Below are 103,264 nucleotides of genomic sequence, written 5' to 3'. Positions count from 1 at the left end.
TACTTTAAACTTTTTTCAGTTAATCTTAAAATCTAAACAAAATTTGTTTAATAATATTCTATTATACGGATATAAAATAATTGTGTGGTCTGTCCTCAGTTATTTCTGTGAGTTCATTCATTTTATTTTTATTTTTAAAAACCAGAACATTTATTGTGGGGCCAATCATGGAAATCCGTAAGACGAACTGGATGCTGCAACAGCTGCCCTCTTGGGTTTAGGTGTTGTTTCTTTATGGAAACCATACCTGAATGTGAGGTATGCAATTTTTAGGTGCCTCATGCAACCAGTCTCGGTGGCATTTCCTCATTTAGCCTTGGCACTCCAGTTGTACTTTCTCTTCCACTTGGTGGTAGCTGTGCTTGCTGCAGGTGGATTTCCTTTTCTATTTTTAAGAGTTCATTTATTCATTTTTAGAGAGAGGGCAAGGGAGGGAGAGAGGGAGAGAAACATTTATTGCTTGCCTCCCCCACACCCCACAACCCGTGCATAATCAAACTAGCCACCTGCAGACTGGTGCTCAATCCGCTGAGCTACACCAGCCAGGGGCCACAGGTGGACTTCTGAAGGTGGTAGGCCTTGGAGCCACACCCATGGTGCAGTGTACACATCTCATTGTGCAGCATTATCTTGCTTCTGCGGCCAAGACCAAAGAGCTCATTCTTTTATTATACTAATTAAATACTATCTATCCTCAACACTTGGCCTTGCCCATCTCTTCTCACTCAGTGTTATTGCCCCAGGTAATCTCTTTGGTGGCTCACAGCACCAATTATTGGATACATGCCAGTGACTTCCAAATTTACAACTTAACTTGTAGGGATGAGGACATCCTATATATATATATATTTCTAATATTTCCTGGACACTGAGTTCTGGATCCCTTTACAAATCCCTATTTGGAGCCCCCTGTTGGCTGCACCCTGTTACAAACATACCTATAGTTATGTTTTCATTTCTTTAGGATCAATTCCTAAATATTGAATTTCTATATGCAAGGGAGAGATGTATTATTTAAAAGGTTTTTATTAAGCTAAATTGCCCTCCAGAAAAACTACATCCTATTCACATCAACGTTGAATGTGAATAATCATTTCTGTTCCTTGGGAATGAGCCTCTTTCTCTGTTAAGCTCCTTCCCTCAATTTAACTGCTTGTCTTGGCCTCTGTATTGGGGCATCTCTGAGGTAGGGGAGCACAGCTTATCTTTGCCTTATCTCCAGTCTGCATTCCAGAGACTGGTTCATTATTCTTGTGATATTTACCTTTGTCCCAACTAGAGTAGTTTGAGGTGGGTGGAGGAGGCAACAGGGACCTTGGTTCTTCAGGCTGTCCAGGTTCTTTGGGTCTTCCCTGATCCTGATCACACCTCCCATTGTGTTTCATTTAGCTTGACAGAAATTTTGACTAACCTATTATAGAAAGCCATTTTGGGATTGCTAACTGTAGGGAATAAAGGTATTTCTTGGCAAGGCTCAATGGTTTCTGATTTGCTTTCTGACAGACCAATTTGACTGAAACTTGTTCTTTCTTGCAAGAATGAGACATCAGAAATAGCCAATTATATGACTTTGGATATTTTTTTTTACTTTGAGATACAGAAAACATGTATTCGAGCAAATAGATTTATTGTCTTACATAACTAGAGTCCAAAAGTAGGGTGGGCTTCAAATTGGTAAAGATCATCAATGACTCCTTTATGTCTTTGTGGGCCCAGGTTTATTTCTCTCTTCCTTTGCTATTCTCAGTGGAGGCTTTACCCTAAGACTGACTTCTTGTGGTGGAAAGGGAGCTGCCAGTAACTGTAGAGGACAGAGACTTCCTTGGTGGTGTCTTGGAGTAGAGGCAGGGAAGAGCTCTCCACTAAAGTGGAAAATCTTTTCTCTTAGTCTGATTGGACCAACTTAGATCACATCTAAAATGTTTCTAAGAGCCTTTTTAAGATTTGATAGGCACAAAGTCATTCTTTCAAGTGACAGCAGTTTACCAGATCCTTTATAACCACAGAATGAGGATTGTTACTTCCCAGGGATCCTCATAACATTACTTATGTTAAAGTCTATCATTGCCACCTTATCACTTTTCTGTTATCAATTTACATAGTATCTGGGACTCTGGTTTTCAAGTGATAAATACCCAACTCAATTGGCTTAAGGAAAATGGGAATTTATTGATACATGAAGTGAAAAGGCTGTGGAATAGTCTGGCTTTGGGCATGGCTGGATATAAGGACTCAAGCGATGTCTTCCATATCCTCCTTTTCTCCCTAACAGATTTTCTCCATTTTGTAGTCATGAGGGCCACCAGAAAACCAAGACTTGCATCTTATCAAGCTTAGCAATTTCGGTAGAAGAGAACAGCATCACTGATGACTCTGGAAGAAAAATTCCACAGAAGATTCTATTTGGCCACATTCTATTACTGAATCAATTACTGTGGCCATGGGAATGGCATATTTTGATTGGCCAGGTCTGGATCATGTGTCTACTATGGTCAGGAAAAACAGGTCAGCCACACCTAAACTACTTACGAGTGGTTCCCCTCTAGACTAGTGTTTAGTTACTAGAAGAAGGGAAGATGAATGCTGGAAAGACAAAAATAACAGCTGTTCACGATAAGAGAATTTTAGTAATTCAAAGGAGGCAGTGACTTACTACTCTAGTAGTAAATCATAAATTGTGGTCCCCAGCCTTACTGAATTGGACACTCTGGGGGTGGGGCCAGCAGTGTGTCTTAATAAACCCTTCAGGTTATTAGATGCAGAATAAAGCTTGAGAACCACTAAAAAATGGTTTCCTTCAGGGGTTGTGGAAGTGCAATGGAACTAACAATTAATTCTGAGTATGTGGGTGGCGTTTCTTAGGTGAGACGGAATCTAATTTGGGCCCTAAAGGGGGAGGTAGACCTCACCATGTGAAGTTTTCATTTCTTCCTCTCCAACTTCCTACTTTTCTCTTTCATTGAAGCCTGTCTGATGCCCATTTATCATACTGTTTGTTGAGCCATATTATGTTTCAGGTCTTCCTTGTCCTAGAGTATCTTTTCCTTTTTTTCTTCACTGATGAAAACCTTAGACACCCTTGCAAGTTCATCTCAAACTTTCCTCTCTTTCAGGAATCCTTGCCTGATAAGCTCGACTTTCACTAATATGTATATACTCTGTATGCCTTCTTCTTCCATCCCTTTAGTACCCTTATTGACTTCTTATATACCAGGTACTATGTATTGGAATTGCATAAATGAATTATACTATCTGGTTTAAAGGATATCTGCATATTCTTTAAGATGCGATCAGAATGCCCTCTAAAAAAAAGCTCTACTAGTTTACATACTCACCAGCATATGTGACTGCGTAGTCTTGCACATCCTCACCACCAATAATACTGTCAGTCTTTCTCATTTTTGCCAACCTGGTAGGTGAACAATATCTGATGTTGTTTTAATTCACACTCCTTTGATTACTAATAAATTTGAACATCTTTTCTTTATGGGCTATTTGCATTTATACTTCTATAACCTGCTTGTTAATATCTATTTTTGTTCAGCTGCTTTGGGTGAAGATGACTGACATTTAAACATGTAAAGATAAATACATGATTTTTTATAAATAAATTGCAGCATTTTTGGGTCGTCCCTCACATATACTATGTTTTTTCCTATATGTACATAGATATGATAAAGTTTAATTTATAAATAAGACAGTAAGTAATTAACAATAACTAATATAATAAAACAATTATAACAATATATTGTATTAAAAGTAATATGAATTTTGTCAACATCTCTCTCAAAGTATCTTATTATACTGTACTCACCTTTTCACGTACGGAAATAATATAATGGCTTCTCTTTGGCATATTTAAATTGCCAGCATCACTATTCCTGCACTCTGGGGCCATTATTAAGTAAAATAACAGAAAATGGGACATAAGCACTGTGATACCATGATAATTGATCAAATAACCAAATGGCCAGCAGTGTGTACAGATGGATACACTAGACAAAGGGATGTTTCACATCCCAAGCAGAATGGTCCCAGATGGCATTTCATCATGCTACTCAGAATGGCATGCAATGTAACACTTATGAATTGTTTATTTCTGGAATTTTTTTTATTTAATATTTTTGGACCAGGGTTGACCGTGGGTAAGGGAAACCATAGAAAGTTAAACCACATGTAAGGGAAGACTTACAATAAATGTGTGTTTAACTTTATAAGGAAATGCCAAATCATTTTCTAGAGTGTCTTCTGTTTTGCATTCCCACAAGCAATATCTGAGAGTGCTGTATGCTCCATTTCCTATAAGCACTTGGTATTGTCAAGTTTTAGCCATTCCTATGTGTGTGATAGTATCTCACTGTGGTTTTAATTTGCATTCCCTAGTTGCTAATGATGTTGAACATTTTTTCATGCCTTTTTTAGTGAAATGTCTGTTCAAGTCTTTTGTCTATATTTTAAGTGGATTGTTTTCTTATTCTTTAGTTTTAAGAGTTCTTTTCCTATTCTTGGTACAAGTCCTTTGTCAAATATGTGATTCATACATATTTTCTCCTAGTTGGTAGCTTGTCTTTTTATCTTCTTAAGGGTGTCTTTTAAAGAACAAAACTTAATTTTGGAAAAATTCAATTAATCACATCTTTTCTCTTTTTAGATTATGGTTTTGGTATCATGTCTATCATGTCATGAATTCTTATTCATCTATCCTCAGGTCATGAAGATTTTCCACTATATTTTCTTCTAAAAAATTATGTTTGTATTCTCTACATTTAAATTTATGATTCATTTGGGGGTATTCCTTCATCTTCTATTTTCTAGAAGAGATTGGGTAGAATTAATGTTATTTTTTTTTCCTTTTTAATGATGGGTAGAATTTACCTTTGTAACCATCTGGGCCTGGAAATTTTTTTCTTAGAACATTTTTAACTACAAATTCAGTTTATTTGACAGTTACAAGACTATTATGTCACCCATTCTATATTGGGTTAGTTTTGGTAGTTCACATTTTCAAAGAATTGGTCTCTTTCATGAAAATTGTAGAATTTATTGACATAAAATTGCTTATGATATTCCTTTATTTGTTCCTTTCAATATTTACCTCATGTCACCTCTTTCATATCTGATATTGATCATTTCATTCTTTTTTTTTTTTTTACTGGCCAATCTCACTAGAGATTTATGAATTATACTGATCTTCCCAAAGAACCACTGATTTTCACTGATTGCTCTATTGTTTTCTCATTTTCTATTCCATTGATTTCTGCTCTTATTTTTATCATTTCCTTCCTTCTACTATCAGGGGTGTCCAACCTGCAGCCCACAGGCCACATGCATCCCAGAATGGCTGTGAATGCAGCCCAACACAAAATTGTAAATTTACTTAAAACATTATGAGATTTTTTTATGTAATTATGTCTCACAATGTTTTTTTAAAATGGTTCTATTTATTACTTTTAGACAGAGGGGAAGGGAGGGAGAAAGAGAGGAGAGAAACATCAATGTGTGAGAGATACATTGATCTGTTGCCTTTTACATGCCTCCAACTGGGGACCTGGCCTGCAACCCAGGCATGTGCCCTAACTGGGAATTGAACCAGCATCCTTTTGGTTCACAGATTGGTGTTCAATCCACTGAGCCACACCAGACAGGGCAACATTTCACAGTGATTTAATGTGTGGCCCAAGACAACTTTTCTTTTTCCAGTGTGCTCCAGAGATGCCAAAAGGTTTGGATTTATTTTGCTTTTCTTTTGTTTTAGTTTGTTAAGGAGGAAGTTTATTAGATTATTGATTTGATACCTTTCTTCTTCTAATATAAGCTCTTAATGCTAAAAAAATTCTCTCTGAATTTTGATAGGATGTATTTTTATTTTCATTCTGTTCAAAATATATTTCTTTTGAGACATTTTCTTAGATTTGTGGATTACTTAGAAGTATATGCTTTAATTCCCGGTATTTGGAGATTTTGTTACTTCTCCATTATTGATTTCTAGTTTAACTCCATTATGATCTGAGAACATTCTTAGTGTGATTTTAATTATTTTACCTTTGTTAATTTGCTTTATGATCGAGGATATGGCCTATCTTGTGAATGATCCTCATGCACCTGAAAAGCATCTACATTCTTGTGTTGTTGTGTATCGTGTTCTATAAATGACAACTAGATCCAGTTGGTTAATAATGTTATTCAGTTCTTCTTTATTTTTGCTGTTTTTCCATCGGCTATTTTTTTTTAAATAAGGCAGTAGACTGTGTTTCTATTTTTTAAAAGATTTTATTTATTTATTTCTAGAGAGAGGAGAAGAGAGGAAGAAAGAGAGGGAGAGAATATCAATGTGTGGTTGCCTCTCATGCACCTCCAACTGGGGACCTGGCAAGCAACCCAGGCATGTGCCCTGACTGGGAACCAAACCAGCAACCTTTGGATTGAGGCTGGCACTCAATCCACTAAGCCGCATCAGCCAGGGCAACTGTACACTAATTTTATCTATTGCTGAGAAAGGAGTTTTGAAGTCTTCAGTTGTAAGGTTTCATGTATTTTTAAGCTCTCTTAGGTGCATACACATATAGGGTTTTTATGTCTTCTTGATGACTAGACCCTTTTAATAATATGAAATGTCCTTCTTTTTTTGCATTCTAATTTTGTTTGGCTTGATGATTACTTTGTTCAATATCGGTACAGCCACTTTGCTTTTCTTAATTGTCATTTACATGATATATCTTTGTATCTTTTATTCTTAACTTACCTATGTCATTATATTTGAAGTAAATCCTTTGTAGACAATATACATAGTAGTCCCCCCTTATCTGCTGTTTTGCTTTCCACAGATTCAGTTAGCTGCAGTCAGCCATGATCCAAAACTTTTAAATGGAAAATTTCGGAACTAAACAAGTAATAAGTTTTAAACTGAGCAGAGTTCTGGTAGTTTGATAAAGTCTTGTGCCATCGGTCTGTCCCTCTTGGGGCATGAAACAGCCCTTTGTCTAGTATATCCTTGCTATCCCCAGTTAGTTACTTAGTAGCTGTCTCTGACATCAAATCAACTGCCGTGGAATCACAGTACTTGTGTTCAGTAGCCTAATGTTAGTCACAGGGCCTATGTTTTTACCTCACTTTATCTCCTCACGTAGACGTTGATCATGTCATGTCGTCGTAAGAAAGTAGTGCGGTACAATCAGATATTTTGAGAGAAAGAGTATCTTCACATAATTTTATTATAGTACATTGCTATAATTGTTCTATTTTATTGTGTTACTGTTGTTAATCTCTTATTGGTCTAATTTATAAATTATACTTTATCATATGTATGTATGTACAGGAAAAAACAGTATATATAGGTTTCAGTGTTGTCTGTGGTTTCAGGCATCCAGGGGGATCTTGGAACGTATTCCTTGTGGATAAACGGTGGCAGGGAGAACTGGGTTTTATCCGTTTTGATAATCCGTGCCTTAAGTTGGTTTGATTAGACTATTTATATTTAATGTAAGTATTAGTATGTTTGGATTTAGGAATATTATTTTATTATTTTATTGTCCCTTCTATTTTTGACTCCTGTTTCACTGTTTTTTACCTTTTGAAATAGTTGACCATTTTTAGTATTTTCTTCTAATTTTTTAGTGTGATTTTGAGTGTATCAGTTTATATAGTGTCTATTTCCTTTTTTATAATTTTTTTCTAGGAATTAAAAAATGCATACTAAGCTGTTCAGAGTCTACTTACAATTAGTATTTTATCCCTTTAACTGGAATGTAGCAACATTCCACATGTAGGTCTATGTTTCTTCCCTCTATGTGTTATTTTTGACTTATATACATCTAATTGTGTCAGAACTCCCATAAGACAATAATTTTTGTATTCATACATCAGATATACTTAAGGAACTACAGTGGAGAATAGGCATTATATTTACCCTGATTGTTGCTTTTGGGGGGTTCCTCTCTTATTCTTGATTTTTGTGTATATTATTGACACTGAATTGCTATAAAGTCAGTCTTGTCTAATATTGGTATAGCTACTTCAAATTTATTTTTTAAATAGTTTATTTACTTCAGGTCTTTTGAAAGAGTCAAGATGTGTGTTGGAAGTGTAAGCAGGATAGAAGAACATGGCTGTTGCTTATAGAGGTGTAGTTTATAAAGAATTAGAAGAGGAGAGGAGAGGAGAGGAATTTTCTGGCCCAATCTATTGCTTAATGGTTTAAAAGGAATCATCTCCCAACAAAAAATACGTAATGCCTAAGACAGACCAAGGTCTTCTCTACAGAGGTATGAATTTAACTCTTTTTACAGAAAGGAATTTATAACAAGGAGTGTAAAATATGTCATTTAGCTTTATATTATTGCAGTTGCTTGACATATGTGTTTCCAGTCTTCTACTATCAATCTGTTTGTATCCCAGAGTCTAAAGTATGTGTCTTGTCAACAACATATAGTTGGATGTATGTTTTTATGTTTTCATTGAACCTGACAGTCTCTGCCTTTTGATGAGATACTTTAACCTATTCTCATTTAGTGTTATTGATAGGCCTGCCATTTTACTTTTCATTTTATGTTCACCCCATGACTTCCCCCTCAATTCATCATTTACTGTTTTCTTTTGCTTTGTGAATACTTTCATAGTGTATCATCTTAGTTCTTTTAATGATTTTCCCATATATTTTCCCATTGATTTTTTAAAAATTATTTTCTTAGTTGTTGCTCTAGGGTTAACTGTATACTCTTAACTTCGGAATCCATTCAGAAAATAAAGTTAGAACTCTGTTTCATATAACAAAAATGATACATTTTAAACATCTAACTATAAAAAGAAAATTGTGAAGTTGCAAACAAAAATTCAAAAAGCTTCGGAGAATGCCCTGGCTGGCGTAGCTCAGTGGATTGAGCTCGGGCTTGCGAACCAAAGTGTCGCAGGCGGGGTACATTCCTGGGTTGTTGCAGGCCATAACCCCCAGCAACCACACATTGATGTTTCTCTCTCTCTCTCTTTCTATCTCCCTCCCTTCCCTCTCCAAAAATAAATAAATAAAATCTAAAACAAAAGATTTTACTTATTAAAAAAATAAAATAAAAAAATAAAAAGCTTAGGAGAATTTTTGTGTAACTTCTGGGTACGTATGCTTGTGGGTTTGGAGCAAGGTTTCTTAGCCAAAAAGAACACTCAGAAGTCATGAAAAGATTGATTACATTTGATTATATTTAAATTTTATAATAACAAAAGACAGAGACAAAATATTTTTTAAATATATTTTATTGATTATGTTATTACAGTTGTCCCATTACCCCCCTTTCATTCCCCTCCACCCTGCACACCCTCTCCCACCCACATTCCCCCTCTTTAGTTCATGTCCATGTGTCATAAGTTCTTTAGCTTCTACATTTTCCATATTATTCTTTCCTTCCCCCTGTCTATTTTCTACCTACCATCTATGCTACTTATTCTCTGTACCTTTTCCCCCTCTCTCCTCTTCCCACTCCCCTATTGCTAATCCCCCATGGGATCTCCATTTCTGTGGTTCTGTTCCTGTTCTAGTTGTTTGCTTAGTTTGTTTTTGTTTTTGTTTTAGGGGTGGTTGTTCATAATTGTGAGTTTGCTGTCATTTTACTATGCATGTTTTTTATCTTCTTTTTCTCAGATAAGGCCCTTTAACATTTCATAAAATAAGGGCTTGGTGATGATGAACTCCTTTAACTTGACCTTATCTGAGAAGCACTTTATCTGCCCTTCCATTCTAAATGAAAGCTTTGCTGGATAGAGTAATCTTGAATGTAGGCCTTGCCTTTCATGACTTGGAATATTTCTTTCCAGTTCCTTCTTGCCTACAAGGTCTCTTTTGAGAAATCAGCTGACAGTCTGTTGGGAACTCCTTTGTAGGTGACTGTCCCCTTATCTCTTGCTGCTTCTAGGATTCTCTCCTTCACTTTTACTTTGGCTAATGTAATTATGATGTGCCTTGGTGTGTTCTTCCTTGGGTCCAACTTCTTTGGGACTCTCTGAGCTTCCTGGACTTCCTGGAAGTCTATTTCCCTTGCCATATTGGGGAAGTTCTCCTTTGTTATTTGTTCAAATAACTTTTCCACTTGTTGTGTTTCCTCTTCCCCTTCTGGTACCCCTATGATTTGGATGTTGGAACGTTTAAAGATGTCCTGGAGGTTCCTAAATCTCTCCTAATTTTTTTGAATTCTTATTTCTTCCTTCTTTTCTGTTTGGTTATTTCTTTCTTCCTTCTGATCCACTCCATGGATTTGAGTCCCAGTTTTCTTCCCATCACTATTGGTTCCTTGTGCATTTTCCTTCATTTTACTTAGTATACCCTTCATTTTTTCATCTAATTTTTGACCAAATTCAACCAATTCTGTGAGCATCCTAATCACCAGTGCTTTGAACTGTGCATCTGATAGGTTGGCTATCTCTTGGCCACTTAGTTGTATTTGCTGTGGAGCTTTGATCTGTTCTTCCATCTGGGCCATTTTTGTTTTGTTTTGTCGTGCCTGTTATGTATGAGGGGCAGAGCCTTAGGTGTTCACCAGGGCAGGGCAACCCACTCGCTGGGTTGTGATGCTGTACGTGGTTGTGGGGTCCGAGAAGGAACAATGGTGCTTGCTCCACTCTCTGTTGGATTTCAGTCCCTTCTGCCTCTTCCCCTAAGCAAACTGGGCACTTCTGGTGCTGATTCCTGGATGGGTGGGTTTGTGTACATTCTAGGACTCCGTGGGTCTCTCCAACGAACTCTCCTGTGAGCCTGGGACTCTCTCTCTGCGCCTCAACCTCCACAGGTGTTTTCAATCAGTGCCCCGAGACTCTATTTCCCGGCACTGGGACCCTGATTTGTGCCATCTGTCTTGCTCCTCAGTTTCACCTGGTTTATCTGTGGGCAAATGTGGGACCACCCGGTCAGCCAGCTGCCTTGCTCGCAGTGTCTTGCTTCAAAATCACCACCTCGCTGGGTCTGCCTGTTGCCACCCTGCACCCAGGGTCTGCCAGCTGCCGCCTGCGTGCCCAGGGTCCTCCTGCTGTGGTCTTGTATGCCTGGGATGCCTTACATGCCCATTGCCATCAATTTTTGTGCTGTGACCCCTCTCTGCCCAGCTGCCCAACTCCGCCCTTCATACTGATCTGGATAAATATGTTTATTTGAACTCCTTGGCTGTCAGACTTCCATACAGTTCAATTTTCTGTCAGTTCTGGTTGTTATTTTGTTTCTAAATTGTTGTTGTCCTTATTTTGGTTGTGCTAGGAGGCACAGTGTGTTTACCTATACCTCCATCTTGGCCAGAAGTTGAGACAGAGACAAAATATTAATGGGAGAAATCAATTGCAACATATTTGACAAAAAGTTAATTTTCCTATGTACTAAGAACTATCTCCTTATTTAAAAAAGAGACAACCAGCTCCTTAGAAATATGAGCAAGAAATATTAAAAGGGTTTTTTTAAAGATTTTATTTATTTATTTTTTAGAAAGGGAAGGGAGGGAGAAAGAGAGAGAGAAACATCAATGTGCAGTTGCTGGGTGTCATGGCCTGCAACCCAGGCATGTACCCTGACTGGGAATCGAACCTGCGACACTGGTTTGCAGCCCGCGCTCAATCCACTGACCTATGCCAGCCAGGGCTAAAAGGGTTTTTTGTTTTTTTTTTTAAGGAGGAAATGCACATGGCTAGTAGATCTGAAAGGATGCTCAGAAAAAAGAGTAAAAGGATGCTCAACACACACACATGCACACACACAAAATTTTTTATCCATCAGGCCCATTGATTCATTCATTAAGTAAATGCTGAATTTTTACTGTGTGCCAAGTATCATTCTAGGTATTGGAAATAAAGCAGTGAAGAAAACAGAAATACTAGAACTCATATTCTGGTGGAGAGTGATAGATAGGAAACAATACAAAATAAATCATAATGCAAGGTGATAAGTGCCATAGAAATAAAGAAAACTTTGTAAGGGGGCAACATAAATGAAAGGAATTTAAGAGGTTACTGTATCTAACTCTAGGGAAATCAATTTGAAAATCTAAATGACGTGGATGCTTTTTAAGAAGAATATAAATTACAAAAATGATTGTGGAGGAGAAAGAGAAATTCTAATCAAATTAGATATCATAAAATATCTAGACAAAGTTGTTCAAGAGCAGCCCCTAGAAAAAGCACCAGAAGAGATATTTCAGAGGTGGATTCTAGCAAACTAAACAACTGACAAGTCCAATGATATTTCAGTTATTTCAGAGTTCAGAGAAAAAAGCGAGGTTGTGGAGAAATGGTCATTTTCCTATGTGTATAGTGGAAGTGGGAATTTGTACAGTATAAACTCTTTAGAAACCATTCTAACAGTATCTATTAAAATTATATACATATATATGTCTTCTAGCAAACAGTTTCACTACTGGGATTCTAGCCTTAAGAAATAAAAATATCAGTTCACAAGGCTGTTTGTATATAGCAATATTTGTAGTATAAAAAAGATTCAAAATGACTTCAGTGTTTAATAACAGGTTGAATAATTCATGATAGAGCTATACAATGAATATTACGCCATAATTTAAAGAGAGAGAGGATTATATATAGTTTATGTGGGAAAATGCCTGGCTAATATGTAAATTTTTGGCAAAAAGAATAAAGAATATTTCCCAATACATGTCAATAACATTTGTGTATACATGCATGGCTATAATGTATGGATGGAAACACATCAAACTTTAACATTGGTTATTTGGAGTTTGAGGAGAGCTTGTTGGTCATTTCTTTGTTGTTTGGCTTGTTGCCTTAGGCAGGATTTTTAGTTTGAAAAGAAAATCTGATAAGATATATTTTATAAAAGACGTTTCTTCCTGACTTTTCTAATGTGAATAAAACAAATACATCAGCTTGGGTGCTAGATAAAACATGCATGCGACTCAGGGTAGGTGATATGTTTCTTTGGTATCAGTAAGGCAGGATGTATGAACTTTCCCAGATTTTTCCCAGTGACTGAGTTTTTATGTTGTAGTAAGTAGAGTAACCTTGAGAAGTTACTCAAGTTCTCTCAAACCAAGGTTTTTCCTTGGTCAAATGAGGGTTAAAAATACCACACGTTTTCATTATGAAATGGTATATGAAAGGATTTTGGGTGTTAAGCTTTTAACTCATGTTTTTAAAAAGTTATTAATTTGAGAGAGAGATTTTGTTGTTCCACTTACTCATGCATTCATCGGTTGACTCTACTGTGTGCCCTGACCAGCATCAAACCGCAACCTTGGCATATTGGAACAACGCTCTAACCAGCTGAGTATCTGGCCAGGACCAATTCAACATTTTAATTGAATTCTCACTTCTGACACTTCGAGTCGCTATGATATTATATATGTCATATAGACATATGTCTGTCTTATATCATATGTGATATATAGACATACATATATACACATAAATATCCATATATATATATATATATATATGACTACATGATTGCTGTAGAGATTGGAAAAAATTCAAGGCAAGAGGATAAAGGTAAGTAAAATCTTAACCATGCAAAGCATTATGATATCAAGTGCCAGATGAATTTACCTAATTTAATGTATTAATGAAGGCAAAAATGATCGGGGAAGATCACGGAGGAGGTGAGACAATACAGATGAGCGATGCGCAGGATTTGAATAGGACCGGTATTGATACTGCGAAGTGCTTGAGTTTTCCAAGATGCCCGAGTAGGTGCAAGAGCGACCCCTTCCGGAACCAAGCTTTTCTGGCCCCTTTTTCCGTGCCTCCGGGCGAGCCCGGTGCCGGTGGTACGCAGGCGCCGGGAGCTGAGAAGGAATCGCACAGGCTCTACAGGCGCGCATGCGTGCAGCTCTCTGGAGGCGGTGGCTTCTCCGATGTCGAGACTGGAGGCTCAGCGCTAAACTGTGTGGGGCGCAAATGGGATCCGGCTGTTAGTCGGGTAGGCATAGGTAGGACCGCGGCTTCGTGGGGAGTAGGGGGCTGGAAGGCGGGAGCCCATAGCGTTGGGGTCCTGAGCCTTTCCTATAAGATCCGGGCCGACTATTGTATGTGTCGCAGCGGCTGCGCACAAAATGGCGGCTGGCAGACCGCGGGGGCGGGAGGAGGTTGGGGGACCCCCGGGATGGGAAGGGAAGAGAAGAGAAGGGAAGCGAAGCTTAGCTTCTCTGCTACCTCGTCTGCTCACCTTACTGCCCGGGAGGGCCGGGTCGGGCACCCATGCTAGGACGGTGCTTCAGAAAGAGTCGCCTGACGCCGTTGCACTGGGCCGAGGAACAAGAAACAACCCTTTGGCAAAGGCATTGGCGGCCCCTTCCCCTTAGGCGCCAGGCCTGACAGCCAGAGCCAGCGGTGGTGAGGGAGCCCGGCCCACTAGTAACCATTCCCATTGGGCCTTGAAGAGGCGGTGGAGCTTGAGCTGAGAGCCCTGTGGTTAGCGACATTGTGCAAGAAACGAGGAGAGAAGAGCGTGTTTGGGGCTGGGGCAGGGGGGACTCACGATGAAGGGGGAATGCTACGATTCAGCGGCTTTTGCTGATCCATGTTTCTTCCGCCTGCCTTGTGCGAGTATGCAAAAAATTGTCACCTCAGTGAGGGACCTGGAGGGCTCACAAATGGCCCTGGTGTTTATTTCCCAGTCTCTCAGAGGGGTCTTGGATACGGATCGTTTGAGATGTGTTTTTGACCGATTTCTAGCCTGGGCCCCGTTGTTTTAAAGATGGGGGGAGGGTGTATACCACAAACACGAATCCTTGAGGACATTTGACTCAGATCTCATGTTGTTTGAGGTAAATGCGAATAAAGGAGACACATTTCTGCAAGATCTTTAGTGGAACTAGATAATGAAGGGTGCCTCGAGCTAATTTTTGTTAATCTTAAATTTTACTTTTAGGCGAAATTTGGGGGGAAATACTGTTTTTATCTGAAGGAGTTCTGAAGAAAAACTTGTTACCAGGATCCAACGACTTCATTCAAATTCTTTTGCTAATGAGCTGCGGAATTATGCACAAAAATTTGTCTTTGTTTTTTTCTTTATTTTATGTAAAGAGTTATTTTTCAGGGATGTTTGCTGGTTCATATTTGCAGTTAAAATTGATAACGGAAAAGATTTACAGAAAAGATGAATTTAATGAAGTTCATACGAAAAAATAAACGCATAATTTTTATTCAACATAACTTTAAGTTTTGTTGATGTTTAGGTATTCTAGACTTAGTGGGCTTATGTAGCATTTTTAAAATATTCGACAGCGTTTCATTACACATTATTTTGTATTAGCATACACGGTAGTAGGCATTTTTAAATTCTTATGTGGACTCAATATGTTAATACACTAAACTATGCTGGGCTATTCCCTCCTTGGTTGTGTTGAAGTAGATTTATCTTTTAACGATAAAACAGTTGAAAGAAATAACAAAAATCTCATTTTATTTTTATTTTATTAGAATCTCACTCATTTTTATTAATGTCAACATGTTTGTTACCTTGAGTGTTGGTTGTATTTTAGTTTTGTAATCTCTTGCATGTAATCTTTCATTATGGAAGGTGTATATAGCAGATGTTATGGTTTAAAAAAATGCTTCTGTGGTTAGTGATTACTTATTTCATGGCTGTCTTAAAGATTTTTCTCTTGGGTGCTTTTAAGAAGGTGATTTCTGGAAATTTTGTTTTTATGTAGTAAAAGAAAATGAGGGAAATAGTTTAGTGGAAAGAAATAGGCTTTGGAATCAGAAGATCTGGACTGGAATCCTTGTATTTCCCTCTTACTGTGTGAGGTTTGGAGTAAGTTATTTTAGTCTTTCTGAACTTGTTTTTCTTAACTGTAAAATGGTGATAATACCTGCTTGGGAATGTTGTGAGGATTGAGTGAGATAATATGTGGAAAGCTATGTCTTGACACATATTAGGTGCTTAATAAATATCAGCTGTTACTTTTATTGCAGCCTGTGGATACTCTCTTACAATGAAAAGGAAGGGGCTTAAAGGAATTTGGATTAAATTGATAAAATTTTGGAGCTGAAAGATTACCTAATATTTCATGAAAATATTTTGTGCATCTGTAAACTTTATATATGCCTAATTTGTAGCACTTACCAAAACATATTGTAACCATTTATTTATATGATTATGTTCACTTTCGTATCTGTCACAGTGCCTGGTAAAGCGTTAGATGCTCACAATTAGAGGGAATGAACTCAGCTGGTAGTTGTCAGAACTAGGATAAGAGCACAGGACAGACTCTTGGAGTCCAGATTCTACTATAGCTAGATATTTACTGGTCAGGGTTTGGATAAATCTTTCCAAAATCTTAATAAAATGCTGTATATACTAAGAAACAGTATTTCCAGTATAGTTACCCAGTAACATAATTTGGGCTGCTTTATGTAGAAACAGGAGCTGTTGAGTGTTGAAATGTGGTTAAATGTTTCCAAAACTGAAACTAATTATATTTGTGGAATGCTAGTAAGCCCCCTTTGTATCCATCTTTACCAATTATTTCATTGCTTCAATTTTATTTACTGTAGTCTATTTGTGGTTGAATATTAAAATGAAAGGAAAGTAGATAAGTGGAAGATAAAAAGAGTAACAAAAAAAGAAGAGGGTAAGGAAAAGGTGAAGTGTAGAAACAAAACATAGCTCTAATGATAAGTGAGGGTTTTGCCCTGGCCAGGTGGCTCCGTTGATTGGAGCATCCTTGTGTACCCAAAAAGTTGTGGGTTTGATCCTTGGTCAAGGCACATACCTAGGTTGTGGTTTTGATCCTCCATTGGGGCATGTTCCAGAGGTGGCCAGTTAATATTTCTCACATTGATGTTTCTCTCGCTTCTCTTTCTCCCTACTCTCCCGCCCCCTTTTCTCCCTCTCTCCCTTCCTTGGGTGAGGATTTTATTTTTTTAAAAAAAAGTATGAAAAGTTTTGCTTTGAAAGAAAAAGTTTTAAGGTACACATTTTGATGTTTTCTTAGTGTTTACATTGGGGTATATTTTAGGTTGTTTTTCAACTTTTGAATCCCTTAAACACCAAAATGTTTTTATTGTTCCAGTCTTTTTAAAGATTTTATACTTTTTTCTGCAGTCTTCCTTTTATTAAATTTTAAACTGATTTCCCTATTGTTCCTACCAGTGAGCGAATGTTGCTGTTATTTTGAATTTCTTTACTTCTTTAAAAAACATTTTACTTTTAAACGTAATACAAAAGCAGAGAATATAATACAATGATTCCCTACCCATGTACCTATCATCAGCTTTGACAATTACAAGCTGATGATCAATCTTGTCTCTACCCTCCACCCTGTTTTTTTAAAGCAAATCCCATATCATTCATCAATTTATAGTTTTAAAGTTTCCTTCTAAATATATAGAGGAAAACATACTTGACACACCTAAAATAATAATTCCTTAATGTTATATATTATATATTTAGTCGGTGGTCAAATTGGCCCAGTGTATTTCATACACTGCACATGTATACATGTATTAATTTGTTTCGACTACCATATTGAAAATTTCAGAAATTATCCAAGTCAATAAAAGGAGCAAATACCTACCTGCTTCTTAAATACCTATTTTTTACTGTCTAACATTTTTTGAGCACCTATGGCATGTCAGGAGGTATAATTTTAATTATTTTCATATAACATTCTTAAGTGGGTATTGTTTTTATTTCCATTTTTCACATGATCAAATTGAGTCCGCGGCTAACTAACTTGTGTGGGGTGACATTTTCAGTAAGCAGCAGGGCCAGAATTAAAACACTGAATCTAGGGTCAAGTTCTTAAAAAACACTATGCTACATTAGTGTTAAATATTTATGGGAGTTAACCAATTTTGCATGAAGTAATTTAGTGGCAACCCTCCTACAGGGTGGATGTCTTCAGATCAGTGGAAATTTCCCCAAAGATTAGATTATTATGCATTGCATAATGGGCTGACTAACAGCCAGTAGTAGTTAGGGAGTGAGCATGATGCAGAAAAAGAAGGGCCAGATCCAGGCATTTGCTTAGTGCTGATGTTCTTTATCATGTTGCAGGTTTTCTGCCTATTGCCATACTTCCTTATAGTCTAGTCCTTTTTTTACTTAGTATATGACTTGTAACTAAGTTAGATATTCCAGCGTTGGACATACTTTGAGTCATTAACTATTTTTGAATGAATAAAGCCCTGGCTGACAGGGATTCCCTGTCTCTCTCTCTTTCTTCTCTGACCTCCTACACACATTCTCACACAACTATTCCACCCCCCCACCCCCAAACTATTTGAGAATAAGTTGCCTCCATTGCATGCTTTTTTACTCTTGTTTATTTTATAAGAATAGCATATTTTCTTTCATTGTCACGGTATAGTTACCAACTCAGTACATTTAACACTGATAAAAATCTTCGATTGCCATATTCTGATTTTGTCGATTGACCCTATAATGTTCTGCCCCACTCTTCCTTACAGGATCAGTCTAGGATTAGAATTGCCATTTGGTTGTCCAGTCACTTTGGTCTTTACTCTAGAACATTTCCATAACCTTCTTTGTCTTTGTGAAATTGACATTTTTGGAGAATACAATCTACTTTTTTAAAAAAATAGAACATTTCTCATTTTGGATTTTTCTGATGTTTCCTCTTAATTTGATTCAGATTATGAATGCTTGGCCAGAAAAAGCATCTAAGGGATGCTGTGTCCCCACTGTATCAGATCTGGAGGTGCATGGTGGCCATCTGCCCATCTTGGGTGATATATTTAGTCACATATTTGGTCAAAATGTTTGATTTCCCCACACCACCCCTTGAACTAACTGGCCTGTAGAGAGACATTTTAGGATTTAACACGCACAGATGACTCTTGCCTGAACCAGTCTTTCATATGATGGTTACAAAAATAATGATTCTCCACCTAAGCAGTCCCTCTATATTTACATAGTTCTATTGGTATGTAGTTATGAACTCCTGGTTTTTTCAGTGGTTTGTAATTTGTTACTATCCAGTTCTTTATTTCTTCCATTTTGTATTTAAATGTTTTGTCTTCCATAGTGAAAACCCTGGCTTCTAGCACTATCAAAATACTTACTTGTTCTTACTTTACCCAATCTGCTACAAAAAAGCAAACCCCCAAAAAGAAACTACTAAAAAGAATAAGAATTTATTCGTAGTTTTCCTTTTTTTTTTTTTTTTCAGCTACTCCAAAACTGAGGGAATATATTATATAAATCAAATAGTGGGTTCATAACTAATTTGCATTGGTTTTCTTTTCCCCCTTCAGTGGGTTATAGTATACATTTGAAAAATGATTGAATCACTTACTTTTAATTTTATATTTTTCCCTTCTTCCCATCCTTGTTTTATTGTTTTAAAAATGTAAATTGTTAACATGCTTCTGAAAGTCAAAACTATGTAATAAGATGAACTTCATGAAATAGCATTCCCATTTCCTTTTAAGCCTATAACTTCTTGCAGGGTTGTCCAACCTGCTGGCCGCATGTGGCTCAGGATGGCTGTGAATGCAGCCAAATGCAAAAGCGTAAATTTACTTAAAACATTGAGCTTTTTTTGTTTTCGTTAGTGTTTATGTATTTAATGTGTGGCCCAAGACAACAACTCTTCTTCCAGTTTCACCCAGAGATGCCAAAAGGTTGGACACCCTTGCAGGTAACCAGCTTCATTGCTTTCTGTGTTATCCTACCTCTGTTTCTTTTTATAACCATAAACATATTTGCTTCTTATTTTCATTTTTTCAACAATAAAGTAAGGTACCATATATGTTTTTTTATACTTTGTAAAGACTTTAAGGCATTTTGGCATTTTAGGCATTTGGTAAGATAGTTTAGGCATACTTAAATTAAAGATTTTGGAAACCTATTTTAGGCAGATGGGAACATTTTTTGGCTCATGTGCTTCATGAAAGAAGTGAACAGCCAAATGATGGGGAGGGCAAGAATGCAGTTAGGCCTCAGGCACAATTGAAACTGAGTAGTGAATGTCTTCGACACTCTATTTACCTTTTGGTCCTGCTTACCTCTGTTATATACTGGCTGTGATTTGTTTCAGTGTTTGTGATTTCTCACTAAAGTAATAATAATGCTGTCAACAGCATTTGAGTTTTATCAGCATCCATCACTTTTCTCATTCCTGGTTTAAAAAAAAAATCCCAGGAAAGATTTCTTTATTCCAAATTGGATCAGGTGGTTCCTCTTCGACTATTGCATTATATTTGTTGAGGGTAGCAAAGTAAGCAGGACCACCAGTGCACATATCTGGGGCATCATTTACTATGAGTACAATGTTATGTTACTATGAATACCATTATGTATTCACATATCCTGTTTATCATAAAGTTGTTTTCCCAGGAATATACTTAAATCATTACTGTGGGATTATTAATGTATGGTTCTCATGGTGGTTTGTTCCTATTGTCAGCAAGTTGATCTTCTGTTTTTTTTTCCCCATCTGAAGTCATATTTATCAATCCTTCCAGGTAGCAATGAAGTTTGTGATATCCTTCATGTTACCAATTTTCTGCTTATTGTTTCTTCCACAATTTCCTTGAGGTACCACACTTTGGCATTTTAACATACAACATGATACTCTCTATCCACCCTTATGGCACCTTCAGAATTAATGACTTGTATGCCTTTTGTGAGATCAGAGGTTACAAAACTTATGGTGGAAAAGAGTTGGCTAGATAGATCTACCCATATTCCAGAAGAAATTATTGGCATACTGAGTGCCAGTTAAAACTAAGGAAAGCACGAATGATATGTATTTACTCTTGTATTACTAATCCAGTGTAATACCTGCATTAAGTGTGAACATGGATTTCTATGTCCTGAGGTAAATAGTCCCTAACAAAGCAGTATTAAAGGAGGTATGTGGGTATCTACCTAGAAAAGTACTGTAATGTTAAAGTTTTCCCTTTTTGGTAAGGTTATACAAAAACTGTTTTTATTCTTTTCTGTTTGTTATGAGGGTGGTTTTTCTTTCTTTTCGGGTGGTGGTGGTCATGAGTATGTGTTACTTTTTTTACAGTTAGAAAAACAAAGCTATAAAATAAGTTTAAATTTTATATATCTAGAATACAACATGGAAAGAACACCAGAGAGTTAAGGTTCTAGTTGTGATCTTAGCACTTGGTTCCAAGGCCTTACTTAATTTGTAAACTGCGATCCTCTTGCTCACAGACTTGGAAGACTCAGATAATAAGTTTACTTATTATTACTTATTTATTATTTTTAAACCATGAAGTGCTATACAGTTCAAGTATGGGACTTGATACACATCTTTTTGTAAATCTAATAGAGCTATTATGACTTGGCCGATGACAGTTTTAGATTTTTAGATTTCAGATTTCTTTCTTTCAAGATTTTATTTTTTTATTTTTTGGAGAGAGGGAAAGGGAGGGAGAAAGAGTGAGAGAAATGTCAATGTGTGGTCACCTCTCGCACACCCTCAGCTGGGGAGGCAGCCCTAACCCAGGCATGTGCCCTGACTGGAAATTGAACTGGTGACCCTTTGCTTCGCAGTCCAGTGTTCATCCCACTGAGCCACGCGAGCCAAGGCAGATTTCAGATTTCTTTACCAATATTTAAAGAAAATTAAGGTTTCCTCTTTTTTTTTTCCTGAAAGACTGCATCAAAATAACAGACAGTTTGAGATTATGTATCTCAGAAATACCTTATAGAACCTAATGGTGATATCTTTTTAGTCCATGAAGCCTTTTATTTCATTCTGCCTCAGCAATTCAGTTTCTGTTAGGTGCTTTGGAAAGAACTTTTATGGTTGACATTTTATTGAATATTTCTTATTTCAGAGTGGTATAGTCTTAAAAGGATATATAAAAGAGTTTTTAATTATTACTCTTCAAAATAATAAAGTTTCTTCAGGAGTTTATAATGTTTTGTGACTATTAAGTGTCCTGTTTAGAAAAATATTAAATATAGGGAAATAGAATGTTGATTGAAAATAGCAAATAGCATAGTTCTAATTTCATATAATAAGGTTTGGTGTACCCTCCTTCCCTTACCATCCGCACATGTATGCATGTACACAAAACTAGAAGAAATGCCAAAATATTTTACTGTAGGTGATGGTTTTATTGGTAAGGATTTCAGTTGCTACGTTTTATTGTTTTTTATAATAAACGTACGTTACTTACCAGAAATAAAAATTTATTTTAAAGGGATAGTACTATTTAATTGCATTAAAAGGAGTTAATAATTAAGAACTCAGATATCAACGCAGATTTTTCCAAGTTAGTTTAATGATTTTATAAGTTGACCATCCATAAATTCCCCTATCTAAATGAAGCTCTTTATGGCCAGAGCTTCTGGAGTTAAATGAAAAAAGCTTTATAGTGAATGGCTCTTTATTTGTCCATTTGTTTTCCAGGTGTTAATGCCAAGTTTACCTTTGTCTTATTGGTTACTGTTTTCTAATCACATTGTTTTTAGGTTATATCAGGATCATTCTCAAAAGACAGAGGTTTATTTTCTTGGGTGTGGTATAACCTAATTCTTAATCAGAGATACCTTATCAAGAACCCTTAGCTTGTTGCTTAATTTTATGTTCCTCATTTCACAGATTAGTTTTGTTCACCAAAAAGGTATGATGAAACAGAAAAAGAGTAGAATATGAAAGTGTTTAGTAACTGTTAAGTCAGTTAACGCAGGTGGGAAGGACCAATGTAGGAAATAATGCACTAAAATGAGATTTTTGACTTAAATCTGCATTTGTTTTTTTATACATTGCTTGTTAATCATAACGAGTTAGATGATTTTGGCTGTTTTTAGACCTTGGTGTGATAATGTTAGATTGAGAAATATGAAGTGTTGATTTTATGCTCCTGTTTTGTTTTGGGGTTTTTTTGTTATCTGTTAATGTCATATTGAATATTTAAGCACTTTAGCTTCTTGTTTGGAAATGTTCAAACGTAAAAAAAAGTAGAGAGGAAAGGTAAGAAATCTTTATGAAATTGTCATTCAGCTTCTATAGCAAATGCTTCCCAATTTTGCTTCATCAAACTTTCTTACCCACCACCTACCCCTATCCCTCACTCAGACACATACCCTTTCTTTTCTAGATTATTTTAAAGGAAATCACAAATTCATCATTTTACATGTTAAATACTTGAGTCTGTAACATTTGATTTTTATGCCAGCTTATTAACAAATCTATGCGGATAACTAGATTTTTAGTTCATAATAGCTAAGGAAAATGGGTAACTAGACTGGAGCATACTATTGTGTAGTTTTTGAGGAGCTTGCTTTTTTTCTGATCTCTGCATTTTGAGCCCTTTTTTTCCCCCTGAAAACAGTTATATTACTAGGAATTACTGCTTTCAAAATTACTGTTTTATAAGCAGCTGATTTTTCGGGTTACTCAAAGAGATTCTTCTGGGGTGGTACTTAGAAAAAATCTTGGGGAATGGTTTTGATTCTGAGAAGTGGCAGTATTCTAGGTTGTGGAGTATGAATGAAGTATGGAAGTAAGAATGCGTTGGAAGTGGTCAGGAGATAGCGAATAGACCAATTTAGCTGTAGCAGAAGGTCTTAAGTGTTAGTAGCTCATAAGGTATAAAAGGTAGGTTGGGATCAGGTTATCATACTGAATGCCAGGTTGAGTTTGGGTACTGTCTTACAGGCAGCAGTGAAGTGAAGGTTTTCATGTAGAGGAGTGGTATTAAAAGAAACATTTATAGGATATTAATCAGTTAGTGACTGAATTGGGATGGAGGCTAGCTGTGGTTTAGAGTGATGATGAGAGCTTGTAATAAGGCGGTTATGGTAGTGAAAGGAAAAAAAATTAGAGATCTTGACAGGAATATATACAATTTTATGATTAGTTAGAAATGGAGAATAAAATGATTAGAACCTTGTTGACTGAGGGAATTAGTGTAGAGAGCAGAGGGTTGGAATTTGAGTTTTTACAGAAAATTTAAAAAGTCCATATAAATTGGCTAATAATTGGCATAAGAGATAGGTTCCTATCAAATATTTTTTTCTGTGTTCATAGATGATTTTATCTAATGGTCCCTGAGGTTACCAAAGATTTTAATGTTTTAATTGAAGCTATATATTTTTTTTGTCTTGGGCCAGAATTTGTAGCCTTGTCAGAAATATGTAGTTAATAAGTTTACCTATTGATAATTTAAAAAGTCATTCCCTCACAGTTGTCTCATTACAGTATTCAGTGAAGAAGCTTTAACCCATGCTATTCTAAATTTTCTAAAATTTGATAGATAAATACATGTTTAGTTAGACTTTGTTATCCGAAACCTCACTTCGTTTCCTCAAAACTTTTAAGTGAACTCATCCTGCAAAACTCAACTGAAACATTCATTATCTCTTCCAGAAATAAATTCTTTTCTGATACTTAAGCCTGGTACTAATACTGACATACTGTACTGCAGTTGGTTTACTTTGTTTTTCTTGTTAGGTTGCTTGTAGTTTGGCTTTAGGAATCACATTTTGTTTGGCTTTAAAACTCCCGGGACTAACATGACTATCACTGTTAAACTCAAAAAGTGTTTAATAAATTGAATGAATGATTCCGAATTTATCCTTTTCCATTAAAATCGAAAAGAAGGGGAAAGAGATCTGTGGTGGTAAAGAAACAGCCTCTGAGAACTTACCACAGCAAGTGAATATATATATATCCTCCTCACCCCATCCCCCAGTAACATGCAGTATATGGACATTTCTAAAGAAATTTTCAGTTTTCTAAACTACCGAGTTAACTCTGGAATGTTCCCCTCTGCTGAAAAATCAAAACAACAAAAAATAAAGATGAGATGTACAGAAGTGGTAATAGCAACAAAAAGCGATAGATAATGTGGCAATGTAGGAGGAAAGCCTGTGGCTAACAATTGGATATGAGGAGAGAAGTGCCTAGGGAGTTGGCACAACCACCTAAATTTAGGCCTTGAAGTCCTAGATTCTGTAACCCCTAAGTAGGACTTGTTAACTTTTTTGGGTTATAGGCCTTTTAAAAAATTGGATGATAGATTCTCTCATTTAGAATTTATTGCCTGCCTCCCAACAAAGCAAAACATTTTTCTGGAGTATCGTTCTTCTTCTGGTTTCAACATTTACAACTTGTCTTATGTCTCCAAATTCTGAAGTTCCTTTCTAACCAAAAAAGAGTTTTCCTGTTTTCTGTGTGGTTCCCAACCTTCGCCATTAAAAGCTTTTCAAGCCCCAGCTGGCATGGCTCAGTGGATTGACTACCAACCTGTAAACCAAAGGGTCACCACTTCGACTCCTAGTCAGGGCACATGTGTGGATTGTGGGCCAGGTCCCCAGTAAAGGGCGCATGAGAGGCAACCACACATTGATGTCTCTCTCCCTCTTTTTTCTCCCTTCCTTCTCCTCAGTCTAAAAATAAATAAATAAAATCTTTTTAAAAAGAAAAGCCTTTCAATACTGTGGCCTATGCTCTGTGTTTAAATTTTTTTTTTTTATTTAGAACCTCAGTTGAAAAAAGTTATTTTTTTTTTAACTGAAGCTGTATTTTCCCCTAAGGCAGTGGGAGCTACATATTGCTTGGCTAGAAGAATAAGAAAAATAAAAACTCAAAATACCTTGTTGAAGCACATTATTGCAAAGTAGTTTTTAAAACATTTAAATTGAAATGGATTCATTTTTTATATAGCTATTAGGATACTCAGTTATCCAGAAAATGGTATATTCTTGAATGGGTCTGGATAATAAAGATTATATTCACTGTATGAAGCATTTGTTCTTGTTCTGAGGATCTGGCTATCACTAACCTTGATTGTATAAATTCTGTGATATTAACAGTATTTTAAAATAATTGCCAGATTAATAAATGCCATTGTTGGTAGAAAACCCCTTGGGTTTCTTTACTTATAATAGCAGATTTGGAATACCTAGGACTCTTAAATTTCCCATTTTGGGGTTAGAAATCAGCTTGACTTTAGTTTTAGGTGAAGTAATACTGTTTACATTTCTATGTATGTAATACTGTTGTATGGGCATTTCATCTTTAACCAGCATTTTATTTTATTTCCTGTCAGTGGGCTAATATAAAAAAGGAAAATAATTAGAAGGGTTTTTTAAATCCACTAGTTCCTACTTTTAGGGTCTATCGTAATTGGGATATATAATAGCGTTCCTTTTTTTTTTTCCTATCTTCAAAATATGGATATACCATGGTTTATTTAATCAGTTTCTAGTCTCTGCAAACCCTCTTAATTGCAGAGGTGTAAAGAGGGAAACTTCAAGGAGATTTTTAACTGTATTTTATGTTTTAGTTTCTTTAATCTTACAAGATATTAGCTTCATCTTAAAAACTGAAGTGTTACCTCTATGAAGGAAGGGATCTGTTCTGGCTTAGTAACTTTGCCATTTTCCAACCTAGAACAGCAATGTCAATTATTTTTTAATGGATGAATAACAGTTGGATTTGAAATTATTCTGATATATTTATTGTTAAGAAGACAGTTTCTCTCTCTTTTTTTTTTTTTTTTTCATTTTTAAAAGATACCCTGAATGATCTGATAGTTGATTTTAGAATCTTATTCCCATGGATTGATTGAGAAAGCCTGTGTTTTCTATCACAGCCTAAGTTCCTGTGTTTGTCAGGTGTTGTTATTTGCATAGTTTTACTCTTGGCCATCATTGGTAGGACTGACGTTTAAGCATGAGAAAGGGGAGAAAAAAGTGACAACAGGATGCTGATGGTATGGGGCTTGCCCATCCTTAAATTGGATTTGAAGAAATAAGGCTACAGAAGTATATAATTGCAAAGTGAAGTTTATAATGCCTTGTAGATAAAGCTTGAAATATAAATACAAACTTCTTTTTAATTAAAGCATTTTATTTGGAGTGAATGTGAATGATAACTCTAAGAGAAGATTAAACAGTAACTTAGTTAATGATTAAAAAATGTGCTTACACTTAAAAAATTATGCAAATGGAATATGAATATACTTAAACTTCATTCACAGAGAAATACAAGATTTAAAAAAAATTTTAATCATTGAAGTCACGTTATTTGGAATATAGATTATAGGCAGACTTTATTACAGTTTCAAAAATGAATTTGTCAGTTCTTGCCAATGCCCAACATTGTGTTTTCCTGCATCTGATTTAAAATTCACATCATTGTAGCCCTGGCTGGCATAGCTCAGTGGATTGAGCACGGGCTGCAAACCAAAGTGTTGCAGGTTTGATTCCCAGCTAGGGTACATGCCTGGGTTGCAGGCCATAACCCCCAGCAACCACATATTGACGTTTCTCTCTCTCTCTATCTCCCTCCCTTCTCTCTCTAAAAATAAATAAGATCATAAAAAAAAAAACTTAAAAAATTCACATCATTGTAGTAAGAATAGAAATGTAGACAACTAAACACATGTATAGTAAAGCAATTTATCGTAATTTCTCTTATTGATGCTTTCATGCATTAACCACATTGTCAAACTTTTGCTATCTGGATTAGAATTTATACAGGTTTAGAAAGGATATGGGCCCTGGCTGGTGTGGCTCAGTGGATTGAGTGCTGGCCTGTGAACCAAAGGGTTGTCAGTTTGATTCCCAGTCAGGGCACATGACTGGGTTGCAGGCCAGGTCCCCAGTTGGGGGTGCATGAGAGGTAATCACACATTGTTGTCTCTCCCTCTCTTTCTTCCCCTCTTTCTCTAAAAATAAAAAATTAAAATAAAAAAATAGGGTATGGTAGCATGAAGTGTTTGATGATTCTATATTAGTGGGTTATTTCTGAAAATGTTATTAAATACAAACTAAAAGAAAATAAAATATGCTAGACTTAAAAGTCTGAAATTAGGAAGGAGTCTTAGGATAAAGGTTAGAAGTATTGGCTTAAAGCACAGAAGGAATAAAGAAACTTATTGGCAGAAAGAGGTTGGTGGAGGAGACCATTAAAAGTAACATTCGCTTATAACGATGGATATTCCAGGATATGCATGCCAAGAGAGAAATGTTCTTATCTTTAGCTAGCAGGTTCTGGAATCAGAATGCTTAATAAAAAGCTATGGCTAGACAGGCCTCTACCTTGTCTAACTGGGGGAGGGGGGAAAGATCTCCATGGGAGAGCTAGAGCTGTTGATTTTGCCTCGTTATATTATATTAGATTTAACAGTGGACTAATGATACAGGAAATCTAGTGTAATTTTTAAGGCTCCCACAAAATGTAAATAAGCCAAAACTCTGCTTATTGTTGAAATTTTTTTTTATTAGGAAAAGGCCTTTTAATTCTTATGTATATTTTAGACTGTTGACGTGAAACACTAGTGTCTTTTCAGGAGTGCTATTCAGTTATATGGGTATGCCAGGCGTTAAAATACTGAAATAATTTTGCCCTGTTGTCCCAAAGGTGGGCTTCTACTTCCCTCACTCTTACACTTCCTTCCTGAGGGCTGCCCTGCCATCAACCTATGCACAGCAGCTAAAATCTTAAGGGGAGTATAGGAAGAAGAGGATAAGGACCCTCCTTACTATCAAGCACAAATTACTGTTAGTTGACCATTGTTTGTGCTTTACCAATCACTAAATACTTTACCAATCACTAAATATTTCAAATATCACTCCTGGGTATATACATGAAGGAAAAGTCAAGGTTGGGAAGTGCAAAATGGAAAAAGGTTTTTAATAAAGTACAAGGCACTTCAGAACCTTTAATATATAATAGGTATTATGCCCCTCTATGAAGGGTAGCATGAGCCCTGGCCTGTGTGGCTTGGTTGGGTGTCGTCCCCCAGAGGAAACGATCGTAGTTTGCTTCCCAGTCAGGACACATGCCTAGGTTGTGGGTTTGGTCCCTGGTCAGGGTGTGTAATGAAGGGTAGCCAGTCAGTGTTTCTCTCCCTTTCTCCCTCCCCCTTTCTCTAAAATTATCAGCATGTCTTTGGGTGAGGACCAAAAAAGTGAGGGTAGCACATGGATGCATTTCAAATTTTCTTGACCAGGGTACTTTGTAGAACACCTGTAATCTTACAGGACACTAGTTTCTGTAGAATACAGTACGTGAATGGCTGCTGTCTTGCAACCTATAAATGTATAATTATTTCAGTATGAGGTAGTGCTAGGCACACTAGGAAGTAGGTTTTTGCCTCTAAAGAACTTAAAATGTAGGGACTTGCATGATACTTGTTCACAGTTCCATGTGATTATTAGATGACTGATTGAAATCTGTTCCCTTTTGGTTTATTATGGGGGAGAAACAATATTTAGAAGAGATTGTGCTTTTGCAGTTGTGAGGGGAGTCTTCACCAATTAAGGAAAACAGTGCAGAAAGAGTGTAGATAACAAACTGCTTGCAGAAGCAGTGATTATTTTTAAGGACTGGATAAAGACAGCGTTGTTCTTGGAAGTAATTTTATTTTGTAGAAGGTAGGTATAGTTTCATATGGTTCATGATTGTTTAAAAAGACCTGGAGTTTATTATAAAAGAACATTATTCACAGAGACTTTGGGTATTGTTCAGTAAGCTTGTGTCTGTTGCCTGTATCTGGTGAACTAGACACCTGTATAATTTTTATAGTATTTTTATGTTTCATTCTAATTTGAAAATTAATAATCTGTGTCAATGATGAAGACTTTGAATGTGGTCATTCAAATAGCTTAACAAATATTTGAGGGTATTTTGAGTAGGAGTAGATTTATATCTTTGGGAGATAAAACAACAATGAATATGCCTTCAATTGACACTAGATTGTTGAAAAAGACTGCACATATGAACACAAAAATAAGATAGTAAAAGGTACAAGTCCCAAAATGGTATAAGCAATAAATATGAAAGTTTGTTGGAAGACTCACTTTGGGCCTTGGTGGTCAAGGAAGTTTTAATGGAGTTTGACCTTGAAGGATGAGTAAAATCAAATAAATCCGGTTGAAAGCAAGGTTGTTTTGTTCATGTGTTTTGATTAGAAGCAATGAAGGGAGGTAGAAAGAGGAATAGGAGCAAAGGCCTAGCTGGAATAAGTGGTAAAATTAGAAGGGAAGAGATTGGCTAGATTGGTTGTACCTTAAACATAAAACTATAGCGAGTAAAGGAAATGAGATTCTCTTTGAGTTTTGAGCAGAAAATGATGTGGCAATAATGTCCTTTTATATATATAGGTGTCACCACCTATGCAGTGGTGACACCCTGCAAGATGTTTAGGAGAGTGTTGTCAGATAAAGCCCATTTCTTAGCAAAATCACCATTTCACTAACATTACATATAAAGAAGAAAGTGTATAGTAGAGTTGTAGATGAAATTGTAGTTTGAACCAGAAAGTGGTCATCATCAGATAGGATTAGTAGTGTGAGTTTTCATAGTGATCATAAATGACTGAAGACCTCATGTTTCTCACCCTGCATTTCTATTGGGTGTAAAAGTAGAAGGCATAGGCATGGTCCATGTCTTTTTTTTTCCTCTCCAAACTGAGAGGGAAGACAAGTTCTATGACTGCTGACCTTGGTCCTGAATGATAGTCAAAGTACTATTTCTCTGAGAAGTGGATTGGAATGAGTTGTGCTGTATTCCAACAGGCTGGGCAGCAGCCAGTCTTAACTAATACAGTGTTGGGAAACTGCAAGACATTCTTGCTCACATCTGTTGGTAGATAAGAGCATGGATTATATGGGGCCAAATTAACTGAAGTGAAAATCTCAGCTTGGTCACTTAACTTTGTATGGAAATTACTTAACTTGTCTGTACCTTAGTATCCTCCTCATAAAACTGGACATATCTCAGGGTTGTTGTAAGAAACGAATCAATCCAAGTAAAGTACATGTACAGTACTCTATAAAGTTAATTATTGTTATCCATGTACACAGAGGTGGGTAAAATTAGGTTTACAGTTGTGAGTATGTGAAAGTTTGTTCTTTTCTAATTATTAATTATTGTAGTATTTATTTGTACTACAGCTGTAAACCTATTTTTGCCCACCCCCGTATTTGTCTGTACTCTTACTTTGGAAGGAATCCAAGAGAATGGTAACTGGTTTTACTACATATTTTTTGTATGTTATAATTAATTCTGTGCTACTGTACACTCTTTTGTCAGACACTGTAGTCAAGTTATTTGTGACAAGTATTCATATTAGAAGAAACAACTGTCTAACAGGAAGAACCTTAAGCATAGTCTAATTGCTATATGGAATTTATTAAATGTAGTTCCAAGGAAGCTGTGGCTTGGAGAAATGGGTGGCTTATATTCCTACTTTCATTGCTTGTACATCTGATGACATAAATATTAAGTATGCGCGCATTTCTAAGTATTTTTAATGCCTTCATCTTTTTTTCCAGTATTAAAGCGTGCAATCCTCAATTTTTCAAGATTATTTAGAAGTTGTAAATCTCTCTCAGCACCTAGGACAGCACCCAGTGCAACACAGTATACATGAACTCTGGCTTAAGGTTTGGGGTTTGTGTTCTGGATTTGGGAAAGAAGAGAAAGTTTGGGGAAAAGTTTAAAATCCTTGTACACACTTATTCTAAAAGTGTATAAAATGCAGAATGTTTTCTTGGCTTTGTTTCAAAATGTTTTACACTGGCTGTAGAACCCACTTCATGAAGTAGTTTGAGTTAAAATGATCTAATATTTGTGTTTTAACTTTCAGCTTTGTGTTATTCTTGGAAAATTTCGCACCACTTGTGAATTCCTTGAACCTGGGCATTGCAAACCCACTTCTGTTGGGCCCATCTCCTTTGCACTTTGCTCAGATTAAGACTCAGTTGGCGCTTCAGCAGCTGAATGCCGTTGCCTCACATAGTTCAACACCACCTTATACTTTATTAAATCACGCTTTCTTGAAAATAGCCATGTCGAGACCCAGGTTTAATCCTCGAGGAAACTTTCCACTTCAGAGGCCACGAGCACCTAACCCTTCTGGGATGAGGCCTCCAGGACCATTTATGAGGCCTGGACCTATGGGTCTTCCAAGATTTTACCCAGCAGGGAGAGCCCGTGGAATCCCACACAGATTTGCTGGCCATGAAACTTACCAGAACATGGGACCACAGAGAATGAATGTTCAGGTAACTCAACACCGAACTGATCCAAGATTGACCAAAGAAAAACTGGATTTTCATGAAGCACAACAAAAGAAAGGGAAGCCTCATGGTAGCCGGTGGGATGATGAGCCTCAGATCCCTGCATCAGTGGGAGTGAAACAGAGTTCTGTAACACAGGTTACAGAGCAGAGTCCTAAAGTGCAGAGCCGCTATACAAAGGAGAGTGCCTCGAGTATCTTAGCGAGTTTTGGATTATCTAATGAAGATTTAGAAGAACTTAGTCGCTATCCTGATGAACAGCTAACTCCTGAAAATATGCCATTAATTTTGAGGGATATAAGAATGCGAAAAATGGGGCGCCGATTACCTAATTTACCTTCTCAGAGCAGAAATAAGGAAACACTTGTTAGCGAGGCAGTTTCAAGTAATGTGATTGATTATGGGCATGCAAGCAAATATGGCTACACAGAAGATCCACTTGAAGTACGTATTTATGATCCTGAAATTCCAACTGATGAGGTCAAGAATGAATTTCGGTCACAGAGCATTTCTGCATCTGTTCCCGCACCAAATGTTATATGTAATTCTATGTTTCCTGTTGAAGATGTGTTTCGACAGATGGACTTCCCAAGTGAATCCTCCAATAATCAGTCCTTTTTCCCAGTTGAGAGTGGAACCAAGATGTCAGGCTTACACATTTCAGGAAGACAGTCAGTCTTTGAACCTATGAAATCTGTCAGCCAGTCCATTAGTCAACCAGTTAACCAGACAATGAATCGGTCTCTGATTCCTCCATCTATGAGTCAGCAACCTTTTTCATCGGAACTAGTTTCAGCCGTAAGCCATCAAGAGCGGATTCCACGTGAGCCTGTTATTAATTCATCTAATGTACATGGATCAGGAGGCAGTAAGAAGAATTACCAGCCAGAGGCTGACATTCCCATTCAGTCTCCCTTTGGAATTGTGAAAGCATCCTGGCTACCGAAGTTTTCACATACTGATGCCCAGAAGATGAAGAGACTTCCAACTCCTTCTATGATGAATGATTATTATGCAGCATCTCCAAGAATATTTCCACATTTCTGTTCTCTGTGTAACGTAGAATGTAGTCATTTGAAGGTGAGTGTTTTTAAACATCACTGTATAATGATACTCAGCGCCCAAGTTTCCTCTGAATTCTCATGTATGCTGCTGTTAACTAGTCATTAAGAAAACGGCAGAAGTTAATTTTGATTGCAACATCAATGCTTAGTTGTAATCTTAGATTACATCCTAAGTACTGAATTGAATATTAGGCTTTCTGTAGTCCTGTGACTGGGTGCACTACATGGTTGGTCCATGTATTTTAAACTTTTGATTAGTTATCTCAGAAATTTATGCAACTATATATATATAAAATATAAACTGTGTACTTATAAGACATGTCACGTGAGTCAGTTTAAATAAGAGAATTAAAAGAAAAAGTTGGAATAAAACAATTGTACTATACACTTTGAAGAGATAGTGTATTGTAGCCTTGCATGTATCTACTTGTCTTGGGCTAAAGACAGTTAATGTCAATTTAAATATTTTCTCACTCTGTCTTGACTAGGATTTTTAGTGTTTCACAGGAAGGAGTTTCCTAAAATAACTTAATCATAGCAAAACTGAATGAAAATAAATTATTTGGGTACCACCTGTGGGCTCAGCAAATAAAGTATAAAAATAATAGTTTAGAGAAAAATCTTTAAACAATAAAGAAGGTTTAGGTATCTTCATGGTTAGTACAACTAAAAGGGTATATTTTCAGAGGTGCGGAGGAGTAATGTAAAATATATTTTGATAGTGAACATTGGTGGATTTGACTAGGAATTTCCAAGTATGTTTTATTTACTTACATATGTTTGGGAACCATTGTTTCTTCCATTTACTGGTGTGATTTGTAGATTTATATCATAAATGGTCAGGAAGAAATGTCCTTCTCCTGGGTACAAGCTTTGATTCAAGGCCATAGCAATGGTTGTATACTTTGAATAGTCTTCAAAACCCGCAAATATTAATTCCCTTGTTTTTTTCTCCTTCCAGTGCTGCTCTTTTGTCTTTCTGTTACATACTCATCAGGTTTCAGGCAACAAGAATCTGATACTAGTACTGATGCTTTTGTGTTAAGATTAACCATAGCAAAGGAAAGCAGCATTTTACCTCATTTTAGTCAGATTTGCCGAGTTCTGATAAAATAGTAGTTGCCTTACCATGTCAAAGGGGATAGCAAAGCCTTGAAAAAAAATCTCAGAGTAATTTATAGTACTTAATTATAATCTATAAGTAGCCCTGGCCGAAGTTCTGAATTTAGTGTTAAGTTTTCTGTTTCTTTTAATTTGAACTTTCAGTTAGCCAAAATGAATCCAAGAGAAATACCTTAAAATACAGAACTTAAATGTTTTAATTTTTATTCTGTAGAATAGAAAAGGTACTTATTCATTTTGTATTTACTGATTAGTAGTTTTATACATGATTATGTTAAGTGCCCAGGGCAGAAATGAAGAACATACAAAATTTAGATGTTCCTAAACAGTTTAGAGAGTCTTACTGTCTCCTAATTATGCACCTAAGGAATTAAAAAAAAAAATAGAGAACAACAAATGTTTTGATGATTGTCTTTAACTTGTTTGGGTATGCTGTAGGAGAGATTTCATATTTTTACCTTGATTTCAGGTTCATATCAGTTCAGGCCAGGGTTATCAGTTTATCAACATCTATTATGCATTTAGCAGTTTGTAATTAAAAAGAAGTATAAATATAATCAGACATCAAGAAACTTGTCCAGTTAGATAAGACTAATTGAGAGGTGGTGACTAACTACACTAAGTCTTTCCATACTTGAATGATTTGGGAGTGAAGACTTAATCAAGTAGGTTGAAGTGGGTATTGAATGATGAGAATAGGCTTCACTATGCCTGGAGTAGGGGGAATTACATTTCAAATGTGAGCAACAAATATAAATATGAAGGGCCTTTAAAAGTTAGCCTAAGAAGTTTAGACTTGAGGCAAGGGGCATTAGAAAGTAGATTAAAGTTTTTGATATGTGATATAACATGTAAAAAGTATATTTTAGGGAAATAGATGTGGTTGACATGCACAGCATGAATAGGAATAAGAAGTGATCATCATAGAGTTCACAGAGATTGATTGCCATTTAAAACAAACATCTTTTAACAGAAGAGCATAATAGAGCTAACCAGTGAATGTTTTGCTACCAGATTGCTAAATGATAGGGATTTATGAACATGGACTTACATGATACAAACTACCTCTGTTGTGTGTGATTTTTTTTTTGCCTTCTAAGTGTGCATTTATATGACATTATAAATATGTGGCAAATAAATGTAAATTACCAATTGCAAATTTTTTTCTTGCTAAGAAACATCTGACAATATTATCCCCACCTCTGGAGTCTAAAAAGGTAGCCTGAAAAAGGCACTACAGAATTCAAGTGTATTTTTATTTCTAAATTGGGATTTAGATGTTTGATGAGGAGCTGTCCTGAATTTAGAAGTTACGTCTTTTATGCCCTTGGTTCAGAAGGCTGTGCTTGGTTTAAAAGCTGTTTTTCTGGCTGAAATAATTCAGCTTGAGAAAGTACTGACTAACAAAAGATTTTTGAGGTAGTTGGAGGGTAAAGATTGAACTCTGATATGGGTAGGTATTTTCACAATTTGATTCTGAGCTCTGTCAACTCTGTAGTCCTTGCAGCATCTCCTGCTTGGTTAGGTAATTATCACTTTTTCTCTGGAGAGGCAGTACTGCTTTGGGATCTTTTTAAAATTTTCATACTGTTTTTAGAGAGCCTTGAAACTGGGGTGGCACAGATATATTTACTGAGCTTAAAGTAAGTGAAGTGGACCTATTAAAGGACTGTGTGTGTGTGTGTGTGTGTGTGTGTAGAACTGGTGAGGGATATGCCTTAAACAGGACATTTATCAGCATCAGCTGATAGTTTCTATATGGAATCCATGTCCAGAATTATATCTTTATATTTTTTCAAAAAAATCTGAAAATCTGGATTTGGGGGTAAATATCTCTGGATTTTTAAATGTTGGCAGCTTACTCAAGTAAAACTCTTTATGGTCCAAATAAATCATGCCCAATCCACTACCTGTCAGTGTGTCTGTTTCATGTAAACAGTGTCCAGTTACTGTCAAAGACTTGGGTTTAGCGGTACTAGTAGAGACTCGGTAATTGCCAGTCTCTACTAGCTTTCTGTTTGCATTGCTGAGCAGGATATGCAGACAGTTCTTTTTTGCAATCCACATTTGTTTCCATGGCTTAATGAAATACTTTAGCTGGCAGGGGTGTCCAACCTGTGTGCTGTGGGCCACATGCAGCCCAGGATGCCCATGAAAGCAGCCCAACACAAGATCGTAAATTTACTTAAGACTTTTTTTTTCCTCATCGGTTTTCATTAGTGATAGTGTATTTAATATGTGGCCCAAGACAGCTCTTTTTCCAGTGTGGCCCAGCGATGCCAAAAGGTTGGACACCCCTGGTTAGAGTTTTTCGTAATGCATTGCTAAGTATTGCAAGTATCTTTCACTTATTTTCAGGTAGTTCTTGACAAAGCAGGTTCCATAATGTCAACTGTGGTTTTAAGTGGGAATTTCTAGTTCGTCTTTAGCAATAACAAAATTAAATGTTTTGAAATGGAAATGAGTAATATTTTTCTCAAGGAAAGTTTTAAAATACAGAACTGTTTAGTAAATTTTCTGCCTATCCAAATGCTAGAGAAACAATGAAACTGACTAATATACATGTTGCTGTCAAATAATGTTTCACTTGGGGGACTATCTATGAAAACTGTATTGCTTTTTTTTTTTTTTAAATCAGATGTATCTTCTAGGAGCTATTAATGGGTACAGAGTGTAATTTTAGCACAGATTTGTAAATAAAGTAATGTATAAGAAAACATTTTGTTTATTGTAAAGCTCTATATGAAGGGATGTTGTATCTTTGAAATGATGTTACTTTCCCTTAAATCTTAAAAATAAATTAGATTTTGTCAACAGCTTTTCATATTTTACTAATCTTATCCTTTGCCAATATAGTTTGGAATGGCACTGGCCTATGAGGTAGGATTTTTTTATTGTTAATGTTATGAGCTTGAAGTTTGGAGGTAAAAGTCATTGAAATCCTAAATTTTGAAGATGCCATTTGAAATACCGTTTTATTTATAGAGTTTTTGGTGTTCTCTTGTCTGTTATTTTTATATGAGATGAGTTATTTCTCATCCATGGTTTTATTTTCTCCAAGTTTAAATATATATATTTTATTTCAAAATGAGTATTACAAAGGTATGATTTTCTTAAGTGCTTTCTATACTAAAATGATTTACAGTGGCATCAGTGAGGTGTGGTATTAAGTGCCTTTGTTTGGAGGCCTTTTTGTTTGTAAAAGATTTTATTGAGTAGCCAAATGCTATCTGTAACTAGGTTTGTTTAATTTGGAGGGAACATCAACTTAAAAAGCCTAATTTCATAATTTAACATGAGAACTATTCTAATTTCATCACTTTTCTCCTTTTACAATAGGATTGGATTCAGCATCAAAATACATCTACTCATATTGAAAGCTGCCGACAGTTACGTCAACAGTAAGAACAATTTTTTCTTTTTTATAGGTAGCGAATTTATAAAATAGTTAATACTCATGTATGAATGTTTAATATCTTCTATGTGGTACTTTGAAGAAAAATATTTCTAGAAAATTATTGCATATTTGAAGTGTTCATTTTATAGGAGTATATTTAATTTTTTTTTCCAAAAGAAAAGAAATGTGATATTTCTTCTCACTTCTTACTAATTTAATCTCAGATTTTTTTTTAATCTTTGGTTTATTCCTTGCTGGCATGTGTTCCTTGGGATGGTTTATCTGTTTTAGAGTAGAGAGCCTCCCCTTCTCCTATCTCTGCCCCTCCACCAAAAAAAAAAAAGATGATACATAACTAAAAACTACCCAGTCTAAACACCAGTGTTTAATTTCAAGTCTAAAGCTCTCCTCTGGCTTAGAACCTATTTTCAGAATAAACCTCATGTAGTAGATGTACAAGCTAAATGTGCTGGTTCCTCAAATTGGTTCTTTCATTCTTCCACCTTTTCCTTTAAGACAGGGTACCTATGAAATAGGTGAAAAGCATGATTTTAACAGTATTGTCTTTTGTCTCTTGGAGTAACACAAAGTTAAATTGTGTTTCCCCTAGCATCATTTTAAACATGCTGATAAGTAGATAACAAGTTCCTGGTCAATAGACTTATACTACCATGTTCTTGGGCAAATGGATCTGTGGCAGCTGTTTTGTTTTTTTTATTTTGTTCCTTTTTTTTTTAAATTGATTTTTAGAGAGAGAAGAGGAGGTGGGAGGAGAGAAACATTGATTTGTTGTTCCACTTATTTATACATTCAATGGTTGATTCTTTTGTGTGTCTTGACCAGGGATTGAACCCACTGCCTTAGGTATTGGGCCAGTGTTCTAACCATCTGATCTACCCAGCTAAGGCTTTATTTTGTTCTTTATGAAAATATCACCGATTTTTTTGAGATTATTTAGGGCTCTAGTTATACGTGATAAACCTAACTGTAGTCCTTAAGGTAGGAGAGTGTATCAGCTTATTCAACTGGGAAGCTTAAAGAATGGTTATAGTTTCAGAATAGCTGAATTGGATGCTAAACAAAAATCACAGCGTGAGAAATATTTTGGTTTCTTGGTTGTTCTCTTTTGCTTTGGCACACTTTCAGGTACACTTTTCTCCACATAGCAAAATGACCCCCATAGTTGTGGACTTAAGTGATCTGTATAGCTAGCCATTTTAGGAGTTAAAAAGAAGTAAGCACCTCTTTCCTCATAACTGCTGCAGAAATCCTTGGTTGTACTCTTTTGGGGTTAGTTGTCATCTCTAAACCAATTAAAATGGTTGTGGGAATAGGATATTCCGATTGTTGTTGTCATGTGCCTCTTCCTGGTGTTGTGTGTGATATAAGCCCTACCTGAATCATGTAGACTAAGAATAGAGATTGGAGTTGCTTTGTTATATAGATTCTGTACAGAGAAACATAGAGTATCATGTAGAGGAAATTGTTACCTGTACTGGATAGGCCTATAGCCACTAAATAGAAAATCTCTAAGACACAAATTTTCCCACAGATACCCTATAGAGTGTCTGATTTTTATAAAGATAAGAGATTTAGGGGGCAGGAATTAGTTATTCACTCAGGGATTTAGGTAGGAGTGAGTTACTTGCTATAGGTAGGCATTAATGCTAGTAAGAGGATTCTAGTTATATGAACTGTCATTAACTTACTAGAGCAAATGGCTGGATACCTGTTAAAACCTTTTCTGTAAATAATCTTATTTTTTTCATGCACATTTTTTCAAGTGTCTGCTTTCCATGTCTACCACTTTAATACTCTGTCCTACATTTTTACCTTTTCAGGTTGTATGATTTTGAATAATTCCGTCATGGCTTTTTCTCCACTGCAAAAAATAAAAATAAAAATAAATAATAATAATTAACAGATAAAGTAGATTTGATTAGGTGCTTGGGATCCTTCCATGGCCAAATAGTATATGGTACTTTCTATTCTTTGATTTTTTAATCTGCCATATGTTCCATTGCGTTTTTATACCTTAATCTGTTTAGTCTTTCTTCTATTAATGTGTTTGAGTTCTTATTTCTTTTCTTAAGGCTTATTACCTCTTTATTCTCTTCTTCTTTGTTGGATATTTCTGGACACAAGAGTTGTTGGTTAACTTGAAAAAAGATACAGAAAAAAGATATCAGAGTTTTAATATTAAAAAGAATAAATAATAGCGATATGCTTATTGAATGCTGGGCATTATTCTAAGTGTTTTATATAATTTATTCTACGAAGCAACGATATGTGAGATATGTATAATGATTATGGTTTTACCAGTGAGGAAACTGAGGCACAGAGGAAAATTTCATATCACAACAAATAATGGGCACAGCTAGTGCCAGGGATCTTTGCTTTTCCCCCCTCAATATTTTATTCTGAAGAATGTCTAAGCTGCAGAAAATTTGAAAGGATAGTAAGCATATATTCTTCATCTTTACTCACCAATTACTAATATTGGCCACATCTATTTTATATCTTTATATATATGTTTTTTGAACTATTTGAAAATAAATTGCAAACATTATGATAATTCACTCCTCAATTCAACATGTCTTCTACCTGTTTCCCAAATACCTTTTATAGCTTCCTGCCTAACCCATCCCTATCCACGCTCCTAATCCAGGATTCGATCAAGATTCATGTATTCCAGTCTCTTAATCTAGAATGGTCCACCCTGTGGCCTTTATTTTTGAGGAGGATATTTTTTCATGATGTTGACTTATTTTGAAACATCCAAGAAAATTATCTTGCAGAATATATCACATTCTGTACAATTTCTTTCTGATTCAGGTTGAACATTTTTGTCACAACTTTATAGGTGACACGTATGCTTGTTGCATCATGTTTGGGCACAGATGTCAATTGCTTCCGTCCTTGTTCTTAGCCATTATATTATGTAGCATATGTAAGGAATATCATGCTTCTGAAACACATTATAAACTAGTTAGGCAATATATAGACAGCCCAAGCTCACAGAATAGTATATATGCGTTATCTTTCTGCTCTGGGCAGCAGAGACAAGAACTTGCATTCTGGCTGTCAGCCTAGTGAAGGATAAACATTATTACCAACTCTCAAATAATAGTTCTCAAGTTCTTATGAAACCATAAACTGGGAAAGTCTGGAAATTCAATGACTTGCATGTGTTGACAACCAGCTATATTTTGACCATTGTACATACAAGCAAACAAGGCTTACTCATGTTAAGTAACTGGCTTTCAAATACATGGCCATTAAATGGTAGAATTTACACTTAGATCCAGCTTTATTTGATTCCAAAGGTATTGCATTAAAGCATTATACCATAAAATTAGGAATTGGTCTTCTCACATGGTACAGAATAATGAAAGTTTTAAAAAGTATAGGAGTAGATGAAACAAAATTATCCATATTTTGATAATTGTTGATGCTAGGTGATGGACACATTGGATTAAAGTTAACTTTTTTTTTTTGTCTTCAAAAAAATTTGTCACCTCAAAGCAAGAAGAAGGGAGCAAAAGTTTTCTCAAAAGTCTGACAATGGTTTTGTACCTATGTCTCATTGGTTAGAATCTATCACTGACTATCTTCTAAGAAGGCTGGGAAAGCAAATAATTTAGTTAGCCTTTATAGTGAAGGCAGGCAAGGGGAAAAGGTGTCAAGAATTGCTGTCAAGTTAACCTGCTAACAATGTCTGAGACAAATAGCAGTAAATAAAAAACACTTTATTAAGGTTTTGACCTAACTTTATTTTCCTGCCAGATGACTGCTGGAAAAGTCTCCTGCTTCTACTTTCTACCTGGCTCTCTTCTTGGTTACTAAAATTCTTGAATATTGGTGGTTTCTAATGGTTTAATTTAATAATCATTTCCAATTAGAGTCCAGATTCTCTAGAAAAGTTAAGGATGAACATGTCTTTTTCTTAGGCTTCTACAATGTTACTGTTCCTCCTTTCTTTTCTGTGATTACCCCTAAATCTCTTTCTTTGGGTTATCTTTGTCTGTTGTACTCTTAAGTGTTGTTGTGCCTGAAAGTCTGTCCTCAGCCCTGTTTTTTCCCACAGACTGCCACTTTGTGTTAGTCTTTCACTTTTAGTACTGTAGTTATGGCTTTCACGTGCCTCATTTCTAAACATCTCAACCCTCATCTTTTCCCCTAATTCCAGATATTTCTGATTATTCTGAAAATACTCCTGTGTTCTCTTCAGAAATGTATTTGTCTCCCATTCCTTTTTATTTACTTGCAACCTCTTTACCTGATTTCAAGGACCTTCACAGTTTATCTCTGAGATACCTTTCCAGGTTTTCCCCTTATAATTCCTTTTCATCATTTTCATGCTTCAGCCAGAGTGGTTTCCAAAATAGAATACATGTTTTGCCTCCACTCCTTTTCTGTGTTGCTTGATCCATGCCTATTCTTAGACATTTTTAAGGGCTACCTGAAAAGCAACATTTTCCGTGAAATCTTTCCTGATTCCTTCCACCAAATGTATCTCTCTAAGGACCACTTGGTGCAATGTAAGGGGCACCATTCATGTCATATTCTGTAGAATAGACCCCTGGAGTTCTGCAAAATACGCGAAATATCTTCCCTTTTTAACCCCTATTGAGTTTGTATCTTGTACCTCTTCTGTGTACTCCTTGTTTTGCTTAAAAAAATTTGAAGTCTTTCAAGTATGGGCAGTCTGTTTCTTTTCCCTGAAATGACTGCTAGCATAATACTTTATTGAGTTAGACCAGCAATTTTCAACCTTTTTCATCTCATGGCACACATAAACTAATTACTAAAATTCAGCAGCAGACCAAAAAGTATATTTTTGCTGACCTGACAAAAAATTAGGGTTGGCTGTTGCCATTTTTTAATTTGAGAGTTTAAGGGAACAGAGGTCAGTGTCCCTGACTAGTTAGGTATCAAATGTTTTAAATCTTCTTGCATGGCACACTGGTTGAAAAATCATAGAATTAGATAATCAAAATATTTTAGTATTATAATAAATCACTCTGTAAACATAGGTTTTGAACACATATATTGCAGGGAAAGATCAATTGAGCCTTACAGTCTTATTTTAACTGTTAATTAATATTGTTTATTCTCAAAACAGATATCCTGATTGGAATCCTGAGATCCTCCCATCAAGAAGGTAATTATTTTTTTAAGCATTAAAACTTGATTTTCTTTTTAAAAGTAAGCAAATGCTTTTTTAAAAAGGCATTGTTTTGAATTGAGTCCTGCTTTGACTCTTTTTAAATAGCAGGCAAATGCAAAACCTCCATGAATCTTTTTTTAGTTGCTTTAGATTAAATATTATAGTTCTCCTTTGTGAACATCTACTCGTTTAGTCTGTTCTCAAAATACTTTATACTTTTTATTATTTTATATTTGTGGAATCTTAGATTATACATGCTTTGAAGGCTGGGAATGGATTTTTTTAATGTTCATTGATTTTAAAGAGAGAAGCATCAAATATGTGAGAAACATTGATTGGCTGCCTCCCATGTGCACCCTGACTGGGGATTGGACCTGCAACTCAGGCATGTGCCCTGAACAGTAATTGAACCCCCAGCCTCCTGGTGTAGGGGACAATGCTCCAACCAACTGAGCCACACCACCCAGGGCTGTGAATAGTTTTATTAATCTTTGTATCCATCCCTTAGTGAGGGGTTCCTGTTCAATATGCATGTATACAAGTACAGCAAGTCAAAAATATTTGTAGATGGAATACTGTTTTAGGGAAAAAATGTTTAGGAAAAGCATTTTTTTATATACTGTATTTTGCCATGTATAATGTGCTGCACTTTTTTGCCTGAATTTTTGAGGGAAAACTAAGGATGCGCATTATATATGGGTAGTACTAATTCTGTATCTACATAAATGTTTTTAACCCTTTTATCTATGCTTATGTGTTAAACATGTAACTCTAGAAAGCAGTAACCATACCTGTATGCAAAATAATACCCTGGAATATGGTAATTGGTTTTGTTTCTAAATATAAATAAATAAATAATTGAATTAGAAAATGAATGAAAGATTTTTTTCCCTGGAAGTTTGCGCCAAAAACGTGGGTGTACAGTATACACAGGAGTGCATTATAAACAGCAAAATACGGTAAATTATTTCATAAATTCTTTATACATCTTAATACTTTCAAAACATATTTGGATATAATAGTGGCATAGGAAAAACCCAGGAAATTGATGATGATATTCTTCTGTAAATTAGAAAAACAGAGAGATCCAAGCAGTTAAGAGGGCTGATCATCTGTTCTAATTTCTTATTTCTCTCAAGGCTGAATTTCATTATAATAAAGTTTTATTTTTAGGAAATACATAGTATCAGAGTTTGGTATTGTTAATAGTCTGTTTTTAGGAAGGTACTTATGTCATTTAAAGAGCTTAAATTTACACTAAATTGCTGAATCTTTTGTGTCTTTTTTGTATTTTGTAGAAATGAAGGCAATAGAAAAGAAAATGAAACTCCAAGAAGACGTTCTCATTCCCCCAGTCCTAGACATTCTAGGAGATCGAGTTCAAGTCACAGATTTCGTCGATCTCGAAGCCCAACACGTTATATGTATAGACCAAGAAGTCGAAGTCCAAGAATTTGCCATCGTTTCATTCCTAGATACAGATCCAGGTCCCGTTCACCATATCGAATGAGAATTCCATTTAGAGGTAGCCCAAAAAGCTATCGATCAGTTAGCCCTGAAAGGATATCGAGGAGATCAGTGAGATCATCAGGTACACTTATGATCGTGAATAAGTCTACTTATTTTGAATAATTTTTTAAGATTTTTTGTTTGAATTTTTACACTTGTATATATTTTTTCTTTTTTTAAAATTTTAATCATTGTTCAAGTACAGTTTTCTCTCTATACTTGTATATTTTTAATAAGCTTGAAATGGTGACTTTATCTACTACTATCATGATTTTGATTTAACAAAAGTTGACATTTGAGTATTTACCTCAGCTCTTTTTAAACTTTTTAAGAAACGAAATATTCTATTTTATTAAATTTTAGAATTGCTGTTATGAAGTGTGATCCACATCCCAACCTAGTATATTTTTCTTCCCTTTATTGACTATTAGAAATGTGCAAGACTGTATATATCTATCCAACATTAATTTTAAAAAATCAAGGATATATAGACATCTTAGTTTGCCTTAATAATTGATTATAGACTTGTCTTCTGTGAATTAATTTAAAGCTATTTGAAATTATTCATATTTTCAGCTTGGGTATTAATTGGTTGTGACCTTTCCAGAAATAGCTCTATTATATATTATATATATTCTTGGGGATCTTTTTAGAGGTCTGAGAGGTCTTCCCTATTCCAACTGCATGTCTGTGTGAAGCTGAATTTTCTTTATATATTTCAACCAGAATAATGTATCCAGCAGAACACATGCATAAGTAGATAGAAAAATTTAGGTATCCTCTTAAGCCCAGCATTAAAGTGTTTGGGGAAGTGTACAACAGTGCTACTTGTCTAATTTCTTTTGTTTTTGGGAATTCAGGTTTTTCATAGAAATATGTTATTTATATCAGCACAGGAGTTTATTATTATTAAATCAATTAATGTTTTTTAAATACTATTTTCATTTCTTAGCACAATAAATATTAATAAATGTGCTAACTAAAGCATCGCAAGTTCGATCCCCCAGTCAGGGCACATTCCTGGGTTGCAGGCCACGGCCCCCAGCAACCGTACATTGATGCAATAAATAAATAAATAAATAAATGTTGATAAATGTGACACAAAAACATTTTGGAGTCCTCAAGTTTTAAAAGTGTAAAGGGATATAGAAACCAAGATTTGGAGACCACTGGTGTAAGAGAAGCTCCCTGAATGAAGGAATTTCATGTAAAAGTCTTTTGAGTGAAGAATTAAAGACTAAGAATTTGTTGTGTATATATACTTCTGTTTGGCCTGACAGTGGCTCTATGTGATAAATATTTGGGCAGTTGAGGCATGATGGTGTTGGTGGTAGTGGTGATGATGATGAAGATGATTTTAATATAACGAGCCCTGGCCAATGTGGTTCATTTGGTTGGAGTATCGCCCATAGACAAAAGGTTGCATGTTTGATTCCTGGTCAGGGCACATAACATAGGTTGCGGCTTTGCTCCCAGTCCACGTACGTTTGATCCCTATCTGGGCATGTGCAGGATGGGGATCAAATACATCTGTCCCTCTTTCCCTTCTGCTCTCCCTTTCTGTCTCTAAAAGACAATGAAAAAATTTCCTCTGGTGAGAATAAAAGAAAAACAGTAATAATAATGTGATGGGATGATTCCTACCTTAAGTTCTTTTCAATTAAAGTAGTATTTACATCTTTTTTTACTAGATAGAAAAAGAGCATTAGAAGATGTAGCACAACGATCTGGACATGTGTCAGAATTCAATAAACAGAAGCATTTTGAAGCAGTTGAAGCAGGACAGTCACCAGCACAAAAGCCTAAAACTGGCAGTGGATCAAAGCCATCAGTTAAATCTACAAAGAACGATTCAAGTTTAGGAGGATGTTCTATTCGCTACAAATCAAAGAATCTTGAAGATGGCACCTTATCAGAATGTAAACAGGTGTCTGATAAAGCTGTTTCTCTCCAGCGTAAGGTCAGTAGTTCTTTAATTTGTTAATGCAATTCTGTGCATATATTATGACAAAGAGAAAACAGAGTCATCTGAATGTTTTAATTTTTTTTTTGCCAAAGTTTGAAATCATGATTTGTTAAATTCTGTTGGTATGGAATATTTTATTGGTTTTTCTTACGAATATAATAAAAAATACTATAATTCAAAATCTTGTTGTTTACAAACCCTAGCGGCTTGGCATTTGATCTGTCAAAAATGACATTTTGGTGGTTTGCGGTTTTTGATTAGTCACATAAGCAGATCATGATGAGTTTTTGCTATCTAGGGGAAAGTGAATATAATCAACAGCATTAATGAATTTTGTAATCTTTGTTAGCAAGCTGTAAGAATTAACCTCTACTGAGAATAGATCATTTCAACCTGTTTATACATTTTGCAGCACAGTTAGAAGTCAAATACTTTGTTGTTGAGTGTAGAATAGTGTCTCTTCAGTGTACTTTTTTTTTGTATTTTGTGACTTTTAACCTGCTAGTTATGATACTGAGGTATTGTTTTATTGTCTGTTAATTAAATTTACAGTAAATAATATACAAAACATCTTGAGATTATCCGAATAACTCCTAATAGGTGAGATTATTAAATGTTTGTTGTAATATTAAAAAGTTTTGCCCTGGCTGGTGTGATTCAGTAGATTAAGTGCTGGCCTGTGAACCAAAGGATAGCTGGTTCGATTCCTAGTCAGGGTACATGCCTGGGATGCAGGCCAGGTCCCCAGTAGGAGGTGAATGAGAGGCAACCACACAGTGTTGTTTCTCTCCCTCTTTTTCATCCTCCCTTCCCCTCTCTCTAAAAAGAAATAAAATCTTTTTATTAAAAAAAGCTTTTAAGTATTTAGGTACATATTATTTTTAACACTAAGTACTTTAAACAGCTACAGTTCCCTGCCCCAAAGACCTTATATTTGGAAAGATAAAATTATCAACCTCTAATAACATTATTTTAAAGAGCATTGGGAAGAAATGTTAGAAATTTTGAAAAAACTGAATTAGTCTGTAACATTTTTTTTTGTTTCAAGTTTTCTAGGTGGTGGCAGTGGGAGTTTTTAAATTTTCTTTTTAAGTTAGTTTTTGTACCACAGGTGGTAAATTTGATAAAAATTTATTCAAATTGTATGTATTATATATGAGCCTTCTAAAATATTATAACTATTAAGATATTTTCAATTGTTAGAAAACAGTGAACATAGCTGTAATTTCAGCTTTATTAGTGATGGACCATGCAGATTCATATAGAAAAATATTCATAGTTTTGAACTATTGCATAGGTCTTGTTTGTTATATAATGCTTCTAAACAGAAAAGAGCATCTGTGATTGGTTACCTATAAACTCATTACCACTGATGGGTTCATGAGTAGTAAAATATAAGACATCTTACCACTTTTCTTTAGCACTTAAAAATTTTTTTAATTGTAAAATGTTTAGAAAGGGCTGTTTAAAGGACTAAGATCAATGGTTGAAGAATTTATATTGAGAATTTTTATTAATGTCTTCATGCATTAATTTGGTTTATTTTCAATTTCCATTCATCCTGAAAATAGCTTCGGAAAGACCAGCCTTTGTATTATGGTTCAGTTCTTCTTATATCTGAATTGCCAGAGGATGGCTATACTGAAGAAGATATTATAAAAATATTTCAACCATTTGGAAAAGTTAATGATGTCCTGATTGTTCCATATAGAAAGGAGGTGAGTCATTTAGTCTGTTCTGAAAATACATAAAGTCTTCATAACATACATAATTACTGCTTTATGAAGACCATTGTTAGCTCTTTTGGTTACTTTTACTACATACATACATAAACTGTTAATTAAGAGTTACAAAAATATTTGGACTCAAATGAACAAGTTCCAAAATCCTGTTTTATATCCTTTAGAACAGGGTTTGGCAGATAATAGAGGGCCGGATAGCAGAGGTTTAGGCTTTGCATGCCGTAGGATTGCAACTGCTCACCTCTGCCATTGTAGTGCAAAAGCAGCCATAGGTAATATATAAATGAATGAGCATGGCTATATTTAAAAGAAAATTTTATAAAAACAGGTGGTGGGACTTGATTTGCCAACTATTACTTTCATATATCAATAAGTTTATACTAAAGTGATTTTGTTAGTATGGTAATTTTTACCTGTGGGTTGTATTCCTTCCTATAACTCAAAAAAATAAAATTCACCAAAAACTATGAACAGCCCTAGACTAAGCAGAGCATAAAGTTTTGACATAAGATAAGGGAACATAGTGGATATTGTTTTGTTGTAGAAAACCCTAAAAATGTCAGACTTACAGGAGCTAGACTGGGTCCTGCCTTATCACTGATTGTCCCTTGAGTCCTGCCTTCCTATTTCTTATTGTTCCATGAGCCTGCCACAGATCCCTGTTTCCCTCTTGATAATAGTATAGAAATTCTATGAGGTTAAAGGTCTATTTCATGTGTGAAAACATCCTAAAGATCAAATTACATTGTAAAGGTCAAAACCAAAAGAGAGTTACAGTCAGGACTTAAGGTAACTTCATAGTTCTCTGTTCCACAAAGTAGTAGTAAGTCATGCAGAGAATTTTAGCTACTTTTTTTGTTTGTTTGTTTTTACTAATAATACATTTTGTTTTAGGCTTACTTGAAAATGGAATTTAAGGAGGCAGTTAATGCAGTCATGAAGTACATTGAAACAACTCCTCTTCTAGTAAAAGGGAAAAACGTGAAAGTATGTGTTCCAGGAAAGAAAAAAACACAGGTAAACTGGATTTAGACCTGTTTCATCATTGTTGTTGATTAGTTTTAAGTTTTTTTGCTTAAGTGTGGCATGTACAGAAAAATGCATAAAACGTGTTTACACAGCAGATTATATGTATATATAATCAAATACATTGAAATTAACAACTTATTTATATGTACATATAGAGTCATGTTTTGCCAAACAGTGGGAATATCTTCTGAGAAATGTGTCAGGAGATTTTGTCATTGTAGGAACATCACAGAGTATACTTAGACAAAATGACATAGCCTACTACACACCTAGGCTGTATGATAATAGCCTATTGCTTCTGGGCTACAAATCTGTATAGTGTGTTACTGTATTGAGTACTGCCAGCAATTATAATGCAATGGTAAATATTTGTGTATTTAAACATATCTAAACATAGAAAAAGCACAGTAAAAATACAGTGTGAAAGATAGAAAACGGTGCATCTGTATAGGGCACGTACTGCAAAATGAAGCTTTTAGGACTGGAAGTTGCTCAGGGTGAGTGAATGTGAAGGCTTAGGACATTTCTGTACACTAGTGTAGACTATAAATACTATATACTCAAGCTACACTAAATTTATGAAGAATATTTTTCTTCAATAATAAATTAGCTTACTGTAACATTTTTACTTTATAAACTTTAAAATGTTTTAGAACATTGACTCTTTTATAATAAATACTTAGCTTTTTCTGGATTATCTTCAGAAAGACCTTCCTGACACTCTTCTTAAGGAAGTGTCCCTCTTTTCAGAAATATATCCATGGTGGTTTCCTTGGTTGTTTCTTTTTTTCCATCATAGATTTGCCTGTAGGCAGATCATGCACTGTGAACATTCCTCTCTGTTAATGAAAACCTTTAATTGTCAGGGTCCATCTTTTCAAACCTTTTTAGGAGCTTGTTGAAGTCCACAAAAGCTTTTGCTTAAACCATTCTCTGTGAATTTCTTTGGGGGTTCTTCTTATGGGACCACAGTAATATATGTGGTTTGTCTTAGGTCATTATGCGGTGCATGACTGCGTAGCTTATACACAGTATTAAATGGCAAACATTAGACTAGGAGACAATACTTTACAAAATTAAGAAATGTCTATGAAAGGAACCTCTACCTAGGATACAACATTCTGGAAGCCCCTTGAATACTTCTTCCAAATCCTTACAGCCCTTCTTTCTGCCCAGAAGTAGCCCCTAACTTGATTTCTTATACCACAGTTGATTGTGCCTGTTTTGAACTTTATATAAACACAATTGTGAAGTATGTATTCTTTTGGACCTTATCTATAGTGGAATTTGCTGGGTTATAGAATACACAGTGAGAGGTAATACTAGATTGCCCATTAACTAGCTATAATTATTTACAGTGATGATATATGAACATACTGGTGTTTCTGTATTATCAGTCGTATCTTAATGTTTTCAGTTTTAGAATACAGTATATAAAAAATGGTATCTGATCTTGAGTTTTCCAGATTTGTATTGAACTTCAACATCTTTTAATTATTAGCTATTTCTGTTACTGTTTTAATGAGTCATATATTTTTTTCCATTTTCCTGTTAGATTGCCTTTTTAAAAAATTTCATCTGAAGGTGTTTATTACTCTAGATACTCATTTTGTATTTCATGGTAGAAGCATTTTTTTCTAGTCTACTGGAAACATGTATAAAGTTTTTAGCTTCCGTGTAGTCGAGTTTATTGGTTTTTTTCTCTTACAGCTTTTTCTCCCTTTGTCTTGTTTTGGAAGATCTCTGTACCCAAAAGACATACTTTCATTACTTCTTAAATCTATAATATATGGTATAATATATGATTAGGAGCAATATTATTTCCAAAATGTGGGGCCAAATAGCCCAACATCACTTATGCCTAATTTGTTGTTTTGTTTGTTTGTTTGAAAGCTGTCTTCATGTCTATAAGTTACCCTGTAGATACAGATGTATTTCAGGACTGTTCTGTTACATCAGTCTGTTTATTTTTGTGCCAATGCTATGTGATTTCAATTGTTATACTATAAAATTTATAATAATTTGCCTGTTTTTCTAGTGGAATTCTTTTTCTTTGTTCTTTAATTTATTTTTTTTAATCCTGAACATTTCTGCTTCATACTAGTTTTAGATTAGCTTAAGTTGTCTGAAAAATTTTATTGGGAATTTAATTGATACTTATTTAATTTGTATTGATGTTTTTATCATACTGTCTTTCTGTCCAAAAACATGGCTATCTTTCCATTTTTTGGATTTTATTTAGTGGTGGTCTACTTTTTTTCCATAATGTTCTTGTGCTTTTTGGAGGAGATGTTGAGTTTATTTCATATTTCATCACTTGTATGTATCATAAATATTTAAATTGCTATTAGAGAAAGAATTTTTATTTCTCATTTTTAATACATTAACCCATCATCCTAGTTTACACCCGCTACTTGCCAGTTACTTAGTTCCATTGTCCTGATTTAAATAATGAATTCTATAGTAACCGTATTAAGATCATCTTCTTTGGTGACCTTTTGATGAGGTTGGTAGAGTAGTATGTAAGTCTAAGAGCCCTGCCATATTTACTGTCTTGTTTGTCATTTGGAATTTCTTTTGTTTATCAACCAGTGTTGAACAAATAAGAGGGTTTTTTTGTTTTGTTTTTTACCCATAAAAGGAAATCTACAGATAGGTTGTTTATGTCTTATACCACAGCTCCACATCTTTAGGAACCCAGCCTTTTTGTTTATGTGTTCCTTCATCTTTGGCATGTGCTTTTCATCCTCATTTGTAAGATGGTTGCTCTGCCTTTTGTCATCAGTTCTACCTTCTAAGTTGAAAGAAAGGAATAAAAATCAAGAGCTAAATTTTTTTTTTTCCTTTTTTCTGGGAAGGATGAGTGACTTTTCACGCACGTTTGACTTATGAGAACTGTGATACATAGCCACCTGCAGTTGCAGAGGAGGTTAAGGGGAAGCAAAAATTGAATTGAATGCATAGTTTAAGAACTCAAACTTTATCCTATAGACATTTAAATATTATTTGAGTAAGAGTATAACAATGAAATGGACGGATTAGAAAGATTCATCTGGAACAATGAATTAGTGGGGCAGTGACTCGGAAAGCAAGGAAAGCTTAGCTGATTGATTAAAGGGGAGAAGAGAAAAGATCACTCAAGTCCAGATCACGAATATAGTCTTTAGCCTATTGTGATAATAGGACAATTTTTAGTAGATTAGTAACCTTGAGAATGGAAAAGAAGAACAGATTATACCAATGACTCTTGAACAAGATCTAGCTGGTCATTAAATTTGGAGAGCTGAGTAAAAAATAAAAAGGTCAGTCTTCATTAATTCTAAAAAATTCATTCTGGGAAAATAGGTGAGTAAGGATACATTTAGGGTATTAGAGTGTTTCATATAGATTAAAATAATCTTCTTTGGTGACCTTTTGATGAGGTTGGTAGAGTAGTATGTAAGTCTAAGAGCCCTGCCATATTTACTGTCTTGATATTCATAAAAATGCATAGTGGAAAGTGTCAGCATTGGAGACTAGAAAATATACCATCCACCTTTCAAAAACATTAATGTTCTTCAACTACATATGATTTCGATGGTATTGATTTGAAGGAGCTTTAGAAGACTAATTTAAGATTCCTTGTTGTAACAGAGCATCAGGCTTAGGGATTTACTGAAGGGGGATCCCCAGTTCAACTCTGGTTATTCTTCAGGTTGGAAGTATATGGAGACAATCTTTACAGCCTGTTGCCATAAGAGACAACATCAAGTCTTCCTGTCACAGCAAGTCCAAAACAGGCTGGAAGCTTGCACTAGGAAAAAGAGGGGCAGTGCTATAGCTTTCTTGGTCCAGATCATAATTTTGACATAAGTAGTCAAAATCAAGAAAAAACTTTTCTGCCTACATTTGATGTTTCATGTTAGGGCTGCGTTTGACTCTGGCAGTGATTCACACATTCTCTCCATTTTGCTGCTTCTTGGAATCTGTAAAGAAATGTTACAGAAAAGGTAAAAATTTCCTACATACCTGTATTTAAACTCAAAGGATAAGAGTATGGTCTATACACTCTGACAGGAGGTCAATTACCTTGTTCTTTAATTATAAGCTAACCTAGACATCAGTTTTTGTTTTGTTTTTTTTAGTTTATTTATTTATTTTTAGAGAGAGGGAAAGGGAGGGAGAAAGAGAGGGAGAGAAACATTGATTGGTTGTGCACGTCTCAAATTAGGGACCTGGCCTACAACCCAGGCACATGCCTTGACCAGCAGTCAAACTGGCGACCTTTTGGTGTACAGTTTGTGGGGTGATGCCCAACCTACTGAGCCACTCCAGTCGGGTAGACATCAGTTCTTAACAGTGATTCTCAACTTTTTTTTTTTGAGCTACTACAAATAATGTGATGAAAACAAGCATTCTTTTTTTCCAGAGAAATAGACACGTGGCCATACTTACAAAATTTTTCTTCAAGAAGCAGAGGCCCTGGATCTAGAAAAAAGAATGATAAAAGTTTTCAACAAACAAACCATCTCAGCTGTGAAATAGTGCTACAGCTTAGTCCTTTGCAAAAATAAACAAAAAACCCAAGGTTTTAAAAACTTCAGTTTAGTGTATTCAGCAAGATTCATAGGGACATTATATCAAACTTAGAACAAGCAGTCAACTAAGATCCAAGATTTCATGGAAATGAAAAACAGTGCTGGAAACAGTACACACGGGTTTGAACATTATGGAAAATACAATGAGCAATGAGGAGATAAAACCAAAAAGATACAATCAGAATTCAGATGAGAGTTTAATTTCATTTGAATTCAAAAACTATTTTTAAACATCTGTTAAGTGTCAGGCATTGTGGTGTCTGCAGATGATGCAGTAGTGAATGAAACAGATGTGCTTTCTACCTTCTTGGAAGTTAGTCTATTTACCATATTTTGCCTTGTATAATGTGCTCCCCCGTGTATATATACTGCACACCCACATTTTTGGACCAGACCTTCAGGGAAAAAAATCTTTTGTTTTAATTAATTAATTTATTTATTTATCAGACACTTGTGTTTTGTATTATAAAGGAATTTTAGCATTTGTTTTAGAACATATTATTGTACAATACATTTTATGTAATAAATAATTACAAAACACAAGAAAAGATACAGGGTATTTCAGGCACTACCCATGCATAATGTCCATCCTTATTTTTCCCTCAAACATTTGGGCAAAAAGTGTACATTATACACAGCAAAATATGGTAGAAGATTAAAGATCCTAAAATGAAGAAGAGGAAAGATGTAGTGGATACATCTAAGAGATCCAAAGGGCATTTAACTGGAATTAGAGGAGGAGGACACCACTTGAATACTGGTAAAGATTTTAAATTGCGTAGTTATGGAGGGGTAACCTACAGTTGTCCCATCAGAAACAGTGTAACTGTAAAAAGTAATAGTCTAGCCCTAGGTAGCAGAGCAACACATTTCCAAGGTTGAGTGGGAAGAAGATTGATTCATTGCGGTTAAGTATAGCTATATCAAGTCAGATACTATATTGCGAGCTAGGGCAGTATTCTCAGACATGCAAGGGGTTATAAAGTACGTTTTATATCTTTCGTAAAATTTTACTATAAAAATGAAGAACATAGGAAATAGAGAAGTTACATAAAATTATTGGTAATGAGCAATGAAACCATTTAAACAGTAAAATCTAAGTAATTATATTTTTATAAAATAACAAATTGCAAAAAATATTTACTAAAAATTACAAAAAAATAACTTTTGTCTCATATATTATCAGTAATTGGTATGTAGCCAAGGGGTAAGGACTGAATTTTTATATTTATACAGAGAAAATCAATACTATCAATATTTTTTAAATTGAAAATAAACACTAGTAGAATAAAGAAGTGGGAGGATGAATATTTTACTCATTGGGGTGTGAGGGAGGTAATTTGGCATAAAGCCTATATAGTGTAAAAGGAAATAGCAGGGATGCCCAAAAATGGAAAATAATACGACAACTACTATGAAGTTCAGATGAGTTTAACATATATTTACTGAATGTCCATTAATTGCCAAGTATAATTTTAGGCACTGGAAATAGTAAAACAAAGTCCCTGTTGTCACTGAGTTTCATTTCAAGGGATAGGGAGAAAAAGACCACAAGGAAATTAAAAATTTATACATATTATGTGTGTTAGCAAGTGCTGTGGAGAAAAATAACAGAAAAAGGAAATAGAAGTGCTCTTACTGGGGAATGAGGCTCTGTGCAATTTTCAATAAGGCAGTTATGAAAGAGCAAATACCTGAAGGAGGTGAGGGAACAAGCCATTCTCTGGGTTCAGAGCATTTCAGACAGAAAGAAGAGCAACTGCAAAAGACTTTTGAAATCCATACGTATGTAACTTGTTTGAGGAGGATAAAGGATACTTGGGGTTGGAAGTAAATAAATATAGGAAGAGGCGTGTGGTGATTTTGGGCTACAGGGTGGATGGAATGTGTGGTATGAACTCATAGGCCATTGTAAGTATTGACTTTCTCTGAGGGTGATGAAAGGTCTTAAGTTTTAGGATGGCAAGATCTATACTGAGGATAGAGTGGAGGCGAGTAAAAAAAGGGCAAAGACAGAAGCAGAGATACTATTACAAGGGTTATTGTAGTAGTCAAAGCAAAAGACAACGGTAGATTGGGTTGGCGTGATAGCAGTTAGACATCTGAAATGCTAGCGCCTACAGCCATACCACTCTGAACGTGCCCAATCTCATCCTAGATGTCATAGTGCTATTTGAAATAATACTACTTTTTTTTAAAAGATTTTATTTATTTATTTTTAGAGAGGGAAGGGAGGGAGATAGAGAGAAACATCAGTGTGCAGTTGCTGGGGGTCGTGGCCTGCAATCCATGCATGTATCCTGACTGGGAATTGAACCTGCGACACTTTGGTTCACAGCCCATGCTCAATCCACTGAGCTATGCCAGCCAGGGTGTTGAAATAATATTTCTAAAAGATAGTTTTAGGAAAATGTATATGAGTGGTAAAAGGTAGACTATAAAATTATGCCATGTGTGATCACAAATTGAAGAAAATATTTTTATGTCTAAATAGAAAAGGGTAATAGGCATTCTTTAGGGTAGGAAGATTTTAAAGTTTTTTTGGTTTTTTTTTCTGGTGTTATGCTTTTCTGTATTTTCTAAAGCTTTTTATAACTGGGGAAAAAGCTAAATTTTTCTTCAAAATATTTTTTTCATAGAACAAAGAAGTGAAGAAAAAGACAGCAGATTCAAAGAAGACCTCTGCATCTGCTTTAAAGTAGGTGATTCCATGATTTCATATGTGAGAATGAATGTGCATGTGAAATAAAAATTTCGTTTTTACAACTGTATTTTTAGTATCACTGATTCCAACTTAAATGGTACAGTGTTCAAATATTTTAAACTTTTAGATTTAAGCTTTGCATCTTGAGAAGGTTTGGAACTTAAAATTTGCTAAATTTTTCTTCTTTTAAATAGAAAAGATACAGATGCCTCCAAAGCTGTTGAAACTGTGACTTCAGCTTCTGCCAGTAAGTTGTTGCTTTTGAGACCCCTCCAAATGAGTATATTTTGTCAATTTACTAGAAACTTCTTTCAAGAGGATGCTAGGAAACTTTATTTATTGTGCTTTAGTAGTAGGGACCCAAATTGGCCCCCGTATCAAGTTATTTACTACTATGTAGTTATGAAACCTTTTCTGGAATACCTATTATAATTCTACAGTTAAAAGCTGTTTCCATTAGTTTTGTAATACCTCCCTTCATTCCCTCCCAATAAACCCTCAAGACAAAACAAAGTATTTTAGGATTGCTTTCCTGTTCCCCTTTGTTTTTGAAAGAGCTGAAATAAACAAAAAAGACTAAACAGAAATACTGCTGCACTCAAATGCCAAAAGTTGTTTCTTTACACACAGGAAAGCACTCAGGCCTTTATTACGGAATCTGACTAAATGAATTGTTCATACAATTTTAATAAACTAGGTTCCTTTTTTTCTTATTTGTTTTAGGATTGGAAACGTGTAGACAAAGAGGTTATTGCCAAAGTATACATTCTAGGGTCTAGTGGGAATAAACAGCTTGGTTGTATAGGACAAGACAGAAAAGCTAAAATGAAGTAGACATAAAATATATTCAGAAAGTTAAATTGTGTTTTATGTTCTCTTCTGGAAAGGCAGTTGTAGCATAGTGTGTTCTGTGTCTCTATTCAGAATAGATTAAGGGTTTTTGCTGCTAAAACTAATATTCAGGTGACTGGAAAATTGGATTCATAGGATACCACTTTTCATAATGTTTAGTATACTAAAGTTATTGGCAGTTAGTGAAGGTGACTGTGGATGGCTTCTGGAGGGCAGTAAATTTTGACTGAAGTTTTAAATGTGAATGTGTAAACATAATTAATTATATAGGGGCAGAAGATACTTCAGTTAGGTAACAGAATTGAGAAATCACTTTATAGAGGGCCTTTGAAGTTTTATGCTAGGAAGTTGTGGGTTTTTTTGTTTTTTTTTAAGATTTATTTATTTTTAGAAAGGGGAAGAGGAGAAAGAGAGGGAGAAACATCAATGTGTGGTTGCCTCTAATGTACCCCCTAACTGGGGACCTCATCTGCAACCCAGGTGTGTGCCCTGACTGGGAATCGAACTGGCAACCCTTTGTTTGCAGGCCATTGCTCAATCCACTCAGCTGTACCAGCCAGAGCACACGAGGAAGTTTTTTAAATTTGATCCCATTAGTATTATAAGCTTCCATTTCTATAACATTCTTGAAATGATAAAATTTTAGAGATAGAGAGCAGATTAGTCGTTGTCAAAGGTTGGAGGGGAGGGAGGGAGCTGGCTGTTGATGTAAATGGTTAATAGGAAAGATCCTTGTGATGGAAAGGTTCTGTGTCTTGACTGCTGGTCACAGTAATCTAGACATACAGGATAACATTTCATAAAACTCAGTACACATTAATTAATGCATATAAAACTGGGGAAATCTGAATAATGGTAGATTGTGTTAATATCAGTTTCTTCTTTGTGATATTATACTAGTTACATGTACAGTATTACCATTAAAATGAAATTGGGTAAAGGGTATGTGGGATCTCTCCCAATTATTTCTTTCATTTGTTTTTTAAGATTTTTTAAATTTATTTTTAGAGAGAGGGGAAGGCAGGGGGAAAGAGGGAGAGAAACATCAATGAGTGGTTGTCTCTTGCATATTCCCTACTGGGGACCTGGCCCACAAGCCAGGCTTGTGCCCTGATTGGGAATCCAACTGGCAACCTTTTAGTTCGTAGGCTGGCACTCAATCCACTGAGCCATACCAGCCAGGGCTCACTTATGAATATGTTGATGGTAACATTTAAGTAAAATATTAGCATGTAGTAGTGATTGGGAGCACATTAAAGGAATAATATACTCTGCCCAAGAGGAGATCATATAGGAATTATAAGGATGTTTCAAAATTAGGTGGTATGTTCATTCAGTTTACTGTATTAAAGAAACATAAATGCTGCAAAAGATAAAGTTTAACATTCCTAGCATTAAAAAAATTCATAGACAACTGCCTTCTTAATATGATAATGTATTTGTGTATCTATACTTTTATTCATATACATAGAAACATAACACATATCAAGTCAGAAGCCAGCATATACATAATAATGAAACAATGGAAGCGTTCTCATTAAGATTGGCAACAAAACAAGTAATACTCATCACTTTTATGAGTTTACATAAATACTATTCTAAATGTAATAGCCGCTAGCCAATGTACCATGTCAAGAGGCATAAAAATTGGAAAGTAGGATGCAGCATTAATATTTGTAAATAGTTGTACGTATGTATGATGGAAAACTCATATGTATGGAAAATCCAAAAGAATATTGAGCTATTATTAAATATAATTAGCCAATTAGCCATCTTCTCTAAATTAATATAAAATCTCAGTTGTTTTATTATGTAATAAAAATAACTGCTTATGTATAATTTAAAATATTTCATTTACAATAGTAAAGATAGAAGCTATGAAAAGAAAACTTTACTACTAAGAGGCATAAAATAAAATGAGAAATTAAATGAGAAAACAGTTCATTTTTGTATAGAAAGCCTCACTTAAAATCTCCCTTTTTTGTATATTAGAACATAAATATTATGAACCTAGTAAAATACCAGTAAGACTTTTAAAAACCTGTAAGCTGATTATAAGCTGATATTTTATACATAAACAATAAAAAATATAGAAAAGGCATGAAAATTCTGCAAAGGAAGAGTAATTAGACTGGACTAGCACTAACATGTTAAAATACATTATAAAGTTAATCAGAATAGTTTCATAAAGTTGAATAAGTAAACAGAAGACCAGTATTCTCCAAGCATGGAATATCAGCAAATCATTATGGTATAGTGATCATCAGTATAATGATGTATCATTACATAATCATCAGTATATCAGTAAATCATCAGTAAATCATGTTTCAGATTAGTGGGAAAAAGATCAGTTCATTAAATTAACTATCCTCTTTGTAAAAGTAGAGAACTTAAAATGTCAAACTCCAGGTGGGTTAAAGATTAAATGTTACACATAAACTGCCAAAGTATTGAAAAGAAAAACGTGTTTTTTTTTCTGTTTTAAATTATAGAGGAGGAAGTCTTTCCTCCTCAGGAAGACATCTGACTGCATAAAAGTATTTTTTTATAAGTATTTTGTATAACTTTTTAAAAGAAATTGTTATTTGTGTGATATAAACTAATTTTCTTTTTTTTTTTTTAAAGATCTTATTTATTTATTTTTAGAGAGGGATGGGAGGGAGACAGAGAGAGAGAGAGAGAGAGAGAGAGAGATCAATGTGTGGTTGCTGGGGGTTATGGCCTGCAACCCAGGAATGTACCCTGGCTGGGAATCGAACCTGGGACACTTTGGTGTCCCAAAGTCACCAAAGGTGACTCAATCCACTGAGCTACGCCAGCCAGGGCGATATAAACTAATTTTCTTGATACGGAGTTCTAATAAATAAGAAAAAGCGCAACAACTCAAAAGATAAATTGGCAGATATAGGCAAATCAGAGAGAGATGAATTACACATGAACATTGACACAACTTACTCATAATTAAAGCAACAAAAATTGTAAGTTTCTGTCTCAGATTGGAATGATTAATAATTTACATACTGTGTGTAGAAATGGGGAAGCCCTATCCTTATGTACTATTAATGGGAGTATTAATTGGTACAGTCTTTCTGGAGGACAATTTAATGTTAATTGTTAAAATTTAAATCGATGCTGTTGTGTCAACAAGTCCATATCTAAGAATTTACCTATAGTTACAGTTCCTTGAGTATACAAAGATGAGTACAGGGATGTTTCTTACAGTGTTTTTTTTTTTTTTCCCCAGTCATTGCCAGGTTAGCTCCTTTTATAAGTCTGAATGATGTTATTTGTAATGTGTTACTGATACATTTTTCTAATTGTAGCCAAAACTGGACAAGCCAAGACATCTGTAGCCAAAATGAATAAATCTTCAGGTAATGGTTTTTATTAGGATTCTGGACATTAGTTAACTTTAAATTATTTAAGTATATAGCAGTAGTGTTGGATTTAATTTGATGTAACAGGTGCTGAGTGTATACTAATCTTTGAAATTTATAGTCATCTAGAAATTTTGAGGAAGGAGATTCAGCACATAATACTGTGTCCTTGCAGTAATTGTCCAAATAAGATAATTTGACTGGGCAGTTATTTCTCATGATGGATATCAGAGATGTTTCCCTCGTTCTCTTTCATTTCTTCTTACTTGCTTTTATAAAATAGTCCAGGCAGATTTACTGCAAAATGTGTTCTCTTTGTGGTTTATAAGGGTCATTATGGATATTAAAGTAATTTTAATTTTTTCTCTTTCCTTAGCATTATATTCCTATTTTTCCTTCCATTTCTATTAAATGCCAGTTAATTAAATAGATAGAAATCAGTGTGTTAAGTTCTTCCCTATAATGGTAGAAAGGAAAAGAAGCAGCCTTGAACTGGCAGATATCACATGTGGCAGAGGCAGAATGTTCACATAATATCTGAGGGGGGCAGGGATGGCTAGAAAGCTTATTTTAAAGATGAGTTTATTTAGCAAACAGGTTGTTATTACTTTTATGGTAAGTTTATGTGAGTTATTGGTGGAGATTTGGGTGAATGGGTGCTAAACCCACTTGCCACCCTTTCAACTGTTGGAAATTAATTTTAGGTATTTGTGGTAGTAACATAAAGATAAGTGAACGAAATAATTTAAGGGCTCATTAGGTCTTAGGTTTACTGCAGTGTGACAAAACATTTTAATGACTAGTTAAACTTGGAATTCAACTTGGACCTACTAACTTCTAGTCTGGGCTTTTTCCTCATACTACCTTGCTAGTTGTTATAAATCCTAATTTTCAGAGCCAAGTTTCCTGTTCTCTAAATGGAAAGGGTTTTGGCTTTATGATGACCTTTTTGTTGACACTTTGATAATCACAGTCTTATAAACAACATCATCTTGGATAATAAGCAACAGCAACAGATACATATATAAAAGGAAAGGTCAGAGCAATATAAGTAGTCCTGTTCAGATAGAGCCCACTAGGAATGAGTCCAGTAATCTTTATGTGGCCTGACCATGATGTAGGTGTTCTTTAATGCTTTTCCGTTAACTGGGAGCCAAGGAAGCACGGGCCAGGAGGCCCTAAATGTAATTACTTTTGAAACCATTAAGAGCTACATGGGACTATTTTTATATCCTTACATTTAGTAATTTTGCTTCAAGTTGATCCATACCTTCAGAAATTTAACTTTCCTGAATGCCACCTTTATGTACCCAAATTGAAAGTTGAATTCTTAACCTCAGTGATGTTTTTCTTCCTAAGGACATTATCATCATTGCTACATTTTAAAAATGGCCTGTGCACCCAAAGATGATAGCATTTCATATTTCAAATAAAACATAGCCTGTAGCTCTCATATTCTTTCTTTGTGAGGTTCTTTGGGGATCGTTGATACAAACTAAATAAACCAATTTTGACTACAACTTTTGTGATTTAGGGAAGTCGGCGGGTTCTGTAAAATCTGTGGTAACAGTAGCTGCTAAAGGTAATAAAGCATCAATGAAAACAGGTAAGACTTTTGGGAAGGAGAGGTAATCTGCCTCAAAGAATATAATAAAATGTAATAAAAAACAAGTTTTAAATCTATATAATTTGTAGTACCTAATAACATCTTAAAAGTTTAATAGGTACTTCGATATTTAAAACCTAAAATACATAGTACTTTAAATTTTTGGTACTTCAATCTTTGATATCTACCATCATAGACATATTTTTGTGTTGAAACATTTTTGACAGGTATACAGGGCAAAAATAGGTTTATTGTTGTAAGCATGAGAAACATAGTTTATTCTTGTATTATTATTTATTATTCTTTTCCATACAAACAACGGTAAACCTACTTTTGCTCCCCTTGTATAATTACAGTTAGCTCTGCCCCTATAAGTTGTTTAATCTTTGTTTTTCTCATTTTTTAGAGCTGTCATTTCATATACCTTCCCTAGCTGTACAGTTGTGATGTTTGTTACTGGAAAGATTTTTCTTTCCATATTATAAGAGTGTGTTTTCTAGATAAAAGAATTGGAACACTGTTTTAAATAAATGTAACATGTTTAAACTAACATGATCTGTTTAGTATTACTGTTAGTATTTTTCTAATAGACTAATGTAATTTTAAAGAACCTTTGTAGCAATTATAAAATGTGTGTGTGTGTGTGTGTGTGATTATGCTCTGTCATAAGGGTTACATTTGTGGCTCATTCATGGCCGTCAGTAAAAATTATATCTTAGTTTAAATTTGTTTAAACAGATACTGAAAATAAATGGACATAAATATATAGAAAGGAACTGCTTTTATGATAAATTCGAACTACTCATTTACTAATCTGTTAGCATGAAACATAGTAAATGACCAAACAGAGCCTTAGAATAATGGTTCAATTTTGCTTTTGACAGCAAAATCCAGTGGAAAGAAGTCTCTAGAAGTCAAAAAACCTGGCAGTGTCAAAAACAAAGATGCCATTAAACCTGTGACTGTACCAGGTAACCTTGAAATGCTGTCATTTAATGCTTTTTTTCCTTTAGGTCCCCTTGGTGTACACGCGAGGATATTTTGAAATTATTGCTTAAATCTCTTCAAAGAGACTTTTATTTTCAAAGAGAAACTTGTATTACTTTGACTTAAATCAGATTATCCTAAAGAGAGTTGAAGTGACAAAATAAATTAGCATAAGTTTCTGTTTAGATGCATTAGTTTAATTGAATTAGTGCTTTTAGACTACTAAAGCAGACTATTTCATGCAGAAAACTCTGAAATAAAGACCAGTGTGGAAGCCAAAGCCACTGAAAACAATGCTAAAGAAGCTATTTCAGGTAGGCCAATAGAAATTTTATTTCATTGTCTTGTGTCAAAGATAGAAAATTAAAATTTTAAGAAAAATAAAGTATTTATTTTGTATGTCATGTGTATATCTATATATGTATATTTTTTAATACCAGGGTCATACCTAGGTGAAATTAAGACTCTTGCGATTCAGATCCTTACCCCATCTCTTGATTATTCTGAAATTTTGTTCTTCAAATAAAACTAAATATTTAAAAGCCATTGTTACTTCTGTTGCTATTTCTTAAATTCTCTACTCTTTTGTCAGCTGTGTACATTTTTATGTGGTTACTATATTAATACATTGTGAGATCGTGATAAGTAAATATATCTGTATAAATTCTTATTTTATACCTTCAGAAGCTGCTTTGGTGGTCACAGAAAATGAAATAGATAACAAGGTCAGTTTTTATATTTTACTTATTTTTTTAAAGCTTGAGAAATTTAATGCAACTTGTTTTTACTATAAACCCACTTAAACAATGTAGGAGATTTGGCATGGTGAAAAAATCCCAATTATTTTTTTGACTTTCAAGATACAATTTGAGCTTAAAAACCTTGAGCTGCAGAGTAAGTCAAAAACTTAGGAACCAGAATATCAGTAAATGTACGTGATTATGAGGATTACTATTCACTGAGAACAAAACATTAGGCCAAAATCGTTTTTTGAGTAGAATTGAATTTTAGACCAAAAGAGAACCAATTGAATTTTGTGAAATCCTAGAGGCAAATGGGAGATGTGTTAATATTCGGGATATCAGTTGTTCTTTGTGTTTTTAGAGAAGCAAGTGGGGTTTGCAATTTTATTTGAAGAGCATAAAGTTCAACTTACAGTTTTCCTGTGGTTATATCTGTCATTGCAAATGTATTAAAATCTCATTAATTTAGATTTTATTGGTTAAGACTTTAAGTGCTAAGCATAAGTTTACTTTTGACTAGTAGATCCATTCAAGTAGTAAATAATATGTCTTCCCATTTTGTTTTAGGAAGAATATTTTAAGGTACTAATAGAGTATTTTAGATTCACTTAAAGCACTTGAGAAGGAACCATTTATGAACATAGTTGATGTACTGGTTAAAATCATTCTCAATTAGTTTATGACAATTACAACTTCCTACCTTTTTATTTTTCCAGAAGAAAAGTCAAAATTTGCCAAAATTACTATTGTATACCTTTGGGGATGGCCCCGATATCCACTTAAGGAAAAAAATGGAATTGACAAGTCTTCTTGAAGAATAGAGTAGATCTGAGAAAAGAGAATTGTAGAAAAGAAAGTATTTACTTTGTAGTAGGGGTTGGGTTACAGGGTAAGGATACTAAGAGACTCAGTAAGTTTTTTTTATATTGCCTAAAAGTGGTTATTTTATTCAGTAAGATATAAAGGATATGTACTAATTTGGAGCTTGTGGATGTTAGCATCACAAGACACAGAAATGGCAAGAGTAACTGAAAGTAAAAAGCTGTAGTCAGAGACAGGCAAACTTGTGTTTTTAAATAGTTGTAAAAGAGAATTAAATGCCTTGACTTGATGGCAGTCGGTGTGGCTGAAATTATGCCATGTACTTGAAGAGAGGACATTTGCATTTTGTCTTGTTTTTAGTTTGAAGTTCAGACTAGCCTTCCAAATTGATCGATTTTGGTATTAAATGCAATTTAAATACTAACATAACATGGTCTGCAGTGTAAGCTTGGGTAAATATAAAAGCAGCTAAAGAAATTTTAATGTTAATTCTTAAATTTGTTTTGAAGGAAACAGAGGAAATGTGTGTGGTACTTATTTCTAATTTGCCAAATAAAGGATATTCTATAGAAGAAGTTTACAACCTAGTAAAACCATTTGGTGATACAAAGGATATTTTGATTTTATCATCTCATAAAAAGGTAAGAGTGATAATAGCTGTTCTTCTCTGCAAGTACATTTTGAATAATATTAAGTTCACAAAATAAAGGTTTAAAATCAGTACCTCAAAATAATTAAGCTGTTTTAAGCTAAGAAATTTTTAAAATATAAAACAGATACATCCTATTTTGAATTATTCTGATGAAACATAGTTTTAATGATGAGAAGGAATGGCTTAGTAATGTGTCAAAAAATTTGACGCATTGCTCAAATTTTTAGTTTAATAGAAAATTTTACAATTTTTAGGCTAATACAGGTTTTTAAATGATTCATAAAATTTTGTAGAGCACTTTTTTCCTAGTATTTCTGCTGTTTTACCGATGATACTCAAATGAGAGTATCATTACTCAGACTAATGATGTTATCAGTACTTAGAACAACCTAGGTTTATTTGTATATTTTAAGTGTTCTTTGAAAAGTATATACTGCTTTTGTCATTTTAAAATAAAAACACTTATTGTTAATAATGAACTAATGAAATATTTTATAGAAGGTAAGGTAGACTTCAGGAATGTTTAAATAGTGGAAATGACACCATTAGAGTGGTGTTTTTACAATAAAAAAGTTGATGATCATTAACGATCTTTGAGAATAGTGGAGGATATATATTTGATGGGAACCTGAGCCAGTGTGCTTGAGAAAACAGCAGGAAAGGAGGGTTAGTACAGATGAGTTATATGCCATTTCATATTAAAAGTATATTATTTGTGTCGTTGCACAACCTTGTAAATATACTAAAAACCATTGAATTGTACACTTAAACAGGTGAACTTTATGATATGTATATTATATTCAGTAAAGCTGTTAAAAATTATTTGCAGTGTTTAGAGATAAGACTAAAAAGGAATACATTTTTTTAATGTAAAATTTTTTTTGTGACAATACATTGAAATTGGAGAAAAATTGTGGAATCCGGGAGGAAGTAATTCAGATTCATACTTTCTTTATATCATATGCCAAAATATATATATAACTAGATAGATTATTAAGTATAAGATAAAAATACAGAAAGTCTGGATTATAGTAAGTCCAGTTTTGACTAGAGTTGAGCAGGATTTTTAACTCTTTGGAGATTTAATACTTTCCTAGATATTTAGGAAAGTATTAGAGACAATTATATAAACATTTAAATATTTGTAAAATTAACATAATAAAAGCAAAATGGAAATAAATATTTGTGTAAAATGGGAAAGGATTCATGTCTACATTATGCTATAAAATACAGGATCTGGTGCAAATAATGCCTTTTTATTACAGAATCTTTTATTATAAAATCATAAGCATATAATCTGTAACATAATATCACACTCAAGCACACCATATGAATCTTAGGTAAAATAAATGTTCAAATTAAAACTGTAAATGATTACATCCATATTATTACCCTGACAGCCCCACTCAAGCAGGCATTACTTCTGCTGGACCTTGTATTTAAAATTTTGATAAATAGGCAAATGGCATAAAGACAATTTGTTAAAAGTTACAACTACAAACAAATATTATATATAGAAGATTTTTTACGTCATTAACTAACATCTTTGCTTACCCAATGTATGAAAATTCAGTCTAAAGTGTATGAAGCTACAGTTTTATACCTATGAAAACAAACAAAATTACAAATAACTTAGCAATCGTTATACATTTCTTTGGTTCTGTCATTTCTCATATTTTTTATATTTCTTGATCATTAAATTTATTAACAAACTTTCATTAAATATCTGCCAAGTGCCAGGCACTGCTGTAGGTACTAAGGATACAGTGATAAATAAGATTTTTCTTAATATCATTTACTAGAATGTCCTCTCTTTTTTCTTTAGTGTTGCCTTATGAGTTCATTCTTTCATTAATTTTGCTTATGGCTGTAGTATTCTGAGTTTATTGGCTTTGTGTTTCTGAGGAATACATATTTTATCTTAAAAATATTTACTGTTACTCACTTTCTTTGATTTCTACATATTATATTTTTTCAAGAAAAAGTAACAACTTTTTTCATTTTTGTAATTTCTGTTTTAATAGGCAATTTTAGAAATAAATAGGAAATCTGCCGATTCTATGGTAAAATTTTATACCTGCTTCCCAATATCAGTGGATGGAAATCAACTCTCAATAAGTATGGCTCCTGAAAACATGAGTGTAAAAGATGAGGTAAATAATACCATCATTTTAATTAATTTTTTTATTAGATTTAGGCTATTGGTTTTTAGGGGTTTTTTTTTTTTTCCTTTTAACATTTTCTCTCAGACACTGAGAAAGCTTCTTCCTGTCCTTCCATGGTTTGCCATCCCACTGTTTTAGAGTTACTTTCATTTGAGGGAACTCTATCCCTTATGTACGTTCAATTTGAGAATAAAAGTTAATTATCATCTTTAGAGTCCTGTCTCTACTGTTTGTGCTCTTTGTCTCTCTGCCATTATCTGTCATACAAACTAGAGTCCCACAGGTTATCTTTAATTTTTTTTCTCTCATTTCTCGCAGTTTGCCACTAGGTCTTTTCTTTTAAATCCTAAATATTTCTGAAATGTATTCCCTGTTCAGCCCATTCACCCTTGTTTCACCTCTTTAAAACCTCCTATTAAAGTAGTTCTTTGTATCCTCTACCATCATTTTTGTCTCCCTGAACATCTTTTTCCACAAAGTCATGAGGCTGACATAAAATTCAAATCTATTCAAATTGAACTGATTTAGAAACCCTTCATTGTTTTTGTATGACATACTAACTAATAAAAAGCATAAGGCAGATACTAGAATCTCTAAAGCCTTCTATTGAGAATCAGTGTGATGCAATTGCTGAGATTGTTTTATTCATGTCAATAGTATTGAAGAGAAAAAAAGTTTAAGAATTGTAGTCTCATAAGATAAAGTTCCTTTCTTGTATATGTAAGCCTTCCATTAGCTTGACATTCTTGTCTCATGCAACTTTTGGCCTCTATAATTCAACAGCACCAAAATGCTATACACTTACACCATTTGCTGTTTTTTATTAGCCTACATCTATCTTTGTTCTTCCTCATTCCCTACTTTGCTTAGTTAACTTCTTGTTTTATAATTTGAATTTTCTTACTTTCTGCTAAATTAAACCTCTTATTGTATGTGAATTTGAGTGTCCTCCCATAGATTTTACTGCCGTATTAATCTTTAACGTGCTTAGGGGAGTAGAGTAAATTAAGGCATATGGGTAGGGTGGAACATGTATAACTTATAACTTGTTTAGGAAGAAGGAAAGATTGTGGAAGGAACAGAACTTTTGCTGATTCTTCATTTTATGAAATAGTGCTTACTGATTATTCATAAAAATTATTTTACTATAAAAAACTTGACTAAAATATATGCATGAAGAAGAGCTGACGCTGTCAACCTGGTTCCATTTTGGTTTTCTAGGAAGCTGTATTTACAGCCTTGATTAAAGAGAATGATCCAGAGGTGAGTTTTGCCTTAAGTGCTTTTCTACACCTGTTTACTTGATAGGAACATTGGTTGTTTATGTGTTTACCTGCTAGAAATTAAAGGAAATCTTAGTACTAATTTTAAAATATTGAGGTGATGGAAATGTCACATGGGTCTTCTCTTGGTAAAATAAGAAATCAAGGGTGATGGTAATCCCCGATAGGAAATATTTTCCAGATATTGGAGCCATATTAAGGGCCAGATAGGGTAGTACCTGTCTGAGAATGTTTGGGGAAAATACTATGTTGATAGACATTTATACTTCCTGTTTAATGTATTGATTCATTGATAAATCTAAAACTATGACTTTGTTATCTTCACCCATATAGTCGTCTTTTTTTTTAGTCTTGGGAGAAGACATCGTTTGACCCTAAAAAATTAAATTACTATTAATCTATGTTGTACATTTGATACTTAAGCTGTGTGTGTGTGTTTTTTATCCCTATGCTGTCTCAAAAAAAAAAAACTATAGGCAAATACAGATAAAATACACAGTCGATTTGTACATCTTGATAACTTACCAGAAGATGGACTTCAGTGTGTACTTTGTGCTGGACTTCAGTTTGGGAAAGTGGATCACCATCTATACTTGAGTAATAAAAACAAGGTAATAAGGTCCCTCCTATTTTAGCTCTATGTTCATAGAGAATATAAAAGTGGACCCTATATTCTATGGTCTGCAGCTCTTAGTTTAGCTTCTGAACTAAAGCATCTATAAGCATTATTCAGCCTCTTAACAGAATTATGATAAACCAATATATTTTCTTTGAGCTATGACAAAGAAGAGATGATCTTTCTCTCTTCTGAGAACTTCTAGTTTTAGGGGGAAATAAAACTTGCACAGAAGAGAAAAATGATATAGTACAAAAAGCATTATCTTGTGGGGTAAGTTTTAACATGAGTTTATCTGGCTTTAACTATATTTGTACCTTGGCTACGTTGGTTTACACTTTTAGTCCTCATTTGTAATATGAAAAAGTATTACCACTTGTTTTCTAAAGTCCCTTCCAACCATAAAACACATAGTTAGATCTCTTTGTTAGGTATATGAAAAGAAGTATAAAATGATCATTCCTTAATTCTGTGCTTTGGCTTCTTTCCTTAAAAGAAATTATTAACTTCTTTACATTAGCTATGTCCTTTGTGTTTAATACTGTGTGTGTGTGTGTATTCCTTTAAAAGTAGGTTTTGATCAACCTTGTATTACCTTAAAAGGTAGGATTTGGTATGAATGTTGGAAATATTTACTTCATAAAAAGTACCTAACTGACCAACAACTAATTATTAATTTCTTTGACATGCTTCTAATTGATGCATAGTACATGTTTGGTAATTTAGAAATAGTGGTATAGGATGGAAGGGAGATGACATTTTTTATTGTAAAATATATATAACAAAATTTACAATTTATCTATATTTAAACATCAGTGGCATTGTATACTCACATTGTTGTGTAGTCATTACCACTCCTATCTTCAGAACCTTCTTCATCTTCCAAAACTGAAAAATTCGGTCCATTAAACAGTAACTCCCCATTTTCTCTCTTCTTAGACCCTAGCAACCACCATTCTACCATTCTACTTTCTGTCTCCAGGAATTTGACTACTCTTGATACCTCCTATAAGAGGAATCATACAGTATTTGTTCTTTTGTGAATGGCTTATTTCACTTAGCATATTGTCTTCCACCATGTGTTGTAGCATATATCAGAATTTCCTTTTTAAGGCTGAATAATATTCCATTGTATGCATATACCACACTTTGTAGATGGACACTTGGGTTACTATTAACTTTTGGCTATTGTGAATAATGTTGTTATGAACATGGATGTACAAATATCTGTGTAATTCCCTGCTTTCAATCCTTTTGGGTATATATTAAGTAGTGGAATTGCTGGATCATAAGATAATTCTATTTTTCATTTTTTTAAGGAGTTATTCATACTTTTTATTATCTTCTCCAAAGGCAATTCTTCAGCTAGATAGTACTGAATCTGCTCAGTCAATGTACAGCTTTCTAAAACAAAATCCACAGAACATTGGTGACCATGTGTTGACCTGCACATTATCTCCAAAGGTAGACTCACTGGAGGTAAGATTTCTTTGTATCACTTTTTGTGCTATTAGAAAATGAAGTAAGCATAAAGGTCATTCTTTTAAGGTTAGATGATACACACTGAAGGTAATTTCAAGAATTATTTTTGTGCAGTAATCAAACAATGCAATCAATGATTCAGAGTTTAGATGCTTTCATTTAAAAATTTGTTTCATAATCACTGTTCCAATTTTTATATTTTATGGAACAGCATAAATTTGAGACTAAATTGAGGTAATTTTGAAAAATATAGCATAAAACTTATTTTGGAAATATGTATGGAGTGATTCCATATATGTAATATGGTTATTTCCAAACACAGAGACTGCTTGGAATTCATTTCAGCTCCGTCCTGGTGAAGTTTGTTTATTCTTTTTCTTTTATTTGCTTAAATTATATTTATTATAAACTCTTCTTATATAAGAAATAAGATTTTATGGGTTCTTGGCTTATACACTAATAATAAATGTATGGAAACTATGGATAGTCCACCTTTGAAAGAATGGAATTCAAACTTATGTTTTCACTTTCTAATAACTTCATTGTCAGTAGCAGCAGGTAAACAACAGGGCTTAAATTTGATGACCATATGCTTTTTGTTTGTTAATCTGCCAAAAATCTTGTACTAGCTTGAGAAAATGAAAATTCACTTTAAAACCAAATTAAATAGGGAACCTGAAAGTAAATGTAGCATAATGTATGCTGATACTGATGCAAACACAACTTGAGGGAGTTGTGTAAACTGATAATTCAGGAAAAAACTTTAGAAGTTTCTAGTCCTTTTTTCTCATTAGACATTGTATTTTTAAAACTTTGTTTTTGATCTGTTTTTAAGGTTTTGCTTTGTTCATCTGAGTTCAGAATTAAACACTGAGTGTACAGAAATTTTTCTTCCAGAAATACGGTCCTGAATTCTTAAGAGTTAAAATGAAGCAAGTGAAAATTGCAGAAAACCTCACCATTATTCAGAATCTTACTCTTACAACTTATTAAATTGGGGATCCCATTTGGCTTATTGTGAAAGTATTAGCTGCAGAATTCAGTAGTAATAAGAGTGGTTCTATAAAGAAGGAAATTATATGTCTATAATTTGTACACTTAGAGGTGACTTTCTTATAGAAGTTCCCAGTCATTTCTCAAAATGATTCTATGTTTTTGTTTTCTACAGTATTTAGATTATGGCTTTCCTATACAGTTTGGGAATTGTTTTTTATTGTTTAACAAAGAAGACTGTTTTCATGTTATTCAGGTCATATGCCTTACTATTTGTTAAATAGAATCTATTCTCTTCTTATAGCTATTCTTCTGATTCCTGTTCTAAATTTACTGTCTTTTTTTTTTTTTTTTTTTGGTAAAGCAGCCATATATCTTTGACTTTCTTTTTATTGCTCTTCTGAGTTACTTTTGTTATTTCTTGGATTCTTTGTCTCCCACACTCTTGGATTACTTTTCTGTTTGCTAGAGTTACATTGTCAAAAAATTTTCCCCAGAAAGTGTGTGTGGGCAGTAAACTTGCATATATGAATCTGTGCATATTTGAAAATGACCTTATTTTGTCTTTATGTATTTCACTGATGATTAATCTAGGTGGAGAATTCTGTGCTCAGATTTTTTTAACCAATATTGTTGAGAAGGCTGATTCCAGTCATACACCTTTATGTATTCTATTTTTTTTCCTCTCTTAAAGCTTTTAGCATTTATTCATTAAACAAACACTTACCTAATTCTTTTTCTATGTCAGCCCTGTGTTAGATATTGGAGTACATTGATGAACAGATCAATCAGTGTCCTAATCTTCAAGGAGCTTTTTTAGTGGAGGAGATGAACTAACTATAAATAAATAAATGCATATTATAATGTCATGTGGTAAAAAGTACTATGAAAGTGATGGACGGGGATAATGTGTATCCGGCATAGACCCTCTGAGGTAGAGTTATTTGAGAGATTTGAAGGAAGTGAGAGATGAATAGCTCTATGACTATATCAAGGAGGTGGGTTTTTTTTTTTAAGAAGAGCAAAGGCCTTAAGGATATTTGGTGTTTCAAGAATCTCCAAGGAGGATTATAGGGCTACTGCAGTGAGCAAGGTTTTATCTTGCTTTGGGATTTACTACCAATATCCTGCTTAGAATGTGTACTCAAGGAATTTATAAAATCTAAAGATTAGTGTGTTAATGCACCTGAAGAAATTTTTCCTCATTTCTGTGACCATTTCTTTTATTTATTTATTTATTTATTTATCTATCTATCTATCTATCTATTTATGAAGATTTTATTTATTTCTAGAAAGAGGGGAAGGGAAGGCGAGAGGGAGAGAGAGAAACATCAGTGTGTGGTTGCCTCTCGCACGCCCCCCTACTGGGGACCTGGCTGCAACCCAGGCATGTGCCCTGACTAGGAATCAAACTGGCAACCCTTTGGTTCACAGCCTGCACTCAGTCCACTGAGCTACACCAACCAGGGCTGTGATTATTTCTTTCTTCAATTTTTAATGTTCTATTTTTCTGGAAATAATACCTATACCAATTCTGTGGATGCTATATCCTGTTGAATTTTTCTTTAGAAAAATTCTTTAGTGATGTTTTTAAAACTGTTCAGTTCTCTGCAATGCTTTCAGCTTATCTTGTTCATTTTTGTGCATCTATTTTTTTTTTCTTTCATTCATTTATGAAGAAGCAAGTTAGCTAGTAAAGTTATCTGGTATCAATTTCTTCTACTATCATATAGAGCCCCCCCAAAACTGTTTTCCCATGAGTGGGAAACTTGCTTGGAAACACTGTGTGGATGGGGTGTATCAACTGCCATCTTTAATTTTAGTTATAAATCATTACACTGGAGACTCAATACCCCACCAGATACTCCAGTAAAGGAGGCCTTCAGTCTGAGACTCCAACACCCACACCAGGAATCCTCTCTGGGCAGGCACATAATTCAATTTTTTTAAAGTACAGTTCTCAGTTTTTAATTTGACAAAATATAAAGAAAGAATAATTCTCGATTCAGAGTACACAACTCCTACAGAAAAAGGAGCTGGCATGTGTAAGCTATAAAGGGCATATATTTCTGCTGTTTTGTGCACTAATGTGTCCTAAGTGCCTGGACCTGTGTTTGATACATAAAAACTGAATTTTAATTACTGCTTCCAGTTTGGGCCCCAAAACATTGCTTTCTTAGTGGTTCAGACATGTGTTTAAAAGGATTATTCTTAAATTTTACCCACTTCTAGATGTTTTGAGAGGAAGCTTTTTAAGTCAACTAGTTTCCCTTATAAATAGCGCTTTTTTTAAAAGTAATAATTGCACAATGAAGATGTTGATATTTCACGTTGAATGTTTTTATTCTTAGCAAAAGATGGCATTTCCATGCTTTTAAAATTAGAAATTTGTTTTTTTCTGTCAACACTAAGGAAACTTAACTTTTCTTATTAATTGCTGTGTGTCAGTTATTCTCTGTAACCTAACTTTATCTAATGAGAAAAAAGTTCTAGGGCCTGATAATTATATGGACATTGAAAACTAACTTTCGAGTTTGTATTTTTTTAGCTTAGATTTTTTAAGCTAAAATCATTGCATTGATGGGTTAAAAATTTAAAGTCCAGTAGAATAGCCTCTGATAAAATGTGGAATTGTGTTACAGGCTCAAGCTGAGAAAGAACAAGAACTAGGAAAAGAAAGGTAAGTTTGCTAACGTATTCATGTGGTATTTAGTTAACTAGTACATTTCATTTTTGTGTTTTGTAGTAATTGTTCACATGTAGCAAAAAATTGATATTTTACATGTTCTTCGTGTGTGTGTGATGGGTTTTTTTTTTTTCTTTTTGGTTTTGACCAAAGGGTGGTTTCTCTGTTTGTTTTTGTCTCTGAATATTTACTGATTTTTTAGAAACTGTATAAACACAGTTTGAATTAAATATATAAATATGACTTTATGAAATGTTTTAAGATTCTTGAACAGCTCAACTCTGTAATCAGTATTAATTCTTCTTGTTAGATTTTCTATTCCAAAATAGTAACACATAATTGTAAAATTTTGAACATTTGCATAATCTTTGTAGAATTTTATTGACACCAAAAAATAGTGTTCTCTATATATTTTGATACTTTGTTAAAACAGGTAGGGTGGGAAGGGGTATTTGTAAAACAAAGTAATGTGTACGCTGCTTTATATTTTCAGAGAATGAAAGCTCATTCTTCAGAGTCTACACAAAACTAGTGACTCACAACTTTGTTTTGACCACATTGTCTTCTTAGTCACTTTCTCATCCTGATGAATCCACCCTTATCACCACCTTTGCCCCACCAATGAATAACTTCTCTTTTACTGCTCTTCACTGGAATTTACTGATTAAGACTTCTTTTTCCTTCTTTATATATTAAGTAATTTGCCCCTATTTGTTAGAATCAATGTACTAAGAGCTTGTAAGTATGAAAGAGCATTTTGAAAGTGTTTAAAATATGGAAAGTTTAATTTTATTTGATGCACTAATTTTAAGATGTCTGGAAAACAGGCTGTCTTACCAGTTTTTCTTCTCAGTAATTAATTTTTATAAAATGAGACTTTTAAATGACAAAGATGGTTATGTGTACGTTCAAATATATTGGTAAATTTAAACAATAGGTTTAATGTATGTGTCAACATGTACTTTTTTAAGTTGTACATTATCATACCAATTATATTCATATGCCTAAGAAGTAATACCAACAGCAGTGTTTGATATAAAAGCACATAAAGGGCTTAATAAGTAACGATACCATATGTGGTATTAAAGATAGTCCTATAGTTTGGCCACAGTAACTCTGGCTGGTAAGTAGGCTCTCTGAAAAATCTATTGTATATATTTCATCTGACAGAGTTTCTTTCAGGTATGCAAATATAGGTATCATTTGTGTTTGGGTCATTTTTTTTCCCTCTATTTTGAGTTACCTTTTAAAGTCAAATATATTTCTTAATGAATCAGAAATAGTTGTCTAAAATTAATTTTAAAAATTCTAGCACTAGAACTTTAATTCCCATTTTGTACTTTTTTCTGACTTCTATGACATTAGAGGAAAAGATGTGGGAATTAACCCAAATATTTCACATCTGTTTACCGAAGTAAACTGATCCTGAGAAAACACTGATTTTTTTTAAGTACTTGTGGGTACTAATTCATAATGAGTGTGATCCTTTGTTTATAATTAAACTATTTAAATATTTTTTTTACTTAAAGGAAATCTAACACAGGTATATTAATAATTGAATAATAATTCTACATCTTGCCTGTTCTCATCTCCCTTTTCCCCCTTCATGTAAACATTATTCATCATATGATTAAGGCTACCAATAAGGATACAAGATAAAATTTCCACCAGCTCATTAATAATGTTGGGAAGTATTCAGTGGCCCTCAGAAATAAATACTACTCTTCAGTATTGTTAAGTCTCAGTCTAAAGTTTCTCATCAGGTATATGGTATAGTGTTCAAGTTTATTCTCATACCCAGCTTTTATTGTATGCCTTTTCTAAAGATTTTGAAACTGGTATTATGGGGGTAGGGGTGGACAAAGGGTGGGAGATTAATACCTGTACCCTGAATGCCTTCCTTGAATCCTTTTTTGCGCCATTTCTCAGAATATGATTTTTTTTTGAGGGACTGGTTGTTTCATTCTAGAGTTAATAATTTTTCGTTTATTTGACATTTCAAACTTACATTCCAAGCTCACTGGATGAACACTGAGGTTTTTACAAGACCATATTAGCCAGAAAACTAGATACTAACTTTTGCTAAGTGAATTCTATGAAGAAAGCGCTGTAATTTTTTTAAAAATAGCACACAAGAACAAATATGGAATTGAGCCATTTTTCCGAGTAGGTCTGTGCTCTCAAGTAGGTTTGAAATTGGAACTGCTATGTAACGATTCATCTTATAGAAAAGATAATAGCTTTTTTTAAAATTGATAAACTTTAAATGTGGTGAAAGGGGAAGGACTTGATATATCCTGAAGCCAGGAATCAAACTCTTTATTGCTATTCTTGACCAATATATTGGAATTTTTGTATAGCCCTAATTTGTAGAGACTTTAGGGTTAATGTGCAGGTCTCTAATGAGGCAGAAATTTGAATTTAATCTTTATTATTAGAAATGAGTCTTGTAATTTAAAAACACAAGCTCATGTTTTGAATAATATTTACATAACTGCCATAACTGAATGTCACAGGTTTTTCTTGTCTTTGTCATATTTGTGCTTGGCCACAAGTTTTATTTTGATTAGCCCTAAGAATCTGGAACCATTAAAATCAGCCAAATTGGTATTTTTGAATATAAGGGATGTGAATTATTTCAAATAACCTTTAAACCCTTTCAGTGTACAAAGGGTAGCTTATACAAATTAATAGAATATGTATTGATTAAGGCCTATGGTTACTGGCTGTTTAACTTAAATTCCTCAACCTGTTTGCCTTTACATTTTTCAAGATGTGTTTTTCTGATGTCTTGGAAAAGTTTTCTCCTTTGGAAGTTTAAACTTAACAATTTTAGGGGGAGGACTAGTTTGTTGGCTCAAATTTATAGACCCTCATGTGGTAGCACACTTTTTCCAAACTTATAAAATACTAACATGTCAGGACACAGATATACATCGTCTTGTATTAAATAAAGGTTATATGGCTACCCCTTGAGAAGCGTATCATAAGGGTTGTCTCATTTTCTCCTTTTTTTAAGGAAAAAAGTCAGTATTCTTTACTATGTGGCATGACCACTTTCTGGTATCTTCCTCTAACCTGCTGCTTCTGGTGTAATTGAGTGAATGTATTTGTTGAACTTCAGTTTGTGTTGATATCATGCAGATGGACACTCTCTTCGGAAGCTTTAATTTTCCTTGTTATTCTTCAAGACTACATCTGATCTTTGGAACTTTAATATAGTCTATTGTGTCTCTGTCTCAATGAAAGTAGTTTAATTACAGAATCACACTTTTGTTTACTTAGGATTTGGGAAGAACACGATGAAATAAGATCAATTACATATAGTTGACTCATACTCCCTCCATTTCTCATGAATAATTTTACTTAACATTTTTAGGTTATGTATTGGAATTTTTAATTATTCTCTGTAACTAGTATGAGAAGTAATCCTTCTCATAATATAGCCAAAGGCACATATTTTATAATAAGACTACATATTTATGTTAGGGTGATTCTATCAGTTTCACCTCTAACTTTAATTCTCCAAGAGAGGATTTAAAAGACACTTCCAATGAAAGTTTTAAGTATTAGTTATAAATACAGTTCTTGGGAAATTAAAAACAAATCTTTCTTGTCCCGAAAAGAAAGAAAACAAATAAAGAAGTGACTTGGTTAATAGTATCGCCTTTTCTTTCTACCAGTTTCTACTCATGTTCCTTTTAGGTAAGGTCGACTTAACAATATTTTAAATTTCAATGCATGGGTTATTATTTTTATTGTAGAACTATACAATATTTTTTTATTTCAATTACCACTGTTGGAAACATAGGACCTAATAATAATTTGAGATGTTCACATTCAGCCTTTCAATGTCAGATGCAAACTTAACACAGGAAAAAAAGATTGGTTGTAACTTAAATGAGTGCAACGATCCTACTAATGGTTGTAATTTTGCCATTTCCTTTGTACTAAAAAGAAATCTTCAATACAATGGAGGATTTCTTTAAAATTTTTATATTGTTTACCTTATTTACCTCAAGACATCTTAACTGTTTTAATGCTGATTGGCTGGATTTCCCAATGCTTATTGTAAATGCATCAGGAAGTCGTAACAATTGGCATCAACAGGATTTTTTATGATGGTTGAATTCTCATCATAGTTTGATTTTTGTTTGTGTTTTTGTTTGTGTTCTTTTTTTGTTTGTTTTTAAATACTTTTAGCCCTGACTTGAAAAACAATCCAGTTGATGAAAGTGAGGTGCAAACAGCAACTGATAGTCCCTCTGTTAGACCTAGTGAGGTTGAAGAAGAAACTATTCCCAACATGCAAACAGGAACTTCTGTACAGCAGGAAGAGTCTTGTGAGGAAGAACCTGAAAAAACACTATGTGACTCTGACTTTGCTATTGAAACATTGGAAGTTGAGACTCAAGAAGAGGAGGTCAAAGTGGAAATTCCTCTTGTAGCATCCATTCCAACCACTATTGAATTATTCACTGAAAATGTAGAGGAGTCCGTCTTAAATCAGCAGGTATATACCAGTGACTTTGGGAAGGAAGAGACAGAAATGATTAATCCTGAAACAGAATTAGCAACATCTGACAGTGCATTTATAGAAGAAAGGAACATCCAAGGAATTCTAGAAGAATCTCCATCTGAAGCAGAAGACTTCTTTTCTGGGATTACACAGGCTATGATAGAAGCTATAGCTGAAGTGGACAAACATGAAACTGACTCAGAAATAGTGCCATCTACTTGTGTTGTGGCCTTGGTACCAGGAGTTTCCACTGGGGATGAGAAGACAATGAGCAAAAAGGAAATTTCTGAAAAAAGTAACGTGGGTGAAAAGGAGGAGAATGAATTTAATACTAAGGAAACCAAAACAGATTTGCAAATAGGAACAGAGAAGGCTGAAAAGAATGATGCTAGGATGGTTGCAGAAAAGTTGGAAAAAGTTGTTGTAGCAATGAAAGAAAAGCCTGCAGAAAACACTGTGATCAAGGCATACCCAGCTAAAGGACTGGGTCAGACCAATAAGCTTGATGAAACTAGTAAAACTAGTGTGCTGGCTGTATATAGTGCACCTAGCAGTAAATCAAGGATCAAGACTGGTGTGGTCTCTTCTCCAAAGGCAAAAACTACAGCTTCAAAATCTGAAAGCCAGAAAAGTTTTCTAAAATCTGTACTCAGAGAACAAATAAATGCTGAAAAGAAACTTTCAGTCAAGGAATCAGGTCTTAAACCTGCAAGTGCCAGGTTGGCTGAAAGCATCAGTAAATTCAAACCTACTCAGAGCAGTATTACCAGAGGAGGCAGTGGAAGGATCTCAGCCCTCCAAGAGAAGGATTATAAACTGGATTACAGGGATATTACAAAACAGTCTCAGGAAACAGAGGCTAGACCTTCCATCATGAAACGGGATGACAGCAACAATAAGGTGAGGAGGGTAGGAAGAATGGTTCAGTGTATTTTTGAAGTGATTAGCTCTCCTATAATAGCTATGGAGTAGGAGATGTCATCTTGTTTTATACTTTTGTCTCCTCACTTCACTCCCAAGCTCCCATTTATTTCCCTTTCTGATTCCATTGATCTAAACCAATAGATATTTAGAATAATAAGCTCAAGTTCATAATTAACAGGTTTGAAAAGCATTATTTGGATAAAATGTGGTCAGAAACCTAACTTTGTGGTTGAAAAATAAAGTCTGCAGTGAGTCTCTTCAGGTGATTTAGCACTCTACTTCTGAATGGGAAGTAATTTTCTCTTTTAAATTGAAGCTTCATTTATCAACTTACTGATTGCCCAACTTAGACATTGTTGGGAAAGGTCAGTAAAACTGAATTTAACCACAACTTACAGACTATGTCTATACTGTTAAATAACTGCCAACTTAATTTGGTATACCTGTTATATATTAGCATAACTCAGCGATTTTCAACCTTTTTCATCTTATGGCACCAATCACATAAACTAGTTGCTAACTTCTGCGTGCGGCTCACCAAAAAATACATATTTTGCCAATCCAACAAAAAAAAAATGGGTTTAATTTTGATTCAATTCATTTACACCAGATGGCTATTGTTCTGTTGGCTCTTGTCTTTTTTTTTTTTTTTTTTTTTTTTTTTGACAAAGGGAAAGAGGTCAGTTACCCTGACTAAATAGTCTGGTATTACATGTTTTAAAAATTCTTGCAGCACACCAGTGTGCAGTGGCACACCGGTTGAAAATCGCTGGCGTAACTGAATGTGTTTGGATAATGTTTGAATTCTCTCTCCCTTTTTTGTAAGAACATTAATAACCTAGTTGTAAATCTTTTTTTTCCTGTATTTTTTTTACTTAATATTTCAGACTTTGGTTGGGCAAAACACTAAGAATCCTAAAAGCACCACTGGTAGAAGTTCCAAATCTAAAGAGGTGAGAAACAGTTTATTAACATAAACCGTTCTCTTTCATCCATCCATAGAAGAGTTCATCTACCTTATAACTGTGTGTCTCATAATAATTAAATTGCTACAGAGCAAAGGATAGGAATGAGATGTTTTATTTTCTTTGGACCATACCACCAGTTTGTTTTGATCTTCAACTAAGTTTGTTGTGTCTTGGTATGGGGCAAAAAGTTACCCAGGGACAGAAAGAGAATTAGAATAGGAAAATACATTCAATCTCATATTGACAAGAAAGGTTATAAACATAGAGTAAAATTATATGTGAGAAGAAGAACTGGCATTTGACTGGAGTCTTTCTCATTTTGCAGTACTTCCAAAAATGTGGTCATTTGATAAATGAATGGGCTCTAAGATCTATTTTTCTGGAACTCAGTTACACTGCCAAATACACACCTTACATTTTATATTTGGTTGTTTACTATTTTAGATTTCCAACATTCACAGAATATTTTTTTCAGTTGTTTTAATTACTTCCCCTTTTAGGGGAGGAATTGGGCCAGTATTATTGGGGCAAGGGAAACATTAGTATTAAGCAGAATTAAGGACATGGTTAGCTCCATTGGCTTACTAAGTTGATAATACAATTGCTTAAGAATCTCCCCCCTAAATTACTGGGTATATATTCAAGTGTCATTATCATATGTACTAGAAATTGATCATTGATAGCCTACTAAATATATAGGAAGCATGTTGGGAATTTATTTTTTTTAGTTATTGACATTTTTCAAATTATAAATCCTTTTTTTGAAGTGTAGTAATATTAAGTCTTAGTAATTTTCCATGTAACTTCATCAGTATGTAAATTTGGTGTCTTAAAATGTGTAATATATATAAATTGGTCAATGGAACAGTCTAGGTAGCTACTTCCTAGCTACACTGGAATATTTTAACATAACGGAACAGTAAATTTTTTACATTACATTAATTATTTGGTAAATGCTTTAAATGTAGCTTTTTGTGTATTATATTTTAAAACTTGTATGTCATTTAGGAAATAGTTCTAGTCTTATTAAAATTAAGTTAAGGTGGAATTAGATTGTTATTACTAGGATTTTACCTTTGGCATTATTTACTTTGTGAATTATAGCTAATTCATTTTTGGGGCTTTTAAAAATAACTAATTTTAGCCTTTAGGAAACTTATCTGTAAAGAAATTCTCACAAATGATAATTCATTCGTATTTATTGGGACAATTTGAAATCTAGCCACTTCATCAGTAGTTGTTCACAACTCTGTGATTTTTTTTTTAATGCCTTTCCAACAGGAACCACTATTTCCATTTAATTTGGATGAATTTGTTACTGTGGATGAGGTTATAGAAGAAGTGAATCCTTTACAAGCCAAGCAGAATCCACTAAAGGGAAAAAGGAAAGAAGCTTTCAAAAATATCCCTTCTTCTGAACTTAATTTAAAGAAGAAGAAGGGGAAAACTTCTGTACCTCATGTTGTTGAGGGAGAATTATCTTTTGTAACATTAGATGAGATTGGGGAAGAGGAAGATGCAGCTGCACATCTAGCACAAGCTCTAGTCACTGTAGATGAAGTAATTGATGAAGAAGAAATAAATATGGAAGAAATGGTAAAAAATTCAAATTCACTTCTTACATTAGATGAGTTAATAGATCAAGATGATTGCATTTCCCACAATGAACCTAAAGATGTTACTGTATTGTCAGTGGCTGAAGAGCAAGATCTTCTCAAACAGGAACGCTTGGTAACTGTGGATGAAATTGGAGAAGTAGAAGAGCTACCTTTAAATGAGTCAGCAGACTTCAGTTTTGCCACTTTAAATACTAAAGGAAATGAGGGAAATACTGGAAGGGATTCCATTGGATTTATTTCTTCTCAGATGCCTGAAGACCCTTCTACTTTAGTTACTGTAGATGAAATACAGGATGACAGCAGTGATCTGCACTTAGTGACTTTAGATGAAGTAACTGAAGAGGATGAAGACTCTCTGGCAGATTTTAACAACCTTAAAGAAGAGCTCAATTTTGTTACTGTAGATGAAGTTGGAGAGGAGGAAGATGGAGATGATTTAAAAGTTGAGTTAGCACAGAGCAAAAATGACCATCCTACAGATAAAAGAGGGGATAGGAAAAAGAGAACTGTGGACACAAGGAAGACAAAATTTGAAGCCTTGTCCCAAGGGGGCCCAATAAGTGAGAATGTTTTGGAAGAAGATCTGAAAACCATGATTGAAAGGCACTTTCAAGGTAGATACTTAAAAGTAATGTTTTTTTCTTCTTTTATGAAGGTATTACATTTAAAATTTTTTAAATGTTTTATATTTTAATTTAAATATTTTATATTTAATATATGCAGCATTACTAATACTTTCACTATGTTGATACAAGAAGCTAACAAATAGTTATGGCCAGTGATATTTTCCAAAGAAATGTAACTTTCACAAATTTCTCTTAGTTACAGGGTAGACCTTGCCCTGAATTATTGTACCTCAAGAAAAGATGACAAAACTAAAAACCAAACTAGAGTACCCAAATTAGAATTGGAATGAAAGTGATACATTTTCATTATGGGGAAAACCAGCTTTGGTTAAGAAGGATGTTTATACCAGACTGCCTCTCAGTTTTTTGTTTAGATTTCAGATTTAGAAAAATTCGTGAAGGTATTATTTTCATTTTTAAGTAATATTTTGAGGGTAAAGAATAAGAAGCTAGCTCACTTTCAAGACTTGAGGGAGATCAAAATAATTTCCAATAAAGAAATCTTGAAAAAGTTAACCAAACTAAGAATAAAAAATCCTAGGGAAGGTCCTACCAGTTTGTGGAACAAAGTAGAAGAATATGTATAGGCTCCTTAGGGAAAGTCATAGTTTGGAACAAGATAAATCAGGAAAAAAAAGGAGAATGTGTAGACTAATGCTGAATGTTTTTTTTAATAGAATCATTTTATATCAGAAATAAGTTTTCTTTCCAAATTTGAGCATTCTCTTACTTGCACAAAAGGTATTAAAACTGTCATTCAGAGTTAAAAGCAATTTAAATACTTAACTGTAGCAATAACTTAGACTTTCTTTTTAAAGCTAAAGTGCCAACCAAGAGAGTTAGAATTGGGAAAACACCACCACTGGAAAAAGCTGTTGAGACAGAACCAGAGCCAGATGAAGAAGCCTACCAAATTAGTGAAGGTAAAGCAGGATTGATGGAAGGGGGGAGGGGGGGCAAAAAACAGTAAAATACAGTGGGGGATTGGGGGAGTCAGCCTTAATAATGATTAGATCTGTATCAAGATTTTTACTTTTGTAATTTTGGGACATAGTAGAACATAATGAAATGGGCTAATAGAATGATAGACAATCCTGTGATAATAGAAGGTGACAGATTTGTGGAAATGATCCGTGAAAGGTTATTCTGACCATGTTGCAATATCAAGTGGAAGTCATTTATTAACTATCTCTTATTTATAGAGCGATCTGTTGGTTTGTAGATGCTGCCAAGCAGCCAGCCAGTGAATTAAGATGTCTTAATAACATTAATAATATTATGTTGAAACAAATAGGGAATATTGTCTAAGTGAAGGAGAGTTCTCTAGTCACACAGCAACTATTTGTTGTTGTGTCCATTATATTCATAGAAGAATGCTAAAAGGGGTAGGTAATAAAGCACACTGTTCCAGATCTCAAGTTTATTGATTCAGAGAGGTAAAGCAAAAAATCAACTACCCAAGTAACTTAAACAGCTTTTGTATTGTTCTTTTTCCAGTGCCCTTTTTGCCCTCTTGCTTTTCTGTCTTCTCTAAGGAAAAATTACCAACTGTGATTCAGTCAAAGTTCATTGAATCTGATCTTAGCTGGGTCTTCAGTGCTGCTCCACAGTCTGTTACAGGCCTCTTTCCCATTTCCTAACTAGCTGTACTATAAACCTTTTCCCCCCCTCTCTGTATCACCTAGCCTATTCCCTGGATAGCCTTGCTTTCATTTCATATTTGGGAGAGCAAATAAATCATCTCCCATCAGCCAGCTTTTATTTTACCTATATAGACTCTTCACATATAAAATATGTCCTAGTCTTTCCCATTTAAAAAACCATGCCCTTAACTTTGGAATCCCTTTGAGCTCTCATCTTTTCTCATTTCTTTTAGAGCAAAGCACTTAGAACACCCATTTTTACTTCTTCATCTCTCATTAAACTGTTTATATTTCATCTTTCTGAACGACCTTTCTGAATTGGTGTTGATAGAGAACCTCCATTGGGTTGTTGTAAAACTTGATTTAAGGTTTTTTTCTTATTCAGTTAGTTTTATTTGATTTCTCTCCATTATTTGTTCTTGTTGATCATGTCTTCTTTCTTGAAGTGCTCTCTCAAATGGGCACTCCTCTGTCTTCGCCTCTTCTCTATAACCTCTCTTCAATACCAGGCCATAGTTAGTGACTTAACTGAAGAATGAGCAAGAGAGCCCTGACCAGTGTGGCTTGGTTGGGTGCTGCCCCACAAAGCAGAAGGCGGCTTGTTTAGTAACAGTTTATTTCCATTAATGGAGACAGAGTATGTTTGACAATGCGTTTTCTAGCTTAAGATCATTTTTAAACTTAAAACATTTGTTTTACTCTATCTAAATTTTAATTTATTTTGTTGATTTGAGAGAGAGCTAGTGAGTAACATTGATTTTGTTGTTCCACTTATCTGTGCATTCATTGGTTGCCTCCTATACGTGCCCTGACCAGGGATTGAACCTACAACCTTGGTATATTGGGATAATGCTCCAGCCAACTGAGCTACCCAGTCAGGGTTCTATTTAAATTATTATATAATTATTAATATTATTATGAGATAAATGTGTCTGGAGTTTCAGGAGCAGGTGTGTTTGAAAAGTTTATTACTTTGATGAGGGAATAAAACTTTCTGGGGAAGATACTGGAGGGTCTTTGAACCATCAAGTCAAGAAAAGGGAGATGGCCTTTTTTAATTGACTCTTATGGAGTTTATGACCAGTATAATGCTAGGAATAAGAAAATAAATAATGATACCATAATTCCCTAGCAATGTCAGATTTGGTAAAGGAAGCCTAATTGCATAGAGAGAACACTGAACTTGAAGTCACAAGTCTTGGTTCTAGCCTCTTTCACTTGCCATGCAACCTTGGGCCTATCTCTGTCTTCCTTTCTTGGTTTTGTTTTCTCCACCTATGAAGAAATAGGAAGAATAATTATTTGACTTGCTTAATCTCACATGAAATAGATGCTGAATGAATGATATTTATGTGAAAGAGTTTGTCAAGTACGTTACAGCAGTGCAAGGTGCTTCAGCCACTGAGGAGTAACTGAGGTTGCTTAGAACCAGTCTCTGTTTTTGTCTTCTCCCAATACCATGTTATGCAGTGTCTGGAGTGCTTCTTATATATTATTCATTCTGCTGGGCTTTAAACTTTGCATCTTCTTTTCTTTTTTCAGACATCAATTAATTTATTTTTAGGCAATATCTTTTATTTTTATTTTTATTATAGTTCAATTACAGTCATTCCACTTTTTCCTATTGCTCTTCTCTTCCCACCTGCCCTCACCCCCAACCCCACTCCCACACTCAATCCCCACCCCATTGTCTATGCCCATGGGTCCTTTATACATGTTCCTTGACTTACCTCTTCTCCTTTCCTTCATTATCTTCCTCCCACATCCCCTGTCACTGTCAGTTTATTTATTTCCATGTCTCTGATTCTATTTTGCTCATTTGTTTTCTTGATTAGGTTCCACTTATAGGTGAGATCATGAGATATTTGTCTTTCACCAGCTGGCTTATTTTGCTTGGCATAATACTCTCCAGTTCCATCCATGCTGTTGCAAAGAGTAGGAGTTCCTTCTATCTGCTGCGTAGTATTCCACTGTGTAAATGTACTGTTTACTGATGGGCACTTAGGCTGTTTCTAGCACTTGGCTATTGTAAATAACACTGCTATGAACATAGAGGTGTATAGGTTATTTTGAATTGGTGTTTCAGGTTCCTAGGGTATAATCCCAGCAGTGGGATTGCTTGATCGAAAGGCAATTCCATCTTTAGTTTTCTGAGGAAATTCCATATTGTTTCCCACAGTGGCTGCACCAGTCTGCATTCCCACCAACAGTATACTAGGGTTCCCTTCTCTCCATGACCTGGCCAGCACTTGTTCTTGATTGATTTGTTTATGATGGCCATTCTGACTGGTGTGAAGTGGTATCTCCCTGTGATTTGAATTTGCATCTCTCTGATAGCTAGTGATGTTGAGCATTCTTTCATATGTCTATGGTCCCCCTGTATGTCCTCCTTGGAGAAGTCTCTGTTCATGTCCTTTGTCCATTTTTTAATTGGGTGGTTTGTCTTCCTGGTGGGAGTGGGAGTTTTTATGTATTTTGGAGATGAGACCCTTGTCTGAGGTATCATTGACAAATGTTTTCCCATACAGTTCGTTCCCTCTTCATTCTGTTGGTGTTTTCTTTAGCCATGCAGAAGCTTCTTAATTTGATGTAGTCTCATTTGTTTGTTCTTTCCCTTATATCCCTTCCACTAGGGGACGTATTGGCGAAGATATTACTGTGCAGGATATCTGAAATTTTCCTGGGTTATGTTCTCATTCTGTCTAACAAGGGTCTTAGTCCATCAGTTTAGGTTCAGTTGGGGTTTTTTGGTTGTTTTTAGTTTTTGTTTGTTTGATTTTGGGTTTTGGTTGGTGCGGGGCATCGGAATTATTCTCTGCTTGTGTCCTTTTTTCCTTAATCCCCACTCCCTGACCCAGCACTGCACACACAAGTTAACTCTTGATGGTAATAATTTGACAACTTTCATTACCCTTTAAATTCTTTCTAGAACAACTTATAAATAGAATCAGCTGTTAGCTTTAGTCTTTTTCCTTTAAATCTATTCAGTAAGGTTAAATACCTACCCATTTATTGCTTACATCAAAGAATCTTGGAAGAGTGGTTGGGTGAAGTTAACCAGGGAAGATTTACTTAGAGAGGTGAGCCACATACTAATCTTTGAAGGAAGGGACTAGTAAATGTTAGCTTTACAAAGTGTAAATCTATTTTGAATAACTTTTTTCCTTAAAAAAATTAATGACTTTAGTTGATGAAGAATCTGGCTTTAAGGATTTAGAACCAGAACGAAAACGCAAGAAGATTGAGGACTCTTCTTTAGGGAAATCAGCAGCAGCTGATGCCTCTGAAGGTAAAGTAACAAAGACATTTTTTTCCTTATCCATATGAAATAATTCAGTACCATAATAAATGTTCTGTTGATTAGATGAGTAATGGAACAGCCTTTCTTAGATGACTATTTTAGAGTAAAAATTATCAATTTTACACATGGGCATTTCTGTAAAGTTTAATAAGCTGTGTTTTCACCTAGCAAGAATGTTTTTTTTAAGATTTTATTTATTTTTAGAGAGGGAAGGGAGAAAGAGAAAAACATCAGTGTGCAGTTGCTGGGGGCCATGGCCTGCAATCCATGCATGTACCCTGACTGGGCATGCACTGGGAATTGAACCTGCGACACTTTGGTTCACAGCCCATGCTCAATCCACTGAGCTATGCCAGCCAGGACACCTAACAGGAATATTTTTATTGATTGTACTCTTGAAGTCTGGTATATGTCTTTTTTTTTTTTTATTTCTGGTACTTTTGTTGTTGCTCTGATAATAATTGAATTAACACTTAACCAGGAAGACATTTCATTTTAAGTAGAACACCCTGAAAAGCTTGGCTAACAAACTTTGTGCATGGCTAGCTGAGATGATCTGAGGGGCTCCTTATTTGTCGGAATAGTCCAAAAAGGTTTATTTCCAAGGATCCCCAGGATTTTCTTTTCCAATGAATTGCAGTTCTGGAGGTATTCCATGTGTTCCTGGAGGATCTGGAATATTATAGGACTTGTTTAAAAATAAAATAAAGACCTTATTTTTGTGATTAAAAGCTTAATTATTCTTGGTCCCTAGATACATAGTAGTGTATATTATGTTTGTATGTAAATATAAACTGTGCTTAGTTCAGATAAATTAACATGGCTACAGATAAATTATTATACATTTTCCTCCTTTCTCTTTCCCCTCTCTCTTCCTGCCTATAGATTTAGACTTTCTTGTACCGAAGCCTGGATTCTTCTGTCCAATTTGTTCCCTCTTCTACTCAGGTGAAAAAGCAATGACAAATCACTGCAAGAGTACCCGTCATAAGCAAAATACAGAGGTAAATTCTTTTATTCTCAACTCATAAATCTTCAGGTGTGATGGTATTTTACTCAAACTACCTAAGTGTCCACCCAAAATGTACATTCTTTCCCTTTAAGAGAACTTTTGAAGGTTTGTGCCAGTTGATTTCTCTTAAATTCAGAATCCTGTTCCTCTTCCTTTATTATACCTTGCTGGTAACTTCTAGTCTTTCTCTCCTCTGGCGGCATTTGCCAGTAGATTCTGCAGATCACTAATCCCATGTGATACTTCAGTAAGTGTGGTAAACTATTCCTATGTGCTCTTGCAGAGTCATGGACACATAGCATATTAAAGTTTCTGATTTGTCCAGTCAGAAAGAACCACTTAACTATTTAACCCATTTTCTAGACTGATTGATTTACAACTCCTCCCCCCCTTTTTTTTTTCAAGTTCTACACATCTTCAGGGAGTGCTACTCTAGAGAGTCGTCATCAGTTATAATTCTGATTCCTCCTGTTTGAAACAGAGTTGCTTTATACATTTTCCATATGGAATGTATTGAGCTCTTATTTGCCAGAAACGTATTTAATCCCCCCTGTCAACTTTACTAGGTAGATTCTGTCATTCCAATTTTAAAGATGAGGATACAGGCTTAAAGAGTATCTAAACCCAAGTATCTAATTCCAGAGTAACATAGCTAGTTAATGGCAGGCCTAGTATTTGAACCTAGCTCTGTTTTATTCTAGGCTCAAGCCTTTAATTGCTATGCTCCAATTTTTCTAGCTTTCTTTGTTTATTTTTCATATACAAAAGCCCTGTTGCTCTCTTTGCATCTTTATATTTCTGTTCCTTTGCCCTCTCCCAGTCCCACCTTTATAGCTGGTTATTCCTTGTCTTTTAAGTTTCTACTTAAATATCAGCTTTTCAGAAAGGCTTTTGCCTAAGAAAGACTTCTTCCCCCAAAAAGAGTCAACTTGATTAATTAATTTGTTAATTTTCCCTTTATAGGGTTTCCCACCACCCAAATTACCTTATTTTTTTATTGTGTTTCTCTTCTCCCACTAGAATGTAAGCTTTGTGAGGTAAAGGGCCTCACCTATATTTTTGACCAAAGTCCCCAAGCACAAAGCCCAGTGCCTGGTATATCATTAATAATAGATGACTGGAAGGGAGGAATGTTCATGTAAGGCACTCTATTTCTAATCTGTATTTTATAGGCTCAGGCTCTTTTTATTTGTAAATACAATGAAATATATTACGTTTGTTTATATATATAGCAAAGCAACATCTAATACATATTTTGTATTGCAAATTGATTTTAACAGAAGTTCATGGCCAAGCAAAGAAAGGAAAAGGAGCAGAATGAGGTTGAAGAAAGAAGCTCTAGGTGATTGGGGGAAAGGGGGAAAAAAACTGTTAGAAATTTGTTTAGGGTCCAGTTGATTTGTGTATTTTTGTTATCACTTAATTTGTAATTTTTGTTTCAGAAGCAAATATTCATGTTGTACACATTTCTGATTGCCCTTGATGTAGAGGCTGCTGGGGAAAGTATGATGGGTTTGATTTTTATATCAAATCATCAGGCATGGAGAAATATCTTTTAGAAGTGTTCAAATAAATGTTCCTACTGTATATTTAAAATACCATCTTGTGTTTTTGGCTGATTTATTAAAGACTTGTTTGCCTCTGATTGCAGACCGGCTTCTTCTCTACGAGCACACCACAATGGCTTGGGATGTTTGGGGAGTCTTTCTGTGTTATAGCATGATAGTGTTTTACTTTTCTTCAGTTGTCTGTATTTAAGTCAAAGATTTCTTAAAACTCCCATTTTTTTTCTGGCTAAAATTAGTTTGTAGCATATTTGGCTCAGGTACATTTGAGTAAAATTCTACTTGATTTTTTTTTATGTGTTGGGAAGATACTTTTTTCTGCTTCTAGATATATCTACAATTTCTGCCAGACAAATTTATGGTAGCTCCTTACAAGTCATTTAGTATTAGCCTGAAAGTACAAAGAAGCCTTTATCTCTGTGCAGCACTAGAATCAATTTTTAAACATTTGAATTATTATTTAATCTGTAAGAAATTATAAGGGTACAAAAAATAACACGGTGGTTATTAAATGCTGGAACACAACCCTGTACTATAAATTTTAGATTAGGCCATGCTTCAGGCATAAGCCTGCTGACTTTGAATTATTTTAGTATGTAGTTTTTTTTTTAGCTCTTCTAAGATTAGAATGCACTGATTAATAGAGGGCGGGTGAGTAGCAGGAAACGAACTACTTTTTTAGGTCTCTTTCATGACAACACAAGAGTTACCTCACAGCCAGTGAGAGTGGAGTAAAGAATAGAAAGCAGCAACTTTCTGTTGTTCCTCACCAAACTCACTATACACTTGGTTCAGACAGACTCGGCCTCAGAGAAGTTTACACGCTACAGACTAAGGAATGGGATGGGGGTGGATTGAGATCGCCAAGAGTCTGTTTTAATTAAAACAGTATAGGTGAATGAGGTAATAAGTGAGGGAAGAGCTATTAAAAGTTTGGAGAGTAAGGTGCCTACAAGCTAAAGTAGAGTAAATAAGAAGCTTTCTTTTAAAAGAATCTTCTCCTGATCTGCTTCTGAAGCTTTTAAAACTGGAGAAGTTATGAGCCTCTTAGATCTTGTCTGGATCAACCTTGGAATTTAATCTTAAGAATTGAAATGTGAAACTTTTGTTTCCTTCAAATTAGTTATCTAGAAACTGGGGTTTTAAATTAGAATAAAAGGCACCACTAAAGCATAAAAGTGATAAGGGTGATTTTTGTATTCATCCTAGCAGTAGATATTCATAATTGGTTAAATAGTAAATGATGTCCCTCTCTGCTGCTTTTTGCACTTGAGACCAGGGACTTCTTTCATAGGGCTCCAAACATAAAATATTTCTCTGATTTTGTAAAAAATAAGCATAAGCTCTGTATACACAATTTTTATTTTGTCCTAGATTTTTTGTTTCAGAAAGCTAGAAAGCTTTATAATACCCTCCTCCATTATTCACACTTCACATATTAAATGTTATTTACATAGCAGTTTCTGTTTACTTGTTGGTTGAGGGATACAAGTGAATTGCAGCTTACTTTTAAGTTTCTGTCATTATATCATCTATACCCCAAAGCAAGAAAAGATTGTATTCAATACCACCTCTATAAAAGTTTTTAGATTTCATGATCCTTCTGGCACAGAATGCTCGGGAAGTTTGCTTGTTCAAAAACTACTTCTTTTGAATATAAGAAAGAAATTTATGAGTCAGGTTCTACAGTTTTAAATATTTATTTTAATATTTAATTTGATTGTGGAAGATGTCGAGCATATTAAAAGGAATGGATTATTTATCCTTATAATACTATACCTAATTTTAACAATTATCAACTCAAAGTCAAATATATATATATTTTTTATACTGTTACCTCATATTATTTTAAAGTAAATCTTAACATGTCATTTAACCCATAAGTGTTTCATTAAGTAGTTCTAAAAGAATTCTTTTTAACATAACCAGTAATACAATTGAAAGTATTTTTTATTTAAATAAAATCCAATTCAGATTTTCTACTGTCTTATATGATTTCTGTTTTGTTTTACTGTGTTTGGATCAAGATCCAAATAAGGTCCATACATTGTGACTGGCTTGATAGGTCTTTTAAATTATTTTTAGTATATATACTCTCTTGGAATTTATTTGATGAAGACATGAGATAATTTGGTTCTGTTAAGCCATGCTGCTCAAATGGTGGTCTTTGCATCTGATGCCATTCCATGAGCTGTTTAGTACCAGTTTGTGATGGCTTAAGTACAAAAATTGAGAGTTGTTTACAAACTTTATCATAGTTTGACAGTGACTTTTGTCTGTCTATTGAATCTAATAATAAAAAAATTGGGATTTGTATGTTTTTTTGTGGTCATTTATTTATTGTAAATCTTTCTTGGTATTTTACAAAGTATTAAGTCTGTGATTGGAAATTAGGGGGAAAAGAAAAGGAAAAATAAACTGGTCCATCACATAGTTTGAGAAGCACTGCTGAAAGATTTCTCAAAGTCTGGGTTTTGTTGATTGCAGCTCTAAAGTGTAATTTAAACATATTTCTGTCTTCTGTATATCTTATAAATTGGTAGTTGAATACAGAAACTTGATCAGAATTTGGTTCTTTTTATTTGTTTTTGGCAAGACTGATTCAGACAGTGATGTGGACTTCTGATCAGGAGGCACAACATACATGATTGCTTTCTTGAAGATACTAGTAACAATTGACACTTAAAGCTTTGATGCATTTATTTATTAGGCCTAGAAAAACGGTGGTATTTTAATTCTGTATTCCTTCATGTATAAGCTGGAATACTTTTCTGAAAAGAGAAACTTGCTCTGATCTCCTATTTGGTTACTTAGTGTCATTGTTTGTATAAGAAAGACATAAATATTTGATGCTTTTATTTACCAATTTTTTTCAAAATGAGTTGTTTCATTGGCATCTACCAACTGTGATGAACTATTTAAGTATTAAATTTAACTCATGAAGTTAATTTAACATGTTTAATATTGAAAACCTTTGCAGTATTAACCTTATGTGATACTCAGATTGTCTCATTTTTGGCCTTTTTAATTTGATTGCTTGTTCCTTTTAATGTGACACTACTAATATTTATGGATTACTTTCTGGATATGAAAATATTGTAGGTTCCCCAATACACTTTGTGCCCCAGCCCTAAAGTCAGCCATTTCTTTAAAGAAGAGAGACTACTTAGGATATTCATTGCCTCTGTTGTGGTTATTGCTTTTCAATGGACAGAACTTGGAAATATTATGTTCTGTTTTTAAGATAAAAATGCATCATGAGCCCTGGCTGGTGTGGCTCAGTGGATTGAGTGCCGGCCTGCAAACTAAAGGGTCATTGGTTCAATTCCCAGTCTGGGGCACATGCCTGGGTTGCAGGCCAGGTCCCCAGTCTGGGGCATATAAGAGGCAACCACACATTGATGTTTCTTTCCCTCTCTCCCTCCCTTCCTTCCCCTCTCTAAAAATAAATAAAATCTTTTTTTTAAATTGCATCATGATCATAACAATTTTTCTGGTGCAAATTCAGGACTCTTAGGTTTTTATTTACTTCTTCTATCTTAAATCTAGATTTTCTTTGTCCTATATCAAAAATTCTGATTCTCAAGCACATCAGGATGATAGAATTAAACTATCAAAAATTATTTAGCTGTATCTTATTTATGTATATATCACAGTTGGCTGTACTAAGACCACAGCCAACAGTGTAATTACTTAAAAGTTTAAATTTTTTTCATCAGAAATCCTAACCATAGCAATCACATAGGACAAAGAAATAAAAAGGCATCCATGTTGAAAAGGAGTAAGTAAACTCTCAGTACTTGCAGATGATATGATACTGTATGTATAGACAATAAAGACACTGTCAAAAAACTACTAGAACTAATAAATAACTTGAGTAAAGTACTTCTGGCTATCATTCTCCAACCACAAACTTCTCTAGGATTTTGGAAGAAACATGTGCTGTGGCAGTAAAGCAGAGAAAAAGTATATATACAAGCCCAGGGTGACATTTTTGCTGTTCGATCAATAATATGGAAGCCTCCTTACCACCAGCTAATCCAGTTCTGAGAGCTGATACATTTTCTTATGTTTAAATCAGTTTGACAGTTTCTCTTGAACACATACAGCTTTGAATGTTGAAGTAAGGGATTTGAAATCTGTCCCATTGTCAACAAAATTTGCAGAGACTTTCTAGATTGAATTTTATATTTAAGAATCACATTCACACAGTGTCTTTTACATGTCATCTGCTTTGGTACTGATGGAAGAGAGCAGTTTAATGTTTATCCTTTGCCTAGTGGGATATTGCTGTTTTTCTTGTTCATTTGTGGTTGATGTGTAGTAGGTTCCTGTCCCTGGTCATTTCCCAAACCATGCCCCACATATCCACACACAGAATGCCTCTGTCATGTCCCACAGATAACCCCAAACTGCTTTTTCTGCACTCTACCTGGTTTCTAATGCCAACAGTTAGGACCTCTACACTTGCTAGAGTTTCCATACTTGGCTGTTTTGTTTCAGGATTCACAGCAAAAGAATCATGTGCTGTCTGTCAACTGAAGTAGTATTTTTAGGTCCTTGGTGTTCCCACTGTGGCCATTTTCACTTTTAGATAGTTCTTAGTTATTATAACCCTCTCCCTAGATTTCATGACCTATAAACACAGAGATAATCTAAGAGAAGTTATCAGCTCAGGTTCCTTTGGGTTGGGAACTGTTAGATACATTTTGTTTGCCCCACCAGACCCACCGTCCTCCATTTTTCATTCTACTTTCTGCCTCGGGAGTCTAATCTCTGTGGACTGCATCCCGTACTTGCTTGTGACTGGGTTTGAACAATGATCCAGGGCAGGAGACTGAACCCAGAAAGTGAAGTCAGGGTCTTTCTCCTGGTTGCCTCCCTGTGGGATCACCTCAGTCTGGCTTTGTTCCTCAGCCAAAGATCATTGTTTCCATCAGGATTGTGTTTTTTATAGGATGCTCTTCTGGGTTCCAGTAACTAGTAACTATTGTTACAAGCCCTAGAGTGCTGAACTATTCGTGGTTCCCCTTCAGCTCTGTACCTTTGTAAACAGTCCTTTCATTAAACCTTCCTCAATTTCTAATGTCAGTGTGATATCTATAATATTTCTTACTGGGACCTAGACTGATAGAAAAATTGGTACTGCAAGTGGTTTTAAGAAAAGTGATCTTCACAACAGGGCTAACTAATTTTTTAAAAAAGACTGGCTATGTTAATATTAGATACTAGATTTCAAAGCAACATGTATTACTAGAGACAGGAACAATACGTGAAGATAAAAGGATCAATCGAGCAAGAAGATACAGTGGTCTTCAAAATACATTAAACAAAATCTGATAGAGCTAAAAGGAGAAATAGACAAATCCAGGTATAGTGAGAGACTTCAACTCCCCTCTCTCACCAATGTATAGAACTTGCAGAGAGAAAAGCAGCAAGGATAAAAGAACTGAACACCATCCAATCAACAGGATTTAGCTGAACACCCAGCAACAGTGAAATACACGTTCTTTTCAAATGCCCATGGAACATGCACCAACAGACCATAAACTGGGCCATAAAAACAACCTTCACACATTTAAAGAATTGCAGTCATACGGAATATTTTTATTTCATCATAAACCAAGCTAGAAGTAAGAATGACAATAAAAGTCAAACACATGGAAATTAACCAGCACACTTATAAATGAAGTCTCAAAATATGGTGAAGGAAATTTGTAACACTAAATGCTTACATTAAAAAAGAAGATAGCTCACAGTCAATTTATAGTTCAAGAAATGACAACAGCAAAGTAAACCCAAAGCAACAAGGAAAGAAATGATAAAAAGTAGAAAGCAATGAAATTGAAAAAAAGAAAAGGAGATGGAAAAATGAATGAAATACAAAACTAGTTAATAAAGTTGATAAACCTCTAGCAAGGGTAACAAAAAGAAACTAATATCAAGAATAAAAAAATATTACAACATTCTGCACCTATTAAAAATAAGTATGAACAACTGCTCAAAACCAACAATTTAGAAGAAATGGACAAATTCCTTGAAAATCACAAACCAAGCCAAGATGAAGTACAGAACCTGAATAAACCTGAATGATTACAAATTGATTTGTGAAACACTCAGAAAAAAGATACCTCCAAACCCATATAGTTTCACTGGAGAATTTTACAAATCTTCAAAGCATTAATTTATACAGTCTCTTCCAGAAAATAGGAAAGGGATTACTTTCAACTTATTTTTATGAGGAATTGATTCCAGATCTGCAAGGCTGGTTCGATATTGGAAATTCAATGTAATGTACCATATGATATCAGTTGATTCAGAAAAAAAGGCATTTTGACATTCAGCACCTACTCATGATTAAAAAAACAAAACCTCTTCAGTACACTAAAAATAGAGGGAAACTTAGTTTCATAAAGAGGATCTACCAAAAACAAACATCTACAGCTAGCATCAAATTTGATGAAACAGTGAATTCTTTCCCTCTGAGATCAGGAACAATGTAAGGTTGCCCACTCTTAACTACTGCTATTCAGCATAGTACTATAAGTTCTAACCATTACAAGGAAAAAGGAAAGACATTGGAAAGAAGGAATAAAACTATTTGCAGGTAGGTAACAACTCTATGCAGAAAATCAGTGAATCTACAGCAAAACTCCAAGAACTCAAAAGGGTTCAGCAAGGTACAAGATTAACACAGAAGTCAATTGTGTCTTCTATATAGTGACAACAAACAAGTGGAAACCAAAATTTTTAAAAATGCAATATCATTTGCAATTGCTCCAAAGAAAATTACTTTGGTATAAGTCTACCAAAACAGGTATAGGATCTGCGTAGTGAACATTATAAAATGCTGCCCTGTGGCTCAGTGAGCTGAGTGCCAGCCTGCGAACCAGGAGGTCACTGGTTTGATTTCCAGTCAGGGCACATGCCTGGGTTGTGGGCCAGGTCCCCAGGGGGGTTGTGCAAGAGGCAATGATGTGTTGATGTTTCTCTCCATCTTCCCTTCCCCTCTCTCTAAAAATAAATCTTTTTTAAAAATGATGATTAAAGAAATTAAGGGAGCCCTGAGATTTTATTTTGTTAATGGATTGAAAAACTTAAGACAGCAAAGATGTTAATATTCTCCTAAATTGTTCTGCAAGTTTAATGCAATTTCTATCAAAATCCTAGCAAAGTTTCTTTGTAGACATAGCCAACCTTATTCTAAAGTTTTATGTGGAAAGAGAAAAGTCCTAAAATAGCCAAAACAATCAACAAAGAAGAATAAAGTAGAGAAAACACTTTCCAGTGTTAAGGCTTACTACATAGGTGCTGGCAAAGGGAAAGATACCTAGATCAATGGAATAGAATAGAAAACCTGGATAGACAGGAATATACACAGTTATTTACAAAGAACCAAAGGCAATTCAATATAAGAGGAATTGTCTTTTCAACAAATGGCACAGGAACAATTGGACATCCATCAGCAAAAAAGAATCTAGACCTAAACTTTTCACACCTTAAAAAGACAAAATGGATCATGAACTTAATTAAATACAAAATGTTAAAACTTTCAGAAAAAAGCTTAAAGAAAAATCTTCAGGATTTAGGACTTGGCAAGTTATTAGACTTCACACCAAAGTCACAAAAGGAAAAAAAAATGGATGAATTGGATTTTATCAAAGTGAACATTTATTTTGCAAAAGACCTAGTTAAAAGGATGGAAAGACAAGTTATAATTAGCTTAAAATATTTACAAGTCATAGCAAAGGCCTTATATTAGAACATACAAAGAAGTACATATAAAGAACAAAATGAATTTAAAAAAAAAATCTGGACCCCCGGCCAAGATGGAGGCATAGGTAGACGCACTATGCCTCCTTGCACAACCAAGATAGGGACAATAATAATTTAGAAACAATTTCTAACAGCCAGAACTGACAGAAAATTGAACTGTATGGAAGTAGGACAACAAGAAATTAAAATAGACCCGTTCATCTAGACCAGTAGGAGGGGCGGATTTGGGCAGCCAGGTGTGGGTTGCGGTGCAGAGAGCATTGGGACTGGGTGCACAAGGCATCCAAGGCGCCCAAGACCGCAGTGGGTGGACCCTGAGCATGCAAGCGGCAGCTGGCAGACCCAGCGAGGCAGTGATTGTGAAGCAAGCCACTGCGCGCAACCCAGGATCACAGTGCCGGGAAATAGAGCCTCAGGACACTGATTGAAAACACCTGTGGAGGTTGAGGCGCAGGGAGAGACCCCCAGCCTCACAGGAGAGGTTGTGGGAAAGTCCCACGGGGTGCACAAGCCCACCTACATGGGAATCAGCACCAGAGGGGCCCAGTTTCCTTGGGGGAAGCGGCGGAAGGGACTGAGGTTTGACGGAGAGTGGAGCAAGCACCACTGTTCCCTCTCGGACCCCGCCCCTCATACATAACAGGTGCAACCAGACCAAAGTGTAGGGAGGCGGATGGCTCAAACTGAATTGCAAGCCCCACAATCAGGACTTTTAAGCAACCAAGAGATAACCAACCTATCAGATACACAGTTCAAAGCACTGGTGATCAGGATGCTCACAGAATTGGTTGATTTTGGTCACAAATTAGATGAACAAATGAAGGCTGTGATAAGAGAAATGAAGGAAAATGCACAGGGAACCAATAGTGATGGGAAGAAAATGGACTCAATAGAGTGGACCAGAAGGAAGAAAGAAACAACCAAACAGAAAAGAATTTTTTAAAAATGAGAAGCTTAGGAACCTCCAGGACATCTTTAAATGTTCCAACATCTGAATTACAGGGGCACCAGAAGGAGAAGAGAAAGAGCAACAAGTGGAAAAATTATTTGAACAAATAATAAAAGTAGAACTTCCCCAATCTGGCAAAGGAAATAGACTTCCAGAAAGCTCAGAGAGTCCCAAAGAAGTTGTGCCCAAGGAGGAACACACCAAGGCACATCATAATTACATTAGCCAAAGTAAAAGTGAAGGAGAGAATTCTAGAAGCAGCAAGAGATAAGGGGACAATAACCTACAAAGGTGTTCCCATCAGACAGTAAACTGATCTCTCAAAGAGACCTTGCAGGCAAGAAGGGGCTGGAAAGAAGTCTTTCAAGTCATGAAAGGCAAGGACCTACATCCCAGATTGCTCTATCCAGCAAAGTTTTCATTTAGAATGGAAGGGCAGATAAAGTGCTTCTTAGATAAGGTCAAGTTAAAGGAGTTAATCATCACCAAGCCTTAATTATATGAAATGTTAAAGGGACTTTTCTAAGAAAAAGAAGATAAAAAAACATGTAGAGTAAAATGACAGCAAACACAATTATTAACAACCACACCTAAAACAATAACAAACTAAACAATGAACTAGAACAGGAACAGAACCACAGAAATGGAGATCACATGGAGGGTTAGTAACAGGGGAGAGGGAGGAGGGGAGAGGGGGGGAAGATACAGAGAATAAGTAGCATAGATGGTAGGTAGAAAACGGGGAAGGAAAGAATAGTATGAGAAATGTAGAAGGTAAAGAAAAGACACATGGACATGAACTAAAAAGGGGGAATGTGGGTGGCAGAGGGTGTACCGGGTGGAGGGGAATGAAAGAGGGGTAATGAGCAACTGTAATAGCATAATAAAATATATTTTTTAAAAATCCAAATAGGAAATCAGCAAAAGACATGGCATTTCACCAAAGAGGTTGTATCAGTCACAAACAAATGCATAGGTGTTCAACATCATTAGTTATTAGATAAATACAAATTAAAATCACGGATATCACTATACAAGTTTCACAATGGCTAAAATGAAAAATAGTGATGACACTAAATTCTGGCAAGGATGTGGATAAACGATTACTCTTACATGGCTTGTGGGAATGTAAAATAGCACAGCCACTCAGAAATTGTTTGACAGATCCTTTCAAAACTAAAAATGGACTTACATATGAACCAGCACTTTCACTTTGGGTCATTTATTCCAGAGAAATGAAGACATTTTTACACAAGAACTCATACATGGGTATTCATGACAGCTTTATAATAGTCCTAAACTGGAAACTGCTGAAATACTCTTCAGTGGGTAAATGGTTAAACTGTGGTACATCCATACTGTGAAATACTATTCAACAATAAGAACCAAACTGTTGATATACACAGAACTTGATGTACACATGATTTCCGTAGGATGAGCCTAGGGAAATTATGCTGAGTGAAAAACCAATCTCAAAAGGATACACCACATGATTATGAAATCATGGCATAATGGTTGTAAAGATGGAGAACAAATTAATTATCAACGGATTAAGAATGGGCGAAGCTATAAAAGGGGTAACATGAGAAGTCAAGATAGTACAGTTGAGTATCTTGATCATGGTGGTTATGCAAGGTTACAGATAATAAAATTGCATAGTGCTATATAGACACAAATGAGTGCATGTAAAACTGGTGAAATATAAAAAGGTTTATGCCTCATAAAGCTTGGGCCTTCTGCCCAAGATGGAGGCATAGGTAGTTACACTTTGCCTCCTCGCACAACCAGAAGAAGGGCAGCTACAAATTTAAAACCAAAAAATAAGCAGTACTGCCAGAAAATTGAATTGTATGGAAGTCCAACAACAAAGGAGTTAAGAAACATTCATTCAGACAGGTAGGAGGGGCAGAGACAGGCAGCCAGGGCAGAGAGAATGCATGGCAAGTCAGCTGGAGGACTGGAGTGGGGAAAACAGAGACTGGCGGACTGGGTGGTCCCACATTTGTGTGTGGCTAAACTGAGAGGAACAATGGGGAGTGAGACCATGCAACCCAGGGTTCCAGTGTAGGGAAATAAAATCTTAAAACCTCTGGCAGTAAAAACCTGTAGGGGTTGCAGTGGTGGGAGAAACTCCCAGCCTCACAGCAGAGTTCATTGGAGAGACCCACAGGGTGTACACAAGCCCACCCTTCTGGGAATCAGCACCAGAAGGTCCCAATTTGCTGGTGGGTAGTGGACAAAGTGACTGAAAGCCTGTGGAGAGCTGAGCAAGCAGCATTGTTCCCTCTCTGACTGTCCCCCACATACAGTGCCAAAATGCAGTCACGTGGGTTGTGTCTGCCCTGGCAAATACCTAAGGTTCTGCCCCTTATAACATAACAGCTGCACTGAGACCAAAAATACGACCCTAATGAAAGAAAAGATCAAAGCTCCAAAAATAGAACTAGGGTATGAAGAGATAGCCAATCTATCAGATACAGAGTTCAAGCACTGGTAATTGGGATGCTCACAGAAATGGTTGAATATGGTTGCAAAATAGAGGAAAAAGTGAAGGCTATGAAAAGGGAAATGAAGAGAAATGTACAGGGAACCAACAGTGAAAGGAAACAAAAGGGAACTCAAATCAATTATTTGGAGCAGAAAGAAAGAAACATTTAACCAGAACAGAATGAAGAAATGAGAATTAAAAAAAATGAGGAGAGGTTTAGGAACCTCCCGGACAACTTTAAATATTTCAATATCTGAATCGGGGTGCCAGATGGAGAAGAGGAGGAGCAAAAAAATGAAAACTTGTTTGAAAATATATGAAGGAGAGCTTCCCCAATCTGGCAAAGGAAATAGACTTCCGTGAAGTCCAGGAAGCCCAGAGAGTCCTAAACAAGTTGAACCCAAGGAAACACACAGAAAGACACATCATAATTACATTAGCCAAGATTAAAGATACGGAAAAAATCTTAAAAGTAGCAAGAGGAAAGGAAACAGTCGCCTACAATGGAGTTCCCATAAGACGATCAGCTGGTTTCTTAAAAGAAACCTTACAGGCAAAAAGGGACTGGAAAGTAGTATTCAAAGTCATGAAAGGCAAGGACCTACATCCAAGATTACTCCATCCAGCAAAGCTACGATTTAGAATGGAAGGGCAGATAAGGTGCTTCCCAGATAAGGTAAAGGAGTTTATCATCACCAAGCCCAGTTGTATGATATGTTAAATGGACTTATCTAAGAAAAAGAAGATAATCAAAATTGTGAACAGTGAAAGGACAACAAACTCAACTATCAACAACTGAACCTAAAAATAACAAAAGCAAAAAGACACTAAGCAAACAACTAGAACAGGAACAGAATCACAGAAATGAAGGTCACATGGAGGGTTATCTGTGGGACAGGGAGGAAGAGAATGGGGGAAAAGGTACAAGGAGTCAGAAGCATAAATGGTAGGTAGAAAATAGACAGGGAGAAGTTAAGAACAGTATAGGAAATGGAGAAGCCAAAGAACTTATATGTATGGCCCATGGACATGAACTAAAGGGGTAATGTGGGTGTAGGGGTATGCAGGGCATAGGGGAAAATGGGAGCAGGGAAATGGGACAACCATAATACCACAGTCAATAAAATATATTTTTAAAAAAGCTTTAAGTTTTACTAATGCCATGTGTTGATTTTGATATAGTTCTATAATTGTTTGAAATGTTAGCATTGGGGGAAGGGTGCATAGAACTCTCCTGTACATTTGTAATTTCCTGTGGATCTATGATTATTTCAAAATGAAGTTCCAAATTTGGATTCTGGGGTTGTGTTGGTTATATAGTCCATGAGTACATGAATAACCTCTTTGCTAAGGAAGAATAGGAC

The 103,264-nt window shown here is 34.8% G+C and overlaps 1 protein-coding gene and 1 long non-coding RNA gene across 5 annotated transcripts; one reads left to right on the top strand and one right to left on the bottom strand.

Annotated features, from left to right (window-relative positions):
- Positions 1-13,789: 13,789 nt before the first annotated feature.
- Positions 13,790-90,723, top strand: ZNF638 (zinc finger protein 638). 4 transcript variants are annotated; one of them, XM_028514735.2, is made up of 28 exons: positions 13,790-13,919; positions 31,534-33,046; positions 37,492-37,553; positions 42,675-42,713; positions 44,018-44,310; positions 45,920-46,188; positions 47,766-47,912; positions 48,831-48,953; positions 56,182-56,240; positions 56,441-56,493; positions 60,422-60,472; positions 62,010-62,081; positions 62,966-63,052; positions 63,314-63,382; positions 63,753-63,793; positions 65,143-65,274; positions 67,310-67,438; positions 68,672-68,713; positions 69,210-69,344; positions 70,703-70,828; positions 74,467-74,504; positions 78,714-79,929; positions 80,841-80,906; positions 82,203-83,154; positions 83,985-84,089; positions 87,997-88,098; positions 88,996-89,114; positions 90,403-90,723. In XM_028514735.2, the coding sequence occupies exons 2-28, from the start codon at positions 31,736-31,738 to the stop codon at positions 90,466-90,468; spliced, it is 5,904 nt and encodes a 1,967-aa protein (XP_028370536.1). In that variant the 5' UTR covers positions 13,790-13,919; positions 31,534-31,735; the 3' UTR covers positions 90,469-90,723. The 4 variants fall into 4 exon arrangements, with proteins under 4 accessions (XP_028370536.1, XP_028370537.1, XP_035883980.1 ...); XM_028514736.2 differs by having other exon boundaries at positions 13,790-13,909; positions 90,403-90,721; XM_036028087.1 differs by lacking the exon at positions 42,675-42,713 and having other exon boundaries at positions 13,804-13,919.
- On the bottom strand, positions 49,742-52,642 carry LOC118501127. The gene is made up of 2 exons (XR_004903722.1): positions 51,516-52,642; positions 49,742-51,447 (listed from the first exon to the last, which is right to left on the bottom strand). It is a non-coding gene; the product is annotated as an uncharacterized LOC118501127 (long non-coding RNA).
- Positions 90,724-103,264: the final 12,541 nt, after the last annotated feature.

Source organism: Phyllostomus discolor, chromosome 6, assembly GCF_004126475.2.
Source record: "Phyllostomus discolor isolate MPI-MPIP mPhyDis1 chromosome 6, mPhyDis1.pri.v3, whole genome shotgun sequence".
Taxonomy (NCBI): domain Eukaryota; kingdom Metazoa; phylum Chordata; class Mammalia; order Chiroptera; family Phyllostomidae; genus Phyllostomus; species Phyllostomus discolor.
Note: the sequence above shows the minus strand (reverse complement) of the source record. Positions and strands in the feature narration are given on the sequence as shown.

Excerpts from the sequence above, each read along its gene's own strand:
- ZNF638 (XM_028514735.2), top strand. The coding sequence starts at position 31,736 with ATGTCGAGACCCAGGTTTAATCCTCGAGGAAACTTTCCACTTCAGAGG. Across the intron at positions 42,714-44,017 it reads GAGATCCTCCCATCAAGAAG|AAATGAAGGCAATAGAAAAG; the intron begins GTAATTATTTTT and ends TGTATTTTGTAG. Across the intron at positions 46,189-47,765 it reads CTGTTTCTCTCCAGCGTAAG|CTTCGGAAAGACCAGCCTTT; the intron begins GTCAGTAGTTCT and ends TCCTGAAAATAG.